The 144,179-nt window shown below is 44.7% G+C and overlaps 2 protein-coding genes, 1 long non-coding RNA gene and 8 other non-coding genes across 11 annotated transcripts; 6 read left to right on the forward strand and 5 right to left on the reverse strand.

The window, feature by feature from the left end:
* Positions 1-18,673: 18,673 nt before the first annotated feature.
* On the reverse strand, positions 18,674-103,519 carry LOC144670482 (uncharacterized). Its single transcript, XR_013573887.1, has 2 exons — positions 103,424-103,519; positions 18,674-19,089 (listed from the first exon to the last, which is right to left on the reverse strand). It is a non-coding gene; the product is annotated as an uncharacterized LOC144670482 (long non-coding RNA).
* LOC144670345 (histone H3, embryonic-like) lies at positions 38,759-39,163 on the forward strand. The gene has a single exon (XM_078532821.1). It carries the CDS (start codon positions 38,759-38,761, stop codon positions 39,161-39,163), a length of 405 nt encoding a protein of 134 aa, XP_078388947.1.
* Positions 51,349-51,419, forward strand: trnag-ucc (transfer RNA glycine (anticodon UCC)). The gene has a single exon. It is a non-coding gene; the product is annotated as a tRNA-Gly (tRNA).
* Positions 54,369-54,441, forward strand: trnag-ucc (transfer RNA glycine (anticodon UCC)). The gene has a single exon. It is a non-coding gene; the product is annotated as a tRNA-Gly (tRNA).
* On the reverse strand, positions 74,964-75,036 carry trnaf-gaa (transfer RNA phenylalanine (anticodon GAA)). The gene has a single exon. It is a non-coding gene; the product is annotated as a tRNA-Phe (tRNA).
* On the forward strand, positions 79,834-79,915 carry trnas-gcu (transfer RNA serine (anticodon GCU)). Its single transcript has one exon. It is a non-coding gene; the product is annotated as a tRNA-Ser (tRNA).
* On the reverse strand, positions 82,724-82,796 carry trnaf-gaa (transfer RNA phenylalanine (anticodon GAA)). The gene has a single exon. It is a non-coding gene; the product is annotated as a tRNA-Phe (tRNA).
* Positions 84,990-85,071, forward strand: trnas-gcu (transfer RNA serine (anticodon GCU)). The gene has a single exon. It is a non-coding gene; the product is annotated as a tRNA-Ser (tRNA).
* trnam-cau (transfer RNA methionine (anticodon CAU)) lies at positions 90,294-90,365 on the reverse strand. Its single transcript has one exon. It is a non-coding gene; the product is annotated as a tRNA-Met (tRNA).
* A 2,770-nt stretch (positions 103,520-106,289) lies between the features above and the next one.
* Positions 106,290-106,361, reverse strand: trnam-cau (transfer RNA methionine (anticodon CAU)). Its single transcript has one exon. It is a non-coding gene; the product is annotated as a tRNA-Met (tRNA).
* Positions 106,362-116,682: 10,321 nt separating this feature from the next.
* Positions 116,683-117,351, forward strand: LOC144670435 (histone H1-like). The gene has a single exon (XM_078532922.1). The coding sequence runs from the start codon at positions 116,683-116,685 to the stop codon at positions 117,349-117,351; it is 669 nt and encodes a 222-aa protein (XP_078389048.1).
* The last annotated feature ends 26,828 nt before the right edge of the window (positions 117,352-144,179 follow it).

The raw sequence follows: 144,179 nt of genomic DNA on the forward strand, positions 1-144,179 counted from the left end.
CCTGGACCTTGGAATGTACCCAGTTTGCAACAGTCAGCTGGGGAAGACCAACAAGTTTCAGGCAGACCAAAGGGCGTCTTTCACCGAGTTGATGATCCTCCAGCTGCAGTTGATGTTCGTCTCAGTGTGTGTCCCTGGTAACAGCCCGGAGAACAGAGTCCAGCTTCCAGAGATTTTCACAATCTCATACTTTCACAAAGAATGAGGAAATCCTCTCACCTTCACTTATTTTTATATCTCCGGGAGGAATGGTGCTGCAGGCGTTGCTGATTGGTCACTTTGTGCTGCGTCTCGTAATGTTGTTCATATCACAAATCAGATAACTACTGAACTCACCAATCCGGAGACTCCACGGATGAGGGCGGAAAATACCGGCGCCAAATTATCAGATTCCAACTGATTTTTTTCAAATTTTAAAAGCTCGCAAACTTCGCAAAAAACAGGATATAATATAGTACTAATTGGAAAGAGCTAATTCAGTATACGAATGTTAGATTTACTTAATCTCGCTCTCTCCTTCCCTCGTCTATAGTTTCTCTGTCCGTTTCTGATTTTCATTCAGGGTTTATCTGTATCTAAAAACAAGTCGAAAATATCGGCGCCAAGTTTAAGGAATCCAAACTTTCTTTTTATTCGACATCGAAGACGGCCGATATATTTATAAAACAAAAAATAGTGTTCAGATAGAAATTCCCATTAATAGTTAACACGATCTGACCACAAAGTTTTAAAAATATCCATCCCTGATGGGATTATTTCGCATTTTATCCCCAGTTCCAGATTCGCTTATAGAATCCGGAATCCATTCGGAGTTAATTTCCATCCTTTATGAAACCCTTTAACCAGCCGGCAGAAAGTTTCATTTACATAGTTCTGCAAACGGACGGTATATTGTAGATATTCGACAGTCAAAAGTTAACATTTTTGGTGTAAATTTGCCAGCGTTGAGACTGAAGGTTGCTACACAAGCGGGGCTGATAGGAAATGAACTGATCGATTATTGAGACCAAACTTGACCAGAACTGGAAACTGACGCATTTGCGCTCTATTCTCTCTCCCCCCAAAAACAAGGAAAGGGGCCGAATATAAACGCGTCTGAGAACAAAGCGCAGAGGGTCAGCGGACAGCCATTAATTTATGGGCCATTATTAATAACAGCGAATGATTGAACAGAGTGATAAATCTACATTAGCCTGAAAGTAGGAAACAAAACTAACAGAAAACACCATTCGAAAATGTTCAAATTAGAAACGCGACAAATTAAACATTGAGATGAAATAGCTTTCTCGGAGAGATTGTGGGTGGCTCTTAAAAGAGCCGTTGTGTTTCGGGTGTGGTTCAGACCATTGTGGGGTTTTACTTGGAGCTGGTGTACTTGGTGACCGCCTTTGTCCCTTCCGACACGGCGTGCTTGGCCAGTTCCCCGGGCAGCAGCAGGCGCACGGCGGTCTGGATCTCCCGGGAGCTGATGGTGCTGCGCTTGTTGTAATGGGCCAGGCGGGAAGCCTCACCCGCGATGCGCTCGAAAATATCGCTCACGAACGAGTTCATGATGCTCATGGCCTTGGAGGAGATGCCGGTGTCGGGGTGAACCTGCTTCATCACTTTGTAGATGTAGATGGAGTAACTCTCCTTCCTCGACTTTCGCCGCTTCTTGCCGCCCTTTTCTGCCGGTTTACTCACCGCTTTCTTGGCGCCCTTCTTAGCAACTGGTTTCTTCTTCTCATCAACCATCTTCAAACCCAATTTCAGACACTGAAATAAACCAAACCCCTTCCGTCCGCTCATTAAATAGACAGTCTGACAGATATATGCTAATGAGGAATGGGGGAAAGAATGATTCTGATTGGACATTTTTAAAACAAAATGGGACTTATATGGTGTTTTTTTTGATTGGATAGCTAACCCGACCAATCATATTCAGGTTTCTCCACCAATCATAAGCCTCCTTACTACAATCAGGAAATACATTTTACAAAGACCCTTTCCAGCCGGAGTTTCTCAGTGTGTAAAGATACACCGGGAAATGTCGCCTGGCTGTCGGTACGAGGGGCTGTCCGGGAATGTGGGTTCTTTCAGGAACTGTGAGTGTCTGGCCTTCTTATCGTGTCCACGGACAGTCTCATTTCCAGTTCCATAAACTGACAAGCACAGGATACAGCAGACACACACTGTACCACAGCTTCAAGAACAGAATGCACCCGCTGTACTCTATCCCCCTACCTCACACATTAGCAGAGGGTCAGAGAACCAGAAGGAATCCTGCATCCCCGGACGGTCCCTCGCACCGACAGCCAGACAACATTTCCCAATATATCTTTACACACAGAGAAACTCAGGCTGGAGAGAAGCCTTGTAGAATGTGTGGCCTGGTTGCAGTAAATGGGCGAATAATTGGTGGAGAAGTCGAAATGTGATTGGATAATTAAAGACACCAATCAGAAAAATATGAGAGAAGGAGCAGTTATAGTTTTAAAAAAAGGTCCAATCAGAATCACGGTTCTCCAATCCTTCATTTACATAGCTCGTCTGTCAGACTATCTATTTAATCGGCCCTCGGAAGGTATTTGTTTTATTCTTTGTCGGAAACTGACGATAGTTGATGAGAAGAAACCAGCTCCCAAAAAGGGAGCCAAGAAAGCCTTAAAGAAACCGGTAGCGAAGGGCGGCAAGAAGCGGCGAAAGTCGAGGAAAGAGAGTTACGCCATCTACATCTACAAAGTGATGAAGCAGGTTCACCCCGACACCGGCATCTCCTCCAAGGCCATGAGCATCATGAACTCGTTCGTGAGCGATATTTTCGAGCGCATCGCGGGTGAGGCTTCCCGCCTGGCCCATTACAACAAGCGAAGCACCATCAGCTCCCGGGAGATCCAGACCGCCGTGCGCCTGCTGCTGCCCGGGGAACTGGCCAAGCACGCCGTGTCGGAAGGGACAAAGGCGGTCACCAAGTACACCAGCTCCAAGTAAAACCCCACAATGGGCTGAAAAACATTCAAAACACAACGGCTCTTTTAAGAGCCACCCACAATCTCTCTGAAAAAGCTATTTCATCTCAATTTTTACTTTGTCATGTTTTAAATTTGAACATTTCGAACTATGTTATTTTCATGTTATTTCCCTCATATTCGGCCTAATGTAGATTTATCACTCGCTCAATTCTTAGGTTCTGATAATAATGCCCCATAAATGAATGACTGCCCGCTCACACTCTGCGCTTTGTTCTCAGACGCGTTTATATTCGGCCCCTTTCCCTGGCTTTGGAGAGAGAATAAAACGCAAATGCGTCACTTTCCAGTTCTGGTCAAGTTTGGTCTCAATAATCGATCAGTTCATTTCCTATCAGCCCCGGTTGTGTCGGAACCTTCAGTCTCAACGCTGGCAAATTTACACCAGACATGTTCGCTTTTGTCTCTCACGAATATCTACAATATACCGTCCGTTTGTAGAACGATGTCAATGAGACTTTTCCGGCTGGCTAAAGGGTTTCATAAAAGATGGAAATAAACCCCGAATAGATCCCGTTTTACAAAAGCGAATCTGGAACTTGGGATAAAATGTGAAATAGTCCCATCAGGGACGGGGAATTTTAAAACTTTGTCGTCAGGTCGAGATCACTTTCTACAAAAGACTTTCTACATGAAACGTGTTTCTTGTTTTATAAATCTATCGGCCGCCTTTTCGATGTCGAAAACCGTAAATTTGGAGCTGTTATTTTCGGTTTGTTTTCAGGTTCAGATAAACCCAGACTGAAAATCAGAAACAGACAAATACAGATCAACCGTAGAATAGAGAAAGGGAGAGCGAGATTAAGTAAATCTAACATTCGTATATTAAATACTGAATTACCTATTTCCAATTAACACTATGTCCGTTTTTTACAAATTTGGCGGGATTTGAAAATTTGAAAAAAATCGGTTGAAATTTGGCGCCGGTATTTTCCGCCCTCACTCCGTGGAGTCTCCGGATTGGTGAGTTCAGTAGATATCTGATTGGTGATATGAACAAAGACGCGGCACAAACTGACCAACCAGCAATGCCCGCAGCACCATTCCTCCCGAAGCTATTAGAGAAGCGAATGTGAGAGGATTTCCTCATTCTTTGTGAAAGTGTTTGTGAGATTGTGAAATGTCTGGAAGAGGAAAGACCGGCGGTAAAGCTCGATCCAAGGCCAGATCTCGCTCCTCCCGGGCTGGACTGCAATTCCCGGTGGGCCGTGTTCACAGGCACCTGCGAAAGGGCAACTATGCTGAGCGTGTAGGTGCCGGAGCCCCGGTCTATCTGGCTGCTGTGCTCGAGTATCTGACGGCTGAAATTCTCGAGCTGGCCGGTAACGCGGCCCGGGACAACAAGAAGACCCGCATCATCCCCAGACACCTGCAGCTGGCCGTCCGCAACGACGAGGAGCTCAACAAGCTGCTGGGAGGGGTGACCATCGCTCAGGGCGGGGTGCTGCCTAATATCCAGGCCGTGCTGCTGCCCAAGAAAACCAGCGCCGCTGCGGCCTCGAAGACCAAGTGAAGCGGCCATTCTTTAATCTAATAACCCAAAGGCTCTTTTCAGAGCCACTCACAGAGTCTGTGAAAGGGCTGCCCACTGTCTGAACTCGTTTCATTCTGGTTCTGAAGAAGCGTCATGCCGATTCGAAACGGTAACTCTGTCCCCACACAGATGCTGCCAGACCTGCTGAGTTTTTCAGCATTTTCGTTAAAAATTCTAGCTTCGCTGCAAAAGACAGCCGCACATACCTTACAACCCGCTTTCAATTCCGATTCCTTACCTGATCTGTTTATAACAGGCGGGTAGAAAGCTATTGATGGGCGAAATCACCGTGAATACCGACAGTTCCGGGTCTCTCACATAAACATCATGAACTGTATGGGTTTTATTCAGGTCACGGATCAATAGATATTGTAGGGAAAATGGGGTGAGTCATTTTTCCACTAAATTGGGAGTGGGAGAGTGGGGTCTGGGTAGTTGTCAAGTGCCTGCTCTCTCACCCAGACAGGCAAAGGGGTCTGTAGGCCTGCCTGGAAATACACCGCTCCACTCCCCATTTCAAACATCAACAAACTTAACATATGAACTAATAACCGAAAGAGGACGAAATGATGCTAAAGCTGTGTTAGATTCATCTGTAGATTTCTCTGTCCCGTCCCCAGGTCAGTGCTCTTAATGTTACGTTTTGGGTGGCTCTGAAAAGAGCCTTTGTTGTGTGTTTGGTAGAAAGGGTCGAGTTGTTCAGCCGCCGAATCCATAGAGAGTGCGGCCCTGGCGTTTCAGAGCGTACACCACATCCATGGCAGTGACCGTCTTGCGCTTGGCGTGTTCAGTGTAGGTGACCGCATCCCTGATCACATTCTCCAGGAAAACCTTCAGCACCCCGCGAGTCTCCTCATAGATCAAACCCGAGATCCGCTTGACACCGCCACGGCGAGCCAGGCGGCGGATTGCTGGTTTGGTGATGCCCTGGATATTATCACGAAGCACTTTGCGGTGCCGCTTTGCTCCGCCTTTCCCCAGTCCTTTGCCTCCTTTCCCTCTGCCAGACATGATGATAGTTCACTCAGATCACTGCAGACTATGAGAGACGAGCTGCTTCACGTTCCTCTTTTAAATAGCCCGCCCCGACCTGACTGAGAACGGGACAGAGTGAGAGGCGGGGCGGGGAGCTGTCAGCAATATCACCGCCTCATTCCAGTCGCTTCTACAAACAGACAAACAGTCTGCTTCCATTTCTAGGACAGGTTCTATTCCATTAACACACAACTCCCCTCCCAGAAGCATTGAGACTTTTACTAATCCCTCTTCCAGCCGAATTGGAGAATATGATGTGTTTGGGTTTGAGTTGTGACGCGGGGTTTGGCCAAGGTTGAGTTGGAGAGATTTGTTATCTACAAGGCAGTCAAGAGGTATGAGGATCAGGCAGAGAAGGAGAACTAAGGTCACAAACAGACCAGCCTCTAAACCAGTTAGTCTGCAGGTATAACAAATGAATGGGACTAAGAACAAGATAAAATCGCATCACGGGCCTGTAATTTAGTTTATTGAGAGGGAATTCGAAAAGTTTTGCAAAGATTGAACCGGTCAGTGAAAGTGTCTGTCTAAGAACTGGAAATGAATACCGGCTGAAATGTAAACGGTTGGTATTGAATTAGTGACAGCAAATCAATTATTTTAAGGGAAGTGTTGGTGTAGTTATTTCAGACAAAACTTCATCATCCCTTCCAGGATAAGTTGCATTTTTTTATTGTTCGGAACTTTGTGGATATCTACATGGAGCCGTTGTAGTTGGTCACTATCTTTGTCTGTTTCACGGCCCGTTCCCCGGGCAGCAACAGACCTTTTCCTGTCTCGATGTGTCCACAGAAACAGCAGGAGCCAATATATTGTGGACTGGTGCCCTCTGCTGGCTGCACGTGAGACGTACAAAGAGGTAACTTCTTTGGGGACCGATTGAAGGATACATTATCTTTCACAATTGTGTTCACAGTGACAGAGATTTAATACTCAGCCAAAGATGACACACATTGTTTGCTTTAAACCTACCATATCAGTGGCCTGATGTTCTGCTGGAAATGAATATGGAATGAATCCAAACTTATAATTAGTCCCAGAGACTGAAAGTTATATAATGAATCCCACACACACAGAATCAGAGAAAAATTCTCAAGTACATTTTCAGTGCCAGATGCTGAAAGATACAGGCTGGTCACTGCACTCACTCACAATAGTTGAATCTGAGTGATACTAAAGAAATATAACAAACCAATTGTACCACTGAGAGATTGAGAAAGAGTCCAAGCATCACATAGAGTAACAGATGCTGACGGATACAAATGGAATACCACACACTAACACACATACACAATAAGCTCCACTTTCACATACAATACCAATGATTGGAAAACTCCAATTGAATCTCACATTGTTTTATAATACCAAAGATTGACAGATGTAAAATTAATCCCACTGTCAGATACAGAATGAATTTCATGCTCACAAACAGAAAGAAGTGATGAAAGAAACATATGATTCCCACACTTACTTTACAATATCACAGATACAGAGTGCCATTGACAGATCTGTATTGAATCTTATGCTCACACACGTTACGAGAGTCTGACATGTATGTACCGGATACAGAGTGGATACTACACTCAAAATCCTGACTTGGAAATATATCACTGTAACTTCACTGTCACTGGGTCAAAATCCTGGAACTCCCTTCCGAATAGTACTGGGGATGTGCCTACACCACATGCACTGCAGAGGTTGAAGAAGGTATCTCACCACCACCTTCTCAAGGGCAAAAAAGGATGGACAATAACTGCTGGCCTAGCCAGCGAAGCTAACGCCACATGAATGAATTTAAAAAGGGCACCAAAGACTTCAAATTCAGAATGATTTCCATGTTCACATACAGTAGTACTGACTGATAGGATTAAACACACACACACCATTAAGAAATTCAGAATGAGTCCCAAACTCATTTGCATTACCAGAAAGTTATTGAGAACAAAACACTTCCACACCTACAGTTCTACTTTAAAAAGTGTCCCGACGCTCATACAGTACCAGAAAATGCAATGTGCCTTCTGAATATGACACAGGTATATTGTACCAGAGAATGAGAGACACAGAATGACTGCAGCACTCACTTTCAGTAGCAGAAGCTGACTGATAGAGCAAAATCCTTCCACACATACAGTTCCACTGACAGTTTCAGAATGTAACCCACCTCTCTCAGTATCAGAAAATGAAAGATAGGAATGGAATATAACACAAATATAATGTACAAGAGAGTGACTGTTACAGAATAAATCCAAACATACTGGCAGTTCCACTGACAACGTCTCCACACTCACATACAGTAACCAAAACTGACAACTTCAGAATGTCTCTCAGTTTCACACAGTACCAGTGAGTGACATAGATATTGAATCCCACGTTCACAATACGGGCCAGAAAAGGGCAATGAAGAATGTATCTCACTCTCAAATACAAAACAACGGTCTGACGGTTTCAGCACAACATTATAACTTCTGCTTGGTACAATAAAATATTATGAAATGTCATCTCCACCGTTAGTAATTCCAAATACCTCCCTTCGCCGTCCAATAAAATGTGAACGGTTCTTGTCTGTTCTGTCGCTCTCTGAGTGTGCTGACATCTACTGGCCAGAGCTGAGAAGTGCAACAGAGCTGAACTTTTTTTTATTAATTCAATGGATATGAGATTCGCTGGCTCGGCCAGCATTTATTGTCCATTACTAAGTGAAGGTGGTGGTGAGCTGCCTTCCTGGTCCGCTGCAGTCCCTGTGGTGTGAGGGAGGGAGTTCCAGGATTTTGATACAATGACATTAACTGTGTGTGTTGCAGAAACAGCTCAATATGAGGAATTAGTGATGGGATGTGATAGGGTGGACATAGAGGTGTCAACAATCAATTCAAAGAGAATTCGATATTATCTTGTTATCCCACTGAGTTGGTAGAATTTGGAACTGGCTGTCATATTGAGCAGTCAAGACGATTAGCACAGCTGTATTTCAGGGAAAGTAAGATAAGCATAGGAAAGTGAATAGATTTCATGGAAAAACAGGTAATATTACATAAAGTAAACTGGGTTGAAGATCGTTAGAAATAATGTACCAATGTGTCCAAATGGCCCAATGAAGCATATTCTTGGTAGAATGAATACCGATTTTCAAAGTACCTCAGAGACTCACAGATATATAATGAATCCTGCACTCACATAGTGTACCAGAGACAGAGCAATGCAGAGTGAATCCTACACTCACACACATCCCCAGAGACTGACCAATACATAAGGAATCCCACACTCACATAGTGCACCAGAGACAGAGCAATGCAGAGTGAATCCTACACTCACACACATCCCCAGAGACTGACCAATACATAATGAATCCCACACTCACATAGTGCACCAGAGACAGAGCAATGCAGAGTGAATCCTACACTCACACACATCCCCAGAGGCTGACAAATGCCTAATGAATCCCGCACTCACATAGTTTTCCAGAGAGAGCAATGCAGAATGAATCACACATCCCCAGAGGCTGACAAATACATCATGAATCAGACACTCAAATCCTTTACCAGGGATTGAGCGATACAGAATGTATCCAGCACTTATACACATCGAATCTTAGAACAATTACACCACAGAGAAAGCCCATTCTGCCCTTTGTGTCTCTGGTGGTTCTCTGCCAGGGAAACTCAACTGGTCCTGATCCCCAGCCCTATCACCACAACGTGGCAACTCTTTTCTCTTCAGGTTTGTATCCAATTCCCCTTTAACAACTCCGAGTTTACCATGTCTCTTCCACACTCTCAAGCAGTGAATTGCAGATCCTAATGACTCACTGTGTAAAAATAGTTTTCCTCATGTCACCATTGGTTGTTTTGCCAAACACTTTAAATCTGTGCCCTCTGCCAACAGGAACAGTTTCTCGCTATCTACTCTGCCTTGGACACCTTGTAACCACAACTCCCCCAATCTACCCATGTAACTAAAGCCCTTCATCCTCACAACCATTATCATAAAGCTTTTCTGCACAGTCTCTAAAACCTTCCCAAATTTCCAAAAGATTCGTGCCAGGAACTGAATTGATAAAAGTGTCTGTGTCGGATCCACTGCCTACACAGACAATTCGTTTCGAGAGAGATTCTAAATTTAATAATATTTAAATGTTTGTTAGATATTGCCATGTGCAGCGAAAATCCTGCACACATAAGTACAAGGGCCAGGCAGACATATAATTCACTCCACAGTAACATAATGGAAATACAAAAGCTACATTCTGTGAATGCTGGAAATCTGAAATAAGCACAGAAAATGCTGGGAATTCACAGCAGATCTGGCATCATCTGTGGAGAGAAACAAAGTTAATGTTTCAGGTCGTGGCATTTCACCAGAACTGGGAAAAGTTTGAATTGTAATTACATTGATATAGGTGTAATGGGGGAGGGTGGGAAACAAATAAAAGGGGAAGATAGGGTAGAAGATGGGAGGCATTCAATGGCAAAAATGTTGGTGGGGCAGAACCAAAGAGAGCAGCAATGGGACAAGTAAAGAAATAAAAGATGTGCCTAAAGGAGGTATGAATGGCAGAATAATGAACAGCTGACACCCGAGACTAAAACAAGAAAAACAAGGCACATGCAAACAAAACAAAGTCATTGGGGATAAGGGGGTGGACATCATGATCTAAAAGTTCTGAATTCAATGTTGAGTTCAGAGGCTCTAAAGTTCTAACTGAAAAGATGAGGTGTTGTTCCTGGAGCTTGTGTTGAGCTTCTTTGGAACATTTCAGCAGACCGAGGATAGAGATATCAGCAGGAGAGCAAGATGGAGACTGAAGATTGCAGGTCATTGAAAGTTTGGGATCATGCTTCCGAACTGAAGAGAGGGGCAGTTTCTGTCTTTCTTTTAGTAACATAATGCATCTCACACTCAAGCACCATATCACAGTTTAACATGTACAAAGACCACCTCATGCACTCATACAGTACGAAGGCCCAATTCAGGTTGAGTCTCAAACTCACAAAGTATCTCAGAGGTTGATAGATACAAAGTGAATACAACAGACACACTCAGGAGCACAGACTGACAGATATCGAATGTATCCCACACTCAAACACAGTAGCAGAGACTTCCAGAACCTGCACTATTTTGTTTTTGTACTGACAGATATAAAATATGTCACACAGTCAAACCAGAGACTGACATTTAAAGAATGAACCCAAAATTCACACACAGCATCAGACTGAGATTTACAGAAAGATACAACACAGTCACACACATACATGAGATGGAACCCACACTCACATGCAATAATATTGATAAAATGCACAGTGAATCTTGTATCCATGTATCGCACCAAGAGACAAAGATCCAGAATTACCACCAAACTCACAAATACTAACAGAAAACAACAGACACAAAATTATTCCCACTCTCAAATAGGTTATCATGAACTGATGAAGAATTAATCCCACACTCTCACACAATATCAGAGACTGACAGTTCTCGAATAAGTCCAACATTCATGTGTGACACCAGAGACTGATAGTTAAAGAATGATTCCACCCATCCCCCACGCACATACACTACCTCTGAGAGATACATTGAATCTCAGATGCACAAGTAGTACAGAGACCATCCGATGAAATAAGAGCTCCCCAATCAATTCCAATTCTGGGGATAGATAAGTGCAGAGTGAATTCTGCCCTCACATAGACCGCCAGAGACTGAAAGATGCTGAATGAATTTGACACTCTCAAAAGGTTCCAGAGACTGAAGGGAAGGAATTTAACCCCACACTCACATACGACACCAGAGACAGAGCAGCACAGGATGTTTTCAACGCTGATATAGAGTACCAGAGACTTAGAAATATCAAATGAATACTACTTTGTCGTACAGTGCCAGAGACTGTCCAATATTAAATTATACTATACTCACATAGATTGTGGGAGACAGAGCGACACAGTCTGAATCCTACTATCCTCACAATACCACTGAGTGAAACAGAGTGAATTCTAAATTCACACAAAGTATCAGAGTCTGAGAACTGAATTATTTTGCCAACACTCACAGGGAATACCAGAGACATTCAGATACAGAATTAATCCCACTTTCATTGACAGTAACGGGGACTGAGAGATACAGAATGATTCCCACATTAACATTCAGTAACAATGATTGATGCAGAATTAATCCCTTCACCTGATTGTCACACTAGAACAGGGAACTTCTTAACACAACATAAGACATCTTAACACGATAGACAACATCGTGAGACCAGGAATAAAGCATTTGCTCAACAAAAAACGTCATCACAGAACAGCAGAGAATATCTTCACACAATAGATGATACTTTTGCAGATCAGGGAACATTTTAATAGAACAGAGGATGCTTTTTCACAAGATGAATCATATTTACACAAACGGAAACACATTTGCACGACAGGGAAGCATTTTACACAACAACAAAGAACATTTCTCAACAGCACAGCAGGAAAAATATGTTTAAAAAGGGAAGCACTTCAAACCATCATACAACAGTAGATGTATATGGGCATGGAGCAGAGTGGTGCAGTGGAAGCATGCTGGGCCCATAACCCAGAGGTCAATGGATTGAAACCATCCTCTGCAATTTGCGTTGTCATCAATAGCAAAGAAGCATTTTCTGCTACCCACAATCATGCCTATTATTTACATCAGTGTCTTGCTTCCAGCACTAAAATTCAATCTTCAACAAATCTCTAGTATGGTGTTTATTCATAGACGGACACAAGCTGTAAATCCTGCAAACAAATCCCAGCCAATTGTTGCCGGAGTTCACCGGTAACGGTTATTGGCTTAGTACAAAGAGGAGAAGAGTCAATTCTCTCTTCACTCTAAATTCGCTTTATTCACGTTGTTAGATCTTATTCATATAGCTTATACGTCTGGTTAGATATACACATGCAGTTTGCACCAGGTGCTGCTGTCTTATACACAAACTAGGATCTAAACGCACACCCACTAGGTTTCTCTGACACTCCCTGAGTGGTTACAGAATATAAAAGCTAATACCCGAAAAGGAGAGCTGTCGCTGGCCAGGCGTTCCGTTCTCTCTCTCTTTCGACACCATCTCTACGTTGCTGACGTAGGTTCTTCCATTTCCGCGATGGTTGTTCTCCGGAGTCTTCGCTGGCACCACGCCCGAGATTCTCCACTCTTATACTGAATCTTATCTCTTCAAGCTGTGCTGTCTCTCTCCCGTTGGTTCAGGCTTGCTTGCCTAGTCTGTGGCATCTTCTCATTGGCTCTGTCCCAAGGACTTAGGTAGCATTACCTCATTACTCCTTTTCTAAACAAGGACTTGTGTCTTATCACGTTCTCTTTGTTTTTCAAGAAACTCAGCTAATTCAAACCCGCTCCAGCCAGCTCAGGCCAGTGACTGGACTCAGGTTACTTCAGGTCAAAAGTTGATTTGCCTGTGTCAGCAGTTCGGCTGCAGCCCCTGGACAATACATTGCTTTCCCCGTTCCCTCAGCCCATTGACCCCAAGTAACTAGCACAGGCGCAATGGCCTCAGTGGCCACTTCTTATTCACTATCACCATATGATTATCTGAATAGAAAAAGCTGGAAACAATACATTGAAGGTCATATTTTTTATGTTAAGTCACGGGATGTGGGCTTCGCTGGCTGGGCTGGCATTTATTACCCATCTCGAGTTGCCCTTGAGAAGGTGATGGTGGGCTGACATCTTGAACCGCTGAGGTCCATGTGGTGTAGGTACACCCACACTGCTGTTAGGAAGGAAGTTCCAGGGTTTTGACCCAGTGATAGTGAAGGAACGGCCGATATATTTCAGAGGGGAGCTTAGTTGCAGATTTTCCGATCATATGGACACCCTGCAGTAATCCACCATGTATATTTGAACAGCAGCGTTCTCCCTGTGACATGAACCACCGAGAAGAACAAAACTCTCAGCATAGCGGAGACAGCAAATAGACAGTTCATCATTATCTGGACAGGAATCGTCATCCACTCTTACTAACTGGCTTAAACAATGGAATTCCATCCTCATTATTAATAATATTAACAATAATAGTGAAGTTTCATTCCTTCGGGCTTGCATTAGGTACAGATTACACCAAATTATTATTTGAGTGTCTCTGATTGTTTCCTGTCTTGTTTTACCAGTTAATAGCTGATGGGAATTTAACATGCTCAGTTTACCACTCATTACGTCCTTATTGGCCTTACTTGAGGTGATAACCAGCATGTATGTGACCTTTCTGCTCGAACTGAATGTCTGTCTTGAACATATTGCGGTCGCTCATTGCCAGATGCTCATTCACTATCATATTGTTAAGTCATTCTAAATTCCAGTGAGTCTAGATCCAACCTGATCAACCCTTCCTCATTAGAAAACCCCCTCAGTTGAGGGAATATCCCAGTCACCTTGCTGGGGAACTATCTTCAATACAAGTATATCCATCCTCCAGTAAGCAGATCAAATCAGCACCCATTATTCTAGGTGTGGTCTCGCCAATGCCCTGTACAGTTGCAGCACAACCTCTCTACTTTTCAATTCCACTCCCCTTGTGAAATAGACCAATATTCCACATGCTTTCCTAGTTATTTCCTGCATCTGCATGCTAATTTTGCAGTCAGCATAAATGGTTTTGAATTCTATTTTCATCTTCATTGCATTTGAAACTCGCTTTGATTTTCCTTTTTTCAGCACCTGTCAGGTTCCTGTATCTGAGTCCCATCCTTCCCCAAGCCGCCGGGGGGTGAGGAGCTTCTCATTGCTGCATTGCTCTGTTTGCTCAAATCAACAAGGACCCAATTCCCACCCGACCTGTTCCTCACACGAAGGTGATGAGAGTGTAAGATCTGAGCGACGTGAAGTATCCAATTGGAGAGTTACATCCTGGCGACAGGAATCTCTCTCCACAGCTGCTTTCAGACCTGCTGAATATTCCCCGCATTTCCTGTTTCTGATTTGTGCTTCGTTACAGGAGTTATTTATTTATACTGACAAGTCGGCTTTTCTGTGATCTTCTCACAGGCGAGTTCGCAATTCACATGCTTTAAATCCGTCCATTTTCACACACATCATCCTCCGAAATGTCTTTCAAACCCTCCCTCCCCCGCATCACCAACCCACACACCACGACCCCCACCCCTGTCCCCCGCCGCCCACTAACACCTCAGGTAGTCTCAGCGTTTCTTAGGAGTTCGCAAAGACAAGGGGATCACAGAGTCTGACAGAGAATATAAGCGTTTAATCCACACCCACACACAGTAGCACTCAGTGATAATGAGTAGATTACACAGTCACAGACTCACACATACACTCGCATACACAGATATGTACAGAAACACAAACACAGAGCCATTGGGAGATTCAGAATGAGGAGATTCAGGAACTCGCTTACAATACCAAACGCAGAATAAATGCCGCACTCATTTACAGTACCGGGAGCTGACTGTCGGAACAGAATCAATTGTGCACGGACAGTTCCACTGATAGACTCAACAAGTGACCCAAACCTCATAGAGTATCAGAAAATGCGAGATACAAATGGAATATGACGATGATATATTGTATCAGAGAATGACCGATACAGAAATCTGGTCCTGTTACTGGACTAGTTATCCAGAGGCCCCGTTAATGCTCTAAGTCCATGGGTTCAAATCCCACCACAGCGACTGGGGGAATTTGAATGTAGTTAATAAATCTGGAATATAAAGAGTGTCTTATTGATAGTGGCCATGAAACTATCACTGATGGTCACAAAAAGACACCTGGTTCACTAATGCCCTTTAGGGGAGGAAAGCTGCCAACCTTACCCGGTCTGGCTACGCAGGAATCTAGGCCAACAGCAAAGTGGTTGACTCTTATCTGCCCTCTGACAGCACAGTGGGTGTACGTACATCACAAGGGCTGCAGCGGTTCAAGAATTCAGCTCAGCACTACGTTCTGAATGGCATTGAGCGATGGGCAATAACTGCTGGCCTAGCCTGCGGTGACCACATCCCGTGAATGAATAAAAAAAACCCTACGAATCAGACATAGACCGTTTATGCAAACTCTCTGTTTTCTGACAGCCAGCCAATCTTCTATCCATGCTTATATGTTACCCCCAACACCGTGACCGCTTTTTTCCATCCGCAATAGCATTTGATGAGGCACCCTGTCAAATACCTTCTGGAAATACAGGTTCAGTATGCCGACAAGCTCCCATTCATCCACAGCACATGTTGTTCACTCAAAGGACTTTTCATTAATTGGTTAAACATGATTCCCTTTTTAAAAAACCATGCTGAAACTTCATGATTAACTAGACAATGCGTATTTGATGCCTGGGTCCATGACACTATGGGTAGGACTGAGCAACCCGCAGTACTTGTGGAGACAAGGTCACATCTTCACATCGTGTTATGTGGCACTAACACTGTGCTAAATGGGATCAATATTGAACGGATCTAGGAAATCAAAACTGGTCATCCATGAGGTGCTGAGGCCCATCATTGTATTCGACCATAACTGGTAAACTCATGGTCTGGCATATCATCACTCCAACATTCCCATCAAGCAGGGGAATCATCCTCTATACCGAGGGTATGCCTAAGAATAAGAATTTACCACAGATATTCAGATACCGAATTAATCCCACTTTTCCCAATAGTAATGGGGCCTGATAGGCACAGAGTGATTCCCACATTGACGTTCAGTACCACTGACTGACACAGAATTAATCCCACCCTCACATACAGTACCAGACACTGACCCATAAAGAAGGAATCCTGCTCTCACAAACTGTTCCAGAGTCTGAAATGCAGAATGAATCCTACACTCACAAACACTACCTGTGACTGACAGATACAGAACAAATCTCATTCAGGTACAGTAGCAGAGTTTGATAGATACGTCATGTATCCCACAATCACATTTACTGCCAGAGATTAAGTGGTGATGATGACAGTAATCCCATTGTGGTTTAACCAGAGTTTTACACAAGAACCTGAACATCTGGGTTTTTTTTTTCTTTCACGAGACGTGGGCGTCTCTGGCGAGGCAGCAGGTGTGTCCTGTTCACAAAAACAAGAGGGCAAATCTAACCCGGCCAATTACCGCCACATTAGTCTACTCCCGATAAAAACAGTGATGAAAGGAGTCTTCGGCAGGGTCATCAAACAACTCTAACTCAACAATAACCTGTTCTTTGATGCTTAGTTTGGGATCCACCAGGGCCATTCAGCCCCTGACTGCACTGCGGCCTTGGCCCAAACATGGACAAAAGAGCTGAACTCAACGGGCGAGATGACAGCGACTGCCCTTGACATCAAAGCAGCATCTGACAGGGAACATCATGACTCCAGGAAGGAAATATTTTCCCACAGAAAACATCCTCACAGCACAACAGAGAACAGAAAACATCTTTACACAACAAGACAGACCTTTACAGAACAGAGAAAACTTTTGCACAAGACGGATCATATTTACACAGGCGGGGTCACATTTGCACAACAGGGATACATTTTACACAAACACAGTGAAGATCTGTCAGCGGCAGAGTCACAGTTCCACGACAGAAAGAACAGTTGTACAGCAGAGAGCACAGTTACACAACAGGAAATACAATGAAAAACAGGGCCTATCTTTATGCAGCACACAATACCTGCAAAGAAATTCTGACTTGCAGCTCCATGCTGGTTGTGAATTCCCCCTGAACAAAATTGTTGAACCACATAAAGGCCCATTTTCTCCTCAGTGAAACTCCTAGAATACAGTTTAAATGCAGTCAAATAAAAACCAAGCTGTGGGGTTACCAGCTCTGTCAGTTCTTTCAGACAATATTACAACAGAATTCACCAGCCAGCAACCTGAACCCACCAGCATGGGGTTACCTGAATTGCTGCTTTGGGATAATTTCAGAGTCAGATTACATAGGCAAACATGTGGAAGGTCTGTATTTATTTTCCCCATTTGTGCAGCGTGAATCAATTCTGAATAGTAACGACCCGGATTCTCAAACCTGCTCCCGATTTCAGTAAATCGCACCTTCCAGAGCACAGCTCTTCATTGTTTTCCTTATGCAGCCCACATATTGGACCAAAAGCCACAAACGATGATGTTTGGCTGGGGATTGAACCCCCCACTTGTCGCAAACCAATTCAACAAAAATCCCTAATTAAGGATCACACTCCTAGACCAAAGAGCGAGCGGAGATGACCCACTTAAATGAATATAGATGTTGATTGCCATCAAAGTGTTTCTGTCACCCTTTTACATTGCTATAGTGAAAAGAGAACAATGAACAATTCCAACTCAGCTCCGGCCGTAATACGGGGAGTGAAACAGATTTCATGTTTCAGGTCAATGGCCTTTCATCAACACTGGGGAAAGTGAGAATTGTAATACGTTTTAGGCCAGTGAAAGGAAGGAGAACAGCAAAACGGATAGCGGGTGATCTTTTGAAAGGCAGGAGAGTTAAAATGAGAATAGGGTTTGTGCTGCATGTCCAGAGAGAGATAAATATAAGCTTCTCGTGCAGTAACAGCGCAGGATGAGGTCATTCCGTCCGTCGCGCCCTTGAAAACTCTCTGGTCAATCTGGACCTCTGGAAAGTGCCCAATTGAAAGATGCGGTGCTGTTCCTCGAGAGTGTCCTGCGCTTCATTGGCACATTGCTGGAGGCCGAGGACTGAGTGATCTGCGTAAGAGCCAGGTCGCCAGTCATTTTATTTCACCACCTTGACTCTATGAATGTGTTGGTTAGAGTTCCTGCTAATTTTTGGACGACTTTGGTATCAATTCTGTCACCAGAAAATGCCGCTATGGAACATCTGTTCAAAGTTACTGCAACTCCTACACTTACTGCTGTAAGAAACTGCCACTGAGACACTTTGCTGCCTGGTTTGGAAACACTCAGCTCATTTCAAAGTTACCTGGATCTGCACCTAAAGTGTTGCAACCTGCAAAGCTCCGTGTTGTAAGGTGGGATTGGAATGGGCAGCTAGATTTTATGTGTTTTTTTCCAGCCGGGGCAGACACAATGGGCGGAATGGCCCCCGGTCTATGCCCTAAATTTCTTATTGTTCTATGAGACCAGGAAGAAAATATTTTCCACAGAACTCATCTTCACAGGCCAGCAGAGATCATCTTCACACAAGAGTAAACACTTTTACAAAACATGTGGCGCTTTTACACAGCCGGGAACATATTTGCAAAACAGGGAAGCATTTTACACAGCCACAGTGAAGGTCTGTCACAGTTCCACGACAGAGAGAACAGTTGTACAGCAGAAAGCACAGTTACACAACAGGAAATCTATTTTAAAAAGGGCCGATCTTCATGCAACTGCAAACACCTTTTCTCATAAATGATCAGTTTCTCCATTTCAGTTTCTTCCTGGTTTGACAGGCACTTTTTTGTGCCTGTCTTTGTGTGCCCTGGTCGTGTCTTACTGCTTCTCTGTGTGTCTTCCGCTCTGTGCTCTGTTCCCGGTGGTGTGAAGTGGGGTTGTGCAGCCAGGCTGAGCTCACCAACAGATGTCCTTTAAAAATAAATGAACAAGTGAATGGTTGCTTGGCTCCCAGGCAGCATTAATATTAATTTGAAGCTCCTGCTTCAAAGCAGAGTGGCGCAGCGGAAGCGTGCTAGGCTCATAACCCACAAGTCGATGGATCGAAACCCTCCTCTGCTGTCCAGGTTGCCATACGGACGGAAAAGAAGGATTTGAACTTCGATACAAAAACTCGGAGCCTTCATTACAGGAAATTTATATCAGCTTTATACTTCCAGTAAGCATTTCAATCTGCAACCAAACACTCAAGTTGCTTCCATTCGCACATGGACACAAGCAATAATTGTTGCAAAAATACACCAGCCCTGGGGGATCTCTCCTTTCTCTCAGCCCATTGTCCGAATGGACTTCCCCCGTTCTCTGTCGCTACATGATTATCTGAAAGAGGAAAAAAAGCCCGTGAATTAAAGAACTGATGGTTGGTGCAAGGATCGCAGTAAATACAGCAACTCGCGGGCAGCCTCGGAATGTGTGGGTTCTTCAGTGCAGTCAGGACCATTTACAGCCCAAGCACCCAAGGACATACCCCACTGAGAGCTAAGAATGGAGTGGCGCTTATCAAGGACAGAGATGCAATCCGGCTCATTGGAAAGGGGACCTTCTCCGATTTCCTCAACCGAGACTCAGTCCTCGACATGAGTGCCCTCGACCACATTCCACAGCATGTTACCCGCCACCAGCTCAGCACAATCCCAGCCCGACATGAGGTTGGAAAGGCCATCCGACAGCTAAGAACCACCAAGGCCGCCGGCAAAGGTGGAATCCCTGCCGAAACACTAAAATAGGGTGGAGAACTATTCTTAAAGAAAATACAGGACCTCATCTCCATCATCTGGAAGGAGAGCATACCAGGGTATCTCTGAGATGCCTAATTATGACTATCTTCAGAAAAGGAGACCAGACTGACTGCGGTAACTATAGAGGGGAATCTCTGCTGTCCACCACAGGGAAAGTCGTTACAAGAGTCCTCCTCAATTACCTTCTCTCCATGGCTGAAGAACTCCTGCCAGAGTCACAATGCGGATTCTGTCCATCAAACAGAACATTGAAAATGATCTTCACAGGAAGACAAGCCTAAGAAAATGCAGCGAGCAGCAGCAACCTCTTTTCATGGTCTTCTTTGACCCCACAAAGGCCTTCAACTCTATCAACTGGGAGGGACTGTGGAGCATCCTCCTGGAATTTTTCTGCCCTCAGAAAAAAGTCACCCCCCCTCCGCCTGCTGCAGGATGACATGCAAACCGTGATCCTTACCAAGGGATCTGCTGCAGACCCACACTAGTGCAAACTGGGGTCAAGCAAGTCTGTGTCATCACACCAAATCTCTTATCCACCTCCATCACTGCAACACCCCACCCCATCTCCATGAAGCTCCTCGTCGGGGTGGAGCTACTCTACAGGACGAGCAGGAAACACCTCAACCTACGTCACCTCCATTCCAGAACCGAGATCACCCCAGCCTGTCATCGAACTGCAGCGCGCTGACGACACTTGTGTCTGCGCAAACTCAGAGACAGAGCTCCAAACTATCATTGACACATTCACAGAGCCGTGTGATAGGAAGGGCTTTAGGCTACAAATGTGTTATTTGGAGAGGTGTTACAGAGAATGAGATATAAACACACACAGTTGAAAGTGATGGACTTTTTAGCAGGGCAGGAAGAGAGTGTTGCAGGAATTTCGATACGAGCTTCGAAATCAGAAAACATTCCCTTTGTTTTAAAGAGCCGAGAGACTGAGGGTTCCAAATGCAGAAATCTCCAAATTGAGTGAACAGGCTACTTTTTTTCAAGGTGAAATCAATCTGAATAAGTCATTTATACTTTACATCGACAGCAATCTGCCTGTTAAATCATGTGTAATTGAAGTTGATTTTGGTTTGTTTGTTAAAACAAAGTAAGAAGTAAAAACATAAGAAGCGAAATCTTGTCTTTTGGTTTTCTCATTGAGGTCATTGGGTAAATTTGATTCTATAGGTTCCCACGGAGACCTGAACAAAAGGCACGCTGGTTCCTGGGCTTTATAAATAGAAGTATCGAGCAGAAAAACAAAACAGCAATGGAGAATCGTTATAAACACTGAAATCAAAAGAGGAAATGTTAGAAAAACTCAGCAGGTCAGGCAGCATCTGTGGAGAGAGAAACAGAGTTATCATTTCGAGTCTAATATGACTCTTTTCCGGATACTCTCTTTCCCTCTCCACAGATGCTGCCAGACTGGCTGAGTGTTTCCATTCCCTGTTTTCATTTCAGGTTTCTAGCATCCGAGCTACGTCCTTTTAATCCATTCATGGATGTGGGCGTCGCTGGCTAGGCCTGCATTTATCGCCCATCCCTAATTGCCCTTGAGATGGAGATTGTGAGTTGTCTTCTTGAACCGCTGCAGCTTTATAAAATAATGGTTGGGCCAGGAGCAGGGCATTGTGTCCAACAATGATCATCACACTTTAGAAAGATGTGGCGACATTAGAGAGTGCGCAGGAAACATTGGGAAGAAATTATTTCTCTGAGAAACTTCAGTTGCCCATGATCACTGCCGTATGCTCGAAACATTTATCTCTAAATCCCTGTTTAATGCCATCCCCTACTTTATCAATACTGCTTGGAGTCATATATACATCTCCCACTAATGTTTTCCGCCCTTCGTTGCTTCTTAGCTCTACACAGATTGATTCTACATCTAGATTTTATGAACCAATATCCTCTCTCAATATTGCACTGATTTCATCGTTAAAGAAAAATGCCATGCCACCTCCTTTTCCATTTTGCCTGTCTTCCCTAAATATTGAAAACCATTGGATATTCAGTACCCAGAATTGGTCACCCTACATCCACGTCTCTATTCTCGTAATCATGTTGTGCCCGTTTACATCTATTTGCAGTGTCAATTCATCCACCTTATTCCCAATGCTCCGTGCATTCAGATACAGTGCATTTAGACTTCTCTTTTTACAAATATTTCTTTGTATTATGGCCTTATTTTGATGGACAGCACCTCCAATACAGCAGCGCTCCCTCAGTAATGTACTGGAGTGTCAGTCTTACTTGTTACACACAAATTCTGGTGTGGGATTTGAAGACATATCCTTGTGTTTCAAAGCCGAGTGCGACCAAGTCAGCCCCAGTCAAAGTGTTTAAGAAATCGTCCAATCCACAGCTACATGACTAGGACAACTATGATGTCATCCTCTGGCAGGTCACATGACAGCTGGAGCCACAAGGCATCAGATTTGTGACTGGATTCAAACCCAAAATCCTGTCTCAATGATTTTTCAAATAAAGCTGTCAGCTGCTTGAAAATGCAGCAGTGAAACTTCCTTCTTGACCATGAGGAGAGCTAGGGAGACAGGAGAAAAACTAAATCCTTTAATACAACAGTTCAAAAACCATCAAGATTGAAATCCTGAGAGGAAAAGTCAAGTTATTATTGAGAACTCTGCTGAGAGAACTTCTCTGGACAGCAGAGGAATCAGGTGAAGAACAGAGTAAATCGACACCAGTGAACAAGTCAACATCAAAATGGATCAACTCTTGTCAAGATCAATGAGTAAAAGCTGAGAGCTCCGTGCATCATCAGTTCATCAAGTGGAGATATTGTCTGGATAAAGCATTCTCTTTAGAACAAGATTTATTGAACTTAGTGGAATAGATGCATCATTGCAGAACATGCAAGTTACACTGTGATAAAGAAAGTGGGACAATTAAATTGCAAACGAGAAATTGAGTGACCTCTGAGCTCAAACACAGAGAGAGTGAATTGTAGAGTGAAGACTTTAAAACATGGATTTGTTGACAGCGGGGATTAGGTGCATCGTATGCTCTGTTGGACCTCCAAAGCAGGCTGATGGTAAATGTCAGATTCATAAAACATTAGAGAAACAAGCGCGATAAATAAAGTACAGCAGAGAACCGATAAAAAAGGAAATTAGAGCAGCAGACAGTGAGTGCATGAGGAAGGATTAGAAGGTAACACAAGAGAAAACAACGCAGACCTTTAACAAAAAATGGAGAGTCACTGAAAGGGTCGGCTGGTTAGGAGATCATGTGGAGGCAGAGGGCTGAGGTGCTCAATGAGAACATTACATCTGTCAGCACGAAACAGAGGATGCTGCTAATGCCACAGTAAAGGAGGAGCTGGTGGAGAAACTGGATAGGATGAAAATAGATAAAGAAGAGGCAGTTAAAAGGTTGGCAGCTCTCACAGCAGAAAAGTCACCTGATCCGGATGCCATACATCCTGGATTACTGAGGGAAGGGTGGAAATAGTGGAGACTTAAGCCACAATCTTTTCATCTTTCCTTGGATATGGGAGTGATGCCAGAGAACTGAAGGTTGTTAATGTTACATCTGTGTTTAAAATAGAGAGAGATAAACCCAGTACCAGTTAGTCAAATGGTAGTGATGGGGACACGTTTAGAGACAATAATCCAGTATAAAATTCATTGTCACTTCGTAGAACATGGGTTGATAAATGACAGCCAGTACAGATTGATGAACTGAAAATCATGACTGAAATACTTAATGGTGTTTGATGAAGTTTCAGAGAACATTGACCAGGGGAGTGAGTTTGATGATGTGAGCCTGGACTTCCAAAGTGGGATTAAATGGGCAGTGGCAGCATGGATATAAAATTGAATAAGGGGCAGAAAGGATAATGTAGAGGTGAGCGGTTGTTTTCAGAGTGGAGGGATTTAGGCAGAACCAATGCTCTGTCACGTCAGGCGGCTGTTCTATTCCCATTCTCAGAGCTCTTTTAAAATTTAATAAATTCCAGACAATATCTAAGTTTGCTGATGGCACTAGGTTAGGTGACATGGTTAGTAGTGTAGGTGGGAGCAGCAAGTTTCAAAGGATCATTGACAGATTCAGTGAGTGAACAAAAACTGTGGCCGATGGTGTTCAATATGGGGATGTGTGAGGTCACCCATCTTGGAGCAAAGAAAGATCAGAGAATTTCCTAAACAGTCAGAAACTTGGGACTGTGGAGGAGCTGAGGGTGAGTGAGAGTGAGAGCTGAGTGAGACTGGAGGGTGGATAAAGAGCAGCGGCAGAGCAGCCCGAGAGCAGCAGTGAGAGAGAGGGAGAGAAGAGTGAGAGCGGTGGGGGGGATAAAGAGCTGTGAGGGAGGGGTTGGAGCAAACCGGCCATGTTTATAATAAATAGTCAAAGCATGATATCAGGGGAAAGAAGGGAGCTGGTTGGTTTCTGCAGATTTCTCTAAATTAGGCTTTGATTTAAACTAGGAGCTGGAAAATTAAACATTTCAATCAGGGTAAGTGTGACAGTCAGTGTAAGTGTAATAAGAGTATTAGTGCAGAGCAGGTCAAGAGATATTAAATACAATTTAGAGTTTAAACAAGGTACTCATTCGATTCTATAAGAAGGAATAGAGGTTTGTTTTCGATCACGGATGGGCAGCTGAGACCTGTTGCTTGCAGTTCCTGACCCATTTGGGAACCTCAGGCCTTGGGGGCTACATGTGTAGGAAGTCCCTGCAGCTGCTCGAGTTCGAGCTCAGGATTTCCGAAGTTGAGGGGCAGCTGGAGTCACTGCGGAGCATCGGGGAGGATGAGAGTTTCCTGGATCGTACGTTCCAGGTGGTGAACACCCCAAAGGGAGTGTGTTCAGGGTAGTAGATGGGCGGCCATCACAAGAGTAGGAAGAGGCAGGAAATGCAGGAGACCTTGGGGTCTGTGCCACCCATTGACTCAGAGACGTTTACAGCACAGAAGGACGCCAGTCGGCCCATCGTGTAAGCGCGGGTCAACAAAGATCTGACGACACTAATTTCATTTTCTAGCGCTTGGCCCATAGCCCTGGAGGCTATGGCAACGCAAGTGAATATCCAAATACTTCTTAAATTTATGAGAGTTTCTGACTGAACCACCTTTCAGGCAGTGAGTTCCGGACTCCCACCACCCACTGAGTGAAAAATATTCTCCTCAACTCCCCTCTTAACCTTCTACCTCTTCCATTAAATCTATGTCACCTGGTTATTGACCCCTCTACTAATGGAAAAAGTGCCTTCCTATCCACCCAGTCTGTGCCCCTCACAATCTTATTTACCTCTATCAGGTCCCCTCTCAATCTTTGCTGCTCCAAAGAAAACAGCCTCAGCCTATCCAATCTTTACTCATAGCTCAGAACATCCAGCCCAGGCAGCATCCTGGTAAATCTCCTCTGACCCTCTCCAGTACAATCACATCCTTCCTATAATGTGGTGACCCGAACTGCACTCAGTACTCCAGTTGTGGCTGAGACAGTGTTTTATACAGTTCCAGCATAACCTCCCCGCTCTTGTATTCTATGCCTCAGCTAATAAAGGCAAGTCAGCAGTGGCGCAGTGGTAATGCTTTGGGGACCCGGGTTCGAATCCCATCAGGGCAAGTCTAATGATGACCATGAAACCATTGTCGATCGTCGTAAAAACCCATCTGGTTCACTAATGCCCTTTAGGGAAGGAAACCTGCCATCCTTACCTGGTCCAGACCCACAGCAATGTGGGTGACTCTGAAATGCCTCCTGAACAAGGGAAATTAGGAATGGGCAACAAATGCCCTGCCCTGCGGCCTTCAGGGATCTGTGGACATGCACACTAAGGTCCCTCTGATCTTCAGTACTTTCCAAGGTCCTACAATTCAGTGTCATCCCTTACCTTGTTAGCCTTCCCCAAGTGCATTACCTCACACTTATCCAGGTTGAATTCCATTTGCCACTGCTCTGTCCACCTGACCAGTCCATTGATATCCTCCTGCAGATTACGGCTATCCTCCTCACTATTTACCACCAGGCCAATTCTCGTGTCATCCGCACACTTCTTGATCATACCCCCTACATTTAAGTCCAAATCATTAAGTACACCACAAACAGCAAGGGCCCCAGCACTGAGCCCTGTGGAACCCCACTGGAAACAAACTTCCTGCCACAGAAACATCCCTCTACCATCACCCTCTGCTTCCTGCCTCTCAGCCAATTTTGGATCCAATGTGCCACTCTGCCATGGATCACTTGTGCACTCACTTTCTTGACCAGTCTGCCATGGGGGACCTTAAAAAAAAGCCTAACTAAAGCCCATGTAGACCACATCAAATGTATAATCATCATCAACACTCCTGGTTAACTCCTCAAAAAATTTGATCAAATTTGTCAAACACGATCTTCCCTTAACAAATCCATGCTGACTATCCCTGATTAATCCGAGTCTCTCGAAGTGCAGATATATTCTGTCCCTCAGAGTTCTTTCTCAGGACTTCCCCACCACTGAGGTTAGACTGACAGGCCTGTAATTTCCTGATCTATCCCTTCCTCCCTTTTTTAATAATGGGACATTAGCTGTCTCCCAGTCCTCTGGTACCTCCCCTGTGGCCAGAGCAGATTTGAAAATTCCTGCCAAATCCCCTGATATCGCTTCCCTCGCCTCCCTCAACAGGCTGGTATACATCTCATCCAGGCCTGCTGATTATCTACTTTTAGGGCCACTAAACTCTCTAGTACCTCCTCTCTCTCTATGTTAATTTCATCTAATATTTCACAGTCCTTCACCCTGATGTCTTTATCTGCGTTGTCCTTTTCCATTCTGAAGGCCAATGCAATGTATTCTTTGAGAACTTTACCCACGTCTTATGGGTCCACATACAGGTCACCTCTATGGTCCCTAATTGGGCCTACTCTTTCCCTAGTTGTTCTCTTGCTGTTTATATATTTTCAAAAAACCCTTTAGGTTTTCCTTCATTCTACCCACCAATTTTGCTCATGCATTTTCTTAGCTTCCCTAATTTCCTTATTAAGTTCCCCTTGCACTTTTTATACTCCTCTAGCACTCAGCCTTATTGAGCCCTCGGTATCTGTCATAACCTCTTTTTTCCTTAATCCTAACCTTCATGTCCCTTGACATCCAGGGTTCTCTGGACTTGGTCCTCCTCTTTGTCTTTACAGGAACATACTTGCCCTGTACTCTCGCTATTTCCTCCTTGAATGCCTCCCACTGCTCTGACACAGTTTTATCTGCAAGGAGCTGCTCCCAGTCCACTTGGGCCAAATCGTACCTCATCTTCGTAAAATTAGCCCTTCCCCAGTTTAGAACTTTTATTCTTGGCCCAACCTTATCCTTTTCTATAACTCTACTGAATCAAACTGAGTTATGGTCACAATCTCCAAAATGCTCCCCTACTGATCTGCCTTCCACCAGCCTGGGCTCATTTCCCAATATTAGGTCCAGAACTGCCTGCTCCCTTGTTGGGCTTTCTACGCACTGGCTAAAAACGTTCTCCTGGTTGCAACTTAAGAATTTTGCTCCCTCCCTACCTTGCACACTGAAACTATCCCAGTTATGTTTGGGTAGTTAAAATCCCCGACTATTACTGCCTTATTATTCTTCCACATCTCTGAAATTTAATTACATATTTCATCCTCTATCTCCCTCTCTCTCACCCAACAGCATGTTTGCCCCTTCTGTGTTTTTTAATTCTACTCATATGGCCTCATTTGATGACCCTTCCATGATATCATCCCTCCTCACTGCTATAATTGATTCCTTGATCAATACCCCCTTCCTCTTCTATCCACCTACACCCCCGTCTCCCCCTATCATGTCTGAATACATTATAACCAGGAATGTTGAGCTGCCCTTCTTTCAGCCAGGTCTCGGTCATAGCTATGATATCATTCTCCCACATGCCAATTTGTGCCCTCAGATCATCTGTCTTATTCCTCAGGCTCCTTGCATGAAAATACATTCCACTTAGCCTTGCTAAACTCACTTCTTTCAGAAGTGGCCTATGTTTCCTCTGCCTTTCAGACTCACTTACTAGTGTTTTAACTTCTCATTCCATCTCAGCTTCTCTCCCTTCTGAACAACTTTTCAGGATCCCATCCCCCTAACAATTTAGTTTAAATCCACCCCAACAGCATTAGCAAACCTCCCCGTGAGGATGCTGCTCCCGCTCCTGTTCAGATGGAACCTGTCCAACTTGTACAGGTCCCAACTACCCCAGAAACGGTCCCAATGTCCCAGGAATCTAAAGCCCTCCCACCTGCACCATCTCTCCAGCCACGCATTCATCTGCTCTATCCTTATGCTCCTATACTCACTCCTGTGTGGCACCCGGGGTAATCCGGAGATTACCACCTTTGAAGTTTTGCTTTTCAATTTCCCACCTAATTCCCTAAAGTCTGCTTGCAGGCCCTCATTTCTCTTTCTTCCTATGTTATTGGTCCCAACATGAGCCATGGCCTCTGACCGATCACCCTCCCCCCTTCAGAATGTCCTGCAGCTGTTCCGTGACATCCTTAACCCTGTACCTGGGATGCAACATACCAACCAGGAGTTACGCCTATTGCCACAGAAGCGCCTGTTTACTCCCCTCACTAATGACTCCCTTCCCACTATTGCCACTGTCCTCCCCCACTGAGCAGCTGGACCACCCACAGTGCCATGGCCTTGGCTCTGGTTGGCCTCCTCAGAGGAACCGTCACTCTCCATGACCGAAAAACAGTTTGCAAGTGTGGTGCACTCGGGGATTCCCTCACTACCTGCCTGGTCCCCTTCTTCTGTCTGGTGGTCACCCATTCCCTCTCTGCCTGCACCTCCTTCAGCTGCAGGGTGACCACGTCCTGAAACGTGCTATTCATGAGCCTCTGAGCCTCATGGATGCACCGTAGTGCCCCCATCTGCCGCTCAAGCTGCTAAACCAGGAGCTCGAGTTCCTCCAGTCGGAGGCACCTCCTGCACACATGGTCATCCAGAGCGCCGGGAGAGTCTAGGATTTCCCACATAGCGCAGGATGTGCAAATCACAGCACTGAGCTCCCCAGGCATAACTTAACTAAATCGAATATGGACACTTGCTTTTATTTTACCCTTACTCCTACTTGAGTCTCGCTGCTTTAACCTCTCTCTCCCGAAGTCTTGCTTGTTTAACCTCTCCCTCCGGAAGGGTCTGTGTTTTAACCTCTCTGTCCCAAAGTCTCTGTTTTAACCTCTCTCCCGAAGTCTCTGTTTTAACCTCTCTCTCCCGAAGTCTCTGTTTTAACCTCTCTCCCGAAGTCTCTGTTTTAACCTCTCTCCCGAAGTCTCTGTTTTAACATCTCTCCCGAAGTCTCTGTTTTAACCTCTCTCTCCCGAAGTCTCTGTTTTAACCTCTCTCCCGAAGTCTCTGTTTTAACATCTCTCCCGAAGTCTCTGTTTTAACCTCTGTCTCCCGAAGTCTCTGTTTTAACCTCTGTCTCCCGAAGTCTCTGTTTTAACCTCTGTCTCCCGAAGTCTCTGTTTTAACCTCTCTCTCGAAGTCTCTGTTTAACCTCTCTCTCCCGAAGTCTTTGTTTTAACCTCTCTCCCGAAGTCTCTGTTTTAACCTCTCTCTCCCGAAGTCTCTGTTTTAACCTCTCTCCCGAAGTCTCTGTTTTAACCTCTCTCCCGAAGTCTCTGTTTTAACCTCTCTCCCGAAGTCTCTGTTTTAACCTCTCTCTCCCGAAGTCTCTGTTTTAACCTCTCTCCCGAAGTCTCTGTTTTAACCTGTCTCTCCCGAAGTCTCTGTTTTAACCTGTCTCTCCCGAAGTCTCTGTTTTAACCTCTCTCCCGAAGTCTCTGTTTTAACCTCTCTCTCCCGAAGTCTCGCTGTTTTAACCTCTCTCCCGAAGTCTCCCTGTTTTAACCTCCCACCCGAAGTCTGTTTTAACCTTTCTCTCTCCCGAAGTCTGTCTGTGTTAAGCTCTCTCTCCCGAAGTTTCGCTGTTTTAACCTTTCTCTCCCGAAGTCTCTGTTTTAAATTTTCTCTCTCCCGAACTCTCTGTTTTAACCTTTCTCTCTCCCGAAATCTGTTTTAACCTCTCTCTCCATCCTGAAGTCTCTATTTTAGCCTCACTCTCCCAAAGTCTCACTGTTTTAACCTCTCTGCTCCCGAACTCTTGCTGTTTTAGCCTCTTCCTCCCGAAGTCCCTCTATTTTAACCTCTATCTCCCACAGTCACTGTTCTCACTGTCAAACTGGTACTCAGAATTGCAGACTGCTGGGAATGGTGACACCCTGAAGGAGTGCAGTCCAGACCATGGCATCAATGGGCAAGAAACTGCACAGGTTGGAACAGCAAAGAGTAGAAACGCAGTCATTATTGGAGATTTCATAGTCAGGCGGACAGACAGGCTTTTCTGTTCCACATGGTGTGTTGTCTCCTTGGGGCCAGGGTAAAGGACATCATGGGGAGGGTGCAGATTATTCCGCAGGGGGAAGGGAGTGAGCCAGAGTATCAATGACACAGCGGGGACAGGTATTGAGGTCACTCGGTCAGAATTTCAGCAGCTCAGGAGGTCGTTAAAATGTAGGATGTCGAAGGGAGTAATCTCTGGATTACTGCCAGTGCCACGTGATAGTGAGAGTAGAAATGTAGGAAGAAATAGGGAGCATCAATACATGGCTTGAGGCCAGTGCAGGAGGTGGGAGAGCCTTTAGATTCTTGGGACATTGGGGCCAGTTCTGTGACAGGAAACACCTATTCGAAAGGAACAGGTTGTACCTTAACAAGACTGGGACCAATGCCCTCATGGGGAGGGTCATTCATATGGTTGGGGGGGATTTGTACTGAACTGGCAGGGGGTGAGCCCCAGTATATAGAAGTAGAAAAGAGGAATAACTAGAAAAGGAAGTAGAACCATATAAGATATGAGTAGATGAAGAAGGAATCTAAGAGGAATACAAGGACAGGTTTACAATGTATGTGCGTAATCGCACAAAGAGCGGTGAATAAAGCTGGTGAGCTAGAAGCACAAAGAGCCATGTGGGAAAATGATGTGGGGGCAATGATGGAAACGTGGTTTAAAAATGGTGAGGATCGGGTTCATATTCAAGGCTACAAAGTGTTCAGAAAAGAGAGAGAGGGAAAAAAATGGAGTTGTGGTGAGAGAGATAGAGGAACAAATACGCAGGGAAATCACAGAGATGTATAAGAACTATAGAGCAGTGATATCTGGGGATTTTGGAAATGTGTTTAGGAGAACTTCTTCGACCAGGATGTTCTCAGTCCAGTTAGGAAGGAGGCATTGCTGGATCTGGTGCTGGGGAAGGAGGTGGGCCAAGGTTGGCCACGTGAACCAAGTGTCTGTGGGTGGACCCTTGGGTAAGAGTGATTGGAAGGGAGCGAACTTCAATGGGAGGAGAGGGGATTTAGCCAGGGTAAAATGGAACCAGAGACTGACAGGAAAAACTGTAACAGAACAATGGGTGATCTTTCAGGAGGAGATGTTTCAGGTACAGACTAGGTACTTTCCAATAAGGGGGAAAGGGAGGGGAACCAAAGCCTGGGCTCCTTGGATGATGAGGAAGATAGGAAATATGATGAAACAATGAAGCATATGATGTATGTCAGATGAATTCTTCAAGTGAGAACCAGGTCAGTGCTATTGAATGAGAGTGTGGAATTAACTCTCTCTCTGCCCATCTCTGTTACTGTATGTGAATGTGGAATTAATTAATCCCCAATATCAGTCAATCTGCACAATTAACTCCCTATCCGTCATCTCTGTTGCTATGTTTCAGGGCAGAATTATGATAACTTTCTACCTATCATTAAACATTAGTCTGTCTGAGTGTGAAATTAATTCAGTATCTGTCAGCCTCTACTGCTGTATGTCAATGTGGAATTAAATCTCCCTCATCTCCATTACTGTGTGTGAGTGCACAATGAACTCTCATCTGTCAGTATTTGCTTCTGAGTTTCAGTGTGGAATTATCTCTCTGTCCATCTTTGTTAGTGTGAGAGGGCAGAATTAATTCTGTATCTGGTATTCTATATTACTGTATGTAAGTGGGGCATTAATTCTCTGTTCATCTCTGTTATTGCATGTGAGAGTGGAATTAACTGTCAGCCTTTGGTACTGTATATGAGTGCAGCATTTCTTTCTCTCGATGAGTGTAATTGAATATGGAATTAACTCTCTCTTTGACAGTCTCTGTTACTTTATGTGAGTGTGAATGAATTCTCTATCCTTAAGTCTCCAATAGTTTACTTTAGTGTGGCATTAACACACTGTGAATCTCTGTTACTATCTGAGTGTGGAATTCACTCTCTGTCCATCTATAATAATGTGATTGTCATTAATTCTCCATCCGTCAGTCTCTGTTACTCTATGGAAGTGGGTCACTTTCAAGTTAGCAAACTGCAACCAGTAGAGAGTCACAGGGATCAGTGCCGGGTTCTCAGCTATTTACATTCTATATTAATGACTCAGATGAATGGAGAGAGCATCACCAAATTTTCAGACAATACATAGATAGGTGGGAAAGCAGGCTGTGAGGGGACACAAAGAGTCTGCAAGAGGATATAGAAAGGTTAAGTCAGTGGGCAAACATTTGTCAGATGGAATACAATGTGGGGAACATTGATGGGAAGAATAGAAAAACAAAACATTATTCAAATGATATATATACTAATGGACTAGACTGTGGTGTGCAGCGAGATGAGAAATCTCAAAATTTGCAGATGATCCGAAGATTGGAAACATTGTCAACTGTGATTGGGATAGTCTTGAACTCCAAAAGGACAAAGACATGTTGGTGGATTGGGCAGGCAAGTAGCAGCTGAAGTTCAATGCATAGAAGTGTCAGGTGATTCACTTTGGTAGGAAAAATATAGTGAGACAGTATTAAATAAAGGGACAGCCTTTAAAGGAGGTGCAGGAACAGAGGCACTTCATTGTATATGTACATCAATCACTGAAGATTGTGGGGCATGTTGAGGGAGAAGTTAATAAAGCATATAGAATCTCAGGCTTTATTAATAGGGGCACTGAGTACAAGATTCTGTGATTCTGTGAAGAGTAAGGAGGTCATGTTGAACTTGTATAAGTCACTTTTTAGGCTTCATCTGGAGTACTGTGTCCAGTTCTGGGTGTCATTCTTAAGGAAGGATGTGAAGGCATTGGAGACAGTACAGAGGAGATTCACAAGAATGATTCCAAGATAAATGACTTGGATATAAATGTAGGGGGAATGATCAAGAAGTTTGCAGACAATACAAAAATTGGCCGAGCAGTTGATAGCGAGGAGGATTTCTGTAGACTGCAGGAAGATATCAATGAACTGATCAGGTGGGCAGAAAAGTGGCAAATGGAATTTAACCCAGAGAAGTGTGAGGTGATGTATTTTTTTTATTCATTCATGGGATGTGGGTGTCACTGGCTAGGCTAGCATTTATAAACCATCCCTAAGAGGGCATTTAAGTATCAACCACATTGCTGTGGGTCTGGAGTCTCATGCAAGGCCACAATACATGGGAGGATACTGAGAGGTGTTGAGGAAGTGAGGGACCTTGAAGTGAGTTTCCACAGATCCCTGAAGGTAGCAGGACAGGTTCATAAGGTGGTTAAGATGGCATATGGAATCCTTTCACTTATTAGCTGAGGCATAGAATATGAAAGCAGGGAGGTTATGCTGAAACTACATCAAACATTAGTTAGGCCACAACTTGAGTAGTGTGCAGTTCCGGTCAACTCATTGCGGAAAGGATCCAATTGTAGTAGAGAGAGTCCAGAGATTTATGAGGGTGTTGCCAGGACTGGAAAATCGCAGCTATGAGGAAAGATTGGATGGATTGGGGTTGTTCTCCTTGGAACACAGGAAGCAAAGGGGAGATTTGATTGAGATGCACAAAATTGTGAGGGGCCTGGATAGAGTGGATGGGAAGGGCCTATTTACTTTAGCAGTAGGGAAGTCTTGCTACAGCTACACAGCATTGGTGAGACTACACCGGGAGTACTGTGTTTTGTTGGAGTCTCCTTATTTAAAGAGGGATATAACTGCATAGGGGCACTTCAGAGAAGTTTGATTAGACTGACTCCTGAGATGAAGGAGTTGTCTCATGAGGAATGTTTAAGCAGGTTGGGCTGATTTGCATAGGAGATTCGAAGAATGAGAGGTGATCTCATTGAAACAACTAAGATTCTGAGGGGGTTTGACAGGGTAGATGTTGAGAGGGATGTTTCCATTTGTGGGGAAAATAGAACCAAAGGGCACAGTTTAAAAATAAACATCTCCCATTTAAGACAAAAATGGGAAGGAATTTCTTCTCTCAGAGTGTCCTTAATCTTTGTAATTCTCCACCTCAGAGAGCAGTGGAGGCTGGGTCATTGCATATATTCACGCTGAGTTAGACAGATTTTTCATCGGCAGGAGAGTCAAGGGTTATAGGGCAGGTGGGAGAGTGGGTTTGAGGCCACAATCAGATCAGCCATGGTCTTATTGAATGGTGAAGCTGGCCCGATGGGCTGAATGGCCTCCTCCTGCTTCTCTTTCTTATATTTTTAATTTGTCAGTGTGGGATTGACCCTCTGTCTGTTAGTCTCTTTTGCTGTATTTCAGCGTGAAATTAACTCAGCCTTATCTGCATGTGAGTGTGGAATTGATTCTCTGTCCATCACTTACTGAATGTGAGTGTGTAATTTACATCTCTGTCAGTCTCTGTTACGGTTGAGAGTGGAACTATCTCTCGAGCAGCCTATGATACTGTATATGAGTGTGGAATTCACTCTTTGTCAGCCTCTAGGTGTATTAGAATATGGAATTAACTCATGTCAGTCTCTGTTACGGTATGTGAGTGTGGAATTATCTCTATCGCTCAGTCTTGGTTGCTGTGAGTGTGGAATTCTCTTTTCCAGTCTTTGTTCTGACATCTGAGAGTGGAGTTAAGACCTCTCAATTTCCATTAATATTTCAGTGAGGAATTAACTTACAACAACAGAGGCTGAGAGAAATTAAGAGAGTTAGTTCCACACTCTCATATTTGTCTGTCTGTGTTACTGTGTGTGAGTGAGGAATAAACAAACAATTTGTCAGGCTCTGTTACTGAGTGTGTGGAATTAACTCTCTATCAGTCAGTCTCTGTTATTGTGCCTGAGAATGTAGTAGAGGTAGGTTCAATTAAGGAATTCAAGAGAAAATTGGATTATTATCCAAAAAGGAAAAATGTGCAGGGCTATGTGGAAAAGGCGGTGAAGTGGCAAGAGGTGATTTGCTCCTTCAGAAGGCCAGCATAGAATATAATGGGCAGAATGGCCTCTGTCTGTGCTGTAATCATTCTATGATTCGATGAATTAACTTTCCGTCAATCTCTCTTACAATATATGAGTGTGGGTGGAATTAACACCATCTGTCACTCTCTGCTGTTACATGTGAATGTGAAATTTACTTCCTGTCAGTCTCTGTTACTATACAAGAAACAGTAAATGACCTTATATCAGAAATGCTTGGGCCCTACTGTTCTCAAAAGTGCTCGCAGTTAAACCCACCACCTTCTCCTCTCTCTACTCTCCAGTTCTAAAACAGCCAACAAGAACATACCTTCAAAGTAAGCGAGGATCGACTTCCATGTCCAACATCCATTCTGATTCAAAAGTGTTCTTCAATTGTCAGTTTGAGTTTCTGACCTTGGTTTTGTGAGCAACACCTGCAACAATTCACTGACAACATCATGTGGATAGTGGCAATCTGAAATAAAGAGAGAAAATGCTGGAAATACACAGCACATCAGACAGCAAATGTGCAGAAAGAAACGTTCACATTTCAAGTTACTGACAATCAACCTGCAATAAAACACTTACTAACATCTGCCCATGGTGACTGCAGTTCCCACAATTCCCTGCATCCCAGAAACGGCTCTATCAAATGCACTGACTTCCCCGGCATTGAGAGTGCGCATGCTCCCCAGGGCCGGCCCCGGGTCATTCTGAGGTCGAACTTATCGGCCCATTTCACCAATATGCTTATGTCCTTTTGAAGTTTAACACTATCCTCCTCACAGTTCACAATACCTCCAAGTTTCATGTCATCCGCAAATTTTGAAATGGTGTCCCATACACCAAGCAGTCGGTCAACAATATATATCAGAAAGACCAGGGGATCTAATGCCGTCCCCCGGGTCCCCCGCCGCACGTCCGACGGGCCCGGCGGCTTTCATTCGGGCTCTGAGAACCGCTGAGACTCGGTGTTACTGAGGCTGCCCTCGATCAAGCTCCTTGCGCATGCGCGGCTAGACAGGATTTCCTTTACGATTTGGTGCGCTTGCGCAGTGCGGCCATTCTGATCGAGAATGGCCGTTTGAAATCACCCAGAGCATTCTGGGAATTCTGTCTGCCATTTTAGCATAAACTGTAACGCGGGAGGAAGCGCCAAATAAATATCAACTTCACTCTATTTTCCATCCCAGAATTTCATATTCAGGTAATGATGGAGTGATAAGTGAACGAGAGAAGAACATTCAGACTGTGCCCGCTCTTTGTGAGAAATGGGCTGGTCTCCACTGGTGTGTGTTTGCAGCAATTGCAGCTCGTGTTCTTGTGTGAACAAATGCAATTTGAGATGTTTGTTGCCGATTGAAGTGTTTACAGGAAGCGAGATTCCAATGTTAATGCCTGCAAACTGAAATGATAAATCAGATAAGTTTGTGAGTGGCAGCAAATATTTCTCTTAGTTGGGAAAGTAATTAACAGAGGATGGTTACTAATCCTACCGCCCACATAGTCATCTATGTTGTTTACATAAATGATGAATAATGGGGGACCCAGCACAGATCCCTGTGGTATGCTACTGGACACTGACTTGCAATCACTAATGCAGCCTTCTGTCATCACCCTGTCTCCTACAACGAAGCCAATTTTGAATCCACCTTATCAAATAACCCTGTGTCCCATGTGTATTTGCCTTCTTTATAAGTCTCCCATGTGGTACCTTGTCAAAGGCTTTGCTGAAATCCATAAAAACTATATCAACTGCACTTCCCTCATCTACACACCTGGTCACCTCCTCAAAAATTCAAACAAATTTGTTAGGCATGACCTCCCTCTGACAAAGCCATGCTGAATATCCCTGATCAAAACTTTCCTCTCCAAGTGGAGATAGATTTTCTCCTTCAGAATTTTCTCCAATAGTTTCCCTAACCATGACGTGAGACATACTGGCCTGCAGTTCCCTGGCTTATCTCTACAACCCTTCTTAAATAGAGGAACCACATTAGCTGTTCTCCAGTCATCTGGCACCTCCCCCGTGGCCAGGGAAGAATGGGAACAGGTTTTCTTTGTCTACCTGATCTAAACCTGTAATAATCTTGTACACCTCACTCAGACCAACCCTCAATCTCGGTTGCTTCAAGGAGAGCTGCTCCAGATTCCGCAAACAAACCTTGCAACTGTAATCCCTCATGCCTGGAACTATTCTAGTAAATCTTCTTTGCACCCTCTCAAAGACTCTCACATCCTTCCAAAAGTGTGGTGACCAGAAATGCATGCAATATTGTAGTTGCAGTCCAACCAGAGCTTTAGAAAGGTTAAACATAATGTTCCTGTTTTTATGCTCAGTACCTCTGTTGATTAAAGCAAAGATCCCATCTGCTTTCCAAACTACACCCTCAAAATCTCCTGTCTTCTTCAATGATCTAAAGACTCTCAGTCCCTCTGACCTTGCACAATTTTTAGAACTGGACTATCATGTTTATACTGCCTCTTTTCTGTCAAAATGCAGAACTGTTCCTGCGTGTGGGATTAATAATATGTCTCTGTTACAATATCATTAAGATCTGAGAATGCAGCTTCTGCCTCTTCATGAGAATCTTTCTGGGTAAAACCAGAGTTTACTCGGATTTTTGCAACTGTTGCATTACCTGAGTCTCACCGCCCTCACTCACTCTGTCTCTGTCAATCCCTCCACCCCCTCTCTCTTGAACTCCACATGAAGGCGGGATACTGTTGTTTCGTGGCTGAGTGCACACAATCTGTATCTTTAAATGATCAAAAATAATTCTGCTTGTGAACAAGATAATAATTTAAACCAGTTACAGTTTAACCCAGGCATAGCTGTGATTGGCTGCAGTCCCCTGAACCTGGGGAACAGACACTGTGAGCAGCTCCGGTCTCAGAGGGTTTAACAGTTACTGAGCTGGGAACCTACAATGAATTCCCGAGAATCCACAGCTCAGGCCGAGAGAAGAGGAAATCCTGTCCTGGGAGCTGTAATTCTGAGACACAGTTTGTCTTGTCAGTGTGTAGATGTGAACATTGTATCAGCGAGAGTGTGTTAAAGGGGCGGGCGGGTTAGACTAATGTCACTGTGTTTGTGTGTCCGGCCTCAGCGCCAGATTTCCGAGTCATTCTTGTGTAAAATCACAAGATTTCCCTGTCATAGGATCGCGCTGCTCCCCTGCTTAGCCCTGAAGAGAGAATTTAAGGCAATTTTTTCGCTTATTTCATGATTTTACTGGAAACACAGAGAAGAAGTCAGCGCTCGACTGAGAGGGCGCGATCAAAGCAGCAAAGAAACGAGTTTACATCGAAATTGCAGGGATGCGGTCACCTACACTGAACACGCCAAGCGCCAAACGGTCACTGCCATGGATGTGCTGTACGCTCTGAAACGCCAGGGCCGCACTCTCTATGGATTCGGCGGCTGAACAACTTTACCCTTTCTACCAAACACACAACAAAGGCTCTTTTAAGAGCCACCCACCGTCTCACAGAGAGAGCAGAGACCTCGGAACGCGAGGTGGGATGGGCGTGTGTTTGATTGGAACTCTCAATTTGGGCTCCAGCCAATTACTGTTCGGGGCGGTTCCTCACACAGTTTAAAAATGCGGATTGTAGGCCAGACTGTAATCGGTTCAGAAAATGGTCAGGACCAAGCAAACACCGCGCAAATCGACTGGAGGGAAAGCTCCCCGCAAACAGCTGGCTACCAAAGCGGCCCGGAAGAGCGCTCGAGCCACGGGCGGAGTGAAGAAGCCTCATCGCTACGAACCCGGCACTGTGGCTCTGAGGGAGATCCGCCGCTACCAGAGGTCCGAGCTGCTAATTCGCAAATTGGCTTTCCAGCGCCTGGTGCGAGAAATCGCTCAGGACTTTAGCGTCTTGCTCGCCCAGGGCTCGGCCGTCATGGCCCTGCAGGAGGCCAGCGAGGCTTACCTGGTGGGGCTCTTTGAGGAAGCCAAACTGTGCGCCATCCACGCCAAGCGAGTTACCATCATGCCCGAAGACATCCAGCTGGCCCGCCGCATCCGCGGGGAACGCGCCTAAAACCCGGCTTAAGCACCAAACACAACAACGGCTCTTTTAAGAGCCACTAAATCAAATAATGAAAGAGCTGTGACCGGCGTTTAGAACAGAAATTAATTCGGCCGCTCAGACTCGAATCTCGTAAGTAATCGGCATAGAATTTAAACCGTCCCAACCCCATGGGAAGTAAAGAAAATGCTGCCTATATGAGCAATTGAGATCGGAGACAGCCCTTTTCACAGACTGCGTGCGGGCAGATGCAATTGAATCAGATCCTGTCCGGGCGCAACACTCGCTGTGAAACCCGCTTGTGAATTTCCTCATGTCGCTCTCGTAATTGCATCGAATAGATTCGGTATTTTTGACATTGATGGATTTACAGAATGATTGTTTCTGATATCCTGTCCATAAATAGTTCACTAACAAAAGCGGGAGATGTGTGAGCAGAGAAACAGCGCTATCCAGAGCGGGAACTGAAAACACAAGTTAACAAATCAGAAACAGATAAATCCACCGTTACAATAACTCCATCTCTGACCCTCCTGACAGTGAGCAGCCCTTTCCCTTGAGTGGCTCTGGAAAGAGCCTTTGGGTTATTAGATCACATTGTGGCCGCTTCACTTCCTCTGGGAGCGCTCAGCGCTGGTTTTCATGGGCAGCAGCACGGCCTGGATATTAGGCAGCACCCCGCCCTGAGCGATGGTCACCCCTCCCAGCAGCTTGTTGAGCTCCTCGTCGTTGCGGACGGCCAGCTGCAGGTGTCTGGGGATGATGCGGGTCTTCTTGTTGTCCCGGGCCGCGTTACCGGCCAGCTCGAGGATTTCAGCCGTCAGATACTCGAGCACAGCAGCCAGATAGACCGGGGCTCCGGCACCCACACGCTCAGCATAGTTGCCCTTTCTCAGGTGCCTGTGAACACGGCCCACCGGGAACCGCAGTCCAGCCCGGGAGGAGCGAGACTTGGCCTTGGACTGAGCTTTACCGCCGGTCTTTCCTCTTCCAGACATTTCCACAATCTCACAAACACTTTCACAGAGAATGAGGAAATCCTCTAACATTCGCTTCTCTTATATCTTCGGGATGAATGGTGCTGCGGGCATTGCTGATTGGTCACTTTGTGCTGCGTCTCATAATGTTGTTCATATCACCAACCTGATATCTACTGAACTCACCAATCCGGAGAATCCACGGAGTGAGGGCGGAAAATAACGGCGCCAAATTATCAGATTCCAACCTTTTTTATTTCAAATGCTGAAAGCCCGCCAAAATGTTATGCAACGAATAAAGGACACAATACCGTACTAATTGGAAATAGGCATTTAGTATGGGAATGTTGGATGCACTTAATCTCGCTCTCTCTTTCCCTTGTCTACAGTTTGTCTGTATCTGTCCGTTTCTGATTTTCGTCCTGGCTTTATCTGTATCTAAAACAAGCCGAAAATAACGGCGCCAAATTTACAGAATCCAAACTTTTCTTTTTATTCGATATGGAAAAAACCGCCGATATATTTATAAAACAATAAATAGATTTCATATAGAAAATCCCATTAATATTTAACTCTATCTGACGAAAAAATTTTGCCAATATCGGTCCGAGATGGGACTATTTCACATTTTATACCAAGTTCCAGACTCGCTTTTAGAATCCGGGATCCATTTCGGTTAATTTCAGTCCTTTTTGAAACCCTCTAACCAGCCGGCAGAAAGTCTCATTTTCACCTCTCTAAAAACGGACGGTATATTGTAGATATTCGTGGGAATCAAAAGTGAACATTTTTGGTGTAAATTTGCCAGCGTTGTGACTGAAGGTTCCTGCACAACCGGGGCTGATAGGAAATGAACTGATCGATTATTGAGGCCAAACTTGACCAGAACTGGAAACTGACGCATTTGCGCTCTATTATCTCTCCCTCCAAAGCCAGGGAAAGGGGCCGAATATAAACGCGTCTGAGAACAAAGCGCAGTCATTAATTTATGGGGTATTATTAATGAGACCAACAATTGAACGAGGGTTAAATCTACATTACCGAGAATCGCTGTGATTGAGACGTGATCAAAATAACAATTAGACCATTCGGAAAGCTTCATAGTAAAATCATAAATATCACTAACACAACTACCGGCAACGACACCGAACACAGCCAAGCATCAATGGAAACATCGATAAGGACAGGATTCGAACGAGAGCGTGTAAAACACAGTTCACCAACAGTCCATCGCCTTACCCTCTCGGCAACACCACAGAAGCCATGACACTATGGAAACATTACGATGCAGAAAGAGGCCATTCAGCCTGTCATGTCTGTGCCACCAAAAAAAAGAGCGAGCCGCTGATTTTAATCGGACTTTCCTGTACCTGGTCCGTAGCTTTGCAGGTGACAGCGCTTCAGGCGCAGATTCAAGTGCCTTTCCAATGAGTTGGTCGTTTCAGCCTCAACCACCGATTTAGGCAGTGAATTCCAGACACCCGCCACCCTCTGCGTGAAAAAGATATTCCTCGTGTCCCCTCTAATCCTTCTGCCAATCACCTCAAATCTATGCCCCCCAGGTAATTGACCCCTGAGCTAGGGAAGACAAGTCTTTATTGTTTACCATATCTAGGTCCCTCATAATCTTTTTGCACCTCAATTAGGTCACCCCCTCAACCTCCACTGTTCTAAGAAAACAACCCTAGAATATCCAATCTTTCCTCACAGCTGCAATTTTCAAGCCCTCGTAGCATTCTTTTAAATATTCTCTGCACTCCCTCCAGAGCATTTGTGTCCTTCCTGTAATGTGATGACCAGAACTGTGCACAAAATTCCAGCTGTGGCCTAACCAGCGTTTTAGAGTTTTCCAGCATTATATCCCTGTTTTTGTATTCAATATTTCGTTCAATAAAGGAAAATGTTCCGTTACCACCTTGTCCCCCTGTCTTGCCACCTTCAGGGAAATGTGGACATGCACTCCAAAGTGTCTCCCTTCCGCAACCTGTCTCAATATTCTCCCGTTTATTGAGTGTTCCCTTTCTTTGTCTGCCCTCCCCAAATGCATTACTCCAAACTTTCTGGGATTGAATTCCATTTGCCAATTTTCTGACCACTCAACCAAACCATGTATGGCATCTTTTAAATCACATTCTGCCCTCTTTGCAGCCTTGGTCCAAACATGGAGAAACAGCTGAACGCAAGCCGTGAGGTTCAAGTGTTGACTTATGTTCAGGGAAGCATTTGACCTAGTGCGGGCATCAAGGAACCCCAGCAAAACTGAAAGTTCATGGAAATAAGGCGGGAAACTCTGCACTGTTTGGAGTCGTCCCCAGGGTTTCTAATACATTCCAAAAGAATTCCAGCAGGAACAGTAATTCGCTTTTGTTTCATACACTATGGGTGACAATGAAACGATCCCTTGACTGCACTTTGTAGCACAGGTGGCTTGTTGATCTCCGGCCATGATTCACGCCTTGGGATTTTCATTTTATTAATGTGCGAGAGGTCCCGGGTTCAATTCCCGGACGAGCCCATCGGGCACCTTAATGCAGTAATTTTTTTCGCGCTCGAGGTGGTGGCAGTTCCGGAGATCAGGACCAGGTTTGAACACCCGGGAAGTCATTGCAGGGAATGCATCACTTCAACACGCGTGATGAAAATGAATGTCAAGTTTAAAGAACGTTTCTCCGTGCCATGAGACTCTGAATTTATCCCTATGCGTCAAATAAGGCAACTCCCTCCGTGTGGATTCAGGTAGGAGGCTGATTGCACTCAGTTACAATCTTGACTGAAAGGGCAAGCAGAGCTGGGAACCCCAAAGTTTCATTTCAATTTACCACATTTTAACTGTGTTCTGATGCTTGCAGTGAGCTGGGAGGGGTTTCTTTTGCAACCAAATGCTTGTAAGTTCCGGTCTTTCAGCGCTGGATTTTCACACTGTGTAGATGTTTGATATCAGGTTGAAGTGATTCACATCAGTCGGTTTACAACAGTCCCTGATCTGATGTGATTGGCATTTATGTTAATGGCAGAAACTACATTTCCACCTTTACACATCTGGCCGAATATTCAGGGCCTGTACCAAAGAGGATCATTTATTTCAACAGTTCATGAATGCAAAAAGTATAGAAGGGGGTTTAATTTGTGCCGAGCTGGCCGAGAGGTTAAGGTGATGGAATAAAAATCCATTGTTTTTTGCACGTTAAGGTTCGAATCCCACCTGGGTCGTTGTTTCATCAACTGTTTCTTCCTTGGAGGGGTGATTTTGCAGAAGGTCTGCCTGGAATCACTGATCTGATCCTCCAACCCAAGTTCTGAGGCCAGATTGCATAGAGTTTTCTTCTAAGATCTCCGTTGCGATTTTATTGTTAACAATAACTTGGGGATTCGATTTAGAGTCCATTCGACTTAATATTTCGATCTCTCTCTAAGGGGAGTTAGTGGAGCAGAAATATTCCGGGGATTTGGGTTCATTTCCCATCATGGCTCCTGGTGGAAATTAAACTCAATAATTAAAACCTGCAATTAAACGCTAATCTCAGTGATGGTTCATTGATGTCTTCCCTGGCCGGACCTACATATGAGTTTGATTCCTAACTGCCCGCTGAGAAATCCACGGAGTTCAAGTACAATTTGGGATGTGTAACAAAGACTGGCCTTGCGAGCGACGCTCACATCCCATGAAATATTGTTTTCACTTTTTGAAATACAAGCGTTAGGCCACCCCTCAGCCTTGTTATTACAAGAGAATAAAGATCCAAACTGTCAATCCTTTCGTCCTTGTATACCACGCATTGCATTTTTTTGTTATTTATTCTTCCTCTGTGGGCTGCGGGCGTCAATTGCACGGCCAGAACTTCCTGCCCTTCCCTAATCTCCCTCGAACTGGATAGCTTGCTCAGTAATTTCCGAGGGCAGATAAGAGTCAACCATATCCCCATGTGCATGGAGTCACATGTAAGCCAGACCAGGTCAGGACGGCAGACTGTTTCCTCTTAAGTGCATTGGTGAACCAGATGGTTTTTTACAACAATCGACGATAGTTTCATGGCCGTCATTACAGAGACCAGCTTTCAATTCAAGAATCATGAAATAATTGAATTTCAATTCCACGAGCTGCCACGGTGGGATTTGAACACTTGCCCCCAGAGATGAGCCTGGGCCTCTGGATTCCGAGACCAGTGACATCATCTTTCATCCCTGGAAACAACAACTGAACATTCAGCGAATCATTCAGCCGCTTGATGAGGAAATTGGAATTCCCTCCGCAGCATTTTATTAAACTGATTAATGCAAAACCTTTTGTTCAATTGGAAATATCATTATTTTCTCGACATTAGTCAGATATTGTGGATTTCTTAGTAACGGAACAAAATCCAAAGATGTGTGAGGGATGAATGCACCAGGTAACAAGGAAATACATTCTGAGAAAGAGCTCCGCATTGTTTGGAAGAAAAAGCAGAACTTGCAGCTGACGAGTGGGAACCCGGTTTACTGGACGTTCCACCAGATTTCTGTATGAAGCAACGGGACAGGACACGAAACTGCTATCTTCTGATTACACCATAATGTACATTGAAGTCAGACGCCTGATCCATTCGGACCAGGCTACCATTCCTTCCAGCCGGATAATGCCTTGTCCATAAAAACGGTGCTGCATTTATGTCTCTTGGATTTTTGAATGATCCACTGATTCCCAGAACCTTGGCCTCGGGATCTCAGATTGATTTTGGATCATGAAGTCAGTTCCTATTGTCCGCACCTCTCCTCAAAATGTCGCTGCATTTTTTTTGTCCTCTCTACATCTTTGCTCCTTGACCTTCGCTCAATCGCTGGTAAATTCCTGAAATAAAAACACAGAACATCCCCTTCATCCAAACCACTTCGAAAGGAATTCCTTCTTCCCTGTTTAACAAGAAATTCCACCGAAGGTTCGGAGATGTTGAGGCGATCGTGTCAGAGTGAGGAACTGTTTCCAATGATTGGCAATCCAGGTACTGGAGCGGGAGGTGAGGCGGGGTGGAGGTGGAGATTGGTGTGTGCGAGAGGTGGGGGGTAGGAGTTAGAGGATGGGAGAGGTTGGGTGGGGGGTAGGAGCTGGCGGCACTGGGGGCAGAAAAACATTCAGAGCTTTCCGGAGGTGAAATTCGAAACCATCTCTATCGACAAACGGGGATGAGAATTTCAGAGCTCCCTTCCGGAAACAGCACTTCAATTTTAAATCTCACTTTGATAGATTTCTATTCACCAAATATATTAGACAAAAGGGAGAAAGGTGGGTATTTCTATACATCGGGAACTTGCTGTTTGAAATATTACTGAAGACGCTGAGTTATGCATTCACTGTAATCGAACTCAGTTTTCTTTGATGACAAATAAGAACCGAATCAGCAATCCTCCCATCATGCTGAAATCAATTTATTTCTGCAACTACAAGATGACTGCAAACTGAAAATAATGTCACTCCGACACTTTCTGTTCATGGTAACAGGCGCTGCAACAATTCCTGTCCCAATGATACAGACACTTAGACACTTGCTGCCCAACAATTGATTTCAGTCCTGTGAAAGCGTTTGTGAAATTGTGAAATGTCTGGAAGAGGAAAGACCGGCGGTAAAGCTCGCTCCAAGGCCAAGTCTCGCTCCTCCCGGGCTGGACTGCAGTTCCCGGTGGGCCGTGTTCACAGGCTCCTGAGAAAGGGCGACTATGCTGTGCGTCTGGGTGCCGGAGCCCCGGTCTATCTGGCTGCTTTGCTCGAGTATCTGATGGCTGAAATCCTCGAGCTGGCCGGTAACGCGGCCCGGGACAACAAGAAGACCCGCATCGTCCCCAGACACCTGCAGCTGGCCGTCCGCAACGACGATGAGCTCAACAAGCTGCTGGGAGGGGTGACCATCGCTCAGGGCGGGGTGCTGCCTAATAACCAGGCCGTGCTGCTGCCCAAGAAACCCAGCGCCGCTGCGGGCTCGAAGACCAAGTGAAGAGGCCATTCTTTAATCTAATAACCCAAAGAGTCTTTTCGGAGCCTCTCACAGAGTCTGTGAAAGGACTGCTCACTGTGTGAACTCATTTCATTCTGGCTCTGAAGAAGCGTCATGCCCATTAGAAGAGATAATTCCCTCTCTCCACACAGATGCTGCCAGAACTGATGAAATTTTCCAGCATTTTCATTAAAAATACTAGCTTCGCTGCAAACGACACCAGTATAAAACCTGAGAAAAGTCTCATTTTGGCTCTACATGCCTTTCAACCCGGTTTCAATTCGGAATCTTTACCTGATCTGTTTATAACAGGCGGGTAGAAAGCTCCTACTGATGGGCGAAATCACCATGACTACCGACAGTTCCGGGTCTCCCACATAAACACCATGAACTGTATGGGTTTTATTCATGTCACGGTTTAATAGATATTGAAGCGAAAATGGGGTGAGTCGTTCTTCCACTATATTGGAGTGGGAGAGTGCGGTCTGGGGAGATAATACACCGCTGCACTCCCCACTTAAAACATCAACATCCTTAATTAATGAACTAGTGACAGAAAGAGAATGAAATGATGCTAAAGCTGCTTTTCATTCAGTTACAGTTTGAGATTTCTCGCTCCTGTTCCCAGGTCAGTGCTCTTAATGTGACGTTTTGGGTGGCTCTGAAAAGAGCCTTTGTTGTGTGTTTGGTAGAAAGGTTCGAGTTGTTCAGCCGCCGAAACCATAGAGAATGCGGCCCTGGCGTTTCAGAGCGTACACCACGTCCATGGTAGTGACCGTTTTGCGCTTGGCGTGTTCAGTGTAGGTGACCGCATCCCTGATCACATTCTCCAGGAAAACCTTCAGCGCCCCGCGAGTCTCCTCATAGATCAAACCCGAGAGCCGCTTGACACCGCCTCGGCGAGCCAGGCGGCGGATTGCTGGTTTGGTGATGCCCTGGATATTATCACGAAGCACTTTGCGGTGCCGCTTTGCTCCGCCTTTCCCCAGTCCTTTGCCTCCTTTCCCTCTGCCAGACATGATGAACCTTCACTCAGATCACTGCAGAATATGAGAGACGAGCTGCTTCAAGTTCCTCTTTTAAATAACCCGCCCCGACCTGACTGAGAACGGGACAGAGAGTGAGAGGCGGGGCGGGGAGGAGACTGAGTGACAGACAGAACAGAGTCTGTGATCATCCAGCTCCGCCTCCTGCCTGTTCGAACTGATTTGTTTTCGAATTCTGGGCACCATTAATGGAACATCTTGTTTATCTATCGTTTGAAACCCGGATCTTTTAAATCCAGACCAGTCAGCAATGGTATTGAATTAGTGACAGCAAATCAATTATTTTAAGGGAGGTGTTGGTGTAGTTATTTCAGAGAGAACTTCATCATCCCTTCCAGGATAAGTTGCATTTTTTTATTGTTCGGAACTTTGTGGATATCTACATGGAGCCGTTGTAGTTGGTCACTATCTTTGTCTGTTTCACGGCCCGTTCCCCGGGCAGCAACAGACCTTTTCCTGTCTCGATGTGTCCACAGAAACAGCAGGAGCCAATATATTGTGGACTGGTGCCATCTGCTGGCTGCACGTGAGACGTGCAAAGAGGTAACTTCTTTGGGGAAATTTTAAATGTGTGTAAAACAACATAAACATGGTGAGAATTATTGCAAAACAGTTTATCAGTCAGACACAAGATGCCAAAGATATAGTGTGTTTTGCGGTACTATAAATGGTGACTGTAATTTGAAGAAGTGTGCGATGGTGGTATAGTGGTGAGCATAGCTGCCTTCCAAGCAGTTGACCCGGGTCGATTCCTGGCCATCGCAGGAGTGATTTATTTTCAGCCTTTTCCGTGGTCAGACCACAATTCTCTACACTGGTTAAAATACGCGTTGGGGTTCTTACAGTCCCACGCTCTGTAAGATTAGTCTTATCGGCAACTTTGTGAATCGGGTCCGAGCCATTTGTTCACCGTGCAAGCTTGATGCTGAAATCGGGCTCATCAAAGGCATCCTGCAGGGTAATGGCTACCCTGATCAGATCATTTCGCGCTGTGTATCACACAAGCTCATGACCGGGCCTGAGACCGTCACTTTCCACCCTGAAGTATATTCTCTATCAGTATAAATTGTTGTCTTCCCCTTACATTGGTTTTCTTGCGAGTGTCCTGTTTGATTGCAGAAGGAAAAGCTTTGACATGTCTCTTTTTTCAGCCACACTCAAATACATTGGCGCTAATGTTCAATTTGTAAAACCGTTTCAGCTCTGCCAGGTTGGCTCAATCTACGGTCCATTTTCTTTTTGTTCTTGGAAAAACTCAGCAGGTCTGACAGCATCTGCGGAGGGGAATACAGTTGACGCTTCGAGTCCGTATGACTCTTCATCAGATCGCTCTGTATTCCCCTCCGCAGATGCTGTCAGAGCTGCTGAGTTTATCCAGGTATTTTTATTTTTGGCTAGATTTCCAGCATCCGCGGTATTTTGTTTTTTTTCTTTTTGATGTTTTTTGGTTGGTGAAATAAGCTGCTCTCTGATTTGTTACAAAAGCCACCCAATGAGATTCCGAACACCTTGACCATTCAGAAGTCGGCCGACTGCATTCCCCAGAAGTTTGAGGAAGGGTGTGTGCGGAAGGAATTCTTCATTCGTGGTGTAAGTGTGTGTAAGATTGTAGAAAGACCGGCGGTAGAGCCCAGGACAAAGCCAAAGCCAAGTATCGCTCCTTTCGCGCTGGACTGCAGTTCCCGGTGGGCCGTGTTCACAGGCTCCTGAGAAAGGGCAACTATGCTGAGCGTGTGGGTGCCGGAACCCCGGTCTATCTGGCTGCTGTACTCGAGTATCTGACGGCTGAAATCCTCGAGCTGGCCGGTAACGCGGCCCGGGACAACAAGAAGACTCGCATCATCCCCAGACACCTGCAGCTGGCCGTCCGCAACGACGAGGAGCTCAACAAGCTGCTGGAAGGGGTGACCATCGCTCAGGGCGGGGTGCTGCCTAATATCCAGGCCGTGCTGCTGCCCAAGATAACCAGCGCCGCTGCGGGCTCGAAGACCAAGTGAAGCGGCCATTCTTTAATCTAATAACCCAAAGGCTCTTTTCAGAGCCACGCACAGAGTCTGTGAAAGGGCTGCTCACTGTTTGAACTCATTTCATTCTGGCTCTGAAGAAGCGTCATGCCCATTAGAAGAGATAATTCCCTCTCTCCACACAGGTGCTGCCAGACCTGATGAAATTTTCCACCATTTTCATTAAAAATTCTAGTTTCGCTGCAAAAGACATTAGTATAAAACCTGAGAAAAGTCTCATTTAGGCTCTACATGCCTTTCAACCCGGTTTCAATTCGGAATCTTTACCTGATCTGTTTATAACAGGCGGGTAGAAAGCTCCTACTGATGGGCGAAATCACCATGACTACCGACAGTTCCGGGTCTCCCACATAAACATCATGAACTGTACGGGTTTTATTCATGTCACGGTTTAATAGATATTGAAGAGAAAATGGAGTGAGTCGTTCTTCCAATATATTGGAGTGGGAGAGTGGGGTCTGGGGAGGTACTACACCGCTCCAATCCCCACTTAAAACATCAACAACCTTAATAAATGAACTAGTGACAGAAAGAGAATGAAATGATGCTAAAGTTGCTTTTCATTCAGTTACAGTTTGAGATTTCTCGCTCCCGTTCCCAGGTCAGTGCTCTTAATGTGACGTTTTGGGTGGCTCTGAAAAGAGCCTTTGTTGTGTGTTTGGTAGAAAGGGTCGAGTTGTTCAGCCGCCGAAACCATAGAGAATGCGACCCTGGCGTTTCAGAGCGTACAGCACATCCATGGTAGTGACCGTCTTGCGCTTGGCGTGTTCAGTGTAGGTGACCGCATCCCTGAACACATTCTCCAGGAAAACCTTCAGCGCCCCGCGAGTCTCCTCATAGATCAAACTCGAGAGCCGCTTGACACCGCCACGGCGAGCCAGGCGGCGGATTGCTGGTTTGGTGATGCCCTGGATATTATCACGAAGCACTTTGCGGTGCCGCTTTGCTCCGCCTTTCCCCAGTCCTTTGCCTCCTTTCCCTCTGCCAGACATGATGATTCTTCACTCAGATCACTGCAGAATATGAGAGACGAGCTGCTTCACGTTCCTCTTTTAAATAGCCCGCCCGGACCTGACTGAGAACGGGAGGGGAGGAGACTGAGTGACAGAAAGAACAGAGTCTGTGATCATCCAGCTCCGCCTCCTGCCTGTTCGAACTGATTTGTTTTCGAATTCTGGGCACCATTAGTGAACAGGGCGCTCGAAACAAATCTTACTCAATGGAACATCTTGATTATCTATAGTTAGAAACCGGGATCTTTTAAATCCAGACCTGTCAGCAATATCCCCGCCTCATTCCAGTCGCTTCTACAAACAGACAAACAGTCTGCTTCCATTTCTAGGACATCTTCTATTCCATTAACACACAACTCCCCTCCCAGAAGCATTGAGACTTTTGCTAACACCTCTTCCAGCTGAATTGGAGAATATAACGTGTTTGGGTTTGAGTTGTGACGCGGGGTTTGGCCAAGGTTGAGTTGGAGAGATTTGTAATCTACAAGGCAGTCAGGAGGTATGAGGATCAGGCAGAGAAGGAGAACGAAGGTCACAAACACATCAGCCTCTAAACCAGTTAGTCTGCAGGTATCACAAATTAATGGGACTAAGAACAAGATAAAATCGGATCACGGGCCTGTAATTTAGTTTATTGAGAGGGAATTCGAAATGTTTTGCAAAGATTGAACCGGTCAGTGAAAGTGTCTGTCTAAGAACTGGAAATGAATACCGGCTGAAATTTAAACGGTTGGTATTGAATTAGTGACAGCAAATCAATTATTTTAAGGGAAGTGTTGGTGTAGTTATTTCAGAGAGAACTTCATCATCCCTTCCAGGATAAGTTGCATTTTTTTTATTGTTCGGAACTTTGTGGATATCTACATGGAGCCGTTGTAGTTGGTCACTATCTTTGTCTGTTTCACGGCCCGTTCCCCGGGCAGCAACAGACCTTTTCCTGTCTCGATGTGCCCACAGAAACAGCCGGAGAGAATTTATTGTGGACTGGTGCCCTCTGCTGGCTGCACGTGAGACGTGCAAAGAGGTAACTTCTTTGGGGAAATTTTAAATGTGTGTGAAACAACATAAACATGGTGAGAATTATTGCAAAACAGTTTATCAATCAGACACAAGATGCCAAGTATATAGTGTGTTTCGCGGTACTATAAATGCTGACTGTAATTTGAAGAAGTGTGCGATGGTGGTATAGTGGTGAGCATAGCTGCCTTCCAAGCAGTTGACCCGGGTCGATTACCGGCCATCGCAGTAGTGATTTATTTTCAGCCTTATCCGTGGTCAGACCACAATTCTCTAAATTAGTTAAAATACGCGTTGGGATTCTTACAGTTCCACGCTCTGTAAGATTGGTCTTATCAGCAACTTTGTGAATCGGGCCGGAGCCATTTGCTCACCGTGCAAGCTTGATGCTGAAATCGGGCTCATCAAAGGCATCCTGCAGGGTAATGGCTACCCTGACCAGATCATTTCGCGCTGTGTATCACACAAGCTCATGACCGGGCTTTCAGAAGTGGCCGACTACATTCCCCAGAAGATAGGGAAAGCGTGAGTCCGAGAGGAATTCTTCATTCGTGGTGTAAGTGTGTGTAAGATTGTAGAAAGATCGGCGGTAGAGCCCAGGACAAAGCAAAAGCCAAGTCTCGCTCCTCCCGGGCTGGACTGCAGCTCCCGGTGGGCCGTGTTCACAGGCTCCTGAGAAACAGCAACTATGCTGTGCGTGTGGGTGCCGGAGCCCCGGTCTATCTGGCTGCTGTGCTCGAGTATCTGACGGCTGAAATCCTCGAGCTGGTCGCTAACGCGGCCCGGGACAACAAGAAGACCCGCATCATCCCCAGACACCTGCAGCTGGCCGTCCGCAACGACGAGGAGCTCAACAGGCTGTTGGGAGGGGTGACCATCGCTCAGGGCGGGGTGCTGCCTAATATCCAGGCCGTGCTGCTGCCCAAGAAAACCAGCGCCGCTGCGGGCTCGAAGACCAAGTGAATCGGCCATTCTTTAATCTAATAACCCAAAGGCTCTTTTCAGAGCCTCTCACAGAGTCTGTGAAAGGGCTGCTCACTGTCTGAACTCATTTCATTCTGGCACTGAAGAAGTGTCATGCCCACTCGAAGAGATAATTCCCTCTCTCCGCAAAGGTGCTGCCAGACCTGGTGAAATTTTCCAGCATTTTCATTAAAAAATAACAGCTTCGCTGCAAAAGACACCAGTATAAAACCTGAGAAAAGTCTCATTTTGGCTCTACATGCCTTTCAACCCGGTTTCAATTCGGAATCTTTACCTGATCTGTTTATAACAGGCGGGTAGAAAGCTCCTACTGATGGGCGAAATCACCATGACTACCGACAGTTCCGGGTCTCCCATATAAACATCATGAACTGTATGGGTTTTATTCAAATGACGGTTTAATAGATATTGAAGAGAAAATGGAGTGAGTCGTTCTTCCACTATATTGGAGTGGGAGAGTGGGGTCTGGGGAGGTAATAGACCGCTGCACTCCCCACTTAAAACATCAACATCCTTAATAAATGAACTAGTGACAGAAAGAGAATGAAATGATGCTAAAGTTGCTTTTCATTCAGTTACAGTTTGAGATTTCTCGCTCCCGTTCCCAGGTCAGTGCTCTTAATGTGACGTTTTGGGTGGCTCTGAAAAGAGCCTTTGTTGTTTGTTCGGTAGAAAGGGTCGAGTTGTTCAGCCGCCGAAACCATAGAGAGTGCGGCCCTGGCGTTTCAGAGCGTACACCATATCCATGGCAGTGACCGTCTTGCGCTTGGCGTGTTCAGTGTAGGTGACCGCATCCCTGATCACATTCTCCAGGAAAACCTTCAGCGCCCCGCGAGTCTCCTCATAGATCAAACTCGAGAGCCGCTTGACACCGCCACGGCGAGCCAGGCGGCGGATTGCTGGTTTGGTGATGCCCTGGATATTATCACGAAGCACTTTGCGGTGCCGCTTTGCTCCGCCTTTCCCCAGTCCTTTGCCTCCTTTCCCTCTGCCAGACATGATGATTCTTCACTCCGATCGCTGCAGACTATGAGAGACGAGCTGCTTCACGTTCCTCTTTTAAATAGCCCGCCCCGACCTGACTGAGAACGGGAGGGGAGGAGACTGAGTGACAGAAAGAACAGAGTCTGTGATCATCTAGCTCCGCCTCCTGCCTGTTCGAACTGATTTGTTTTCGAATTCTGGGCACCATTAGTGAACAGGGCGCTCGAAACAAATCTTACTCAATGGAACATCTTGATTATCTATAGTTAGAAACCGGGATCTTTTAAATCCAGACCTGTCAGCAATATCCCCGCCTCATTCCAGTCGCTTCTACAAACAGACAAACAGTCTGCTTCCATTTCTAGGACATCTTCTATTCCATTAACACACAACTCCCCTCCCAGAAGCATTGAGACTTTTACTAACCCCTCTTCCAGCTGAATTGGAGAATATAATATGTTTGGGTTTGAGTTGTGACGCGGGGTTTGGCCAAGGTTGAGTTGGGGAGATTTGTAATCTACAAGGCAGTCAAGAGGTGTGAGGATCAGGCAGAGAAGGAGAACGAAGGTCACAAACACATCAGCCTCTAAACCAGTTAGTCTGCAGGTATCACAAATTAATGGGACTAAGAACAAGATAAAATCGGATCACGGGCCTGTAATTTAGTTTATTGAGAGGGAATTCGAAATGTTTTGCAAAGATTGAACCGGTCAGTGAAAGTGTCTGTCTAAGAACTGGAAATGAATACCGGCTGAAATTTAAACGGTTGGTATTGAATTAGTGACAGCAAATCAATTATTTTAAGGGCAGTGTTGGTGTAGTTATTTCAGAGAGAACTTCATCATCCCTTCCAGGATAAGTTGCATTTTTTTATTGTTCTGAACTTTGTGGATATCTACATGGGGCCGTTGTAGTTGGTCACTATCTTTGTCTGTTTCACGGCCCGTTCCCCGGGCAGCAACAGACATTTTCCTGTCTCGATGTGTCCACAGTAACAGCAGGAGAGAATTTATTGTGGACTGGTGCCCTCTGCTGGCTGCACGTGAGACGTGCAAAGAGGTAACTTCTTTGGGGTCATTTTAAATGCGTGTGAAACAACATAAACATGGTGAGAATTATTTCAAATCAGTTTATCAATCAGACACAAGATGCCAAAGATATAGTGTGTTTCGCGGTACTATAAATGCTGATTGTAATTTGAAAAAACGGGCGATGGTGGTATAGTGGTGAGCATAGCTGCCTTCCAAGCAGTTTTACCCGGGTTCGATTCCCGGCCATCGCATTCGTGATTTATTTTCAGCCTAATCCGTAGTCAGACCAAAATTCTCTAAATTAGTTAAAATACGCGTTGGGATTCTTACAGTTCCACGCTCTGTAAGATTGGTCTTATCAGCAACTTTGTGATTCGGGCCCGAGCCATTTGTTCACCGTTCAAGCTTGATGCTGAAATCGGGCTCATCAAAGGCATCCTGCAGGGTAATGGCTACCCTGATCAGATCATTTCGCGCTGTGTATCACACAAGCTCATGACCGGGCTTTCAGAAGTGGCCGTCTACATTCCCCAGAAGATAGGGAAAGGTGTGTGCGAGAGGAATTCTTCATTCGTGGTGTCAGTGTGTGTAAGATTGTAGAAAGACCGGCGGTGGAGCCCAGGACAAAGCCAAAGCCAAGTCTCGCTCCTCCCGGGCTGGACTGCAGCTCCCCGCGGGCCGTGTTCACAGGCTCATGAGAAAGAGCAGCTATGCTGAGCGTGTGGCTGCTGGAGCGCTCCGCTCTTCCGATTGTAACATTCCCGGCCGCTTTCCGGGGACAGGATCAGAAATCAGCCGTTTCTCTCTGTTCCGATGAAACCTGTAGGAAGGAGTCGGTTGGTAACCTATGTTATTGCGTTTCCAGTGAGCTGAGATTGGCTCTGTTTTAAATCGCTGCTTTGTTACCGCCGGTTACAGATAAGAGATTGACACATTTAATCTGTTCCTAAAATAGCGCCAGGATTCTGTGACGCAGAATGGAATATTACAGCTCCTAAAGCGTGAGATTAAAATTGTTGCCTTGAAATTAAGCCGTTCGGCTATTATCTTTTTTCCCCCCTCAAATTGGCGGGCTTTTCGAATTTGAAAATATAAGCCAATCGGCACTTCCAATTCCTGTTACTTGGCTCTCCGATTGGTTGAAGATTAGGATTGAGAATGGACTGACCAATCAGAGCTAGAGCCTGTCTAAAGTCTCTCAAACTTTTCACAATTATTATTTATAGAGGTTAAATTGATGGAATCTGTATCTTCCACTCCACCTGTACTTGAGTCCTAAAATATACTTTTTTCCAACAGGCAAATAATTGACGAAATCAGAATAAACGTAGTGTTTCCTCCAGAGATTTAATACTCAGCCAAAGCTTACACACATTGTTTGCTTTAAACCTACCATATCAGTGGCTTGTTGTTCTGCTGGAAATGTATGTGGAATGAATCCAAACTTATAATTAGTCCCAGAGACTGAAGGTTATATAATGAATCCCACACTCACACAGAAGCAGAGAATAATTCTCAAGCACATTTTCAGTGCCAGATGCTGAAAGATACAGGCTGGTCACTGCACTCACTCACAATAGCTGAATCTGAGAGATACTAAAGAAATATGACACACCAATTGTACCACTGAGAGATTTAGAAAGATTCCAAGCATCACATAGAGTAACAGATGCTGATGGATACAAATGGAAGACCATACACTAACACACACACTGTAAATTCTACTTTCACATACAATACCGATGATTGGGAGAACTGCAATTGAATCTCACAATGATTTATAATAACAAAGATTGACAGATGTAAAATGAATCCCACTGACAGATACAGAATGAATCTCATGCACACAAACAGAAACAAGTGATGAAAGAAACATATGATTCCCATACTTACTTTACAATATCACAGGTACAGAGTGCCATTGACAGATCTGCATTGAACCAAATAACCCTTCGCCGTCCAATAAAATATGAACGCTTCTTGTCTGTTCTGTCGCTCCCTGAGTGTGCTGACATCTACTGGCCAGAGCTGAGAACTGCAACAGAGCGGAACTTTTTTTTATTAATTCAATGGATATGAGATTCGCTGGCTCGGCCAGCATTTATTGTGCATTCCTAAGTGACCTTGAGAAGGTGGTGGTGAGCTGCCTTCCTGGACCGCTGCAGTCCCTGTGGTGTAGGTAGACCCACAGTGCTGTGAGGGAGGGAGTTCCAGGATTTTGATACAATGACATTAACTGTGTGTGTTGCAGAAACAGCTCAATATGAGGAATTAGTGATGGGATGTGATAGGGTGGACATAGAGGTGTCAACAATCAATTCAAAGAGAATTCGATACTACCTTGTTTTCCCACTGAGTCGGTAGAATTTGGAACTGGCTGTCATATTGAGCAGTCAAGACGATTAGCACAGCTGTATTTCAGGGAAAGCAAGATAAGCATAGGAGAGGGAATAGATTTCATGGAAAAAAAGGTAATATTACTTAAAGTAAACTGGATTGAAGATGGTTAGCAATAATGTACCAATGTGTCCAAATGGCCCAATGAAGTATATTCTTGGTAGAATGAATACTGATTTTCAAAGTACCTCAGAGACTCACAGATACATAATGAATCCCACACTCACATAGTGCACCAGAGACAGAGCAATGCAGAGTGAATCATACACGCACACACATCCCCAGAGACTGACCAATACATAATGAATCCCACACTCACATAGTGCACCAGAGACAGAGCAATGCAGAGTGAATCCTACACTCACACACATCCCCAGAGACTGACCAATACATAATGAATCCCGCACTCACATAGTTTTCCAGAGAGAGCAATGCAGAATGAATGACTGATCCCCAGAGGCTGACAAATACATCAGGAGTCAGACACTCAAATCCTTTACCAGGGACAGAGCGATACAGAATGAATCCGGCACTTATACACATGGAATCTTAGAGAAGTTACACCACAGAGAAAGCCCATTCGGCTCTTTGTGTCTCTGGTGGTTCTCTGCCAGAGAAACCCAACTGGTTCTGATCCCCAGCCCTAGGTCGCTCATAATCTTTTTGCACCTCAATTAGGTCACCCCTCAACCTCCTCTGTCCTAAGGAAAACAACCCTAGAATATCCAACCTTCCTCACAGCTGCAATTTTCAAGCCCTTGTAGCATTCTTTTAAATATTCTCTGCACTCCCTCCAGAGCATTTGTGTCCTTCCTGTAATGTGATGACCAGAACTGTGCACAAAATTCCAACAATGGCCTAACCAGCGTTTTATAGATTTCCAGCATTATATCCCTGTTTTTGTATTCAATACTTCGTTCAATAAAGGAAAACATTCCGTTACCACCTTGTCCCCCTGTCTTGCCACCTTCAGGGAAATGTGAACATGCACTCCAACGTTTCTCACTTCCGCAACCTTTCTCAATATCCTCCCGTTTATTGAGTGTTCCCTTTCTTTGTTTTCCCTCCCCAAATGCATTACCCCAAACTTTCTGGGATTGAATTCCATTTGCCAATTTTCTGTCCATTCAACCAAACCATGTATGGCATCTTTTAAATCACATTCTGACCTCTTTGCAGCCTTGGTCCAAACATGGAGAAACAGCTGAACTCAAGCCGTGAGGTTCAAGTGTTCTCTTATGTTCAGGGAAGCATTTGACCTAGTGCGGGCATCAAGGAACCCCAGCAAAACTGAAAGTTCATGGAAATGAGGAGGGAATCTCTCCACTGGTTGGAGTCATCCCCGGGGTTTCTAATACATTCCAAAAGAAAACCAGCAGGAACAGTAATTCGCTTTTGTTTGATACACTATGGGTGACAAGGAAAAGATCCTTTGACTGCACTTTGTAGTACAGGTGACTCGTTGGTCTAGGGGCATGATTTACGCGTTGCGAATTTCATTCTATTAATCTGCGAGAGGACCCGGGTTCAATTCCCAAACGAGCCCATCGGGCATCTTAATGCAGTAATTTTTTTCGCGCTCGAGGTGGTGGCAGTTCCGGAAATCAGGACCAGGTTTGAACACCCGTGAACTCATTGCAGAAAATGCATCACTAAAAACACGCGTGATGAAAATGAATGTCAAGATTAAAGAACGTTTCTCCGTGCCATGAGACTCTAAATTTATCCCTATGCGTCAAATAAGGCAACTCCCTCCGTGTGGATTCAGGTTGGAGGCTGATTGCACTCGGCTACAATCTTGACTGAAAGGACAAGCAGAGCTGGGAACCCCAAAGTTTCATTTTATTTTACGACATTTTAAAGTGTTCCGGTGCTTGTAGTGAGCTGGAAGGGGTTTCATTTTGCAACCAAATGCTTGTAAGTTCCGGTCTTCCAGCGCTGGATTTTCACACTGTGTAGAAACATGTTGGATATCAGGTTGAAGTGTTGAAGTGATTCACATCAGTGGGTTTACAACAGTCCCTGATCTGATGTGGTGGGCATTTATGTTAATGGCAGAAACTACATTTCCACCTTTACACATCTGGCCGAATATTCAGGGCCTGTACCAAAGAGGATCATTTATTTCAACAGTTCATGAATGCAAAAAGTATAGAAGGGCGTTTAATAGGCCCCATTTGGTGCCGAGCTGGCCGAGAGGTTAAGGTGATGGAATAAAAATCCATTGTATTTTGCACGTTAAGGTTCGAATCCCACCTTGGTCGTTGTTTCATCAACTGTGTCTTCCTCGGTGCGGTGATTTTGCAGAAGGTCTGCCTGGAATCACTGATGTGATACTCCAACCCAAGTTCTGAGGCCAGATTGCACAGAGCTTTCTTCTAAGATCTCCGTTGCGATTTTATTGTTAACAATAACTTGGGGATCCGATATAGAGTCCATTCGACTTGATATATCTCTCTAAGAGGAGTTAGTGGAGCAGTGGAAATATCCGGGGGACTTATGTTCATTTCCCACCATGGCTGCTGCTGGAAATTAAACTCAATAATAAAAATCTGCAATTAAACGCTAATGTCAGTGATGGTTCACTGATGTCTTCCCTGGCCAGGACATTTGAGTTTGATTCCTAACTGCCCGCTGAGAAATCCACGGAGTTCAAGTACAATTTGGAATGTGTAACAAAGACTGGCCTTGCGAGCGACGCTCACATCCCATGAAATATTGTTTTCACTTTTTGAAATACAAGCGTTAGGCCACCCCTCAGCCTTGTTATTACAAGAGAATAAAGATCCAAACTGTCAATCCTTTCGTCCTTGTATACCACGCATTGCACTTTTTGTTATTTATTCTTCTTTTGTGGGCTGTGTGCGTCAATTGCACGGCCAGAACTTCCTGCCCTTCCCTAATCTCCCTCGAACTGGATGGCTTGCTCAGTAATTTCCGAGGGCAGATAAGAGTCAACCATATCCCCATGTGCAAGGAGTGACATGTAAGCCAGACCAGGTCAGGATGGCAGAATGTTTCCTCTTAAGTGCATTGGTGAACCAGATGATTTTTTTTAGTACAATCGACGATATTATCATGGCCGTCATTACAGAGACCAGCTTTCAATTCAAGAATCATGAAATAATTGAAATTAAATTCCACGAGCTGCCACGGTGGGATTTGAACACTTACCCCTAGAGATGAGCCTGGGCCTCTGGATTACGAGACCAGTGACATCATCTTTCATCCCTGGAAACAACAACTGAACATTCAGCGAATCATTCAGCCGCTTGATGAGGAAATTGCAATTCCCTCCGCAGCATTTTATTAAACGGATTAATGCAAAACCTTTTGTTCCATTGGAAATATCAATATTTTCTCGACATTAATCAGATATTGTGGATTTCTTAGTAACGGAACACAATCCAAAGATGAGTGAGGGATGAATGCACAAAGTAACAAGGAAATACATTCTGAGAAAGTGCTCCGCATTGTTTGGAAGAAAAAGCAGAACTTGCAGCTGACGAGTGGGAACCTGGTTTACTGGACGTTCCACCAGATTTCTGTATAAAGCAACGGGACAGGACACGAAACTGCTATCTTCTGATTACACCATAATGTACATTGAAGTCAGACGCCTGATCCATTCGGACCAGGCTACCATTCCTTCCAGCCAAATAATGCCTTGTCCATAAAAACTGTGCTGCATTTATGTCTCTTGAATTTTTGAATGATCCACTGATTCCCAGAACCTTGGCCTCGGGATCTCAGATTGATTTTGGATCATGAAGTCAGTTCCTATTGTCCGCACCTCTCCTCAAAATGTCGCTGCAATTTTTTGTCCTCTCTAAATCTTGGTCCGTTGACCTTCACTCAATCGTTGCTAAATTCCTGAAATGAAAACACAGAACATCCCCTTCATCCAAACCACTTCGAAAGGAATTCCTTCTTCCTTGTTTAACAAGAAATTCCACCGACGGTTCGGAGATGTTGAGGCGAGCGTGTCAGAGTGAGGAACTGTTTCCTATGATTGGCAATCCAGGTACTGGGGCGGGGTGGAGGTGGAGTTTGGTGGGAGGGAGAGGTGGGGGATAGGGGTTAGAGGATGGGAGAGGTTGGGTGGGGGGTAGGAGCTGGCGGCACTGGGGGCAGTAAAACATTCAGAGCTTTCCGGAGGTGAAATTCGAAACCATCTCTATCGACAGACGGGGATGAGAATTTCAGAGCTCCCTTCCGGAAACGACACTTCAATTTTAAATCTCACTTTGATAGATTTCTAATCATCAAATATATTAGACAAAAGGGAGAAAGGTGGGTATTTCTATACATCGGAAACTTGCTGTTTGAAATATTACTGAAGACGCTGAGTTATGCATTCACTGTAATCGAACTCAGTTTTCTTTGATGACAAATAAGAACCGAATCAGCAATCCTCCCATCATGCTGAAATCAATTTATTTCTGCAACTACAAGATGACTGCAAACTGAAAATAATGTCACTCCGACACTTTCTGTTCATAGTAACAGGCGCTGGAACACTTCCTGTCCCTATGATACAGACACTTAGACACTTGCTGCCCAACAATTGATTTCAGTCCTGTGAAAGCGTTTGTGAAATTGTGAAATGTCTGGAAGAGGAAAGACCGGCGGTAAAGCTCGCTCCAAGACCAAGTCTCGCTCCTCCCGGGCTGGACTGCAGTTCCCGGTGGGCCGTGTTCACAGGCTCCTGAGAAAGGGCAACTATGCTGAGCGTGTGGGTGCCGGAGCCCCGGTCTATCTGGCTGCTGTGCTCGAGTATCTGACGGCTGAAATCTTCGAGCTGGCCGGTAACGCGGCCCGGGACAACAAGAAGTCCCGCATCATCCCCAGACACCTGCAGCTGGCCGTCCGCAACGACGAGGAGGTCAACAAGCTGCTGGGAGGGGTGACCATCGCTCAGGGCGGGGTGCTGCCTAATATCCAGGCTGTGCTGCTGCCCAAGAAAACCAGCGCCGCTGCGGCCGCGAAGACCAAGTGAAGCGGCCATTCTTTAATCTAATAACCCAAAGGCTCTTTTCAGAGCCTCTCACAGAGTCTGTGAAAGGGCTGCTCACTGTCTGAATTTTCATTCTGGCTCTGAAGAAACGTCATGCCCATTCGAAGAGATAATACCCTCTCTCCAAACAGATGCTGCCAGACCTGGTGATATTTTCCAGCATTTTCATTAAAAATACTAGCTTCGCTGCAAACGACACCAGTATAAAACCTGAGAAAAGTCTCATTTTGGCTCTACATGCCTTTCAACCCGGTTTCAATTCGGAATCTTTACCTGATCTGTTTATAACAGGCGGGTAGAAAGCTCCTACTGATGGGCGAAATCACCATGACTACCGACAGTTCCGGGTCTCCCACATAAACATCATGAACTGTATGGGTTTTATTCAAATGACGGTTTAATAGATATTGAAGAGAAAACGGAGTGAGTCGTCCTTCCAATATATTGGAGTGGGAGAGTGGGGTCTGGGGAGCTAATACACCGCTCCACTCCCCACTTAAAACATCAACAACCTTAATAAATGAACTAGTGACAGAAAGAGAATGAAATGATGCTAAAGTTGCTTTTCATTCAGTTACAGTTTGAGATTTCTCGCTCCCGTTCCCAGGTCAGTGCTCTTAATGTGACGTTTTGGGTGGCTCTGAAAAGAGCCTTTGTTGTGTGTTTGGTAGAAAGGGTCGAGTTGTTCAGCCGCCGAAACCATAGAGAGTGCGGCCCTGGCGTTTCAGAGCGTACATCACATCCATGGCAGTGACCGTCTTGCGCTTGGCGTGTTCAGTGTAGGTGACCGCATCTCTGATCACATTCTCCAGGAAAACCTTCAGCGCCCCGCGAGTCTCCTCATAGATCAAACTCGAGAGCCGCTTGACACTGCCACGGCGAGCCAGGCGGCGGATTGCTGGTTTGGTGATGCCCTGGATATTATCACGAAGCACTTTGCGGTGCCGCTTTGCTCCGCCTTTAGCCAGTCCTTTGCCTCCTTTCCCTTTGCCAGGCATGATGATTCTTCACTCAGATCGCTGCAGAATATGAGAGACGAGCTGCTTCACGTTCCTCTTTTAAATAGCCCGCCCCGACCTGACTGAGAACAGGACAGAGAGTGAGAGGCGGGGCGGGGAGGAGACTGAGTGACAGACAGAACAGAGTCTGTGATCATCCAGCTCCGCCTCCTGCCTGTTCGAACTGATTTGTTTTCGAATTCTGGTCACCATTAGTGAACAGGGCGCTCGAAACAAATCTTACTCAATGGAACATCTTGTTTATCTATAGTTAGAAACCGGGATCTTTTAAATCCAGACCTGTCAGCAATATCCCGCCTCTATGATCAAGATAAAATCGGATCACGGGCCTGCAATTTAGTTTATTGAGAGGGAATTCGAAAAGTTTTGCAAAGATTGAACCGGTCAGTGAAAGTGTCTGTCTGAGAACTGGAAATGAATACCGGCTGAAATTTAAACGGTTGGTATTGAAGAGGTGACAACAAATCAATTATTTTAAGGGAGGTGTTGGTGTAGTTATTTCAGAGAGAACTTCATCATCCCTTCCAGGATAAGTTGCATTTTTTTATTGTTCGGAACTTTGTGGATATCTACATGGAGCCGTTGTAGTTGGTCACTATCTTTGTCTGTTTCACGGCCCGTTCCCCGGGCAGCAACAGACCTTTTCCTGTCTCGATGTGCCCACAGAAACAGCCGGAGAGAATTTATTGTGGACTGGTGCCCTCTGCTGGCTGCACGTGAGACGTGCAAAGAGGTAACTTCTTTGGGGACATTTTAAATGTGTGTGAAACAACATAAACATGGTGAGAATTATTGCAAAACAGTTTATCAATCAGACACAAGATGCCAAAGATATAGTGTGTTTCGCGGTACTATAAATGCTGACTGTAATTTGAAGAAGTGTGCGATGGTGGTATAGTGGTGAGCATAGCTGTCTTCCAAGCAGTTGACCCGGGTCGATTCCCGGCCATCGCAGTAGTGATTTATTTTCAGCCTTCTCCGTGGTCAGACCACAATTCTCTACATTAGTTAAAAAACGCGTTGGGATTCTTACAGTTCCACGCTCTGTAAGATTGGTCTTATCAGCAACTTTGTGAATCGGGTCCGAGCCATTTTCTCAACGTGCAAGCGTGATGCGGAAACTGGGCTCATCAAAGGCATCCTGCAGGGTAATGGTTACACTGATCAGGTCATTTCGCGCTGTGTATCACACAAGCTCATGTCTGGGCTTTCAGAAGTGGCCGACTACATTCCCCAGAAGATAGGGAAAGGGTGAGTGCGAGAGGAATTCTTCATTCGTGGTGTCAGTGTGTGTAAGATTGTAGAAAGACCGGCGGGGGAGCCCAGGACAAAGCCAAAGCCAAGTCTCGCTCCTCCCGGGATGGACTGCAGCTCCCCGCGGGCCGTGTTCACAGGCTCATGAGAAAGAGCAGCTATGCTGAGCGTGTGGCTGCTGGAGCGCTCCGCTCTTCCGATTGTAACATTGCCGGCCGCTTTCAGGGTACAGGATCAGAAATCAGCCGTTTCTCTCTGTTCCGATGAAACCTGTGTGAAGGAGTCGGTTGGTAACCTATGTTATTGCGTTTCCAGTGAGCTGAGATTGGCTCTTTTTAAATCGCTGCTTTGTTACCGCCGGTTACAGATAAGAGATTGACACATTTAATCTGTTCCTAAAATAGCGCCAGGACTCTGTGACGCAGAATGCAATATTACAGCTCCTAAAGCGTGAGATTAAAATTGCCTGGAAATTAAGCCGTTCGGCTATTATCTTTTTTCCCCCCTCAAATTGGCGGGCTTTTCGAATTTGAAAACATAAGCCAATCGGCACTTCCAATTCCTGTTACCTGGCTCTCCGATTGGTTGAAGATTAGGATTGAGAATGGACTGACCAATCAGAGCTAGAGCCTGTCGAAAGTCTCTCAAACCATTCACAATGATTATTTATAGAGGTTAAATTGATGGAATCTGTATCTTCCACTCCACCTGTACTTGAGTCCTAAAATATACTTTTTTCCAACAGGCAAATAATTGACGCAACCAGAATAAAGGTGGTGTTTCCTCCAGAGATTTAATACTCAGCCAAAGCTTACACACATTGTTTGCTTTAAACCTACCATATCAGTGGCTTGTTGTTCTGCTGGAAATGTATGTGGAATGAATCCAAACTTATAATTAGTCCCAGAGACTGAAGGTAATATAATGAATCCCACACTCACACAGAAGCAGAGAATAATTCTCAAGCACATTTTCAGTGCCAGATGCTGAAAGATACAGGCTGGTCACTGCACTCACTCAGAATAGCTGAATCTGAGAGCTACTAAAGAAATATGATACACCAATTGTACCACTGAGACATTTAGAAAGAGTCCAAGCATCACATAGAGTAACAGATGCTGATGGATACACATGGAAGACCACACACTAACACACACACTGTAAATTCCACTTTCACATACAATACCAATGATTGGGAAAACCGCAATTGAATCTCACAATGTTTTATAATACCAAAGATTAACAGATGTAAAATTAATCCCACTGACAGATACAGAATGAATCTCATGCACACAAACAGAACCAAGTGATGAAAGAAACATATGATTCCCACACTTACTTTACAATATCACAGGTACATAGTGCCATTGACAGATCTGCATTGAACCAAATACCTCCCTTCGCCGTCCAATAAAATATGAACGCTTCTTGTCTGTTCTGTCGCTCTCTGAGTGTGCTGACATCTACTGGCCAGAGCTGAGAAGTGCAACAGAGCGGAGCTTTTTTTTATTAATTCAATGGATATGAGATTCGCTGGCTCGGCCAGCATTTATTGTCCATTCCTAAGTGACCTTGAGAAGGTGGTGGTGAGCTGCCTTCTTGGACCGCTGCAATCTCAGTGGCGTAGTTAAACCCACAGTGCTGTGAGGGTGGGAGTTCCAGGATTTTGATACAATGACATTAACTGTGTGTGTTGCAGAAACAGCTCAATATGAGTAATTAGTGATGGGGTGTGATAGGGTGGACATAGAGGTGTCAACAATCAATTCAAAGAGAATTCGATATTACCTTGTTTTCCCACTGAGTCGGTAGAATTTGGAACTGGCTGTCATGTTGAGCAGTCAAGACGATTAGCACAGCTGTATTTCAGGGAAAGCAAGATAAGCATAGGAGAGGGAATAGATTTCATGGATAAACAGGTAATATTACATAAAGTAAACTGGATTGAAGATCGTTAGCATTAATGTACCAATGTATCCAAATGGCCCAATGAAGTATATTCTTGGTAGAATGAATACTGATTTTCAAAGTACCTCAGAGACTCACAGATACATAATGAATCCCACACTCACATAGTGCACCAGAGACAGAGCAATGCAGAGTGAATCCTACACTCACACACATCCCCAGGGACTGAACAATACATAGTGAATCCCACACTCACATAGTGTACCAGAGGCAGAGCAATGCAGAGTGAATCCTACACTCACACACATTCCCAGAGACTGACGAACACATAATGAATCCCACACTCACATAGTGCACCAGAGACAGAGCAATGCAGAGTGAATCATACACTCACACACATCCCCAGAGACTGACCAATACATAATGAATCCCGCACTCACATAGTTTTCCAGAGAGAGCAATGCAGAATGAATGACAGATCCCCAGAGGCTGACAAATACATCAGGAGTCAGACACTCAAATCCTTTACCAGTGACAGAGCGATACAGAATGAATCCGGCACTTATACACATGAAATCTTAGAATAGTTACACCACAGAGAAAGCCCATTCGGCCCTTTGTGTCTCTGGTGTTTCTCTGCCAGAGAAACCCAACTGGTTCTGAATCCCAGCCCTAGGTCGCTCATAATCTTTTTGCACCTCAATTAGGTCACCCCTCAACCTCCTCTGTCCTAAGGAAAACAACCCTAGAATATCCAACCTTCCTCACAGCTGCAATTTTCAAGCCCTTGTAGCATTCTTTTAAATATTCTCTGCACACCCTCCAGAGCATTTGTGTCCTTCCTGTAACGTGATGACCTGAACAGTGCACAAAATTCCAACAATGGCCTAACCAGCGTTTTATAGATTTCCAGCATTATATCCCTGTTTTTGTATTCAATATTTCGTTCAATAAAGGAAAACATTCCGTTACCACCTTGTCCCCCTGTCTTGCCACCTTCAGGGAAATGTGAACATGCACTCCAAAGTGTCTCCCTTCCGCAACCTGTCTCAATATCTTCCCATTTATTGAGTGTTCCCTTTCTTTGTCTGCCCTCCCCAAATGCATTACCCCAAACTTTCTGGGATTGAATTCCATTTGCCAATTTTCTGACCACACAACCAACCCATGTATGGCATCTTTTAAATCACATTCTGACCTCTTTGCAGCCTTGGTCCAAACATGGAGAAACAGCTGAACTCAAGCCATGAGGTTCAAGTGTTCACTTATGTACAGGGAAGCATTTGACCTATTGCGGGCATCAAGGAATCCCAGCAAAACTGAAAGTTCATGGAAATGAGGAGGGAAACTCTCCACTGGTTGGAGTCGTCCTCGGGGTTTCTAAAACATTCCAAAAGATTTCCAGCAGGAACAGTAATTCGCTTTTGTTTGATACACTATGGGTGACAAGGAAAGGATCCTTTGACTGCACTTTGTAGTACTGGTAGCTCGTTGGTCTAGTGGCATGATTCTTGCTTTGCGAATTTTATTTTATTAATGTGCGAGAGTTCCCGGGTTCAATTCCCGGACGAGCCCATCTTAATGCAGTAATTTTGTTTGCCCTCGAGGTGGTGGCAGTTCCGGAAATGAGGACCAGGTTTGAACACCCGGGAACACATTGCAGAAAATGCATCACTAAAAACACGCGTGATGAAAATGAATGTCAAGATTAAAGAACGTTTCTCCGTGCCATGAGACTCTGAATTTATCCCTATGTGCCAAATAAGGCAACTCACTCCGTGTGGATTCAGGTAGGCACTCGGTTACAATCTTGACTGAAAGGACAAGCTGAGCTGGGAACCCCAGTGTTTCATTACAATTTACCACATTTTAATGCGTTCCGGTGCTTGCAGTGAGCTGGGAGGGGTTTCCTTTTGCAACCAAATGCTTGTAAGTTCCGGTCTTTCAGCGCTGGATTTTCACACTGTGTAGAAACATGTTTGATATCAGGTTGAAGTGTTGAAGTGATTCACATCAGTCGGTTTACAACAGTCCCTGATCTGATGTGATGGGCATTTATGTTAATGGCAGAAACTACATTTCCACCTTTACACATCTGGCCGAATATTCAGGGCCTGTACCAAAGAGGATCATTTATTTCAACAGTTCATGAATGCAAAAAGTATATAAGGGGTTTTAATTTGTGCCGAGCTGGCCGAGAGGTTAAGGTGATGGAATATAAATCAATTGATTTTTGCACGTTAAGGTTCGAATCCCACCTTGGTCGTTGTTTCATCAACTGTTTCTTCCTTGGTGCGGGGATTTTGCAGAAGGTCTGCCTGGAATCACTGATGTGATCCTCCAACCCAAGTTCTGAGGGCAGATTGCATAGAGTTTTCTTCTAAGATCTCCGTTGCGATTTGATTGTTAACAATAACTTGGGGATCCGATTTAGAGTCCATTCGACTTAATATTTCGATCTCTCTCTAAGGGGAGTTAGTGGAGCAGTGGAAATATCCGAGGGACTGGGGTTCATTTCCCACCATGGCTGCTGCTGGAAATTAAACTCAATAATTAAAACCTTTAATTAAACGCTAATCTCAGTGGTGGTTCATTGATGTCTTCCCTGGCCGGACCTACATATGAGTTTGATTCCTAACTGCCCGCTGAGAAATCCACGGAGTTCAAGTACAATTTGGGATGTGTAACAAAGACTGGCCTTGCGAGCGACGCTCACATCCCATGAAATATTGTTTTCACTATTTGAAATACAAGCGTTAGGCCACCCCTCAGCCTTGTTATTACAAGACAATAAAGATCCAAACTGTCAATCCTTTCGTCCTTGTATACCACGCATTGCATTTTTTTGTTATTTATTCTTCTTCTGTGGGCTGTGGGCGTCAACTGCACGGCCAGAACATCCTGCCCTTCCCTAATCTCCCTCGAATTGGATGGCTTGCTCAGTATTTTCCGAGGGCAGATAAGGGTCAACCATATCCCCATGTGCATGGAGTCACATGTAAGCCAGACCAGGTCAGGACGGCAGACTGTTTCCTCTTAAGTGCATTGGTGAACCAGATTTTTTTTTTAGTACAATCGACGATAGTTTCATGGCCATCATTACAGAGACCAGTTTTCAATTCAAGAATCATGAAATGATTGAATTTAAATTCCACGAGCTGCCACGGTGGGATTTGAACACTTGCCCCTAGAGATGAGCCTGGTCCTCTGGATTCCGAGACCAGTGACATCATCTTTCATCCCTGGAAACATAAACTGAACATTCAGCGAATCATTCAGCCGCTTGATGAGGAAATTGGAATTCCCTCCGCAGCATTTTATTAAACTGATTGATTCAAAGCCTTTTGTTCCATTGGAAATATCAATATTCTCTCGACATTAGTCAGACATTGTGGATTTCTTAGTAACGAAACACAATCCAAAGATGAGTGAGGGATTAATGCACAAAGTAACAAGGAAATACATTCTGAGAAAGAGCTCCGCATTGTTTGTAAGAAAAAGCAGAACTTGCAGCTGACGAGTGGGAACCTGGTTTACTGGACGTTCCACCAGATTTCTGTATGAAGCAACGGGACAGGACACGAAACTGCTATCTTCTGATTACATCATAATGTACATTGAAGTCAGACGCCTGATCCATTTGGACCAGGCTACCAGTCCTTCCAGCCAAATAATGCCTTGTCCACAAAAACTGTGCTGCATTTATGTCTCTTGAATTTTTGAATGATCCACTGATTCCCAGACCCTTGGCCTCGGGATCTCAGATTGATTTTGGATCATGAAGTCAGTTACTATTGTCCGCACCTCTCCTCAAAATGTCCCTGCAATTTTTTTGTCCTCTCTAAATCTTGGCCCGTTGACCTTCACTCAATCGCTGCTAAATTCCTGAAATAAAAAAATCCCACCTTCTCCAGAACAAAAACATATTCATTCTCTTAAATAAGTCCCATCAGTGACTTAGGGCGATAGTTGATAACACTTGGGGTCTCGTCCGAGATTTGAATACGACACCTCTCGCAAAATATTTCAATAAGAATCGCTAAGCGAGAATCATACCCATCCCAGAGCCTCTTCATCTTCTTCTTCTTAGGCAGTAACTCGTCACTGAGAATGGCTTTTTTTCCACGTTGCGGGTTCTGAGGAGCCTAAAAAGTCCAATGCTGGCTCCGCACACTCTGCCACAGGTTGGGGCAGGTAGTGTTTGAGGAGGCGGGAGGGTGGGACACTCGGATTTTGCTCCGCTCCTTCCGCTGTTTGCGCTTGGCCTCCACCTGGGCCTGTCGGAGACGTTCCAAATGGTTGGCACCTTCGCGGATGCTTCTTCTCCAGTTTGGGCGTTTCGAGCAAGAGATTCCCACAAATCAGTGGGGATGTTGCATTTTATCAGGGAGGCTTTGAGGGAGCCCCTGAAACGTTTCCTCTGCCCTCCTGGTAGCCGCTTGCCGTGACGAAGCGGGCATCTAGTTCCATTCACATCCAAAGCCAGTCAACTATCCTTTCACACCGCGAGAGTAACACAGCAAATGTAAGAATTACACATGGGCGGTGAAACAGAGTTCGTGTTGTAGGTAAGTGACTTTTCACCTGAACAGGAGAGGAAAATATTTTGTGATAGGGGTTAAGTCAGTGAAAGGGAAGCGGGAAAAATGCAAAAACGACGCCCTGGAAAATCTTGGAAATCGGGAGAGATAAAATCACAACAGAGTTTGTGCTGCATCGCCAGAGAGAGGGAAACATCAGCTCCGAGAGTTAAACAGCACAGAAGTAGGGCACTCGGCTCCGTATGTGGAGCAATAAAGAGAAAAAAATATGTAACTGGTGGAGGTTTTAAATCGCGGATTGATGAACAACTGCCGAAGCTCAAACCCACATCTGCGAACAGAAGGGAATCAGAATGTTGGCAGTTTTTACAGAGCGATATTGTTGAGCTGAATGTTCACACTGGAAGGCTGTAAAGTTCCTCATTGAAGGATGAGGCGCTGTTCCAATCTTGAGCTTCATCGGAACATTGCAGGAGTCCGAGAACCGAGTGATCAGGGTGAGAGCCAGGTCGCCAGTCTTTTCGTTTCACCAGCTTGACTGTGTGGATGATATGTTTGGACTTTCTGTTAATTTACCGCACATTGTTGGCTATCAGTTTTGTCGCGGGAAAATGCCACGTCAACACTTTCTGTCAAAAGTAACCCCATCCCAACACTTAATGCCCTGAGAAACTGTCACTTAGACATGTGATGACCAGCAATTGAAGTGAGCGCTGCCTAACTTCCCTGACCGTTAATTCCCCCTGAGCTTCTTTGCTAAGTCGAATTAAAGCTGACTTTCTGCAACTCCTATAACACGGCTAAAATATGGTCAAGTAATATGAAGCTGTAACCCTCCCACCTCCCCCCCATCCCCGGCCGCACAGCCACCCTCAGCTCTGCCAGTCTGAATGTTCTTTCAGACAAAACTTCAACTCCATGTGAAAATCAGGCTGTGAACATTTTGACCCAATTGGGCTGTGTACAAAGGGAGGTCACATGGTTTTCATGGTTCTGAATGAAAACATACCTGGAAAACTGTGTTTTCAAAAGTGGGCTTTTTTTTCCTTCGAGAAGAGAAGGTCCAACTGCTTGATGTTGTCTCGGATCAGTGCTGGGGAGCGACTGTGGAACCCTGACCCCATCTCAAGGCCTGCGCACCCTGACCTTTGCCTTGATCCATTGGATTTTAACGTTTGGCAAAATTCCCCCCTTTCTAAAGAAGGGTCATAAGGACTCGAAACATTGACTCTGTATTTATTTCTCCCCACAGATGCTGTTAGTCCAGCTGATAATTTCCAGCATTTTCTGTTTCTGTTTTTGATTTTCAAGATCCTCATCATTTTGCTTTAATTTCCCCTATTTCTCTTTTTAATATCATGGTTTTCTATTATGAGCGCGTGTAAGTAAGTGTGTGTGTGTTTGTGAGAGAGGGAGAGCATGTGTATGTGTGTGTGTGTATGTGTATGTGTGTGTGTGTGTATGTATATGACTTTTTATCTCGAAAGATTAATTCGCATAATTTCAGATCCATACTCTATGTTCATAAGCTTTACTTTTCTATTCGAAAATACCTTTTCTTATAATAAACAAACAAATTTATTGTTCATCGAAATAATCCACTTTAAAATCTCTTTTATTTTCGGGAACAGAGATGAAGGTTTATAATTGGCCATTTTGGAAAGTCAATTGAACATTTCAACCAATGTTGCGACCTGTGGAGTAGTGGGACTAGACCAAGGGCACACTCCTCCCACCCCGCTCGTAACAGGGTGTTCACTCCGAAACTTAACTCCAGCTTGCTTCGACTTTTCTTTTAAGATCTTGGATTCAATACTTTTGTTCACAATAATATGGGGATCCGACTTAGAGTTCATTCGACATGATATTTCGATCTCCCTCTAAGGTCAAACATTGGAGCAGTGGAAATATTCCGGGGACGTGGGTTCATTTCCCACCATAGGTTGCTGGTGGAAATTAAACTCAATAATTAAAGCCTGCAATTAAACGCTAAGCTCAGTGGTGGTTCACTGATGTCTTCCCACTGATGTCTGGCCTACATATGAGTTTGATTCCTAACTGCCCGCTGAGAAAGCCATTGATTTCAAGGACAGTTTGAGATGTATTACAGAGACTGGCCTTGCGAACGACGTTCACAACCCCTGAAATAATGTTTTAAAAGGTTGAATGTGCACCTCACTGATTGGATCTTCCATCAGCCCCTGTAATGGTCAGACGTGTTGGATAATAAAGCGCTTTGTGACGTCAGGAGAAAGATCAATTCAGAACATCTCAGTGAAACCGAGGCTCAAACCCACATCTGCGAACAGAAGGGAATCAGAATGTTGGCAGTTTTTACAGAGTGATATTGTTGAGCTGAATGTTCACACTGGAAGGCTGTAAAGTTCCTCGTTGAAGGATGAGCCGCTGCTCCTCGAGCGAACCTTGAGCTTCATCGGAACATTACAGGAGTCCGAGAACCGAGTGATCAGGGTGAAAGCCAGGTCGCCAGTCATTTCGTTTCACCAGCTTGACTGTGTGGATGAGTTGTTGGACTTTCTGTTAATTTACCACACATTCTTGGCTATCAGTTCTGTCGCAGGAAAATGCCACTTCAACACTTCCTGTCAAAAGTAACCCCATCCCAACTCTTACTGCCCTGAGAAACTGCCACTTAGACATGTGATGACCAGTAATTGAAGTGAGCGCTGCCTAACTTCCCTGACCGTTAATTCCCCCTGAGCTTCTTTACTAAGTCGAATTAAAGCTGACTTTCTGCAACTCCTATAACGCAGCTAAAATATGGTCAAATAATATGAAGCTGTAACCTTCCCGCCTAACCCACCATCATCTGCCCCCACAACACGTCCCTCCCCTCAGTGCACCCCCCCAACTACAACCACCCTCGCCACTCCCCTCCCCTCCACACCAATCCCACTCCCCCTTCCCCCCCGGCCCCACAGCCACCCCCAGCTCTGCCAGACTGAATGTTCTTTCAGACAAGCCTACAACACCATGTTCAAATCAGGCTGTGAACATTTTGATCCAATTGGGCTGTGTACAAAGGGGGTCACATGGATTTCATGGTTCTGAAGGAAAACATGCCCGGGAGACTGTCTTGTAAAAAATGGGCTTTTTTTTCCTTTGAGAAGAGAAGGACCAACTGCTTGATGTTGTCACTGATCAGTGCGGGGGGAGCGACTGTAGAACAATGACCCCATCTCAAGACTGCGCACCCTGACCTTTGCCTTGATCCATTGACGTTTAATGTTTGGCAAAATTACCCCCTTTCTAGAGAAGCGTCATAAGGACTCGAAACGTTGACTCTGTATTTATTTCTCCCCACAGATGCTGTTAGACCAGCTGATTTTTTTCCAGCATTTTCTGTTTTTGTTTCTGATTTCCAACATCCCCATCATTATGCTTTAATTTCCCCTAGTTCTCTTTTTACTATCATGGTTTCCTATTATGCGTGCGTGTGTGTATGTGTGTTTGTGAGAGAGGGAGAGCGTATTTCTGTGTGTATGTGTGTGTTGGTTCCTATGATGGGTGCGTGTGTGTATGTGTGTGTGTGTGTGTTTGTGAGAGAGGGAGAACGTGTGTCTGTGTGTATGTGTGTGTGTGTGTGTTTGTGAGAGAGGGAGAACGTGTGTCTGTGTGACTTCAGATCCATACTGTATGTTCATAAGCTTTACATGTCTATTCGAAAATACCTTTTTTTATAATAAACAAATGAATTTATTGTTCATCGAAATAATCCACTTTGAAACCTCTTTTATTCTCGGGAACACTGGTGAAAGTAAATAATTGGCAATTTTGGTGAGTCAAATGAACATTTGAGCCAATGTTGCGACCTGTGGAGTAGTGGGACTAGACCAACCGCGCACTCCTCCCATCCCACTCGTAACAGTGTGCTCACTCAGAAACTTAGCTCCAGGTCACTGTCGACTCCTTCTGTAAAGCCGATGACATATTGGGCTTCCCACTAAACATGCAGAAAACTAAGGTCCGATTCCAATATTCGTGACTGAGGAAGACCCCCAGAAACGGCTGCACACAAAGAGCTTACTGAAAGGTCAAATTATGTTGTTTCAGTGAGTCATAGAAGTGACCTTGGAGCAGGTTAAGCAGCATTTCCCGTGTTTCAATGAGAAATGCTGATCTGAATTTAAAAGGAAAGAGTAAATATTTGTAATACTCATGAGATCCGTCTGCCGCATGACTGAGGCGAGCTCATTTCTCGACCTAATCACTGAGGGACACAGACACAAAGAAATATTAATAAACGGGAGGGAAACAATGGATTAATTGAATTCCAATTACGGTCCCCTGGTTAATGTTAAAAAAAAGCAGAATTGCAATGCATCAACAGACGGATTTTCAGGAATTTAAAATTCCAATGACTGATCGAGGAACCAGAAGCTGCGAACATATGAGCGTTGCACGGTTGTTAGCATAGTTTATATGGGTGCTGAGTTGACCAGTGCTTTTTCAAGAATGGTCAAACCGAGCTTTATTCCAGTAAGGTGGACCAGCGGGCACAGAGCTCTCCGTGTGCGTTGGAGGAGACCCCTACCCTCAGAAGCGGGACTGGGTCTTCCCAAAAACCGCTGGCGAAATCAGCTAGCGACGCTCAGGCGAAAGGGCTTGCAACATGCTGCCGAAACCCGGGATGGGACCAGGGACCTTTAGATCTTCAGTCTAACGCTCTCCCAACTGAGGTATTTCGGCTGACAGAAGGGCGTTCTTCGAGCCAGAATTAAACCAGAGACCTAAGGATGTTCAAAACAAAATAAAAACAGAATTACCTGGAAAAACTCAGCAAGTCTGGCAGCATCGGCGGAGAAGAAATCAGTCAACGTTTCGAGCCCTCATGGCCCTTCAGCAGAACTGAAGCATAGTTTCAACAAGGGAGAAATATAAATTGGTTTAAGGTGGGTGGGGGGGAAGAGACACATTGAGGGTGTGGTGTGAGCAGATAATCAAAAGATGTCAGAGACAAAAGGGTCAAAGAGGTGTTGAAGGTGGTGGTCTTTGTCTGAGAAAAGTGCTAATTAAGAATGCAAGACAGGATATTCAAAGTACAGCTCTAGTGGGGGTGGGGTGGAAAGACTAAAGGTTTTAGTTTTAGATTTAAAAATAATGGAAATAGGTGGGGAAAGAAGAATCTATATAAATTATTGAAAAAAAAGGCGGGTGGGGGGGGGAAAGAAACGGGGTGGGGATGGGGGGAGGGGGAGTTTAAGATCTAAAGTTGTTGAATTCAATATTCAGCCCAGAAGGCTGTAAAGTGCCTAGTCGGAAGATGAGGTGCTGTTCCTCCAGTTTGCGTTGGGCTTCACTGGAACAATGCAGCAAGCCAAGGACAGACATGTGGGCAAGAGAACAGGGTGGAGTGTTAAAATGGCAAGCGACAGGGAGGTTTGGGTCTTTCTTGCGGACAGACCGCAGGTGTTCCGCAAAACGGTCGCCCAGTTTGCGTTTGGTCTCTCCAATGTAGAGGAGACCGCATTGGGAGCAACGAATGCAGTAGACTAAGTTAGGGGAAATGCAAGTGAAATGCTGCTTCACTTGAAAGGAGTGTTTGGGCCCTTGGACGGTGAGGAGAGAGGAAGTGAAGGGGCAGGTGTTGCATCTTCTGCGTGGGCATGGGGAGGTGCCGTAAGTGGGGGTTGAGGAGTAGGGGGTGATGGAGGAGTGGACCAGGGTGTCCCGGAGGGAACGATCCCTACGGAATGCTGTCAAGGGGGGTGAAGGGAAGATGTGTTTGGTGGTGGCATCATGCTGGAGTTGGCGGAAATGGCGGAGGATGATCCTTTGAATGCGGAGGCTGGTGGGGTGATAAGTGAGGACAAGGGGGACTCTATCATGTTTCTGGGAAGGAGGAGAAGGCGTGAGGGAGGATGCGCGGGATATGGGCCGGACACGGTTGAGGGCCCTGTCAACGACCGTGGATGGAAAACCTCGGTTAAGGAAGAAGGAGGACATGTCCGAGGAGCTGTTTTTGAAGGTAGCATCATCAGAACAGATGCGACGGAGGCGAAGGAACTGAGAGAATGGGATGGAGTCTTTACAGGAAGCAGGGTGTGAGGAGCTGTAGTCGAGGTAGCTGTGGGAGTCGGTAGGCTTGTAATGGATATTGGTGGACAGTCTATCATCAGAAATTGAGACAGAGAGGTCAAGGAAGGGAAGAGAAGTGTCAGAGATGGACCATGTGAAGATGATGGAGGGGTGGAGATTGGAAGCAAAATTAATAAATTTTTCCAGGTCCCGACGAGAGCATGAAGCAGCACCGAAGTAATCATCGATGTACCGGAAAAAGAGTTGTGGGAGGGGGCCGGAGTAGGACTGGAACAAGGAATGTTCCACATACCCCATAAAGAGACAGGCATAGCTGGGGCCCATGCGGGTACCCATAGCCACACCTTTTATTTGGAGGAAGTGAGAGGAGTTAAAGGAGAAATTGTTCAGTGTGAGAACAAGTTCAGCCAGACGGAGGAGAGTAGTGGTGGATGGGGATTGTTGGGGCCTCTGTTCAAGGAAGAAGCTAAGGGCCCTCAGACCATCCTGGTGGGGGATGGAGGTGTAGAGGGATTGGACATCCATGGTGAAGAGGAAGCGGTTGGGGCCAGGGAACTGGAAATTGTTGATGTGACGTAAGGTGTCAGAGGAATCACGGATGTAGGTGGGAAGGGACTGGACAAGGGGAGAGAGAAGGGAGTCAAGATAATGAGAAATGAGTTCCGTGGGGCAGGAACAGGCTGACACGATCGGTCTGCCAGGACAGTTCTGTTTGTGGATTTTGGGTAGGAGGTAGAAGCGGGCCGTCCGAGGTTGGGCGACTATCAAGTTGGAAGCTGTGGGAGGAAGATCTCCAGAGGAGATGAGGTCAGTGACAGTCCTGGAAACAATGGCTTGATGTTCTGTGGTGGGGTCATGGTCCAGGGAGAGGTAGGAGGAAACGTCTGCGAGTTGACGCTCAGCCTCCGCGAGGTAGAGGTCAATGTGCCAGACAACAACAGTACCACCCTTGTCAGCGGGTTTGATGACAATGTTGGGGTTGGACCTGAGAGAACGGAGTGCAGTGAGTTCAGAGAGAGACAGATTAGAATGGGTGAGAGGAGCAGAGAAATTGAGACGGCTAATGTCACGCCGACAGTTCTCAATGAAAAGATCAAGAGAAGGTAAGAATCCAGAGGGAGGGGTCCAAGTGGAGGGAGAATATTGGAGGTGGGTAAAAGGATCCGTTGAACGGGGAGAGGACTCCTGCCCAAAGAAGTGAGCACGGAGACGAAGACGGCGGAAGAAGAGTTCAGCATCATGCCGAGCCCGAAATTCATTGAGATGAGGGCGTAAGGGTATGAAACTAAGTCCTTTGCTGAGCACTGAACGTTCAGCATCGGAGAGGGGAAGGTCAGGGGGTATAGTGAATACGCGGCTGGGGCTGGGATTGGAAGATGGCGTGAGGGCGGAGGGACAAGCAGGGGTGGAGGGTCCCCGATGGGTGTTGGAGTCGATGAGTTGTTGGAGCTTGCGTTCCTAAGGATGTTAGTTTTACAGGCACCTGCAGTCCTGCGCTTATATTAAAGAACATGATCATATAATGACAAAGGACAGCCATCACCTCGTTTCAGTTCCCTCCAGTTTTCCAGTTTTTCTTGATGAAGAGGGGGTGCAAAGCCCAACGAAGCATCAGTTCATTGCCATAATCTCTCGGCCAATCGCTACACAGGGATTGTCCGACAAACAGCTTTCTTCATCCTTTGAGTGAATTGCTCCCTGACGTCACTATTAAATGGCTTCGCTCTAAGTTTAAGGTTATATACATTTGTTCTGCACTCCCTCGCCAGAGGAAATCGTTTCTCCGCATTAAAACCTACTAATCATCTCAATTACCTCAACCAGATAGCGCCTACACTTTCCCAACTCACGAGTATGTTAGCGTCACAGCGGGAGCACATCTAACTGCAGATCAGAAAAATGTGTGTGTCGCACTTGTCATGGCTAGTTTTACACCAAATCTGTATCTGAATTAATGGAACCCGCTTGTGATAAACACTGTCGCCTTTCACTGGGGCTGATCAGTTTCATAGAGCCACGTATGCGATTTCCTCAGTTCTGCTTTTGTACAAAGCCGGGGAAATGCAACAGAGATGTCAGTCTTCAGCCAGCTCCATTCACTCCAAGTGAAATCGAGAAATGGCTGAAGGCACGGGTAACTGCAAAGGCTTTGGGCCCCGACACCAATCCGGCAGCAGTATTGAAAACCTGTGCTCCAGAAATAGCCTCGCCCCTCGCCAAGTTGTTCCAGTGCAGGAACAGGACTGGCATCTAGCCGGAAATGTGTGAAATTGCTCAGGTCTGTCTTGTCCACAAAAAAACAGGAAAATCCAACCGGAAAAAGCCGCCCCATCAGCCTACTCTAGTTGAATAAGAAGGTGAGGGAAAATGTATTCGTCAGTGCGATCAAGTGACCCTTACTCCGCACTAATCCGCTCACTGAAGCTCAGTTTGTCTCCAGCCAGGGTCACTCAGCTCCTGACTTCATTGCAGCCTTGGTCCAAACATGAAGAAAACAACTGAACTCAAGACGTGAGGTGCAAGTGACTGCACTTGAGTTCAAAGAAGCATTTGACCTAATGTGGCATCAAGGAACCCCAGCAATACTGAAGTCAAAAGAAGTAAGGCGGGAAACTCACCACTGGTTGGAGTCGTCCCCGGGGTTTCTAAAACATCCGAAAAGATTTCCAGCAGGAACAGTAATTCGCTTATGATTGATGCACTTTGTGTGACAATGAAAGGATTCCTTGATTGGTTTGTGTTATGTCGTTAGCTTGTTTGTCGCTTTGGGCTTTCCTGTGGATTCATATGCGTCAGGTCCCGGGTTCCATTCCCGGATCGAGCCCATCTTAATGCAGCATTTCTTTTCGCGCTCGAGGTGGTGGCGGTTCCGGAAATCAGGACCAGGTTTGAACACCCGGGAAGTCATTGCAGGGGATGCATCACTTTAACACACGTGATAAAAATGAATGTCAAGTTTAAAGAACGTTTCTCCGTGCCATGAGACTCTAAATTTATCCTAATACATCAAATAAGGGAGCTGTCCACTTGTGGATTCACGTGGGAGGCTGATTGCACTCAGTTTCAATCTTGACTGAAAGGACAAGCAGAGCTGGGAATCCCAGTGTTCCATTTTAATTTACCACATTTTAGCTGTGTTCCGGTGCTCGCAGTGAGCTGGGAGGGGTTTCCTTTTGCTATCAAATGCTTTTATGTTGAAGTCTTTCCGCGGTGGGTTTTCACACTGTATAGAAACATGTTAGGTTAAAGTCTTGAAGCGATTCATATCAGTCGGTTTACAACAGTCCTTGATCTGATGTGATGCACATTTATTTTAATAAGATAAACTATGTTTCCACTTTTACACATCTGGCCAAATATTCAGGGCCTGTACCAAAGAGGATCATTTATTTCAACGGTTCATGGATGCAAAAAGTATAGAAGGGGGTTTAAGAAAGGGCATTTTGCGATGAGGTGGCCGAGAGGTTAAGGCGATGGACTGCTAATCCATTGTGCTTTGCACGCGTGGGTTTGAATCCCACCCTCGTCGTAACTTTATCAACTGTTTCCGTCTTATTCCGGTGATTTTGCAGAAGCTCTGCCTGTATTCACTGATGTGATACTCCAACCCAAGTTATGAGGCCAGCTTGCGTCGACTTTTCTTGTAAGATCTTGGATTCGATACTTCTGTTCACAATAACATGGGGATCCGACTTAGTGTCCTTTCGACATGTTATTTCCATCTCTCTCAGGGGAAACATTGGAGCAGTGGAAATATTCCGGGGACTTGGGTTCATTTCCCACCATAGTTGCTGATGGAAATTAAACTCAATAATTAAAACCTGCAATTAAACACTAATCTCAGTGGTGGTTCACCGATGTCTTCCCTGGTCTGGCCTAGGGATCAGTTTGATTCCAAACTGCCCGCTGAGAAATCTACTGATTCAAGGACAGTTTGGGATTTGTAACAAAGACTGACCTTGCGAACGACGGTCACATCCCCTGAAATAATGTTTTAAAAGGGTGAATGCGCAACTCACTGATTGGATCTTCCATCAGCCCCTGTAATGGACAGACGTGTTGAATATTAAAGCGCTTTGTGACGTCAAGAAAAATATAAATTTCAGTGAAACCGAGGCTCAAACCCACATCTGCGAACAGAAGGGAATCAGAATGTTGGCAGTTTTTACAGAGCGATATTGTTGAGCTGAATGTTCACACTGGAAGGCTGTGAAGTTCCTCATTGAAGGATGAGCCGCTGCTCCTCGAGCGAACCCTGAGCTTCATCGGAACATGGCAGGAGTCCGAGAACCGAGTGATCAGGGTGAGAGCCAGGTCGCCAGTCATTTCGTTTCACCAGCTTGACTGTGTGGATGAGTTGTTGGACTTTCTGTTAATTTACCACACATTCTTGGCTATCAGTTCTGTCGCAGGAAAATGCCACTTCAACACTTTCTGTCAAAAGTAACCCCATCCCAACTCTTACTGCCCTGAAAAACTGCCATTTAGACATGTGATGACCAGTAATTGAAGTGAGCGCTGCCTAACTTCCCTGACCGTTAATTCCTCCTGAGCTTCTTTGCTAAGTCCAATTAAAGCTGACTTTCTGCAACTCCTATAACACAGCTAAAATATGGTCAAGTTACATGAAGCTGTAACCCTTCCGTCCAACCCACCATCATCTGCCCCCACCACACGCCCCTCCTCTCACTGCTTCACCCAATTGCCACCACCCTCGCCCCCCTGCACCCCCAGCACCACCCCCCCCACCCCTCCCCCGCCCCCCCTCCCTCGGACCCGCAGCCACCCCCCAACTCTGCCAAGCTGAATGTTCTTTCAGACAAGCCTACATGTTGAAATCAGGCTGTGAACATTTTGACCCGATAGGGCTCTGTACACTGGGGGTCACATGGATTTCATGGTTCTGAAAGAAATCATACCTGGAAAACTGTGTTTTAAAAAGTGGGCTTTTTTTCCTTTGAGAAGAGAAGGACCAACTGCTTGATGTTGTCACGGATCAGTGCTGGGGGAGTTACTGTCGAACACTGACCCCATCTCAAGGACTGCACACCCTGTCTTTTGCCTTGATCGATTGACTTTTAATTTTTGGCAAAATTGCTCCCTTTCTAAAGAAGGTTCATAAGGGCTCGAAACGTTGACTCTGTATTTACTTCTCCCCACAGATGCTGTTAGAGCAGCTGATTTTTTGCAGCATTTTCTGTTATTGTTTCTGATTTCCAGCATCCCCATCATTTTGCTTTAATTTCCCCTATTTCTCTTTTTACTATCATGGTTTCCTATTATGAATGCGTGTGTGTATGTGTGTTTGTGAGAGAGGGAGAGCGTGTGTGTGTATATGTGTGTGTATATGTGTGTGTGTGTGTGTGTGTGTGTGACTTATGGTATCTCAAAAGATTAATTCGCATAATGTCAGATCCATACTGTACTTTTCTATTCGAAAATACCTTGTTCTATAATAAACAAACATATTTATTGTTCATCGAAATAATCCACTTTAAAACCTCTTTTATTCTCGGGAACAGTGGTGAAGGTAAATAATTGGCAATTTTGGTGAGTAAATTGAACATTTGAGCCAATGTTGTGACCTGTAGAGTACTGTGAATAGACCAAGGGCGCACTCCTCCCATCCCGCTCGTAAAAGGGTGCTCACTCAGAAACTTAGCTCCAGGTCACTGTCGACTCCTTCTATAAAGCCGATGACATATTGGGCTTCCCACTAAACATGCAGAAAACTAAGATCCGATTCCAATATGCGTGACTGAGGAAGACCCCCAGAAACGGCTGCACCCAAAGAGCTTACTGTTTCAGTGAGTCATAGAAGTGACCTTGGAGCAGGTGAAGCAGCATTTCCTGTGTTTCAATGAGAAATCCTGATCTGAATTTAAAAGGAAAGGGTAAATATTTGTAATACTCATGAGATCCATCCGCCGCATGACTGAGGCGAGCTCATTTCATAGTGACCTAATCACTGAGAGACACAGACACAAAGAAATATTAATAAACGAGAGGGAAACAATGGACTACTTGGATTCCAATTACGGTCCCCTGGTTAAAGTGAAAAAAAGCACCAATGCAATGCATCAACAGACGGATTTTCAGGAAATTAAAATCAGTCAATGACTGATCGAGGAACCAGAAGCTGGGAACATATGACCAGCGCTTTTTCATATGTTTTTTTCAAGAAAGGTTAAACCGAGCTTTATTCAAGTAAGGTGGACCAGCGGTCACAGAGCTCTCCGTGTGCGGTGGATGAGACCCCTACCCTCAGAAGCGGGACTAGGCCTTCCCAAAAACGGTCGGCGCCATCGGCTAGCGACGCTCAGGCGAAAGGATTTGCTACCGAAACCCGGGATCGAACCAGGGACCTTTAGGTCTTCAGTCTAACGCTCTCCCAACTGAGCTATTTCGGCTGACAGAAATGCGTTCTTCGAGCCAGAATTGAACCAGAGAACTAAGGATGTTAGTTTTACAGGCACCTGCAGTCCTGCGCTTACATTAGAGAACATGATCGCATAATGACAAAGGACAGCCATCGCCTCATTTCAGTTCCCTCCAGTTTTCCAGTTTTTCGTGATAAAGAGGGGGTGCAAAGCCCAACGAAGCATCAGTTCATTGCCATAATCTCTCGGCCAATCGCTACACAGGGATTGTCCGACAAACAGCTTTCTTCATCCTTTGAGTGAATTGCTCCCTGACGTCACTATTAAATGGCTTCGCTCTAAGTTTAAGGTTATATACATTTGTTCTGCACTCCCCCGCCAGAGAAAATCGTTTCTCCGCATTAAAACCTATTAATCATCTCAATTACCTCAACCAGATAACGCCTACAGCTTCTCAACTCACGAGCTGGTGTCAGCTGTGGCTCAGTTCATAGCACCCTCGCCTTTGAATCAGAGGGTTGTGGGTTGTTGTCCCGCTCCCGGAAAACCAAGAACTGTGATTGTACTCGAAAGAAGTTGCAATCTGTGACTGTTGGTAACTTGAAAGAGTTTCTCAACTCACGAGTATGTAAACGTCACAGCGGGAGCACATTTAACTGCATGCAGATCAGAAAAATGTGTGTTTCGCACTTGGTCATGGCTAGTTTTACACCAAATCTGTATCTGAATTAATGGAACCCGCTTGTGATAAACCCTGTCACCTTTCACTGTTTAGCTGATCAGTTTCATAGAGCCACGTATGTGATTTCCTCAGTTCCGCTTTTGTTCAAAGCCGGGGGAATGCATCAGAGATGTCAATTTTAAGCCAGCTCTATTCACTCCAAGTGAAATCAAGAAATGGCTGAAGGCACGGGTAACTGCAAAGGCTTTGGGCCCTGACACCATTCCTGCAGCAGCCCTGAAAACCTGTGCTCCAGAAATAGCCTCGCCCCTCACCAAGTTGTCCCAGTGCAGCTATAGGACTGGCATGTACCCGGCAATGTGGGAAATTGCTCAGATCTGTCTGATCCACAAAAAAACTGGAAAATTCAACCGGAAAAAAACCGCCCCATCAGTCTTCACTCGTTTATCAAGAAAGTGAGGGAAAATGTCTTCTACAGTGCGATCAAGCGGCAATAACCCGCTCACTGAAGCTCAGTTTGTTTTCTGCCAGGGTCACTCAGCTCCTGACCTCATTGGAGCCTTGGTCCAAACATGGAGAAAACAGCTGAACTTAAGACGCGAGGTGCAAGTGGTTGCACTTGAGTTCAAACAAGTATTTGACGTAATGTGGCATCAAGGAACCCCAGCAAAACTGAAGTCAATGGAAATAAGGCGGGAAACTCTCCACTATTTGGAGTCGTCCCCGGGGTTTCTAAAACATTCGAAAATATTTCCAGCCTGAGCTGTAATTCGCTTATGATTGATGCACTTTGTGTGACAATGAAATGATTCCTTGAGTGCATCTTGTTAAGAAGGTGGCTTGTTGGTCGCTTTGGGTTTTTCCTTTGAATTAATATGCCTGAGGTCCCGGGTTCAATTCCCGGACGAGCCCAACTTAATGCAGCATTTTCTTTCGCGCTCGAGGTGGTGGCAGTTCCGGAAATCAGGAGCAAGTTTGAACACCCAGGAAGTCATTGCAGGGAATGCATCACCTCAACACACGTGATATAAATGAATGCCAAGTTTAAAGAGCGTTTCTCCGTGCCATGAGACTCTGAATTTATTCTAATGCATCAAATGAGTGAACTGTCTATTTGTGGATTCACGAGGGAGGCTGATTGCACTCAGTTTCAATCTTGACTGAAAGGACAAGCAGAGCTGAGAACCCCAGTGTTTCATTTTAATTTACCACATTTTAGCTGTGTTCCGGTGCTTGCAGTGAGCTGGGAGGGGTTTCCTTTTGCTACCAAATGCTTGTATGTTCCGGTCTTTCCGCGGTGGATTTTCACACTGTGTAGAAACATGTTGGATGTTAGTTTGAAGCGTTGAAGTGATTCAAATCAGTCGGTTTACAACAGTCCCTGATCTGATGTGATGGGCATTCATTTTAATGACATAAACTACATTTCCATCTTTACACATCTGGCTGAATATTCAGGGCCTGTACCAAAGAGGATCATTTATTTCAACGGTTCATGGATGCAAAAAGTTTAGAAGGGGGTTTAATCGACTGTGTTTTGCAACGAGGTGGCCGAGAGGTTAAGGCGATGGACTGCTAATCCATTGAGTTTTGCACGCGTGGGTTCGAATCCCAGCTTCGTCGTTACTTTATCAACTGTTTTCGCCTTATTGCGGTGATTTTGCAGAAGCTCTGCCTGGAATCACTGATGTGATTCTCCAACCGAAGTTATGAGTCCAGCTTGCTTCGACTTTTCTTGTAAGATCTTGGATTCGATACTTTTGTTCACAATAACATGGGGCTACGACTTAGTGTCCATTTGACTTGATATTTCCGTCTCTCTCTAAGGGGAAACATTGGAGCGGTGGAAATATTCCGGGGACTTGGGTTCATTTCCCACCATAGTTGCTGATGGAAATTAAACTCAATAATTAAAACCTGCAATTAAACGCTAGTCTCAGTGGTGGTTCACTGATGTCTTCCCTGGTGTGGCCTACATATGAGTTTGATTCCTAACTGCCGTTGAGAAAGCCACTGAGTTCAAGGACAATTTGGGATGTGTAACAAAGACTGGCCTTGCGAGCGCCGCTCACAGCCCCTGAAATAATGTTTTAAAAGGGTGAATGCGCACCTCACTGATTGGATCTTCCATCAGCCCCTGTAATGGACAGACGTGTTGAATAATAAAGCGCTTTGTGACGTCAAGAAAAAGATCAATTCAGAACATCTCAGTGAAACCGAGGCTCAAACCCACAACAAAAACAGAATTACCTGGAAAAACTCAGCAGGTCTGGCAGCATCGGCGAAGAGTTGACGTTTCGAGTCCTCATGACCCTTCAGCAGAAGGGTCTGTTAGTTCTGCTGAAGGGTCATGAGGACTCGAAACGTCAACTCTTTTCTTCTCCGCCGATGCTGCCAGACCTGCTGAGTTTTTCCAGGTAATTCTGTTTTTGTTTTGGATTTCCAGCATCGGCAGTAGTTTTTTGTTTTTAGCTCAAACCCACATCTGCGAACAGAAGGGAATCAGAATGTTGGCAGTTTTTACAGAGTGATATTGTTGAGCTGAATGTTCACACTGGAAGGCTGTAAAGTTCCTCATTGAAGGATGAGCCGCTGCTCCTCGAGCGAACCTTGAGCTTCATCGGAACATTTTGTGACTGGAGTCAAACTCAAAATGCTGTCTCAATGACATCTCAAATAAAGCTGTCGGCTGCTTGAAAACACAGCAGTTAAACTTTCTGCCTGATCATGAGAGCGACTGTGACATTTACAAAACAAAATCATTTGATAAAATAGTTCAAAAACCATCAAGATTGAAATCCTATGAGGAAAAGTCAAGTTATTATGAGAACTCTGCTGAGAAAGCTTCATTGGACAGCACAGAAATCAGGTGAAGAGTCTCAGTAAATCGACACCAGCGAACAAGTCAACATCAAAACTGAATCAACTCTTGTGAAGATCAGTGAGTAAAAGCTGAGTGCTCCGTGCACCATCAGCTCATCAAGTAGATGTATTGTCTGGATAAAGCGTTCTGTTTAGAACAGGATTTATTGACCTGAGTTGAGCAGGCACGTTATTGCAGAACAAATAAGTCACCTCTAGATTTTCCTTTGAAAACATAGAAATTAGGAGCAAACTTCTAGTTTGTTGATATATAGAATTGAAATAAACTGGAATTACAGTGCAAATGAATTGATATTCAAAATCAAACCTTACTTTCAGGTAAATTACGTGGAGCAATTAAATTACAAACAAGAACTCAAGTGACCTGTGAGCTCAAACACAGAGAGAGTAAATTTCAGAGTGAAGACTTAAAAAATTCAATTTTTTGCAAGTGAGGGTTAAGTTCAGAGGGGAAGGAGCTGCTGTGTAATTTTAACCGAGATACTGCAGCAAAAGTACAAGAGGGAAGGAGTGGAACTCTCTAAATAACGAGAAATTTAATTAAATAGACAATTCATTTCAGTGAAATGTTGGGACAGCTGAGAGCTGTTGCCTACACATCCTGTGCTCTGTGGGAATTCCAAATAAGTCTGATGATAATAGTCAGATTCATAATACATTACAGAACCAAGCAGAATACAGAAAGTGCAGAGGAGAGATGGAAAAAGGAAATTAGATCAGAAGAGAGAGCGTTTGAGAAAAGATTTGCAGGTAACAACCGAAAACACAGAAGATTTTTTACCAGCCTAAGGGCAGTCACTGAAAGGGGGGCTGATTTGGAGATCCTGTGCGGGGAGAGGGCGTGGCTGACGTACTAAATGAGAACATACAAACAAACTAATTAGCAGCAGGATTGGGCCACTCAGCCCCTCGAGCCTGCTCCGCCATTCAGTAAGACCCTGCCTGATCTGATTGTAACCTCAACCTCACATTCCTTCCTACCCCCAATAACCTTTCACCGCCCCCCCCACCTTGTTAATCAGGAATCTATCTAACTCTGCCTTTAAAATATTCAAAGACACTGCTTCCACCAGCTTTTGAGGAAAAGAGCTCCAAAGACGCTCGACCCTCGGATAGAAAAGAAACTCTGTCTGAAATGAGCGACCCCTTATTTGTAAACAGTGACCCCTAGTTCCAGATTCTGCTACAAGAGGAAACGTGCTCTCCATCTCCACCCTGTCAAATCCCTCAGGATCTTAAAGGTTTGAATCTAGTTGCCTCTTACTTTCCTGAACTCCAGGCGATACAAGCCTAACCTGTTCAACCTCACCACATAAGACAACCGGCCCATCCCTGGTATTTGCCTCGTAAACTTTGCAATAAACCTGTCATCACAAAACAAGCGGATGCTGCTAATGTCATTGGTGGGGAAATTGGATAGGATGAAAATAGATAAAGTGGAAGCTATCACAAGGCTGGCACTGCTCACAGCAGAAAAGCTGCTCGATCCGCATCGGATACACCTTGGATTACTGAGGGAATGAAGGGTGGAAATAGCGGAGACTTGAGCCACAATCTTTCAATCCTTCTTGGATATGGGAGTGAAGCCAAACAACTGCAGATTGTTCATGTTACATCCGTGTTTAAAATGGAGAGGGATAAACCCAGTAACTACAGAGCAGTTAGTCTCATGCTGGTGGTGGGGAAACATTTAAAGACAATAATCCAGAACAAAATTCATTGTCACTCGGTAGAACATGAGTTGATAAATGATAACCAGCACAGATTGGTTAACAGAAAATCAGCACTGAAATACTTAATAAAGCTCTTTGATGACATGTCAGAGAACATTGACCAGGGAAGTGAGGATGATGATGTATGTCTGGACTTCCAAAGGGATTTGAAAAAGTCCCACATAATGAACTTGGTAAAATTCCAGCAGCTGGGATTAAAGGGGCAGCGACAGCATGGATACAAAATAAAATAAGGGACAAAAAGTGTAAAGTAGTGGCGAGCTCTGAAGAAGAGTCATACGGACTCAAACATTAACTCTGTTCCTCTCTGCACAGATGCTGCCAGGGCCGCTGAGTTTTTATAGCATTTTCTGTTTTATTATAAATTTTAATAACTTCCAGCCTATATCTAGTTTGCTGATAACACTAGGTTAGGTGACATGGTTATTAGTGTATGTGGGAGCAGCAAGTTTCAAAGGGCCATTGACAGATTCAGTGAGTGAATAAAACTGTGGCCGGTGGTGGTCAACACTGGGAAGAATGAGGTCATCCACCTTGAACAAAAGAAAGATCCGAGAACTTCTTAAACAGTCAGAAACTTGGGACTATGCCAGAGGAGCTGAGAGTTAGAGCTGAGTGAGACCGGAGGGTGGAGAAAGAGTCTGCATAGATATGTAGATGTTCAAGTAAGTGGGGATAAAATGGAAGTACAATGTAGTAAAATGTCAGGTTGCCCACTTCTGCAAGAAGCATAGGAGAGAGGAATATTACTGAGATGCAGAGAGACTGCAGAATCCTGTGGTACAGAGGGATCCTTGTACAAGAATTACAAAAAATGTTTAGATGACATTGCAGAATGCTGCAGTACAGATGGATATGGGTGCCGCTGTATAAGAATCATTGAAAAAAAGTTATCATTTAGGTGCATCAAATACTTAGGAGGGCAGGTGGAATGTTGGTCTTAATTGCAAGGGGACTGGAATAGAAAAGCGGAGAAGCCTTGCTGCAGCTGTACAGGACATTGGCGAGACCACACCTAGAATAATGGGTGCTGATTTGGCCTGATTACTGAAGGATGGATATACTTGCATTGAAGACAGTTCCCGAGAAAGGTGACTGGGATATTCCCTTGGCTGAGGGGGTTTTCTAACGAGGAAGGGTTGATAAGGTTGGATCTAGACTCACCGGAATTTCGAATGACTTAACAATATGATAGTGAATGAGCATCTGGCAATGAGTGATTGCAATATGTTAGAGACAGACATTCAGTTCAAGCAGAAAGGTCGCATACATGCTGGTTATCATCTCAAGTAAGGCCAATAAGGATGGAATGCGCGGTAAACTGAGCACGTTAAATTCCCATCAGCTATTAACAGGTACAACAAGACAGGAAACAATCAGAGGCACTCAAATAATAATTTAGTGTAATCTGTACCGAAGGAATGAAACTTTTATGATAATTATGGTTAATTATTATGATTAATATTATTAATAACGGGGACGGAATTCCATAAATTAAACCAGTGATTAAGAAGGAATGACAATTTCTGTCCAGATAATGATGAACTGTGTATTTGGTGCGATGCTGTCTCCGCTATGCTGATGGTTTTGTCCTTCTCGGTGGTTCATGTCTCAGGGAGGACGCTGCTGTTCAAATAAAGATGGCGAATTACTGCAGGGTGTCCTATAGATCGGAAAACCTGCGGCTAAGTTCCCCTCCGAGTCACTCATCATCCTGACTTGTAAATATATCGCCGTTCCTTCACTGTCGCTGGGTCAAAATCCTGGAATTTCCTTCCTAACAGCACTGTGGGTGTACCTACACCACACGGAATGCAGCGGTTCAAGAAATCAGCCACCACCACCTTCTCAAGGGCAACTCGGGATGGGCAAAAAATTCCGGCCCAGTCAGCGAAGCCGACATCCCGTGAATTACCTTTAAAAATTATGACCTTCACGATGTTGTTTCCATCTAAGAGGATAGTTTTTTGTATTCGGATAATCATACAGTGATAGTGAAGAGGAGGTGGCCACTCCGGCCATTTGCGTCTGTGCCAGTTCTTTGGGGTCAATGGGCTGAGGGAATCGGCTCGGATGAGTTCACAGTATTTGCAGCTTGTGTCCCTCTGTGAATAAATGCCATATCAGAGATTTGTTGAAGATTGCATTTTTGCAGGAAGCTGATGTAAATAACGGACATGCTTGTGGGTAACAGGAAGTACTCCCTTTTGACATTAATGAGAATGTAAATAGCAGAGGATGGTTTCGATCCATCGACCTCTGGGTTATGGGCCCAGCACGCTTCCGCTGCGCCACTCTGCTGCTTAGTCTTTTAATGTCTACTGTTCCATTATGGTGTTAAAGTGTTTCACATGTTTAGAATATATTTCCTGCTGTGGAATTATGCTCTCTGGTGTTGAGAAATGTTCTTTGTTGTTGTGTAAAATGCTTCCCTGCAGTACAAACGTGTTCCCGGTTGTATAAATATGATGGCCGAGCCAGCGAATCTCATATCCATTGAATTTAAAAAAAGTTCCGCTCTGTTGCACTTCTCAGCTCTGGCCAGTAGATGTCAGCACACTCAGAGAGCGACAGGACAGACAAGAACCGTTCACATTTTATTGGACGGCGAAGGGAGGTATTTGGAATTACTAACGGTGAAGATGACATTTCATAATATTTTGTTATACCAAGCAGAAGTTATAATGTTGTGCTGAAACCAACAGACCGTTGTTTTGTATTTGAGAGTGAGATACATTCTTCACTGCCCTTTTCTGGCTCATTTTGTGAATGTGGGATTCAATATCTATGTCACTCACTGGTACTGTGTGAAACTGAGAGACATTCTGAAGCTGTCAGTCTTGGTTACTGTATGTGAGTGTGGAGACATTATCAGTGGAACTGCCAATATGTTTGGATTTATTCTGACAGTCACTCTCTTGGACAGTATATTTGTGTTATATTCCATTCCTATCTGTATCAGTATTTTCTGATACTGAGAGAGGTGGGTTACATTCTGAAACTGTCAGTGGAACTGTATGTGGAAGGATTTTGCTCTATCAGTCAGCTTCTGGAGCTGAAAGTGAGTGTTGGAGTCATTCTATGTCTCTCATTCTCTGGTACAATATATGTGTGTCATATTCAGTCTGCATATTGTATTTTCTGGTATTGTATGAGTGTCTGGACACTTTTTGAGCCTGCCAGTAGAACTGCAGGTGTGCAAGTGTTTTGTTCTCAGTGTGAGATGTGGGATTCATTCTGCATTTGTCTGTCTCTGGTGCTGTCTGTCTATTGGGCAGTTTGTCCGTGCCTGGTAACGTATAGGGTTTGTCCAGTAGTTCACCATGTCCAGTTTTCTGTGTGAATGTGGGGTGTATTTTATTGTTCTCAATCTTTGATGTTGCTTATGACTCTGGGATTAATTCTGGATTTGTACTCAATAGTTATCTCAGGCATGGTGTTGTAAATGATTCCCATCTTAATACCTGTCAGGAAGGAAACCTCTCATCCCAATCCTTACCCAATTTGGCTTATGTGTGATCTTAGAACCAATCACAATAATCAGGTTAACCCTGAGCTGCAGTCTACAATGTGAAATAAATGGCTTTGCCGACCACTCTTGAGATACCTATTAAATACAGCTATGGAAGTAAAGTACCCTCACATACAGCTCCCAAGTCACATAGATAGAGTACGAATCCCACTTTCACACACAGTTCCAGTAACCGAGTGATATACAATTAATCCCACAGTAACTCTCTGCCCCAGATGTAGACACATATTAAAATACATTATTCCAAATTCCCATTCAGTACCAGATGCTGACAAATACAGAATGAACCCTGCACACACATACAGACACACACAAAGATAGTGACTGATACAGGATGTGACACAAATTCACATGCAGTACCAGGGAATAACAGTTAAATATTAAATCCCGCCATCAATTCCAGTACCGGAAAATAATGCACACAAAATGAATGTTACTGACATTCATTAACAGAGATTGTAAGATACGGAATGAATCCCATAGCCCTGTTCAGTTCCAGATACTGACAGATGCAGAATTAATTGCAACTACTAGCACTGAAAAACACAGTTAGATCCACATTCACATGGAATATAAAACACTGGCAGATGTTGAATGAATCTCAAGCTGACAGTCAGTACCAGATACTGATGGGAAAAAAAAATCACTCACTCTTATTCAGAGTGGGAGACTAATAGAAAAATAAAAGGATATTCATACTCAGATAGAGTACCAGAGACTGACTTGCAGAACCCGAACCACTCATACATCATACCAAAGAATGAAATACACCAAATAATTCACTCACTAAGGGGCAATATCATAGCAAACAAAATAAGGTCAGAGGCCTGACCTTCTACCTAACTAGATTTTCCTGCCTACACCCCATATCCATTGATTCACTGAATAACCTGTCTGCATCATCCTTAAATATATTCATGGATGAAGCATCCATATTTCACTAGGACAGAGAAGTATTAATATTCACACGCTGAGAGTGCAGAATTTCTCCAAATTTCAGTCCAAAATGATTAACCCCTTATGCTGACATTGTGCCCACATGTTCTAGATTCAGGGGAATCGATAATGGAAAGTAGGGAAATGGTGGGTGAATTAAACAGGTATTTTGCTTCGTTCTTCACTGTAGAGGACACAAGTAACATCCCAGAAATAGCTGTAAATCAGGAAATGGAAGGGAGGGAGGAACTTGGGGAAAATTACAATCACCAGGGAAGTGGTATTGAGCAAATAGTTGGGGCTGCGGGCTGACAAATCCCCAGGTCCGGATGTGCTTCACCCGAAGGTCTAGAAAGAAGTGGTTAGTGAGATTGTTTATGCACTGGTTTTAATTTGCCAAACTTCCTTAGATTCAGGGAAGGTTCCATTAGATTTGAAAATAGCAAACATAACTCCTTCATTCAAAAAGGGAGGGACACAGAAAGCTGAAAACTATAGGCCAGTTAGCCTAACATCTGTCACAGGGAACATTTTAGAAGCTATTAAGGAAGTTATAGCAGGGCACTTAGAAAAATTCAAGGGTCAACATGGCTTTGTGAAAGGGACATCATGTCTAACCATTTTAATTGAGTTCTTTGAAGGAGTCACATGTGCTGTGGATGAAGGGGAACCAGTCCATGAACTGTACCTAGATTTCAAGAAGGTATTTGATGAAGTGCCACATCAAAGGTTATTGCATTAAATAAAAGCTCATGGTGAAGGGGGTAACATATTGGCATGGATAGAAGATTGGCTAGCTAACGGTGCAGAGAGTTGGCATAAATGGGTCTTTTTATGGTTGGCAGGATATGATGAGTGGTGTGCCACAGGGATCAGTGCTGGGACCCCAGCTTTTTACAATTTATATAAATGACCTGGATGAAGGGACCGGAGGAATGTTTGCTAAATTTGCTGATGAGACAAAGTTGGTAGAAAAGTAAATTGTGAAGAGGACACAAGGAGGCTACAAAGTGACATAGATAGATTTCGTGAGTGGGCAAAGATCTGGCAAATGGAGTATAAGGTCAGCAAATGTGAAATCTTTCCTTTTGGCCAGGAAGAATAAAAAATAAGCTTATTATCTAAATGGTGCGAGATTGCAGAGCTCTGAGATTCAGAGGGGTCTGGGTGTCCTGGTGCATGAATCACAAAAGGTGAGTATGCAGGTAGAGCAGGTAATTAGGAAAGCTAATACAATGTTATCATTTATTGTGAGGGAAATTGATTACAAAAGTAGGGAGGCTGTGCTTGAGTTGTACACGGCATTGCTGAGACCTCTTCAGAAGTATTGTATACAGTACTGGTCTCCTTATTTAAAGGGAAATGTACATATGTTAGAAGTAGTTCAGAGAGGGTTTACTAGACTAATACCAGGAAAGGGAGGGGTTGTCCTATGAGGAAAGGCAGGACAGGTTAGGCTTGTATCCACTGGAATTTAGAATAGTAAGAGGTGATTCAATTGAAACCTTTAAGGTCCTGAGGGGTATTGACAGGGTGGATGTGGAGAGGATGTTTCCTCTTGTGGGAAAATCTAGAACTACGGGTCACTGTTTAAAAATAAGGGGTCACTCATTTAAGAGAGATATGAGGAGAATGTTTTCTCTCAGAGGGTTGAGAAGCTTTGGAACTGTCTTCCTCAAACGGCAGTGAAAGCAGGGTCTTTGAATATTTTTAAGACAGAGCTGGATAGTTTCTTGATTAACAAGGGGGTGAATGGTTATCGGGGAAGGCAGGAATGTGGGGTTGAGGTTACATTCAGGTCAGCCATGAGCTTACTGAATGGCGGAGCAGGCTCGAGGGGCCGGGTGGCCGACTCCTGCTCCGAATTCATATGTATGTCCGTATTCCATAGCCAAGACAAACAACCTCTCAGTGTCTAACCTGTCAAGCTCCATTGTAATCCTGCACGCGTGGATGAGATCACTTCTACTTCCAATAACCAGAGAATATGAAAACAATTTACACTGCTTCTCATCATTGGACAAACGTCTCATCACAGCGACCAATTATTTTATGGCCTCCAATGTAAATATATCCTTCCTTAGATATGGAGACAAAAAACAGTGCCAAATGCTGCATGTGTGGTCTCAGCAAAGCCGTATGGAAGTGTAGTAAGTCTTCCTTACTGTTGTACTCCAATCCCCTTGTCATAAAGTCTAACATGCTAGCTGCCTTCCACATTGATTTCTGGATGCTATCTTCCCATGATCCATATACAAGTTCACTCAAATCTCTCTGAACATCAGGATTTACAATTTCACCTGGAGAACAACAGACTGTCAGACACAAAAATAATACAATGCTCACAGGCAGTAATGGAGACTGACAGGTTGAGAGTGTTTTTCATATTGGCAGATACAAAATGTATGAAATATTATCAAAGAGTGCCAAGGACTAACAGTCGGAAAATGACTGCCAGACTCACAAAGATCACGTTTCAGAGTGAAACAAATTCAATGTCATGCTGACATAGGCCAGGAGAGACGAGAAACTGATGTACAGAATTAATGTAATCCTGACACAGGACTGGCGAGTGATAATTAAATAACCAATCACACACTCAGGTAAAGCACCAGAGATGGACAAACCCAGTAAAGCCAGAGGGATAAACCCAGTAACTACAGAGCAGTTAGTCTAATGCTGGTGGTGGGGAAAGGTTTAGAGTCAATAATCCAGGAGGAAATTCATTGTCACTTGGTGGAACATGGGTTGATAAATGACAGCCAGCACAGATTGGTTAACAGAAAATCATGACTGAAATACATAATGAAGTTATTTGATGAAGTTTCAGACAACATTGACCAGGGGAGTGAATTTGATGATGTGTGTCCAGACTTGCAAAAGGGTTTGCAAAAATCCCACATCATAGATTTGTTAGTAAAATTCAAGCAGATGGGAAACAGGGGCAGTGGCAGCATGGTTACAGAATTGAATAAGGGGAAGAAAGGATAAAGTGGTGGTGAGTGGTGTGTTTTTCAGGGTGGAGGGATACATACACAACTGATTCTCTGTCACGTCAGGCGGCTGTTCTATTCCCATTCCCAGAGCTCTTTTACATTTTAATAACTTCCAGACTATATCCAAGTTTGCTGATGACACTAGGTTAGGTGACATGGTTAGAAGTGGAGGTGGGAGCAGCAAGTTTCAAAGCATCACTGACAGATTCAGTGAGTGAAAAAAACCGTGGCCGATGGTGGTCAACATGAGATCATCCTTCTTGGAGCAAAGGTCAGAGAATTTCCTAAACAGTCAGAAACGTGGGACTGTGGAGGAGCCGAGAGTGAGGGTGAGAGCTGAGTGAGGCTGGAGGGTGGATAAAGAGCAGCGGCAGAGCAGCCCGAGAGCAGCAGTGAGAGAGAGAAGGAGGGAAGAGTGACGGGGGGGTGGAATAAAGAGCTGTGAGGGAGGGGTTGGAGCAAACCGGCCATGGTTAAAATAAATAGTCAGAGCATGATAAATAGGAGCTGGAAAATTAAACATTACAATCAGGGTAAGTATAACAGTAAGTGTAAGTATAATAAAAGTATTAGTGCAGAGCAGGTCGGCATTTAATAAAATTAATAATTTAAACAAGGTACTAATTAGATTCTAAAAGAGGGAATAGAGGTTTATTTTCAGTCATGGGTGGGCAGCTGTGACCTGTTGTTTTCAGTTCCTGCCCCATGTGGGAACCTCAGGACACTTCATGTGTCTTGAGGGCCACATGTGCAGAAAGTGTCTCCAGCTGCTTGAGCTCGAGCTCAGGATTTCCGAGCTTGAGGGGCAGCTGGAGTCACTGTGGAGAATCAGGGAGGATGAGAGTTTCCTGGATCGTACGTTCCAGGAGGTGAACACTCCAAACGGAAAGAGAGGGTTCAGGATAGTAGATGGGTGGCCATCGAAAGAGTAGGAAGAGGCAGAAAGAGCAGGAGTCTTCAGGTATGTGCCACTGTCAAACCGGTATTCAGCATTGGAGACTGCTGGGAATGGTGACACCCTGAAGGAGTGCAGTCCAGACCATGGCATCAATGGGCAAGAAACTGCACAGGAGGGAACAGCAGAGAGTAGAAACGCAGTCATTATTGGAGATTTCATAGTCAGGGGGACAGACAGGCATTTCTGTCACCGTCATTGAGAGTCCCACATGATGTGTAGTCTCCTTGGTGCCAGGGTAAAGGACATCACGGGGAGGGTACAGAATATTCTGCAGGGGGAAGGGAGTGAGCCAGAGGTTGTGGTACACGTCAGTATCAATGGCACAGGGAGGACAGGTATTGAGGTCCCTCAGTCAGAATTCCAGCAGCTAAGGAGGTAGTTAAAAAGTAGGACCTCAAAGGGAGTAATCTCTGGATTACTGCCAGTGCCACGTGCTAGTGAGAGTAGAAATGTGAAGATAGGGAACATCAATATGTGGCTTGAGGCTGGTGCAGGAGGGAGTGATTCAGGTTCTTGGGACATTGGGACAAGTTCTGGGGCAGGAAACACCTAATCAAAAGGAACAGGTTGCACCTTAACAAGACTGGGACCAATGTCTTCATGGATAGGCTCACTCGAGTGGTTGGGGAGGGTTTGAATTAAATTGGCAGGGGGGGTGGGCATCAGTATATCGAAGTAGAAAAGAAAAATAACTAGAGAAGGAAATAGGACCATATAAAATAGGAGTAGATGAAGAAGGATTCTAAGAGAAATACAAGGACAGGTTTAGAATGCATGTCTGTAATCGCACAAAGTGTGGTGAATAATGTCGCTGAGCTAGAAGCACAAAGAGCCATGTGGGAAAATGATGTAGAGACAATGACAAAAACATGGTTTAAAAATGGTGAGGACTGATGCTTAATATTCACTGATACAAACTGTTCAGAAAATATAGAGAAGGGAAAAAAGGAAGTGGGTTAGCGGGACTGATTAAGGGAATCACTGTAATATTGGGAAGAGACAATGTCCTTGACCGGAAATGGGCAGAATTCATTTGTTAGAGCTGAGAAATAATCAGGGAATGATCAGACTCATGGGGATATTAAATCGGTCTCCAAATAGAGAGAGAGAGATAGAGGAGCAAATCTGCAGGGAAATCACAGAGGTGTCTAAGAACATAGGAAGATATGAATTAGGAGCAGGAGGAGGCCACTCGGCCCCACGAGCCTGCTCCACTATTCAATGAGATTATGGCTGATCTGACTGTAACCTCAACTCCACATTCGTGCCTGCCCGTGATAAGACTTCACCTCCCCCCCACACCCTTGCCTATCGAGAACCTATCAACCTCTGCCTTAAAAATATTCGATGACTCTGCTTCCAGCACCATTGAGGACGAGAGTCCAAAAGACTCAAGACCCTGTCAGAGAAAAAAAATTCTCATCTGTCTTAAATGGGCAACCCCTTATTTTTAAACAGCGACAAGAGCTGTAGAGTGGTGATATCCAGGGGTCTCTGAAATGTGTTCAATAGACCTTCCTCGACCAGAATGTTCTCAGTCCAGTTAGGAAGGAGGCATTGCTGGATCTGGTACTGGGGAATGAGGTGGGCCAAGGTTGGCCAAGTGAACCAAGTGTCTGTGGGTGAACCCTTGGGTAAGAGTGATCATCGTATCATAAGCTTGAGGTGAGCAAGGAGCAATCAAAAGTAGAACTTCTAAATTGGAAAAGGACTAACTTCAATGTGAGGAGAGGGGGTTTAGCCAAAGTAAAATGGAACCAAAGACTGACAGGGACACCTGTAACAGAGCAATGAGTGATCTTTCAGGAGGAGATGTTTCAAGTACAGACTAGGTACATTCCAATGAGGGGGGAAAGGGAGGGTAACCTAAGCCAGAGCTCCTTTGATGAAGAAGAAAATAGTAAATATAATGAAACAATGAAAAGACTGTATGATGCATGTCAGGTGAATTCTTCAAGCGAGAACCTGGTAACTTTTATTGTACAAGAGTGTGGAATTAACTCTCTATCTGTCTATCTCTGTTATTGTATGTGAATCGAGAATTAACTAATTTCAAGTATCTGTCAATCTGTACATGAGTGCACAATTACCTCTCTATCCGTCAGTCTCTGTTACTGCATTTCTGGGTGGAATTACTTCTCTGTCCATCTTGTTAGTGTATGTGAGGGGGAATTAATTCTGTCTCTGTTATTCTTTATGACTGTTTGTGAGTGGGGCAGTAATTCTCTGTTTCTCTCTATTATTGCATGTGAGAGTGGAATTAACTGTCAGTCTTTGTTACTGTATATGAGGGCAGCATTATCTCTTTCTCAGTCTCTATTGCCGTAATTGAATATGGAATTAACTCTCTCTCAGTTTCTGTGACTGTACATGAGTGCACAACTAACTCTACATTAGTCTCCGTTACTTTATGTGTGTGTGGAATTATTTCTCTATCTGTTGGTCTCTGTTACTGTATGACAGCCTGGAATTAACTCTCAATCGTTATGTCTCCATTACTGTGTGTCAATGTGGCACAAACATTGTCAATCTGTTACTGTGTGTGAGTGCAGAATTAATACTCTATCAATCAATGTTACACTACGTGTGTGTCGAAATCACTCTCTGTCAATCTATAATAATGTGTGTAATTAACTCTCTGTCTGTCAGTCTCTGTTACTCTATGGCAGTGAGTCAATTTCAGGGTAGCAAACTGTAACCAGTAGAGCGTCACAAGGATCAGTGCTGGGTTCTCAGCTATTTACAATCTATATTAATGACATAGATGAGTGGGGAGAGCATCACCAAATTTTCAGACAATACATAAATAGGTGGGAAAGCAGATTGTGAGGGGGACACAAAGTGTCTGCAAGAGGATATAGAAAGGTTAAATCAGTGGGCAAACATTTGGCAGATGAAATACAAAGTGGGAAAATTTGATGGGAAGAATAGAAAAACAACACATTATTCAAATGATATATATATTAATGGCCTAGATTGTGGTGTGCAAGGCATGATTTCAAAATTTGCAGATGATACGAAGATTGGAAACATTGTCAACTGTGATTGGGATAGTCTTGAACTTCAAAAGGACATAGGCATGTTGGTGGATTGGCCAGGCAAGTGGCAGCTGAAGTTCAATGCAGAGAAGTGCCAGGTGATTCATTTTGGTAGGAAAAATATAGTGAGACAGTATTAAATAAAGGGAGACCCTCTAAAGGAGGTGCAGGAACAGAGGGACTGCATTGTATATGTACATATGTCAGTGAAGATGGCCGGGCATGTTGAGGGAGCAGGTAATAAAGCATATAGTAACTTAGGCTTTATTAATAGGGGCACTGAGTACAAGATTCTGTGATTCTGTGAAGAGTAAGGAGGTCATGTTGAACTTTTATAAGTCTCTTTTTAGGCTTCATCTGGAGTACTGTGTGCGGTTCTGGGTGTCATACTTAAGGGAGGATGTTAAGGCATTGCAGAGAGTACACAGAAGATTCACAAGAATGATTCCAAGATAAAGAACTGTCGCCATGGGGATAGATTGGAGAGGTTGGGGCTGTTTTCCCTGGAGAAAAGGTGGCTTAAAGGAGACTTGAGGGATGCATTCAAGATCCTGAGGGGAATGGACAGAGTAAATAAATGACAAATTGTTCCCACTCAATAGAACATCAAGAACCAGAAGGCACAGACTCAAAATAATTGGCAAAAGGAGTAAATGTGATGTGAGATAGACTCAAAGTTTCATTTAAAATTTAATTTTTTTTTCACCCAGAAGGTGGTTGGAGTCTGGATCAAACTTCCTCAAAGGGTGGTGGAGGCAGGTTTGCTTGAGATATTCAAAAGGGAATTGAATTGCTACCTGAAAGGAAAGAACGTGCAAGGTTACGGGGACAAGGGAGGAGAATGGCACTAGGTAGAAAGCTCTTTCAGAGAGCCAATGCAGACTTGATAAGCCGAATGGCCTCCTTCGATGCAGTGATACTGTGGAGAGAGACTGCAGAATGTTGCAGTACAGAGGGATCAAGATCTCCTTGTACATGAATCACAAGAAGTTAATGTGCAGCTGCAGCGAGTAATTAGGAAGGCAAATGGAATGTTGGCCTTTATTCCAGGTTGGGGGGGAGTATAAAAGTAGGAAAGTCTTGCTACAACTACACAGCATTGGTGAGACTACACCGAGAGTACTGTGTTATGTTGGAGTCTCCTTATTTAAAGGGGGATATAATTGCATAGGGGGCAATTCACAGAGGTGCTAGACTGACTCCTGAGATGAAGGAGTTGTCTCCTGAGGAATGTTTAAGCAGGTTGGGCTGATCCACATAGGAGATTCGAAGAATGAGAGGTGATCTCATTGAAACAAATAAGATTCTGAGGGGGTTTGACCGGGTAGATGTTGAGAGGAATGTTTCCATTTGCGGGGAATATAGAACCAGGGGACACAGTTTAAAAATAAACATCTCCAATTTAAGAAGAAGGGGAGAAGGAATTTCTTCTCTCAGAGCGTCCTTAATCTTTGTAATTCTCCACCTCAGAGAGCAGTGGAGGCTGCCTCATTGCATATATTCACGCTGAGTTAGACAGATTTTTCATCGGTAGGAGAGTCAAGGGTTATGGGGCAGGTGGGAAAATGGGTTTGAGGCCACAATCAGATCAGCCATGGTCTTATTGAATGGCGAAGCTGGCCCGATGGGCTGAATGGCCTCCTCCTGCTTCTCTTTCTTATATTTTCAATTTGTCAGTGTGGAATTGAATCTCTGTTAGTCTCTTTTACTGTATTTCAGTGTGGAATTAATTCAGTCTGATTTGCATGTAAGTGTGGAATTGATTCTCTGTCCATCACTCACTGAATGCGAGTGTGTAATTTAAATCTCTGTCAGTCTCTTTTACGGTTATGAGAGTGGAACTAACTCTCGAACACTGTCCTGCTGAGTTTTTCCAGGTAATTCTGTTTTTGTTTTGGATTTCCAGCATCCGCAGGAGTTTTTTGTTTTTATCTCGAACACTGTATATGAGTGCGGAATTCACTCTTTGTCACCCTCGTGCTGTATGAAAATATGGAATTAACTCCTTATGTCAGTCTCTGTTACTGTATGTGAGTGTGGAATTAACTCTCTATCAGTTAGTCTCTGTTAATGTGAGTGTGAATTCACAGAATCACAGAATTGTTACGCTATAGAGGGAGGCCATTTGGCCCATCGTGTCTGCATCGGCTCTCTGAGCATTTTAACGTAGTGCCAATCTCCTGCCTTTTCCCCATAACCCTGCACATTGTTTCTATTCAAATAATCGTCCAATGCCCTCTTGAATGACTCAGCTGAACCTGCCTCCACCACACTTCCAGGCAGTGCATTCCAAAACCTAACTACTCGTTGTGTGAAAAAGTTTTTTCTCACTTCGCATTTGCTTCTTTTCCAAAACACTTTAAAACCATGTCCTCTGGTTCTCGATCCGTTTACAAGTGGGAAGTTTCTCTCTATCTACTCTATCCACACACCTCATGATTTTGAAAACTTCTATCAAATCTCCTCTTAGCTTTCACCTCTCCAAGGAAAACAGTCCCAACTTCTCCAATCTTTCCTCATAACTGAAGTGCCTGATACCTGGAATCATTCTCATAAACCTCTTCTGCACTCTCTCCAACACATTCAGATCCTTCCTATTGTGTTAAGCTTAACTTTCAATCTCTGTCGCATATGCAAGCGCAGATTTAGCTTTCCATCCAATCATGTTGGTTACTGTACGTGAGTGTGAAATTAACTCTGTATGATAATCTGTTACTGTAGGTAAATATAGAATTAACTCTGTCAGTTTCTGTCACTGTATCAGAACGTGGAATTCATTCTGTATCTGTCAGTCTCGGTTACTGTATCAGGCCATGGAAATAACTCCTTTTCAGGCTCTGCAACTTCAAGAAAGTTAATTCCACACTCATCATCTGCCAATGTGTTACTGTATATGAGTGAGATATTAACTCTCAGTCTCTGTTATGTGAGTGAAGAATTAAATCTCTATCATTAAGTCTCTGCTATTGACTGTGGGTGTGGAATTCATACCTTACATGTCAACCTCTTTGCTGTACAGGAATGCAGAATTAATTCAGTACCTGTCAGTATCAATTATGCTGTGAGTGTGGTATTCACTCTCTGCTAATCTCAGTTACTGTGAGTAAGTGTGAAATTAAATTTCTGACAGTCTTGGTTGCTGTACGTGATTGTAGAATTGTCTTCCTGTCAATGTCTGTTACTGGATCTGAGTGTGAAATTAACTCTCTGTTAGAGTCTGTTACTGTATGTGAGTTTGAATAAAAAGTCTAATAATTTGCATTACTGAATGTATGTGGAATTAATTTTCTGTCTGTCTCTGTTACTGCGAGTGTGGCAGAGCAAACAGGAAGACTTTTTATCCCATTTGTGGAAAGGTAGAGGGACAATGGGCACAGATTTAAGCTAAGTGGCAAAATAAGCAATGGCAACATGAGGAAAAACCTTGTCATGCATTGACCGGATAGGAGAAGTGCCTGAAAATGTAGTAGAGGCAGGTTGAATCAAGGAATTCAAGAGAGAATTGGATCATTATCCAAAAAGGAAAAATGTGCAGGGCTATGTGGAAAAGGCGGTGAAGTGGAAGAGGTGATTTGTTCCTTCAGAAGGCTAGCATAGACATCAAGGGCAGAATGGCCTCCGTCATTGCTGTAATCATTCTATGATTCTTTGAATTAACTCTCCGTCAATCTCTCTTACAGTATATGAATATGGGTGGAATTAACACCGTCTGTCACTCTCTGCTGTTACATAAAAATTTGAAATATACTTCCTGTCAGTCTCTGTTACTGTACAGGAAACAGTAAATGACCTGATATCAGAAATGCTTGGGCCCTACTGTTCTCAAAATTGCTCGCGGTTAAACCCACCGCCTTATCCTCTCTCTACTCTCCAGTTCTAAATTAGCCAAAAGAACATACCTTCAAAGTAAGCGACGAACGGCTTCCACGTCCAACATCCATTCTGATTCAAAAGTGTTCTTCATTTGTCAGTTTGAGTTTCTGACTTTGGTTTTGTGAGCAACACCTGCAATAGTTCACTGACAACATCATGTGTATAGTGGCAATCTGGAATAAAGAGAGAAAATGCTGGAAATACACCACACATCAGACAGCATCTGTGGAGAAAGAAAAGTTCATATTTCGGATTACTGACAATCAACCTGCAATAAAAGACTTACTAACATCTGCCCATGGTGACTGCAGTTCCCACAATTCCCTGCATCCCAGAAATGGCTCTATCAAATGCACTGTCTTCCCCGGCATTGAGAGTGTGCATGCTCCCCAGGGCCGGCCCCGGGTCATTCTGAGGTCGAACTTATCGGCCCATTTCACCAATATGCTTACTCTTGAAGTTTAATACTATCCTCCTCACAGTTCACAATACCTCCAAGTTTCATGTCATCTGCAAATTTTGAAATGGTGCCCCATACACCAAGCAGTGGGTCAACAATATATATCAGGAAGAGCAGGGTCCTCACACCGACCCCTGGGGAACTCCACTATAAACTTTCCTCCAGTCTGAAAAACAACCATTCACCACTACCCTCTGTTTCCTGTCACTCAGCCAATCCCATATCCATGTTGCTCTGTCCCTTTTATTCCATGAGCTGTAACTTTGTTGACAAATCTGTTGTGTGAGACTTTATCAAATGCCTTTTGGAAATCCATGTAAAGCACATGAACAGCATCACCCTCCCCAACCCTCTCTGTTACCGCATCAAAGACTCGGTGCAAACGGGAGATGAAACCGGGAAGCGGCGTCTGGGATGGTGCACATCGGCTTCATGGTGCCGTTGCCCGGGTTCCTCGCCGCACGTCGTCGGACCCGGAGGCTCTGATTCGGACTCTGAGAATCGGTGCTCCTGAGGCTGCACTCGACCATGCTCAGCTTCCGGGAGATGTACCGCGCATGCTCGGCGCAGAAAGGATTTCCGGTGGACATAGGTGCACCTGCGCAATGCGGCCCTTCTGCTCGAGATAGGCCGTTTTATATCCCCCAGAGCATTCTGGGAAGTGTTTACCGCCATTTCATTCTAAACAGCGAAACGGGAGGAAACGTTTGTGTTAATCGTTTCTGTGCAAGCTCTATAGAAGCAAATCAGTGCCACTCCCCTTCCCCTTTACAATAGCCTTAAAATATTTTCCCTTCGGTATTTACTCGTTTCACTTTTGAAAGTTTATTTTGATTCGGCTTTCACCACCAATTACGGCAGAGGGTTTAAGACCGCAACAACTCTCTGCCTTACAAAGAAATGACAAAGGATGATCCATTCAATGTGAAAGATGGTGGGGAGGATGGTGAGGACAAGGGAAGCCTATCGGTGTACGGGGAGCGAGGGAAGTGATGAGAGCAGAGCTCACGAAATGGAACAGAAGTTCTTGAGGGCCCTGTCAATCACAGAGAGGAGAGATAACCAGTTGAGAAAAAAAGAAGGTAAATTAGCAGTGTTGGTATGGAATATTACCTGTCCTCACCTAAATACTCATTCCAGCTGAAACAGTAATTTATGTGTACTTTCTTCAATTTAGCACCCCGTATTCACTGCTCACAATGGTGGTCTGATCTATGTTAGGCAGTTTCAGTGTTTGCTTTGATAAACATCTGCTCTGTCAGCAAGTACGACTCTGAGTTTCCAATCTCCTGTGATTTTAATTTTCCATCTTGTCCTCACGCTGACCTTTCTGTCCTGGACATCCTGCAGTGTTCTAATGAATCTCAATGTAAGCTTGAGGAACCGTGACTCATCTTTAAATTGAGCACTTTACAACCATCCAGACTCAACACTGAGTACAACAATTTGAGAATGTAATCTCAATCCCCATTATGTATCTTTTCAATTGGATATTTTGGTTGAATTCACATTTTTCTCTTGTTTTTGCTTTTGAATGGCAGACGTTCATCATCCCATCATTCACATCTCCTTCAGACACATCTTTGGATTTGTTACTTGCCCATTTACCTTAACCTTGCACCAAAAACTCTTTTGTCATTTAACCTCTCCTGCCCTCCACCCTGATTTGGAAACCACAAGAGAAAAATGTTAGATTTAGTAATAAGTAACGAGAGATAATTAATTCATATTCTGGCAGTATATGAGCATCTAGCAATGAGTGACCACAATATGTTAGAGGCAGAGAAAGGTCACAGAAATGTTACAATTTTCACCTTAAGTAAGGTCGGTAAGGGCCGAATGAGCAGGAAGCTGAACACATTAAATTCCGAACAGCTACTAGCAGGATAAAGGAAACAATCAGAGGCTCTCAAAGGTCCAAGGAAGGAAACTTCACTATCCCAGTTTTAAACCAGTAATTAAGCAGGAACGCTGATATCTACCCAAATATTGATTAACTGCCTTTGACATGATGCTGTCTTCATTATGATGATCCTCTCTTCCTCGATGGTACATGTCGCAGTTTAGGAAGCTGTTGTCCAAATTAGAATGGTGAATTACTGCTGCTTGTCATATAGGTCGGACAGACTGCATGCAATGAATATCAATTTCACTATATATTCCCATCTCAGGAATTTCCTATTCAGGTAATGATGGGGTGAGAGTGAACGAGAGAAGAACATTCAGACTGTGCCAGCTCTTTGCGAGAAATGGGCTGGTCTCAGCTGATGTGCGTTTGCAATTTCAGCTAGTATCCTTGTGTGAATGAAAGCAATTTGAGATATTTGTTGCAGACTGAAGTGTTTACAGGAAGCGAGATGCCAATGCTAATACCTACAAATGAGATAAGTTTGTGGGTAGCAGCAAAATGTTTATTTTAGTGAGTATATAAATAGCAGAGGATGGTTTCGATCCATCGACCTCTGGGTTATGGGCCCAGCACGCTTCCGCTGCGCCACTCTGCTGCACATTGTCACTAGTTGATGAATGTTAGTTTTGTGTATTAGGGAACTAAATAGTCACTTGCTTTGTGCTTTTGAGCAAGAGAAGATGTGTTGGGTGGATCATCTTGGCTGCACAATTCCACTGCGTAACACCAGAAACAGACAGAAAAACACACACAGAAAGGCAGCAAGAGACTGTCAGGATACACAAGATAACAGAGAAAGACGCCGAGAAAATTAGCAAGACACTGAGGTGGAGAAACTAATCATTTCTGTAAACTGTTCCCAGCTACACAGAGATGTCCCCTGTTTGTAACAATGACTCTTATTGTGTAACTGTGCATCGTGTAATGTAATTGTGCATCCTGTTGTGTAACTGTGCACCCTGTTGTGTAACTGTGCACTCTGTTTTGTGCATGTGCACCCTGTTGTATAAAAGTGCTCTCTATTGTGTAACTGTGCTCTTTGTTGCGGGACTCTGTTCTCTGTTGTTCAACTGTGCTCTCTGTTGTTTCACTGTTCCCTCTGTTGTTTAACTGTGCTCGATGTTGTTTAACTGTACCCTCTGTTGTCTAACTTTGCCTTCTGTTGTATAACTGTGCTCTCTGTTGTGTAACTGTGCTCTCGTTGTGTAACTGCTCTCATATAACTGTGCTCTCTGTTGTGTTACTCTGCCCTCTATTGTGTAACTGTGTCCTATGTTGTTTCACTGCGCTCTCTGTTGTGTAATTGTGTTATCTGTCGTGTAAATATGCTCTCTGCTGTGTTACTGTGCTTTCTGTTGTGTAGCTGTGCCATGTGTTTAATTGAGCCCCCTGTCGTCGAACTGAGCCCTTTGTTGTTTAACTGTGCTCTCTGTTGTGGAACTGTGCCCTCTGATGTGTAACTGTATTCACGAAAATGTAATTGTGTACTCTGTTGTATAACTGTGCCCTTTGTTGTCTAACTCGGTTCCCTGTTGTGTAACAATGCTCTCCGTTGTGTAACAATGCTCTCTATTATGTAAATGTGCTCTCTGTTGTGTGACTGTGCCCTCTGTTGTGTGACTGTGCTCTCTATTGTGTAACTGTGCTTTCTGCTGTTGAGAGATCTTCACCGTTGTGTAACCCGCTTCCCTGTCGTGCAAACGTTTTCCCAGCTGCATTAAAATGTTCTCTGTTGTTTCAAAGTGCTCCCTGTTCTGCAAAGATGGTCTCTGTTGCTCAGTGAGGGTGTTTTCTATTGCACAATTATTTTCTTTCAGGGGCCTTAATTTTCCCTGTCATGTTAATGTGTTCCATCTTGTGTTCAGATGTTCCCTCTTCTTGAGTGAAAATCTGGTTAATTCGCAACTGGACTACAATTGTCAATTCTCAGTTGTGTCTGTTACCTTCTAGTGATGAATGTGATTGTGTGATACATCCCGAGAACTCTGTTTTTGGACTTGAACGAGATTTGTTCTCTATGTGTCCATCACAGATAGTGTTTGTGAGTGTAGGATTCATTCTGAATCTCAGTCTCTGGAACAATTTGTGAGAGCAGGGTTCCTTCTTTATGGGTCAATGCCTGGTACTATATGTGAGGATGAGGGTCTGTATCAGGCAGTGGTACAGAATGTGAATGTGGGAATCAATCTGTGTCTATCAGACCCCATTACTGACAGGGGAAGTGGGATTAATTCTGTATCTGAATGTCTCTGTTATTCTTACTATTATTCAGACATTCGGGTTAGAGGATGATTTGCTTCCACTCTCTCTCTCTCTCTCTCTCTCTGAACAGAGTCAGTGTCTGATTGCACGACAGTGCTGCAGCACCCAGCTACTGCAGAGCAAGGACTTGGAACATTTTACAACAATTTCCTGCCATCCAGAAACAATTCACTGCTCCATGAATGGGACTGAGTGACAGGGCAGGGAGTTCTGTACAGTTCGAATTACTACCCACACTCGGGATCCACTTTTGTTTTTATTTGTTCACGGGCTGTAGGAGTCGCTGACAAGACCAGAATATGTTGCCTTGCTCTAATTACCCTTCAGATCAGGCCCTGCTTCAGTTGCTGCTTTTAATTTTCTGTTTTTTCGTATTGACTATTAATTGAAACAAATGCGTTGGTCTATTTTGTATTTGCAACCTCACCTCTCTTTGAATTATTATAAATACCTTTTTCTTCCTACAGGCAAAAGTTTGATAGCAGCTGAATCGAAATAGTGATTCGGTGACAAAAGGAGAAGTGCAGCCAGCTCCTTCTCACACAGTAAGTACAGTATCACTCACAGAGAGCAGAGACATCAGTTCCACAAGCACCAACAACACAGTAAGATAAGAGCAAAATAGTGCAGATGCTGGAAATCTGAAAGAAAAATAGAAAATGCTGGAAAAACTCAGCAGGTCTAACCGCATCTATGGAGAGAAAGACAGAGTTAACGTTTAAGAGTCATACAGACATGAAAGGTAAACTCTGTCTTTCTCTCCACAGATGCTGTTCGACCTCCTGAGTTTTCCAGAATGTTCCGTTTTTGTTAGCACTATGGTAGACTGGCAGTGAGCCCAAGTCTCAGGAATGTATATTCGTTCAAACAGAGCAGGAGAGTGCGTGAACCAGATGGGTTTTTTATCAACATGACTTTCAAGGTTTTTTTGAATTATATGTCACTAGTAGCTGTGGTGGGATTTGATCCCTCGCCTCCATAACATTATCCTGAGGGGGCCCTGATGTTTCTTGACACGATAGGTGTGGAGAGGATGGTTCCTCTTGGAGGAGAATCTAGAACTCGTGGTCACTGTTTAAAAATAAAGGGTCGTCCATTTAAGACAGAGATGAGGAGATTTTTTTCTCGCTGAGGGTCTTAAGTCTTTGGAACTCTCTTCCTCAAAAGAGGGTGGAAGTGGATTCTCTGAATACTTTTAAAGCAGGGGTAGACTCATGAAAGCAAGTGGGTGAGAGGTTATCGAGGGTAGACAGGAATGTGGAGTTGAGGTTACAATCAGATCAACCATGACCTTATTGAATGGTGGAGCAAACTCGAGGAGCCGAGTGGCCTATTCCTGCTCTTTGTTCCTTCTGTTCTTATGTTCATTAACCTGGAACTCTAGATTCCCGCTACGCCACCATCTCCACTATTAAAACTGCCACCGAAACCAAACTGCCGCCGTTTAAAACGTGCCCGTCCTATTTCTCATCTGGTGCCTGCAATAGCTGCTCCTTGTCTGACTCCCCACGTCCCGACTGTCCGGCTCTGTTCAAACTCTTCACTGTCCAATATCAACAAACCTGGGGAGTGGGAGCTCAACCAAGAATATTCACTGCTGCTTTGTGGGGAGAAAGCAGCAATTATTTTCAATAACAGCTTCTTGCCATTTTGTCTCCCTCCTCCCAGGAGGCTGCTGTTTGTTCCATTCCCCCAGGACTGAGGTCACTCCATTGGCGGCTCTTCCTGTCCCAGGTGGAGCTGGGGGAGAGCAGCGCCCATGCGCTCTTCCGCTCCCACCCATTGAGCTCTGGTGGGTCAGAATGACGCAGAATTCTACAACATTCCGTGAAACAATTTTGTTTTGAAACGTTCTCCAATTCATTTATATCCGAGATCAGCAAAAGATGTGGAGCTCCTGAGAAAGGGAACGATGAAATAAGAACTTCTGCTTGAGATCTTTCTGTGCAGCCTGTTTGCTGTTCAGGGGCCCGTCATCACAAAGCAATCCTGCAAAATCACTGGAGGAAGCCGGTAGTCGTGGTGTTTGCTAGGACCGTGCAGGAGTTAATATCTGTCATGAACTCTCCCAGATTCATTCAATCCGAGTGAAACACTCACTGAGAGTGATACCCAATGGCCCTGAGCTGCAGGGAGTACAAAAAGGAACCGAGGGTTAAACATGGGCCACTGTTTCTCACTCACTGACACTGTCATAGAGACAGAGAGACATAGAGTCATGGAGACATTGCTGCTCAGAAAGAGGCCATACGGCCCATCCAGTCTGACTGTCTGTAGAATAATCCAGTCAGGCCCATTCTCCTGCTCCATTCCTGCAACTTTATTTCCCAATTTCCATTTGTAATCACCATCTCCGTTTCCACAATGCCCAGAGGGATCAAGATCCAGGTCATTACCTAGAATGTAACAAATTTCTTGCACACATCCCCCCTGTACATCTTGTCTTATATTTTAAATCCGTGCTGCCTATTCCTTCTGCTCTCACCTAATGGGAACAGCTTTCCTTTGTCTACCTGATCTAAACCTGTTATAATCCTGTACACCTCTCTCAGACCTCCTGTCAATCTCGGTTGCTTCAAGGAGAGCAGCTCCGGATTCCGCAAACAAACCTTGCAGCTATCATCCCTCATGCCTAGAACTATTCTAGGAAATCTCCTTTACACTCTCTCAAAGACTCTCACATCCTTCCAAAAACGTGGTGACCAGACATGTAGGCAATACTCTAGTTGCAGCCTAACCAGAGCTTTATAAATGTTAAATATAACGTTCCTGCTTCTATGCTCAGTACCTCTGTTGTTGAAACCAAAGATCCCATTTGCTTTCTGAAATACACCCTCAAAATCTCCTGTCACCTTCAAAGATATAAAGATTCTTGGTCCCTCTGACCTTGCACAATTTTTAGAACTGGACCATTGTGTTCATACTGCCTCATTTCTGTTAAAATACAGCATTATTCCTGCGTGTGGGATTAATGATGTGTCTGTGCTACAATATCATTAAGATCTGAGACTGCAGCTTCTGCCTCTTCATGAGAATCTTTCTGGATAACACCAGAATTTACAAGGATTTCTGCAACTGATGCATTGTCTGTGTCTCATCGCCCTCACTCACTCTGTCTCTGTCTATCCCTCCACCCCCTCTCTCTTGAACTCCACATGAAGGTGCGATACTGTTGTTTAGTGACTGAGTGCACACAGTCTATCTTCAAATCACAGAATCACAGAATCACAGTGCAGAAGAAGCCCTTTGGCCCATCGAGTCTGCACCGACACGTGAGAAACACCTGACCTACCTACCTAATCCCATTTACCAGCACTTGGCCCATAGCCTTGTATGTTATGACGTGCCAAGTGCTCACCCAGGTACTTTTTAACGGAAGTGAGGCAACCTGCCTCCACCACCCTCCCAGGCAGTGCATTGCAGACCATCACCACACTCTGGGTAAAAATGTTTTTCCTCACATCCCCCCTAAACCTCCTGCCCCTCACCTTGTACTTATGCCCCCTTGTGACTGACCCTTCCTCAAAGGGGAAAAGCTGCTCCCTGTCTATGCCCCTCATAATCTTGTACACCTTGATCAGGTCGCCCTGCAGTCTTCTCTGCTCCAACGAAAACAACCCAAGTCTATCCTACCTCCCTTCATAACTTAAAAGTTTCATCCCAGGCACCATCATGGTGAATCTCCTCTGCACCCCCTCCAGTGTAATCACATCGTTCCTATAATGTGGCGACAAGAAATGCATAGTGGCCTCACCAAGGTTCTATGCAACTCCAACATGACCTCCCTACTTTTGTAATCTATGCCTCGATTGATAAAGGCAAGTGACCCATATGCCTTTTTCACCAACCCACTAACATGCCCCTCCGCCTTCAGAGATCTATGGACACACACGCCAAGGGCACTTTGTTCCTCAGAACTTCCTAGTGCCATGCTACTCATTGAATACTTTGTTGTAAAATTACTCCATCCAAAGTTTATCACCTCACACTTTTCAGGTTTAAATTCCAACTGCCACTTATCTGCCCATTTGACCATCCCATCTATATCTTCCTGTAGCCCAAGACACTCAACCTCACTGTTAACCACCCGGCCAATCTTTGTGTCATCCGCAAACTTAATAATCCTACCCCCCACATAGTCATCTATGTCGTTTATATAAATGACAAACAATAGGGGACAGAGCACAGATCGTTGTGGTACGCCACTGGACACTGGCTTCCAGTCACTAAAGCATTCTTCTGTCATCACCCTCTGCCTCCTTCAACTAAGCCAATTTTGAATCCACCTTATCAAGTTACCCTGTTTCCCATGTGCCTTTGCCTTCTTTATAAGTCACCCATGTGGGACCTTGTCAAAGGCTTTGCTGAAATCCATATGAACTACATCAACTGCACTACCCTCATCTACACACCTGGTCACCTCCTCAAATAATTCAATCAAATTTGTTAGGCATGACCTCCCTCTGACAAAGCCATGCTGACTATCGCTGATCAAAACTTGCCTCTGCAAGTGGAGGCAGATACTCTCCTTCAGAAATTTCTCCAATAGTTTCCCTACCACTGACGCGATACTCACTGGCCTGTTGTTCCCTGGTTTATCTCTACAACCCTTCTTAAATAGCAGAACCGCATTAGCTGTTCTCCAGTCCTCTGGCACCTTCCCCGTGGCCAGAGAGGAATTAAAATTTGGGTCCGAGCCCTGTGATCTCCTCCCTTGCCACCCTCAGCAGTCTGGGACACAAATCATCCGAACCTGGAGATTGATCCACTTTTGAACCTGCCAACACCACCAATACCTTGTCAATCGCTATATCAATTTGGTTAAGTACCTCGCAGTCTTTCTTCCCGAGTTCGATACATTCATCCTCATTCTCTTGGGTGAAGACGGACGTGAAGTATACATTCAAAACTCTAGTGATGTCCTCTGGCTCCACCCATGTAATGCCCACTTGATCCCATATACTATTTCCCTGGTTATCCTCTTCCCATTGAAATACTTATTGAATATCTTGGGATTTTCCCTTCTTTTACCAGCCAGAGCTCTCTCATATCCCCTCTTTGCTCTCCTAATTGCTTTCTTAAGGTCCACACTGCACTGTCTGTACTCCACTAATGCCTCTGCTGATTTGCATCCCTTGTACCTGCTAAAAGCCTCTATTTTCTATCTCATCTTAACCTGAATATCTCTGGTCATCTATGGTTCTCTGGGTTTGTTACTACTTCCTATCACCCTAAAGGGAACATATTGAACCTGTACCCTCCCCGTTTCCTTTATGAACACCCCCCACTGTTCCTCTGCAGATTTTCCCACAAGTGACTGTTCCCAGTCTATCTTGGCCAGATCTTGCCTTATTTTACTAAAATCCACTCTCCCCCAATCCAAAACATTTTTTTGCAACTTTTCGATTTCTTTGTCCATAACAAACTTAAACTGTACCATGTTGTGGTCGCTATCACTAAAATGCTCGCCCACCACTACCTCAGCCACCTGTCCAGCTTCATTCCCCAGAATTAGGTCCAGCAATGCACCGTCCCTTATTGGACCCTCTACATATTGACCTAAAACGTTCTCTTGTACACATTTCAAGAAATGCACTCCATCCAAGTCCTTAACACTCTGTCTATCCCAATTAATGTTGGGAAAGTTGAAATCACCTAATATAATCACCCTATTGTCATTGTTTTTACCCACCTCCAAAAATTGTGCACATATTTGCTCCTCAATTTCCCGCTGACTATTTGGGGGTCTATAATAAACACCTAATAATGTGGTTGCCCCTTTTTTATTCCTAAACTCTACCCACAAAGTTTTATTCGATGCCCCCTCCAATGATCAAAAGTAAATTTTCCTGTGAACAAGAGAATAATTTAAACCAGTTATGGGTTAACACAGGCACAGCTGTGATTGGCTGCAACCTCCTGAATCTGGGGAACAGACACTGTGAGCAGCTCCGGTCTCAGAAGGTTTAACAGTTACTGAGCTGGGAAACAACAACTAGTTCCAAATAATCCACAGCACAGGCCGAGAGGAGAGGAAAGCCTGTCCTGGGAGCTGTAAATCTGAGACACAGTTTGTCCTGTCAACGTGTAGATGTGAACAAAAATAAAAATACCTGGAAAAACTCAGCAGGTCTGGCAGCATCTGCAGAGATGAACACAGTTAACGTTTCGAGTCCGTATGACTCTTCAACTAAGAACTAAGTAAAAACAGAAAAGAGGTGAAATATAAGCTGGTTTAAGGGAGAGGGGATGTGGGACAGGTAGAGCTGGATAGAGGGCCATTGATAGGTGGAGATAGCCAAAAAATGTCATAGACAAAAGGTCAAAGAGGTGTTGAAGGTGGTGATATTATGTAAGGAATGTGCTAATTAAGGATAGAAAGCAGGACAAGCAAGGTACAGATAGCCCTCGTGCGGGTGGGGTGAAGGGAAGGGATCGAAATAGGTTAAAAGGTAGAGATAAAACAATGGACGGAAATACATTTAAAAATAATGGAAATAGGTGGGAAAAGAAAAATCTATATAAATTATTGGGGAATAAAAACAGGGATCGGAAAGGGGTTGGGGATGGAGGAGAGAGTTCATGATCTAAAATTGATGAACTCAATATTCATTCCAGAAGACTGTAAAGTGCCCAATCCGAAGATGAGGTGATATTGCTCCAGTTTGCGTTGAGTTTCACTGGAACAATGCAGCAGGCCAAGGACGGACATGTAGGCATGAGAGCAGGGTGGAGTGTTGAAATGGCAAGCGACAGGGAGGTCTGGCTCATGCTTGCGGACAGACCGAAGGTATTCTGCAAAGTGGTCACCCAGTCTGCGTTTGGTCTCTCCAATGTAGAGGAAACCGCATTGGGAGCAACGAATGCAGTAAACTAAATTGAGGGAAGTGCAAGGGAAATGCTGCTTCATTTGAAAGGAATGTTTGGGCCCTTGGATGGTGAGGAGAGGATAAGTAAAGGCGCACGTGTTGCACCTTCTGCAGTTGCATGGGAAGGCGTCGTGGGAGGGGGTTGATGGAGGAGTGGACCAGGGTGTCCCGGAGGGAACGATCCCTGTGGAATGCCACCAGCGGGGGGGTGAATGGAAGATGTGTTTGGTGGTGGCATCATGCTGGAGTTGGCGAAAATGGCGGAGGCTGATCCTTTGAATGCGCAGGCTGGGGGGGTAATAAGTGAGGACAAGTGGGACCCTATCATGGTTCTGGCCGGGAGAGGAAGGTGTGAGGGTGGATGCGCGGGAGATGGGCCGGACACAGTTGAGGGCCCTGTCCACCACCGTGGGTGGAAAACCTCGGTTAAGGAAGAAGGAAGACATGTCAGAGGAACTGTTTTTGAAAGTGGCATCAGAACAGATGCGACGGAGGCGAAGGAACTGAGAGAATGGGATGGAGTCTTTACAGGAAGCGGGGTGTGAGGAGCTGTAGTCGAGGTATCTGTGGGAGTCGATAGGCTTGTGATGAATATTGGTGGACAATCTATCACCAGAAATTGAGACAGAGAGGTTAAGGAAGGGAAGGGAAGTGTCAGAGATGGACCATGTGAAAATGATGGCGGGGTGGAAATTGGAAGCAAAATTAATAAATTTTTCCAAGTCCAGAGGAGAGCATGAAGCAGCAACGAAGGAATCATCGATGTACCATAGAAAAAGTTGTGGGAGGGGACCGGAGTAGGACTGGAACAAGGAATGTTCCACATACCCCATAAAGAGACAGGCATAGCTGGGCCCCACGCGGGAACCCATAGCCAAACCTTTTATTAGGAGGAAGTGAGAGGAGTTTAAGGAGAAATTGTTCAGTGTGAGAACAAGTTCAGCCAGACGGAGGAGAGTAGTGGTGGATGGGGATTGTTCGGGCCACTGTTCGAGGAAGAAGCGGAGAGCTATCAGAACATCCTGGTTGGGGGATGGAGGTGTAGAGGGATTGGGCGTCCATGGTGAAGAGGAGGCGTTTGGGGCCAGGGAACTGGAAATTGTTGATATGATGTAGGGTGTCAGAGGAATCACGGATGTCGGTGGGAAGGGACTGGACAAGGGGAGAGAGAATGGAGTCAAGATAGCAAGAAATGAGTTCCGTGGGGCAGGAACAGGCTGACAGTGACATTGTATCAGCGAGAGTGTGTTGAAGGGGCGGGCGGGTTAGACTAATGTCACTGTGTTTGTGTGTCCGGCCTCAGCGCCAGGTTTCCGAGTCATTCTTGTGTAAAATCACAAGATTTCCCTGTAATTGGATCGCGCTGCTCCTCTGCTCAGCCCTGAAGAGAGAATTTAAGGCAAAGTTTTCATTTATTTCAAGATTTCAGTGGAAACACAGAGAAGAAGTCAGCGCTCGGCTGAGAGGGCGCGATCAAAGCAGCAAAGAAACGGGTTTAAATCGAAATTGCTGCATTTAATTCGGATGGAACATTCTCGACAACAAAGATTCGGATTTTGTTAACAGAAGGAAGCGAGTGTGGGAATCTGAAATGTCTAATTTGAAGTGGAATTGGGGAGTTTATGAGGAGAGAGAAACACAGAGAGGCTGGAGGAGCCGGGAGCTGACAGCAGGTTGTCTCTGCCCCGTCCGCTCTCTGTGTTTAAGTTGCTCTGAGCCGCCACCACTGGTTTCATTTCTGATCCAGTTCTGACTGTCAGAGAGATTTTCCACACAGTCTCGGATATGACTGATACTGCAGCCGCCGAAACGGCTCCTCCAGCCGCCACCGCTCAAGTCAAACCTCCCAAGAAGAAGAAGGCGGCTTCCCGATCGAAGGCAGCCGGTCCCAAGTTAGGCGAACAGATCCTCAAGATTGTGGCGGGTTGCAGCGATCGCAAGGGGATGTCCCTGGCCGCGATAAAGAAAGCTTTGTCTGGCAGCGGTGTCGATGTGGGGAAGCTCGGCTCCCAGATCAGGCTCAGTATCAGGAGGAAGGTGGAGAGCGGCTCCCTGGTGCAGGTAAAGGGACAGGGCGCCTCCGGCTCCTTCAAAATCCCTAAGAAGGAATCCCAGGGGAAAGTGGGAAAGAAGGAGAAGAAACCAACAGCCAAGAAATCTTTAGTAAAGAAACCAGCGGCCAAGAAGGTGAAAACAAAGAAACCAGCAGCTAAGAAATCTCCAGCCAGGAAAGTAGCAGCCAAGAAATCCCCAGCGAAGAAAGCAACAGTCAAGAAAACAAGCAGCAAGAAGGCGGCAACTCCAAAAAAGGCGGTGAAGAAAGCAGCGCTGAAGAAAAAATCTCCCGTCAAGAAGGTCACGGGCGGAAAGGCTTTTAAAAAAGTGGATAAATCGAAGGCCAAACCCAAAGTGAAAGCAGCAAAGGCTAAGAAAGCAGCGCCAGGAAAGAAATGAAACCAGCCGAGCAAATTGTAAACCTCTGAACACAAAGGCTCTTCTCAGAGCCGCCCACGTCTCTCAGGAAAGAGCTGATCCCCGAATCAAATGTCCCTCTCCCGGCGCTGGGAGCAGGTTTCACACTGAAATGATTTATATTAAATTGAAAATTCCCGGTATGTCACTGACATGCACTATACCCAGCCTCTCCCCCACTCTGCAATAAAACAGCGGGGTCCGTGCCCCATTGTAACTGGGGATTTGTTCAGCTGCTCTGTCAGTTTCTGCTCCTTCCCTTTTCACAGATTCAGGGTGTGTGTAAGACAGTTACCCGGGCGGAGAAACCCCGCGTTACAACTCAAAGCCCAACACATGAGTTTGTCTAATTCAGCTGGAGTGAGGTGTCGGTAAACTGCTCAACCCGCCTGGAGGGGAGGTGTGTGGGGATAGAACAGAAGCTGGGAGTGAAGTGGAAATAGGCGGATTTGACAGCATATAGTGTATGTACTTGGGCGGGAATATTACTGAATTTTAATTGTAAAGCTCTTTATTTAAAAGTTGCGGGTTTTTAGAACCGTTTAATTTGAAGCTCCAATCTATAAGCTTTGTGCCGAGCGCTGTGTTAACTTCCATTGTCGATAATTTAAAAACAAAGTCGTTTCTAGCAGGGAGGAGGCGGAGTTGGATTATCATAGACATTCCTCTGTTCTGTCTGTCACTCAGTCTCCTCCCCACCCCGCCTCTCACTCTCTGCCCCTTTCTCAGTCAGGTCGGGGCGGGCTGTATAAAAGAAGAACCGAAACAGCTGATTTCTCATATTCTGCAGCGCTCTGAGTGTAGAATCATCATGTCTGGCAGAGGGAAAGGAGGCAAAGGACTGGGGAAAGGCGGAGCAAAGCGGCACCGCAAAGTGCTTCGTGATAATATCCAGGGCATCACCAAACCAGCAATCCGCCGACTGGCTCGCCGTGGCGGTGTCAAGCGGATCTCGGGTTTGATCTATGAGGAGACTCGCGGGGTGCTGAAGGTTTTCCTGGAGAATGTGATCAGGGATGCGGTCACCTACACTGAACACGCCAAGCGCAAGACGGTCACTGCCATGGATGTGGTGTACGCTCTGAAACGCCAGGGCCGCACTCTCTATGGATTCGGCGGCTGAACAACTCGACTCTCTCTACCAAACACAACAACAAAGGCTCTTTTCAGAGCCACCCACCGCCTCACAGAGAGAGCAGAAACTTGGGAGCGGGAGCTGGGATGGGCTGTGATCGGGAATGTTTGTGTCTGATTTGTTCTGGCGGGGAATGTACTGAGAATCTCAGTTTGCTCGTTGTTTATTTACCCGGATGGCACATTCTGTACTGACACTGAAAAGTCTCTCCACTGCTTCACATTTCCGAAAGGTTTTGTTCTAGATGAATAATGGGTCGGATAGTAATGACAGGATCCGGCGGTTCCTCTGACATCAGCCGTTCAATCCGTCAGTGGAGTTGAGGTTACAATCAGATCAACCATAATCTCACTGAATGGCGGAACAGGCTCGATGGACTGAGTGGCCTCCTCCTCCTATTCCCAATATTCGCACGGATGTCCGTCAAGACTCAGACCGGAAACAGGGGGAGCTTCGAGCCGCTCCCGTTCCCGCTCTTTATCGGAATGAACAGCCCAGAATGAGGGCAATGGGAAGGGGTCTGATGCCCCCAGCACCGTTTCTATTTTATTACCCATTCCAGCCCTCTAAGCGAGCGGCGATTTTAAAGGTTGGTTGTGCTGTATGGAGCAATGTTCAATTATTATTATATTAACAATTCAGTTATTGCCTGGGAAACTCAGCACTGACTTTACACAGTTCAAACAACAGACTGGTGTTTCTGTCCAAAAATGAGCAGATTCACCAGGATGATGCGGGGTTTACAAATTGCCGGGTCAGGTTACATGAACTGGAATTTCATTGGGGTTAGGAAATAGTGAGTGAGTGTGAAAAATGGTATTTATAATTTTCAAAAAAGGGAAGAACGAAGTCTATTGTCGAGACGGGAAACGGCTGTAAAAAAAGGCGGAATTTTTAAATGGACAATTAAAAACAACTCGACCAATGAGGACCTGAGCTGCCAGGGATTAATTCATTGGTTCGATTTTGGACGCAACTGCCTGGGCGTAAGGCTGCAGCCAATTACTGTTCGGGGCGGTTCCTCACAGAGTCTAAAAAGGCGGATCATCGAGCAGATTGTATTAATAGTCCTTGTAACTCTGACTGGTGAATCTGTTCAGAAAATGGTCAGGAGTAACTCTCCTTCCTCTACTTTCGCCGCTTCTTGCCGCCCTTTGCTACCGGTTTCTTTAAGGCTTTCTTGGCTCCCTTCTTGGGAGCTGGTTTCTTCTCATCAACCATCTTCAGTTTCAGACACAGAAATAAACCAAACCCCTTCCGAGCGCCGATTAAATAGACAGTCTCCCAGATCTATGTTAATGAAGGATTGGGAAAAGATGACTCTGAATGGACAGTTTAAAGGCGGAACCAGCCTCTAAGTATATAATTTCAGGATTGGATATGGAAACAGGCCAATCAGATTGTGATTTCTCGCCCCCACTCCTCCTCCCGACCCGTCATCAGCCCATTTACTTTGGTCAGGAAATACATTTTACAAAGACTCTCTCCAGCCCCAGTTCCACAGTGTTTTACTATACATCGGGGAATGTCGCCTGATTGTTTTGCGAGGGTCCGTTCTCCACAGAGAGAGACTATACGGGAAAGCGGGATGCCATCTGTAACAGAGAGCCCCTGATAATATGTGCGAGTGTGGGATTTACTCACTCTGATACTGTGAATGAGTTTGGGATTTATTCACTGTTTGTAAGGCCGTGCTACAGTGAGAGAGTCTGGGATTCATTCTGTGCTTGTCAGTCTCTGGGACTGAAAGTGATTGTTGCTGTCGTTCTGTGTCTGACTGTGATAGTGTTTGAGACTCATTGTGCATCTGTCAGTTAGCGGTGCCTGTGAGTGAGTGGGGCTTTCATTCAGCACCTCATCTTCCGACCAGGCACTTTACAGCCTTCCGAACTGAATATTGAGTTCAACAATTTTAGATCATGAACTCTCTCCTCCATCCCCACCCCCTTTCCGATCCCCCCCCCACCTTTTTCCCCAATAATTTATATAGATTTTTCTTTTCCCACCTATTTCCATTATTTTGAAATATATTTCCATCCATTGTTTTATCTCTACCTTTTAGCCTTTTTCGATTCCTTCACCCCACCCCCACTAGGGCTATCTGTGCCTCGCTTGTCCTGCTTTCTACCCTTAATTAGCACATTCCTTAGATAATATCACCACCTTCAACAACTCTTTGCCGTTTTGTCTGAGATATCTTTTTGTTATCTCCACCTATCACTGGATCTACTTGTCCTACCCACGCCCCTTAATCCATCTTATATTTCATCTCTCTTCTATTTTTACTTAGTTCTGTTGAAGGGTCATTCAGACTCGAAACGTTAACTGTGCTCCTCTCCGCAGATGCTGCCAGACTTGCTGAGTTTTTCCAGGTATTTGTTTTGGATTTCCAGCATCCGCAGTTTTTTGCTTTTATCTTAGAGTTTAATTGACTGCCACTTCTCTTCAAGGAATGCCTACCTTGAAGAAGTTGTGCTCTTCTCTCCGACAGGATTTTCGTATCTCTCTCTTGCCTTGTTCACCTTCATTGCTTTCCATTTCTCTCCTGGTGTTTGACAAGGTGTTTACCAAAACTCGCTTCCACAGCCATATTTCCTTCCTCATTGACTGTCTCCGTCTCCGACTTACCCCATGTGGATTTCAACTTAAGTTCCATCCCTTATGTTTCAAACCCACCCAGGATTAAAGGTATCTCCGGGACATACAACGCTCCTCGGACTGCTGTTCTCGTCGCATTCTGAGATCTACACTCAGTGCCATGTGCCGCCATATGAACACACTTGACCTCTCCCTCCAGCAGCACCGCCGCACTCTTTTTCTAAGCTGCGCATATCCCCAGTTTCATTTTATTCTTCGTCTCATCCGACGCTTCAACAAGAAACTTTGTCTTTTTCTTTCAGGCGCATAGGAACGCAAGCTCCAACAACTCATTGACACCAACACCCATCCAGGACCCTCAACCGTTGCCTGTCCCTCTGTCCCTATCCCGTCTTCCAATGGCAGCCCCGGCCGTGTATTCACCATACCCCTGACCTTCCCCTCTCCGTCGCTGAACGTTCAGTGCTCAGCAAAGGACTTAATTTCAGACCCTTACGCCCTCATCTCAATGAATCTCAGGCTCGGTACGATGCTGAACTCTTCTACCGCTGCCTTTGTCTCCGTGCTCACTTCTTTGGGCAGGGGTCCTCTCCCCATTTAATGGATCCTTTTACCTGCCTCCAATATTCTCCCTCCACCTGGATGCCTCCCTCTGGATTCTTAGCTTCTCTTGATCTTTTGATTGAGAACTGTTGGCGTAACATTAGTCGTCTCAATTTCTCTGCCCCTCTCACCCACTCTAACCTATCTCTCTCTGAACTTTCTGCACTTCATTCTCTCAGGTCCAACTCTGACATTGTCATCAAACCCGCTGACAAGGGTGGTGCTGTTGTTGTCTGGCGCACTGACCTCTACCTCACAGAGGCTGAGCATCAACTCAAAGACACTTCCTCCTACCACACTTGGACTATGACCCCACCACTGAACATTAAGCCAGTGTTTCCAGGACTGTTACTGACCTCATCTCCTCTGGAGATCTTCCTTCCACAGCTTCCAACCTGATAGTCTCCCAAACTCAGATGGCCCGCTTCTACCTCCTACCCAAAATCCACAAACAGGACTGTCCCGGCACACCGATCATGTCAGCCTGTTCCTGCCCCACGGAACTCATTTCGTGCTATCTTGGCTCCATTCTCTCTCCCCTTTTCCAATCCATTCCCACCTACACCCGTCATTCCTCTGACACCCTACCTCATATCAACAATTTCCAGTTCCCTGGCCCCAACCGCCTCCTCTTCACCATGGACGTCCAATCCCTCTACACCTCCATCTCCCACCAGGATGGTCTGATGGCTCTCAACTTCTTCCTCAAACAGAGGCCTGAACAATCCCCATCCACCACTGCTCTCCTCCGTCTGGCTGAACTTGTTCTCACACTGAACAATTTCTCCTTAAACTCCTCTCACATCCTCCAAATAAAAGGTGTGGCTACGGTTACCCGCGTGGGCCCCGGCTATGCCTGTCTCTTTATGGGGTATGTGGAACATTCTTTGTTCCAGTCCTACTCCGGCCCCCTCCCACAAGTCTTTCTCCGGCACATCGATGATCAGTTCGGTGCTGCTTCATGCTCTCATCTGGACCTGGAAAATTTATTAATTTTGCTTCCAATTTCCACCCCTCCATCATTTTCACATGGTCCATCTCTAACACTTCCCTTCCCTTCCTTGACCTCTCTGTCTCAATTTCTGGTGATAGACTGTCCACCAATATTCATTAGAAGCCTACCAACTCCCACAGCTACCTCGCCTACAGCTCCTCACACCCCGCTTCCTGTAAGGACTCCATCCTATTCTCTCAGTTCCTTCGCCACTGTCGCATCTGTTCTGATGATGCCACTTTCAAAAACAGTTCCTCTGACATGTCTTCCTTCTTCCTTAACCAAGGTTTTCCACCCACGGTGGTTGACAGGGCCCTCAGCCGTGTCCAGCCCATCTCCCGCGCAACCGCCCTCACACCTTCCTCTCCCTCCCAGAACGATGATAGGGTCCCCCTTGTCCTCACTTATCACCCCACCAGCCTCTGCATTCAAAGGATCATCCTCTGCCATTTCCGCCAACTCCAGCATGATGCCACCACCAAACACATCTTCCCTTCACCCCCCCTGGCGGTATTCCGCAGGGATCGTTCCCTCTGGGGCACCCTGGTCCACTCCTCCATCACCCCCTACGCTTCAACCCCAACCTATGGCACCTTCCCATGCAACCGCAGAAGGTGCAATACCTGCCCCTTCACTTCCCCTCTCCTCACTGTCCAAGGGCCCAAACACTCCTTTCAAGTGAAGCAGCATTTCACTTGCACTTCCCTCAATTTAGTCTACTGCATTCGTTGCTCCCAATGCGGTTTCCTCAACATTGGAGAGACCAAACGCAGACTGGGTGAGCGCATTGCAGAACACCTTTGGTCTGTCCGCAAGCATTACCCAGACCTCCCTGTCGCTTGCCATTTCAACATTCCACCCGGCTTTCATGCCCACATGTCCGTCCTTGGCCTGCTGCATTGTTCCAGTGAAGCTCAACACAAACTGGAGGAACAGCACCTCATTTTCTGACTAGGCACTTTACAGCCTTCCGGACTGAATATTGAGTTCAACTATTTTAGATCATGAACTCTCTCCTCCATCCCCACTCCCTTTCCGATCCCCCCCCTTTTTTCCCAATAATTTATATAGACTTTTCATTTCCCACCTATTTCCATTATTTTTAAATATATTTCCATCCATTGTTTTATCTCTACATTTTAGCCTTTTTCGATTCCTTCCCCCCACCCCCACTAGGGCTATCTGTACCTTGCTTGTCCTGCTTTCTACCCTTAATTAGCACATTCCTTAGATAATATCACCACCTTCAACACCTCTTTGTCCTTTTGTCTGTGACATCTTTCGGTTATCTCCACCTATCACTGGCTCTACTTGTGTCCCCCCCCACCCCCCCCCCCCCCCGACCCACCCTTAAACCAGCTTATATTTCACCTCTCTTCTATTTTTACTTAGTTCTGTTGAAGGGTCATTCGGACTCGAAACGCTAACTGTGTTCCTCTCCGCAGATGCTGCCAGACTTGCTGAGTTTTTCCAGGTATTTTTGTTTTTGTTTCATTCTCTCCCTCTGACAGACGCCAAGTCCGGAGAGGAGAGGTGGACCCTCAGGGCCTCCAGGCGGTGGAGTTCAAAGTGACATCACGATTCAAAATATGACGCAGTAAGTAGGTCAGGTAAGTACTTCTACTTATTCTATTAATTAAACTGCTGCAGTCCATCAGTTTAAACAAAATAATGTGAGGACTTTGGACTGTAGTTGGAGTGGAATAAGGACCCTAGTGTAATTAGTATTCTTTAAAAGGGAGTAACTAACAAGCTTAAATTAAAGGGAACAGAAGGCAGCAGCGCTCACACCCGCGATATGCTCCTCCTGTGCTATGTGGGAATTCATGGACACTTCCAGTGACCCTGGTGAGCATGTGTGCAGGAAGTGTGTCCAGCTGCAGCTACTGGCTAACTGCATTTCGGACCTGGAGCTGCGGTTGGATTCACCTTGGAGCATCTGTGATGCTGAGATTATCGGGGACAGCACATTCAGTGAGGCGGTCACACTGCAGGTAAAGACTGAACAGGCAGAAAGGGAATGGGTGACCACCAGGCAGAGTAGAGGGAGGCAAGTAGTACAGGAGTCCCCTGTGGCCGTCCCCCTCTCTAACATATATACCGTTTTGGATGCTGCTGGGGGAGGCAACGTCTCAGGGGAAAGCAGCAGAAGTCCATAGCATCACGGGTGGCTCTGCTGCAAAAGAGGGGAGGAAGAAGAGTGGCCGGGCTATAGTGAAAGGGGATTCAATAGTAAGGGGAACAGACAGGCGTTTCTGTGGCCCACAAAATAGACTCCAGGATGGTCTGTTGCCTCCCTGGTGCCACGGTCAAGGATGTCCCAGAGAGCGGCAGGGAATTCTGAAGGGGGGGCGGAGGGCGGTGTGAACAGCCAGTGGTCATGGTGCATATTGGTACCAACAACATAGGTAAAAAATAAAATAATGAGCTCCGACAAGCTGAATATAGAGAGTTAGGATGTGAACTAAAAAGTAGGACATCAAAGGTAGTAATCTCAGGATTATTACCAGTGTCACGTGCTAGCGAGAGTAGAAATAACAGGATATATCAGATAAATACATGGCTGAAGAAATGGTGTTGGGAGGGGGGATTCAGATTCCTGGGACATTGGGACCGCTTATGGGGAAAGTGGGACCAGTACAAACAGGACAGGTTGCATCTGGGTAGGACCGAAGCCAATGTCCTCAGGGGTGCAGAGGTTGGGGGTGAGGGGGTGGTGGGAGTGGAGGGGTTGGAGGTGGGGGGGTGGTGGGAGTGGAGGGGTTGGGGGTGGGGTGGTGGTGGTGGTGGAGGAAAGTGTTTGCTAGTGCGGTTGGGGAGGGTTTAAACTAGAACAGCAGGGGGATGGGAACCTGAGTAGGGAGACAGAGGAGGGGGAAACGAGGATAGAAACAAAAGACAGAAAAGTAAGAAGCAAAAGTGAATGACAGAAAAAAAGGTGTGAAAAACAAATGGGGTCAGAGTGCAAAATAAAGCGAAGATGGTTACAAAGTTAAAGAAAAGTTGAAAGGCATCATATCTTAATGTGTGTAACATTTGCAATAAGGTAGATGAATTAACGGTGCAAATAGATATAAATGGTTATGATATAGTTGCAATTATGAAGACATGGCTACAGGGTGATCAAGGATGCAAACTGAACATCCAGGGGTATTGAATATTTAGGAAGGGCAGACCAATAGGGAAAGGGGGTGGGGTGGCACTGTTAGTAATGGAGGAAATCAATGCAATAGTGACGAAGGATATTGGCTTGGAAAATCATGATGTGGAATCTTTTGGCTGGAGATAAGAAACACCAAGGGGCAGAAAATGTTGGTGGGGGTTGTCTATAGGCCTCCAAACAGTAATGGAGATGTAAGGGAAGGCATTAAGCAGGAAATTAGAGATGCATACAATAAGGATACAACTGTAATTGTGGGTGACCTTAATCTACATACAGATTGGACAAACCACACAGCAATAATGCTGTGGAGGAGGATTTCCTGGAGTGTGTACGTGATGGTTTTATGGACCAAGACATTGAGGAACCAACTAGAGAGCAGGCTATCATAGACTGGGTGCCATGCAATGAGAAAGAATTAATTCCCTTGGGGAAGAGCGACCATAAAATGATGGAATTGTTCATTAGGATGGATAGTGAAGAAGTTGAATTCAAAAAGAAGGTCCTGAACCTAAATAAAAGGAGCTACGAAGGTGTGAGGCACGAGTTGGCAATGATGGACTGGGGAACCGTACTTAAAAGGTTGACCAGTGGATAGGCAATGGCTAATATTTAAGTATGCATGAATTACAACAATTATTCATTCCTGTCTGGCACAAAAATAAAATAGGAAAGGTGGCCCAACCATGGCTTACAAAAGAAATTAGGGATAGTATTAGATCCAAAGAGGAGACATATTAACCTGCCAGAAAAGAGAGCAAGCCTGAAGATTTGGAGCAGTTTTGGATTCAGCAAAAGCGGACAAAAAGATTTGTCAAGAAGGGGAAAATGGAGTATGAGATTAAACTTACAAGGGACATAAAAACTGACTGTAAAGGCTTCTATCAATATGTGAAGAGAAAAAGATTAGCAAAGATAAATGTAGGTTCCTTACAGTCAGAAATGGGGGAAATTATAATGGGGAATAAAGAAATGGCAGGAGAATTGAACACATATTTTAGTTCTGTCTTCACAAAAGAGGACACAAATAATTTACCAGAAATGTTAGGGAACCAAGGGTCTAGCAAGAGGGAGGAATTGAAGAAATCTAGTATTAGTTAAAGAAATTGTGGTCAAGAAATTAAGGGGGTTAAAGGCTGAAAAATCCCCAGGACTTGATGATCTACATCCCAGGCTACTAAAGGAAGTGGCCCTGGAAATATTGGATGCATTGGTGATCATCATCGAAAATCTCTCGACTCGGGAGCAATTCCTACAGATTGGAGGGTGGCAATTGTAACCCAGCTATTTAAACAAGGAGGGAGAGAAAAAACAGAACTACAGACCAGTTAGCCTAACATCAGTAGTGGGGCAAATTCTAGAGTCTATTATAAAAGACATGGTAACTGAACACTTGGAAAGCATTAATAGGATTAGACAAAGTCAGCATGGGTTTATGGAAGGGAAATCATGCTTAACTAATCAACTGAAGTTTTTGGAGAAAAGATAAGGGAGAACCAGTGGATTGTATCAAATATTGATGTACAGTCTATTGCCAGAAAATGAGACAGAGAGATCAAGGAAGGGAAGTGTCAGAGATGGACCATGAAGGTGATGGAGGGATGGAAATTGGAAGCAAAATTGTATCATTTTTTCCAGGTCCAGGTGAGGGCATGAAGCAGCACTGAAATGGTCATCGGTTTTCCGAAGAAAGAATTGCGGAAGGGGGCCTGAGCAGGACTGGAACAAGGAATGTTCCACATACCCCATAAAGTGCTGCTTCATGGTCTTGTCTTCACTGAGAGGGTGGTCAGCCTGTGGAATTCTCTACCACAGAAGGCTGGGGAGGCCGGGTCACAGAGTATATTCAAGAAAGAAATTGGTACATTTTTGGATATTTGGGGCATCAAGGGGTATGGACAGAAAGAGGGAATATGGTGTTGAGATAGAGGATCAGCCATGATCATATTGAATGGTGGAGCAGGCTCAAAGGGCCGAATGGCCTACACTTGATCCTTGTTTCTATGATATACCAGTTTGGGATAAATGCTGTATCTGTCATTCTCGACAGCAATATGAGAGTGTTGGATTGATTCTATACCCGTTAGTCCCTGTAACTGTCTGTAAATGAGATTCATCCTGTGTTTGTCAGTCTCTGGCACTGTAAGTCAATGTGGTATCGAATCTAGATCGTTCAGTCTGTGGTACTATCTGATTGTGCACTTCTCATTCACTGTCAGAGCCTGGTTCTGTGTCTGAAGGTGGGATTAATTTTGGACATTCCAACATCTGCTGCTCAATGTGAGTGTGGAATTCAGTCTGTATCTGTCAGTGTCGAGTGTTGAACAGGAATGTGGGAGTCATTCTCAATATCTGGGAGTCTTTGAAACATATTTTGCATCTGTTAGTCTGTGATGCTGTATGTGAGAGTGGGATTCATTTTGTCTGTCAGGCTCTGGTAATCTGCGCGAGTGTTAGATACATTTTGTAACACTCAATCCCTGATGCTGTGCACAACTTTGTCCATCCCTAATTGCCCTTGTTCAGAGGGTATTTAAGAGACAACCACGTTACTGTGGGTCAGGGGCCTGGAGTTACCAGTCGGATCATGTAAAAGAGGCAGGTTTTGCATGGTTTTTGACGACAATCGACAATCAGAATTTTGATTTCAAATTTCACAATCTGCCATGGTGGGATTCGAAACTGGGTCCCCTGGGTCTCTAGCATACTCGTCCAGTGACAATAACACTGTGGCACTACCTCCCCATCTAGCAGAGTGGCTCAGCGGAAGCGTGCTGGGCCCATAACCAACAGCTCGATGGATTGAAACCATCTTCTGCTATTTTCATTTTCATTAATGACTGTGGGATTCATTCTGTCTCTATCAGATTTTGATTCTGAACGTGTGCTTATGATTCCTCTGTGTCTCTGTGTTTGGCACTGTGTGAAAGTCTGATTCATTCTCAACTTCTGAATGTCAAACGGTCTCAGATGTATTCTGTATCTACTGGTCAGCAGTACTGTGTGTGATGTGGGATTCATTCTGCATTTGTCTGTCTCCGTTACTGTAGCGAGTGGGTGATTTATTCTGTACTGGTCAGTCGCTGGTGCTGGGAGTAATGGGATTCATTCTGTATCTGTCAGGCTCTGGTGCTGTGTGTGTATTGTGCAGTTTGTCAGTGCCTGGTAACATGTTGGATTTGTTCAGTAGTTCACCCTGTCCGATTTTCTGTGTGAATGTGAGGTTTATTTTATCGTTCTCAATCTTTGATGTGGGTTATGATTCTAGGGTTAACTCTGGATCTGTGCTCAATAGTTATTGGAGAGAACTGAAACGAGGTGCAGCCCTGTCCAAATTTGTTGATGCCATTATTCTCTCAATATTGAAAATCTCCAGTTCAGAACTAGAATCCTACACACAGCGCAGCTCCCAGTCAATGTTGCAGTATCCTTTCCAAGCTGCATTTCCCAGATTTTACCAGCTGTGAATCCTTTGATCAGTATTTGGGTATTTTAATGCAGGAACATCTGCCTGTTGACCCAATTCTATGGTGTTTTTGGGAATAGTAGCCATAGGAGTGGAATTAAAATCCAGTTGTTTCCCTCTCTCTAATATTATCTCAATGAAATCGGTACTTAATCCAGAAAGCATTAGTCCATCACACACTCTGATCAATTAAACCCTCTACCCTTTATTACTAATGCATTGGTTGTGATTTTGAGTCCCACCTAAGTTGAGTTTTCAGTCAAATTTCATGTGTTATTTGTCAAAAACCGAAACTCATCCAGGGAAAAGGAACAGACACTTTCTGTCAGAAAGAGGCAGCTAATTTGCACATAGGAAACCTCCAAAAGCGCCAATGTGACCATGTTTTGGGCTGTTGATTGAGACATAAATATCAGTGACTGCGCGGGCGGGGGGGGAGGAGAATAACGCCACTGCTCATGTCTTCGGCAGAGCACCATGGAATCACTTACAACAAAATGAGAGGCTGGAGGGAGCTTCGTTTTAATGCGTCCTCTGAAGGATAGCACCTCGAATAGTGGAGCCCTCCCTCAGTGCTGTACTAGAGTATCAGTCTTCTTTGTTACACACAAATTCCGGTGTGGGATTTGAAAAAAACACCTTTGTGAACAAGTCAGTCCCAGTGAAAGTGTTTAAGAAATCGACCAATCAACAGCTACCTGACTGGGGCAATTATGATGTCATCCCCTGGCAGGCCACATGACAGCTGGAGCCACAAGGCATCACAACCAGATTTGTGACTGGATTCAAACCCAAAATCTTGTCTCAATGATTTTTCAAATTAAGCTGTCAGCTGCTTGAAAATGCAGCAGTTAAACTTCCTGTCTGATCATGAGGAGAGCTAGGGAGCTAGAGCTAGTTACAAAACTAAATCCTTTAATAAAACAGTTCAAAAACCATCAAGATTGAAATCCTGTGAGGAAAAATCAAATTATTATTGCGAACTCTGCTGGGAGAACTTCATTGGACAGCAGAGAAATCAGGTGAAGAATCCAAGTAAATCAACACCAGCGAACAAGTTAAAATCAAAAGCAGAATAACTCCTGTCAAAAGCTGAGAGTTCTGTGCATCATCAGTTCATCAGGTCAAGATATTATCTGGATTAAGCTTTCTGTTTAGAACAGGTTTTAATGAACTAAGTGGAATAGACACGTCATTGCAGAACAAGTAAGTCATCTCTAGATTTTCTTGAGTTCCAATTTATTGAAACATTGAATTCCGATGAACTAGAATTACAGTGCAAATGAATTGATAATTCAAAAACAAACTGTTTTCGAATAAATAAAGTGGAACAATTATTTTACAAAAAGTACCAGAGTGACCAGCAAGCTCAAACACAGAGAGAGTGAATTGCAGAGTGAAGGGTTTAAAATGTGGATTTTGTGGAGAGTGGGGATTAGGTGCAGACAGGGAAGGAGCTGATGTGTAATTGAAACCGAGAGACAACAGCAAAAGTAGAAGAGAGAAAGAGAGGAACATTCTAAATAACAAGAACTTTAATTAAATGGTTCATTTCAGTGAAGTATTGAGACAGCTGAGAGCTGTTGCCTACACATCCTGTGCTCTGTGGGAACTGCAAAGAAGCATGATGATAATTATCAGATTCATAATACATATCGAGAACCAAGCAGAATATAGAAAGCACAGAGGAGAGCTGGAAAAGGAAATTAGGTCAGCCAAGAGAGTGTATGAGAAAAGATTAGAAGGTAACCTAACCAAAAACTGAAGTCTTTTACCAATGTATAGACAGTTACTGAAAAGGTCAGCTGATTAGGAGATCCTGTGGAGGCAGAGGGCTGAGGTACTAAATGAGAACAGTTCATCTGTCATCACGAAACAAGCAGATGCTGCTAATCTCACAGTAAAGGAGGAGCTGGTGGAGAAATTGGAAGGATGAAAATAGATAAAGAGGCCATCACAAGGTTGGCAGCGTTCACAGTAGAAACACCACACAACCTGGATGGGATACATCCTGGATTCCTGAGGGAAGGAAGGGGGAAAATAGAGGAAGCTCGAGCCACAATCTTTCAAACCTCCTTGGATATGGGAGTGAAGCTGGAGAACTGCAGGTTGTTAATGTTACATCCATGTTTATAATGGAGAGGGATAAAGCTAGGAACAACAGACCAGTTAGTCTAATGCTGGTGGTGGGGAAACATTGAGACACAATAATCCAGGACAAAATTCATTGTCACTTGGTAGAACATGGGTTGATCAATGACAACCAGCACAGATTGGTTAACAGAAAACCATGGCAAATACTTAATGAAGTTCTTTGATGAAGTTTCAAAGAACATTGCCCAGGGTAGTGAGGTTGATGGTGTTTGTCAGGATTTCCAAAGGGGTTTGCAAAAGACTTGTTAGTAAAATTCAAGCAGATGGGACTAAAGGGGCAGGTGCAACATGGATGCAAAATTGAATAAGGGACAGAAAGGAGAAAGTAGTGGTGAATGGCTGTTTTTCAGCCTGGAGAGATTTATACAGAACTGATTCTTTGTCACGTCAGCTGGCTGTTGTGTTTGCATTCCCAGAGCTCTTACATTTCAAATACTTCCAGCCTATATCCAAGTTTGCTGATGGCACTAGGTTAGGTGACATGGTAAGTAGTGTAGGCAGGAGCAGCAAGTTTCAAAGGATCATTGACAGATTCAGTGACTGAACAAAACTGTGGCCGATGGTGGTCAACATGGGGATGTGTGAGGTCACCCATCTTGGAGCAAAGAAAGATCAGAGAATTTCCTAAACAGTCAGAAACTTGGGACTGTGGAGGAGCCGAGAGTGAGTGAGAGTGAGAGCTGAGTGAGGCTGGAGGGTGGATAAAGAGCAGCGGCAGAGCAGCCCGAGAGCAGCAGTGAGAGAGAGAAGGAGAGAAGAGTGAGAGCGGTGGGGGGATAAAGAGCTGTGAGGGAGGGGTTAGAGCAAACCGGCCATGTTTATAATAAATAGTCAAAGCATGATATCAGGGGAAAGAAGGGAGCTGGTTGGTTTGTGCAGATTTCTCTAAATGAGGCATTGATTAAACGAGGAGCTGGAAAATTAAACATTTCAATCAGGGCAACTATAAGAGTATTAGTGCAGAACAGGTCTTGAGGTGTTTAATATAATTAATAGTTTAATCAAGGTACAAACTGGATTCTAGAAGAGGGAATAGAGGTTTGTTTTCGATCATGGATGGGCAGCTGTGACCTGTTGTTTGCAGTTCCTGCCCCATGTAGGAGCCACAGGGCACTTCATGTGTCTTGGGGGCCACATGTGTAGGAAGTGTCTCCAGCTGCTTGAGCTCGAGCTCAGGATTTCCGAGCTTGAGGGGCAGCTGGAGTCACTGTGGAGTATCAGGGAGGATGAGAGATTGCTGGATCGTACATTCCAGGAGCTGAACACCTCAAAGGGAGAGAGAGAGAGCTCAGGATAGTAGAAGTAGGAAGAGGCAGGAAATGCAGGAGTCTTCAGGTATGTGCCACTGTCAAACCGGTATTCAGCATTGGAGACTGCTGGGAATGGTGACACCCTGAAGGAGTGCAGTCCAGACCATGGCATCAATGGGCAAGAAACTGCACAGGAGGGAACAGCAAAGAGTAGAAATGCAGTCATTACTGGAGATTTCATAGTCAGGGGGGACAGACAGGCATTTCTGTCACTGTCATTGACAGTCCCACATGGTGTGTTGTCTCCTTGGTGCCAGGGTAAAGGACATCACGGGGAGGGAACAGAATATTCTGCAGGGGGAAGGGAGTGAGCCAGAGGTTGTGGTACACGTCAGTATCAATGACACGGGGAGGACAGGTATTGAGGTCCCTCAGTCAGAATTCCAGCAGCTAGGGAGGTAGTTAAAAAGTAGGACCTCAAACGGAGTAATCTCGGGATTACAGCCAGTGCCACGTGCGAGTGAGAGTAGAAATGTGAAGATGGAGAGAATCAATATGTGGTTTGAGGCTGGTGCAGGAGGGAGGGTTTCAGATTCTTGGGACATTGGAACCAGTTCTGGGGCAGGAAACACCTAATCAAAAGGAACAGGTTGCACCTTAATAGGACTGGGACCAATTTCCTCATGGGGAGGGTCACTTGTGTGATTCGGGAGGGTTTGAACTAAATAGGCACGGGGTGGGCATCAGTATATAGAAGCAGAACTGAGGGATAACTGTGGAAGAAGTGGGAACATACAAGATAGGAGTAGATGAAGAAGGAATCTAAGAGAGATACAAGGACATGTGTGTTACGGTATAAAGTGTGGTGAATAATGTTGATGAGCTAGAAGCCCAAATAGCCGTGAGGGAATATGATGTCGATGCAATGACGAAAACGTGGTTTAAAAATGGTGAGGACTGGGTGCTTAATTTTCACTGATGCAAAGTGTTCAGAAAAGATAGAGAAGGGAAAAGGGAGGTGGGATGGCAGTACTAATTAAGGAAGTCACTGTAATGTTGGTAAGAGACAATATCCTCAAAAGGACAAGGGCAGAATTCATTTATTGGAGCTGAGGAATAATAACAGGATGATCACACTCACGGGGATATTCAATTGGCCTCCAAAAAGGAGAGAGAGGGGGAGATGGAGGAGCATATCTGCAGGGAAATCACAGATGTATAAGAACATAGGAAGATATAAATTAGGAGGAGTAGGGCCACTCCTCCCCTCGAGCCTGCTCCACCACTCAATAAGGTCATGGCTGATCTGATTGTAACCTCAACTCCACATCCGTGCCTATCCCTGATAAGCTTTGACCCCCTTGATTATCAAGAATCTATCTCTGCCTGAAAAATATTCAAAGTCTCTGCTTCGAGCATCTTTTGAGGAAGAGAGTTTCAAAGACACAATAGCTTCAGATTGGGAAAAAAAATTCCTCATCTCTGTCTTAAATGGGCGACCCCATATTTTTAAAAGTGATAAGAACTATAGAGTGGTGATGTCTGGAGATTGATGAAATGTGTTTAGGAGAACCTCCTAGACCAGAATGTTCTCAGTCCAGTTAGGAAGGAGGCATTGCTGGATCTGGTGCTGGGGAATGAGGTGGGCCAAGGTTGGCCACGTGAACCAAGTGTCTGTGGGTGGACCCTTGGGTAAGAGTGATTGGAAGGGAGCGAACTTCAATGGGGGGAGAGGGGATTTAGCCAGGGTAAAATGGAACCAGAGTCTGACAGGAAAAACTGTAACAGAACAATGGGTGATCTTTCAGGAGGAGATTTTTCAGGTACAGAGTAGGTACATTCCAATAAGGGGGAAATGGAGAGGAACCAAGACCAGGGCTCCTTGGATGATGAGGAAGATGGAAAATATCATGAAACAATGAAGAGGCCGTATGACGCACGTCAGATGAATTCTTCAAGTGTGACCCAGGTAACTGTTATTGTACGAGTGGGTGGAATTAACTTTATATCTATCCATCTCTCCCACTGTATGCGAATGTGGAATTAACTAATCTCCAGTATCTGTCATCTGTACATGAGTGCATGATTAACTCTCTATCCGTCAATCTCTGTTACTGTGTTTCAGGGCGGAAATACAGTAACTTTCGACCTGTCATTGACCATTAGTCTGTCTGAGTGTGGAATTAATTCTGTATGTGTCAGCCTCTATTAGTGCATGCGAGTGTGGAATTAACTCTCCCTCCATCTCTGTTACTGTATGTGAGTGCACAATTAACTCCCCATCAGTCTCCGTTACTTTATGTGTGTGTGGAATTATTTCTGTATCTGTTGGTCTCTGTTACTGTGTGAGAGTGTGGAATTAACTCGAGATCTTTTTGTCTCTGTTACTATGTGTCAGTGTGGCATGAACATTCTGTCAATCTCTGTAACTGTGTGTGAGTGCAGAATTAATACTCTGTCAATCACAGTTATTCTGAGTGTGTGGAATTCACTCTCTGTCAATCTATCATAACGTGTGTGTAATTAACTCTCTGTCTGTCAGTCTCTGTTACTCTATGGAAGTGGGTCACTTTCAGGTTAACAAACTGCAACTAGCAGAGTGTCACAGGGATCAGTGCTGGGTTCTCAGCTATTTACAATCTATATTAATGACTGAGATGAAAGGACAGACTAGACAAAGTTGCTGACAATACATGGATAGGTGGGAAAGGAAGTTGTGAGGAGGACACAGAATCTACAAAACAATATAGATATGTTAAGTCAGTGGGAAAAATGTGGCACGTGGACTATACTGTCGGAAAATGTGAGGATTTCCACTTTGGTGGGAAAAATAGAAAAGCAGATTATTATATAAATGTGAAGAGATTGCAAAATACTGTGGTTCAGACAGATCCTGGACATGAATCACAAAAAGTTAACATGTAGCTCGAGCAAGTAATTAGGAATGCAAATGGATTGTTGGTCTTTATTGCAAAGACAATGGAGAATGAAAGCAGAGATGCCTTGCTGCAACTGTACAGGGCATTGGTGAGACTACAGCTCGAACACTGTGTACAGTTTTCGTCATCTTGTTGGAGGAGGGACATAAGCCCAACATCACCCTCATTCTGATGGCCACCTTTGTGTGTGGCTGCATCAAACTGTGCATAGACCCCCGGTTCACAACCACCAAGTGTCACTACGTGCTGAGGTTCTACCTGTCCCCGGTGTTGCGAAGGATGGGTCTGGCCACGCTGCCGCAGAACGCTCCAAGTAGTTGGACCGTGCGGTACCACCTGCCCCTTGTGGAAGAATTTATGCAGAGAAATACTTTTGACCACAAGTCCTTCAGACAGTGGTCGGCACGTAATGTCCTAGAGGCCCTGTGGGAAAAGGAGATGGTGGATCCTGTGAGATGGTTCCCCGAGCAGACTGTCAAAGTCATTTGGCAGAATGCTTCATCACCAGAAGTTTCCAACAAGCACCAAGACGCAGTTTGACTGGTGGTGAGAAAGGCTCTCCCTATCAGATCCTTCCTACACACCAGGAGTCTCACCCCCTCCGCACGCTGCCCTTGAGGTGGCTGTAGTGGGGAAGAGACTATTGTTCACCTCCTTGTGAAATGTGCCTTTGTGGAAAGTGTGGGGAGAGATGCAGCGGTTCTTGTCGAGGTTCATCCCGAGCAGTTCTGTGACACAGGACTCTGTGCTCTATGGGCTGTTCCCAGGGGGACACACCGAGACAAACATCAACTGCAGCTGGAGGATCATCAACTCGGTGAAATATGCCCTTTGGTCTGCCCGAAACTTGTTGGTCTTCCAGGGCAAAGAGTTGTACCCGACCGAGTGTTGCAGACTGGCACATTCCAAGGTCCAGGACTACGTGCTGAGGGACGCACTAAAGCTTGAAGCAGCCGCCACAAAGGCGCAATGGGGAAAGGTCACTGTCTAAGACCTTTCTGCCATAGTGCACCGAAGGGCTGGGAATTGTATGGACCCCTCGGCTGTATGACTCACAAGGAATGTATATAGTGAAAGCTACATGTGTCTCAATTATATTGAAGCACTTCAGAGTGCAACATGTTGTATATCGATAACTCCAATACCACTGCACTGTCTGACTGTCTGTGATGACCATATTGAAAATACTGTAATGTTCATTGCTGGTATTAATTGCTCCTCGTGATCCATGTGGAAAAGTTGAATATGATTGCACTTTTTGTGATGGCCATTTGGAAATGTTTTGTAATGTTCGTTCAGATATTTTATGAATAAAGTATATTTTTCCAAAACAAAAGTAGATCAGAGAAGGTTCACTCGGCTTATTCCTGGGATGAGGGGTTGTCCCTTGAGGAAACATTAAGCAGTTTGGGCCAATAGTCATTTAAGTTTAGAAGAATAAGAAGTGATCTTATATAATCCTAAAATGTTCTGAGGGGGAAAGATGCTGAGAGGATGTTTCCCCTCATGGGGGAATCTAGAACAAGGGGGGGCACAGTTTCAAAATGATGGGTCTCCTTCTAAAGACAAAGATGAGGAGGAATTTCTTCTCTCAAAGGATCTTTATTCTTTGAAATTCTCTACCTCAGACAGCAGTGGATGCAGGGTCATTGAATATATTCAAAGCTGAATTAGACAGATTTTTGAATGACAAAAGCCTTGTTGTTAGTTAAACAGGTGGTGGGCATTGATTATCCCACCTAAACAGAATAAAAAGATACAGCTGAAACACTTTGTGGGGAAGCTGCTTGGAAGTCTGTAGCACTGAGGAGCTGTCTTGAAAATAAACCAGCTTGAACAAAAAGACCAGCCTGGATTAATTCGTCCACCACAACCTCTTGTTGTGAATAACAAAGGCCACAATCAGATCATCCATGATCTTATTGAATGGCATCGAAGGCTAGGGTGGACAAATGGCTAACTCTTGCTTCTATTTCTTACGTTCTTATGAAGTGTGATGGAGGCAGGTTCAAACAATGTCTTCAAAAGAGATTTGGATTAACTGAAAAGGAAAAATGTGCAGAGCTACAGGAAAAAGGTGGTGAAGCGGCACAAGATGAATATAACCAGCACAGACATGACAGGCTGAATGGCGACCTCCTGGATTGTGACCATTCTATAATTCTGTGAATGAACTACCTGTCAATCTCTCTTACAGTATATGAGTCTGAGTGGACTTAACTCAGTCTGTCACTCTCTGTCACCGAATCAGTGTGTGGAATTTACTTTCTGTCAGTCTCTTACAGTACAGGAAACAGCTAATGATTTTTGCTTGTGTCCTTTTATCAGAAATAGATAGGCTCTACTGGTCTCAAAAGTACTCAAGGTTAAAACACATCAAGTACTCCTCCATCTACACTCCAGTTGAAAGTCAGCCAACAAGAACATACCTTCACAGAAAGCGAGAGACCAACTTCCATGACCAACATCCACCCTGATGCAAAAGGACGCCTCATTTGTCAGTTTGTGTTTCTGGCCTTGGTTTTGTGAGAAACACCTGCAATAATTCACCGTCAAAATCATGTGGCTGCTGGGAGTCTTAAATAAAGACAGAAAATTCTGCAAATATGCAGCAGGTAGGCAGCATCTGTGGAGAGAGAAACAGAGTTAACATTTCAGGTCACTGACAATCAGCCTGTAATAAAACACTTACTGACATCTGCTAATGGTGGCTGCAACTCCCACAATTCTGTGCCCGAGAAACCGCTGTATCCAATGCACTGATTTTCCCAGGCACAGAGTGGGCATGTTCCCCAGGGCCGGTCCCAAGGCATTCTGATCCCAAACTTTTGCCACTGCCACTTGTCTACCCATTCCACCAACCTGCCTATATCCTGTCTATATCTTTCGCTCTGAAGAAGGGTCATATAGAATTGAAAAGTTAACTCTGTTTCTTACTCCACAGATTATGATATCAGAACTGAGTTTTTCCAGCATTTTCTGTTTTTACGCTTATATCCAGTTGAAGTTTAATACTATCTTAGAACCATAGAACACTACAGCACAGAAAACAGGCCATTTGGCCCTTGTAGTCTGTGCCAAAATATTATTCCGCTAGTCTCATTGACCTGCACCTAGTCCATAACCCTCCAGACCTCTCCCATCCATGTATCTATCCAATTTATTCTTAAAACTTAAGAGTGAGCCTGCATTTACCACGTCAGATGGTAGTTCGTTCCACACTCTCACCAGTCTCTGAGTGAAGAAGTTCCCCCTAAACCTTCCCCTTTCACCCTAAAGCCATGTCCTCTCGTGTTTATCTCTCCTAATCTAAGTGGAAAGAGCCTACTCGCATTTATTCTGTCTACACCCCTCATAATTTTGTAAACTTCTATCAAATCTCCCCTCATTCTTCTTTGCTCCAAGGAATAAAGTCCTAACCTGTTTAATCTTTCCCTGTAACTCAACTCCTTAAGACCCGGCAACATCCTAGTAAATCTTCTCTGCACTATCTCAATCTTACTGATATCCTTCCTGTAGTTAGGTGACAAGAACTGCACACAATACTCCAAAGTTGGCCTCACCAATGTCTTATACAACCTCTCCATAACATCCCAACTCCTATAGTCAATACTTTGATTTATGAAGACCAGTATGCCAAAAGCTTTCTTTACAACCTTGTCTACCTGTGACACCACTTTCTGGGAATTATGTATCTGAAATCCCAGATCCCTTTGTTCATCCGCACTCCTCAGTGTCCTACCAATTACTGTGTATGTCCTACCTTGGTTTGACCTTCCAAAATGTAACACCTCACACTTTTCCGCATTAAATTCCATCTGCCATTTTCTGGCCCATTTTTCCAGTTGGTCCAGATCACTCTGCAAGCTTTGAAAGCCTTCCTCACTGTTCACAATACCTCTAACTTTCATGAAGTCAATTTTGAAATGATGCTCTTTACACCAAGGTCTCGCCATTCACTTATATCAGGAAGAGCAGGGTCCTCACACCGACCCCCGGGGAACTCCGCTTTAAACCTTCCTCCAGTCTGAAAAACAACCATTCACCACTACCCTCTGTTTCCTGTCACTCAGCCAATCCCATATCCATGTTGCTCTGTCCCTTTTATTCCATGAGCTGTAACTTTGTTGACAAGTCTGTTGTGTGAGACTTTATCAAATGCCTTTTGGAAATCCATGTAAACCACATGAACAGCATCACCCTCCCCAACCCTCTCTGTTACCGCATCAAAGACTCGGTGCAAACGGGAGAATCCAGGAAGCGGCGGTGAGGATGGGGGAGGCGCTGCACCATCGGCTTCACGGCGCCGACCCGCTCCCCGTCCCCGCGGCGGCGGCGGCGCTAAGAGTCGGTGTTAATGAGACGAAGATGACCCACATTCAGCTTCCTGGTGCCGCACTGCGCATGCTCCGCGCGGCAGGCGTTTTCCGCCGGCTGGGCCTTCCCGCAGCTGCGCAGTGAGACCCTTCTGATGGAGATAGGGCGTATTCCCAGACGCGTGGAATCCTGGGTTATATTGTTCACCATTTCAAGAATAATATTAGCGAAGTCGGTGATATTTGGACTCATAGCATCTGTGCGACCTCTTTCGGAGCGAATCAGTCCAACTCCTCTGCTAACACTGAAAATATCTTAATTTCTGTATTTGTCCAATTCCCTTTTAACATTTACTTTTGAATCTGATTGAACCAGTCTTTCAGGCAACACATTCCGGATCACAGCAATTTGCTGCTGAGAGAAAAAAAATACGTTCACACACAGCATCTTTACTTTTTTTAATATCATGATTCTCCCACTTTCCAGCACTTGGTCCATAGTCTTGCAGGTTATGGCACTTGAGGAGCATATGCAGGCACCTTTTCAATCAGTTGAGAGTTTCTGCTCCTGATACAAGTTCAGACAGTGAGTTCCAGACCCTGGTTCACCTCTGAGTGAAAAAGACATCCTCAGCTCCTCTCCAATCTTTCTACGAATCACTTTAAATCTGTACACCCTGGTCACTGACCTGTTTGTGAAGGTAAATAGGCCCTGCCCATTTGCTAGATTCAGGCACCTCACAATAATGTACATCTCAATCAAATCACCTTTCAGCCTCCACTGTTCCAAGGAGAACTAATGCAGCCTACCTGACATATCCTCATTGTTGCAGTTTTCCAGTGCTGGCAACATCCCAATAAATCTCCTCTGTATTCTCTCCAGAGCATTTACATCATTTCTGTAATAAGATGACCAGAAGTCACACGGTACTCAAGTTGTGGCCTAATGATTTACACAGTTCCAGCATTACCCGCCCTCCCCCCGCTCTTATATTCTAAAGTCAGCTAATAAAGGAAATGATTCCACATGCCCTCTGAACCACCTTATCGACCTCTACTGGTACCTTCAAGGATCTGTGGACATTCACTTTACCTCCATCACTTCCTCGACAACTCTGAGCATTCTCCTATTAACAGTGTAGTTTATTTTTATTTGCCTTCTTTGTCTTCCCTAAGTGCATCACCTCACACATCCCCAGGTAGAATTCCAGTTGCCACTTTTCTGCGCACCTGACCAGACCATTGATATGGGGGACTGAGCAACACAGAATGATTCATACTTTCCACACAATACCACTCACTGAAAAGGAATTAATTCCAAACTCCCACAAAGCATGAGAAACTGAGTGCTGAATAATGCTGCCAAAGCTCACATGGAATACTAGAGACATTCAGATACAGAATTAATCCCATTTTCCCTAACAGTAATGAGAATTTATAAATACAGAATGATTCCCACAGTGACGTTTTGTACCACTGACTGATACAGAATTAATCCCACCCTCACATACAGTACCAGACATTGACCCATAAAGAAGGAATCCCACTCTCACAAACTGTCCAAAAACAACCAAAAAAATGACTCAGTAGGCTAGACAGCATCTGTGGAGAGAAATACAGAGTTAACATTATGAGTCAGTCTGACTCTTCTTCAGCTCTGAAGAACAGTCATACGGACTCGAAACGTTAATCCTGTCTTTCTCTCCGCAAATGCAGTCAGACCAGCATTTTTTGTTTTTGTTTCAGATTTCTCGCATCCGCAGTATTTTGCCTTTATCTCACAAACTGTTCCACAGACTGAGATACAGAATGAATCCTACACTCAGAGACACTACCTGTGACTGACAGATACAGAACAAATCTCGCTCACATACAGTAACAGAGTCTGATGGATATGATATGTATCCCACAATCACATTCACGACCAGAGGCTAATTAATACAATTTAGATTTGACAACTGTCCAGTTGTGGCATATCACGATTTTCACATAGGAAATGGGAAATTCTAAACATAACACGAGGCATCATAACACGAATGGGGGACATTATGATACCAGGAAGAAAATATTTACCCACAGAAAACGTCTTCAAAGATCAACAGGTAATATCTTCGGACAACAGGGGATGCCTTCTGATCAGGTCACATTTTACAGAATGGAGAAGAAAAAAAGTACAAGAGGGATCGTATTTATACAGCCTGGAACAGATTTGCATGACAGGAAAGTATTTTACACAACAGAGAATATCTCTCAACAGTTCCACAGCAGAGAGCACAGTTCCACATCAGACAGGACAGAACTGCAGCAGAGAGCACAGTTCTACAGCAGACAGGACAGAACTGCAGCAGAGAGCACAGTTCTACAGCAGACAGGACAGAACTGCAGCAGAGAGCACAGTTCTACAGCAGACAGGACAGAACTGCAGCAGAGAGTACAGTTCTACAGCAGAGAGCAGAGTTCTTTTCTTCTATTTGTCCATGGGTTGTGGACATCGCTGGCTCGGCCAGTATTTATTGCCCACCCTTAATTGCCATTGTTCCGAAGGCATTTAAGAGTCAAACACATTGCTGTGGGTCTGGAGTCAAATGTAGGCCAGATAAGTTAAGGGCGGCAGATTTCCTTCCCTGGAGGACATTAATGAACCAGATGGATACTTACGACAATCGAAAATGGTTTCATGGTCATCATTAGAATTTTAATTCCAGATGTTTTATTGAATTCAGCTTCTACCATCTGCCGTGGTGGGATTCAAACTCTGCAGTGAACACAGTTCCAAGCAGACAGCAAAGTTGTACAGCAGGGAAGATATTTTTTAAAAAATGGGAAAGCACTTTAAACACCGGAACACCTTTCAACAAGAGTACACATGCACAGGGAGCTAATTTAGGCAACAGCAAATTCATTTCGAATGTGGGGCATATTTATGCAAGAGAGAACGCCTTTACATAAATGGTGATTCACTCCATGCTCCTTTGCCTTCCTATCGTCGTGTGTGCGGACAGTCTCTTACTGCTCTTATGTGTCATGCTTTGTCTGTTACATTCTTGGGAGTGTTACAAAGTGGAATCGAGTCGCCAGGGGGAACCGCCGAATACATGTGCTCTGGTTGAACAACAAAACGAGAATGAACGTTGCTCAAACACAACAAGACGTAGCAGGGAAAAATAACAAGGAGCAGAGTTGCGCAGCGGAAGCGTGCTGGGCCCATAACCCAGAGGTCAATGGATCGAAACCATTCTCTGCTATTTACGTTTTCATTAAAAGCAGAAAGAAACATTTGGCCTCTCCCCACAAATATATTTGATATTTCTTTACCGTACACAGGAATTTTAGTGGGCTCCTCGCTTCCAGTAACCACTTAAGTCTGTAACAAATCCCTGTCATGTTTTTTATTCACACAAGAACACAAGCTGTAAATGCGGCAAACACACACAAGCCTAGATTTTCTCTCATCGCCAAAGAGCTGACACAGGCATGATGGTCCGAGTGGCCTTCTCTTGTTCTCTAACACGCTATGATTGCCTGAAGAGCAAAAGCTATTCTCTTAAATGGAAAAATGTATATAATGAAGTTTATACGTATAAGCTGCAGTATGTCCGATCTACCGGACACCCTGCAGTAATTCACCATGCTAATTTGGACAACAGTGTCCTCCCTTCGACATGTCCCATCGAGAGTATCAGCATTGCGGAGACAGCATCACGTCAAAGACGCAGTTAATCAATATTTGGGCAGGTTCCTTCTTAATCGCTGACTCAAACCATGGAATTCTGTCCCCCAAATCATCATGAACCAAGAACGTGAAGTTTCATTCCCTCGGGCTTGCATTCTACATATTATGCTAAATAATTCTTTGAGTGTCTGATTGTTTCCTGTCTTCTTTTATCTGTTAATCACCGATCGAATGTTAACGAGTTCAGTTTATCGCTCATTCCCTCCTTATCGGACTTGCTTAAGGTGAAAACTGTAACATGTGTGTGACCATTCACCTCGAACTGAATGTCTGCCTCTAACATATTGTGAGATTTTTAGATGCCCATTTACTGTCAGATTATTTATTAATTCTCCTTTGCTACTCCTTAGTGAATTTAGTAAAACCTTTTGTCTTGTGGTTCAGTCTGCAGGGTAGAGGGCAGGAGAGATTCAATGGCAAAAGAATTGGTGCTGCAAGGCTACAGGGAATGGTAAAGGAACA

The sequence above is a fragment of the Cetorhinus maximus genome, chromosome 31 (genome assembly GCF_964194155.1).
Source record: "Cetorhinus maximus chromosome 31, sCetMax3.hap1.1, whole genome shotgun sequence".
NCBI lineage: Eukaryota > Metazoa > Chordata > Chondrichthyes > Lamniformes > Cetorhinidae > Cetorhinus > Cetorhinus maximus.

Bases quoted from the DNA above. Each gene is read 5' to 3' on its own strand.
- LOC144670345 (XM_078532821.1), top strand. From the start codon at position 38,759: ATGGTCAGGACCAAGCAAACACCGCGCAAATCGACTGGAGGGAAAGCT.
- LOC144670435 (XM_078532922.1), top strand. From the start codon at position 116,683: ATGACTGATACTGCAGCCGCCGAAACGGCTCCTCCAGCCGCCACCGCT.